Source organism: Amblyomma americanum, chromosome 11, assembly GCF_052857255.1.
Source record: "Amblyomma americanum isolate KBUSLIRL-KWMA chromosome 11, ASM5285725v1, whole genome shotgun sequence".
Classification (NCBI taxonomy): Eukaryota; Metazoa; Arthropoda; class Arachnida; order Ixodida; family Ixodidae; genus Amblyomma; species Amblyomma americanum.
This window is the reverse complement of record NC_135507.1, coordinates 90,277,055-90,421,233: the sequence shown is the minus strand read 5'-3', so window position 1 is coordinate 90,421,233 and position 144,179 is coordinate 90,277,055. Positions and strand designations below refer to the sequence as shown.

The 144,179-nt window shown below is 48.4% G+C and overlaps 2 protein-coding genes across 4 annotated transcripts; one reads left to right on the top strand and one right to left on the bottom strand.

Annotated features, from left to right (window-relative positions):
• Positions 1-84,365: 84,365 nt before the first annotated feature.
• Positions 84,366-122,933, bottom strand: LOC144111324 (protein aurora borealis-like). 2 transcript variants are annotated; one of them, XM_077644588.1, is made up of 10 exons: positions 122,722-122,933; positions 116,119-116,210; positions 115,106-115,230; positions 106,904-106,957; positions 105,823-105,879; positions 104,195-104,327; positions 103,169-103,226; positions 100,398-100,518; positions 96,694-96,759; positions 84,366-90,481 (listed from the first exon to the last, which is right to left on the bottom strand). In XM_077644588.1, exons 1-10 carry the CDS (start codon positions 122,881-122,883, stop codon positions 90,339-90,341), a joined length of 1,011 nt encoding a protein of 336 aa, XP_077500714.1. In that variant the 5' UTR covers positions 122,884-122,933; the 3' UTR covers positions 84,366-90,338. The 2 variants fall into 2 exon arrangements, with proteins under 2 accessions (XP_077500714.1, XP_077500716.1); XM_077644590.1 differs by lacking the exon at positions 96,694-96,759.
• A 4,034-nt stretch (positions 122,934-126,967) lies between these two features.
• Mzt1 (Mitotic spindle organizing protein 1) lies at positions 126,968-135,603 on the top strand. Of its 2 annotated transcripts, none has more exons than XR_013309663.1 (4): positions 126,968-127,115; positions 127,207-127,361; positions 132,308-132,702; positions 133,016-135,603. XR_013309663.1 is itself a non-coding variant. In XM_077642781.1 (4 exons), exons 1-3 carry the CDS (start codon positions 127,064-127,066, stop codon positions 132,335-132,337), a joined length of 237 nt encoding a protein of 78 aa, XP_077498907.1. In that variant the 5' UTR covers positions 126,968-127,063; the 3' UTR covers positions 132,338-132,382; positions 134,269-135,603. The 2 variants fall into 2 exon arrangements, 1 of the variants encoding a protein (XP_077498907.1); XM_077642781.1 differs by having other exon boundaries at positions 132,308-132,382; positions 134,269-135,603.
• The last annotated feature ends 8,576 nt before the right edge of the window (positions 135,604-144,179 follow it).

The following is a 144,179-nucleotide window of genomic DNA, read 5'->3' as shown; positions in this document are numbered from 1 at the left end:
GTGGAGGGATTTCGCTGCGAACGTTAACTTCAGGCTCGAGGATGGTGCTCTTACCAATTTCTAAAACGGAGGGGCCGTTAAAACCGCTAGGACGTTTCAACCTCGTGACAAGAGTTCCGTCGTCGGGTCATGGAGGCCTACACGATCGTGGATCGCCGCGAACGAACTGAGCTAACACTCTAATTCCGTGTCCAGCTGCCGCAACGGCTCAGTGGTAATGCGCTCGTCTACTGAGCCGGACTGCCCGAGTTCGAACCCGACCGCGGCGGCCACATTTCGATAGAGGCGAAACGCAAGAGGAACCCGTGCGCTGTTCGATGTGAAAAGCGTCCAAATGTGCGTCCAAACGTACGTCCAAGACGTAACGCACCTCTTAAGAGAAATGATCCGGCCATGCCTGAAGAAACAGTCTACCACTCAATGCCGGCCGTCAAACAAGAGCTGTTCGCAGATCTCGTGCAGAGCCCACCATTGGTCGTCGCTGGTTTCATTGCTGAGGCCACAATGATGGAAAAGGTCTTCCAAGAGCGTTTACCACACCGGCATGGCGCCGCAACTTACCGACAGGGGAACGGCGTATTACACGCAGCTAATCAATCATATTTTCGAGCTGAGCTGCACGACCCATAGAAAGACCACAGTATATCATCCACCGTGCAATGGAGTAACCGACCGATTGAAGGATACCATTTCGGACACGCTGCCAATGTACGTAATGTCCAACACAACACTTACTTGGTAATGCACGACACATGTCAACTAAAACAACGCCGCCTTGAAAGAAACTATGCGCTGCACGCCGTTTCGCCTTGTGTACCGCCGTGAACTCCGGAGCACGCTTGACGCCATGCTGCCGTGCCCAGATCATGACCCGCTCGCACCAGACGCCCAGCAAATTTCTCAAAGCGCTGAAGAACCCGTCAGATGGACAGCGTTCCCATCGGGCAACAACAAAGCAGAATGCGCGCCGCTACAACCTGCGGCATCGACAGGTTAACTACAAACCCGGTGACCATGACTGGGTGTGCCCTCCTGTCTCCCGCCCAGGCTTGTCTGAGAAACTTCTTTGGGGCTCGTTAAAGAGCCTCAACTCTTTCATTAAATAAAGGCTTTTCACCACCACCACCACCTGCCGCTAATTTCGCCTTTACAAAGTATTAAGGCGTGTTAGTGACGTTAACAATGAAGTGCCTTCGGACGGTTCATTTATTTATTTATTTATTTATTTATTTATTTATTTATATATATGTTTATATTGCGCCCTAGGACACCTTGACTGGGATAATACCGGAATGACAGCCATGCTCTTCTTTTTTGGAAGGGGGAAAATGGCACCTAGTATTGCTGGGACACGGATTTACTAGCACCGACTTTTCGTAGTCGCATGGGGCGGCCACGGAGTGTCGCATCATTTGAACGCCTTTATAAACCCCTTCTGAAAAGTTGCATAAAGCTATTCAGTGTTCATTATGAAAATATGTCCTGCCTCCTCTTCCTAAAAAGTTCACCAAGGAACCGACTGCCATCAACCTACGGACTCTACAGAATTCAATAAATTTTCATCTTATACCCACATGTACAACTCATGTAGCGGTCCAATATGATGTGTAAAGAAAGTGCCACTGTAATTCATTATGTCTAGCCCATCTCACAGCATTCTGCGCGATGCTCAGCCGTAACAAGTTGCTACAATAATTTGTGCGGCAAATCGAACATAGAAACTAGATTTGACCACGCGTGAAAATTACTGCTTCTCGTAATCCTCGTCGAACGTTCTTATCGGCTGTGCCGTCTGTAGCGTGTAAGGTTCAGTAGTCTTGACTTTCGACAGATGGAGCTTTGTATTCGTTCCTTGTTTTTGGCAATTAAAAAATGTGCTCCCTTTAGCAGTAGATTGCGCTCCGAAAGTTCCGAGTGCATTGGTTACGCATTTTCTGAGGCTCAACAGAAAAAGCATTGTAAAATAGTAAGATGGACGCACAAGTACCTACATAGAAGCTATCTTGAGCGAATGTATGGGCCGCTGGCTTTAGTGATTAGTGCTTTTTTTGCGATCCGTAATAAATGGAATTCGGAGGTCAAGAGCTCTTAAGTCTTGTTCGAACCTGATACAGAAGCATTATTTCATTAAATGGTGGAATGGTCCGAGAATTAATAACAGAGTATGGCTTGCAAGCGATAAGAGGACGGGCGCGAACGCCAACCACGCATGGCCTCTGAGGCCCCCTTTACGCGTCGCAATAGCTGAGCCACCCTATCGCCCACAATATAACTTAAGATGCGCAGGCGCGAAGACCACGCAGTTTGCTAAGGCAGTAAAGACCAGGGCCAAGTTGGCGGGACATCGCCGGTCACTCGGCTACATCCTTCAATGCGAGACGTCCGGATATGGAGCCTACAAATGCTTCATTTTGACAGCTACCCCTTCCTTCAGTGTAGAGATCCAGATGTCCTCTAATTAACTTCCAGACAGGGCAGCGGAACACCGCTATCGGCACAAGATGAAACGGATGCGGACACGGCCGAGACCCGTCGAACTCATTTACTGACTTTAGTAAGAGCATGAGAGACAGGAACCCTGTGTTATATTGAAAGCTTCCGGTACCGAAGTCCATCGGGGATGTAAGGATTGTAAGCCGGATTGTGCGCCGGAATGTAAGCCAGTGTATACGAAAAAATGTAATCCCATTTATGCCCAAGCTGAAACTTTATCAACACATAAAGAACGACTACAGCACAAAATCACGCAGGCTTTTTATATTTCAAGACATGGAAATACATGCAAAAGCCCGCCACAAATTTCATTAACCGCAAGAGCTGGCATACCTAGACCACAGGTGGAAGTAATTGCTTCCGTCCCTACCCTCCTTTTTGGCTATTTTTGTTTTCGTTTTCGGTGACTGGGACAACGACGTTTCCTGCTTTTGCACCATTTATCATGTCACTGGCCACCCCAATCTGATGTATCGTGCCCCACGCTTTTCTTGATGTTGTCATGTATGATTCTGTTGATTTACTTTCACGAGATGGGTATATATCATGTGCTTTTGCATTGAAGTTTTAGTTGCTAAAAACGGCCCATGTTGTGTATTTCTCCCACCTTGCTCCAAGTTTCTCGTGGTAGCATCATGGAGGCCAATAAGCAATAACCCGGGCGAGTGGCCACACGCCCGGTAAATAATACTGGCATCTTTTGTTCATATTTCAACCGGCCCTTCATCTGCCCTAGCATCTCATCTCAAGAGTTTGGGAGCTCGCAGTAGAATCGAAAAAGCCATTTTCGCTGAATAACTGCGCTGTGCTAAGCAGACCACTTGGGCCCATTGTTACCGCTTTCAACACTGTCTCTAATCACTGCTAGTGCAAAACTCCTATGGAACAAAATGTTGATCTGGTTCACGACCTGACATTGAATTCATGGACACTGGAGGCACTCAAGAACACTGGATAATGCTCACTTGCAGTAGGCCAAGCCTTCGGCCGCTTCCTAGGTTCGTCCAAAGACTGACAGCACCAGTGACGCTTATCTCATTTTATTGCAAAACAGTGTGCATCCTGTTTCCAAATTGCTAAAACTTCCGTCATTTCTCACTTTCCTGTGGTGTTGGGTTTTATGATGCACCAGCGGCTGCGGCAAATATGTACGATGCACTAGGCTAAACAATCTATGTTCCATTTTATAGCGTTACTGCACCAAGCGCCGGTCAACATCAATGCTACATGTAAATTCTATGCGGTCATTACGAAAACAGTCCATGGCGCTGCACGCAAATGGAACCTGTTAGTTTACGCTAAATGCTTCTCATCGAGGCCAAAAACAGGAACCGAAACTAAACTTCGAATCTTGTTCTCGGCGGGACCTACGCGTATACTTAGCGTTGTAATGTCTTGTTCCAGTTCCTTGATGCAGGATGGATTCCAGAACAGGAGACTAGACCCTGATTCGAAGTCGTCTTCACGGCCATCAGAAGGTGCCAGTACTGCTACTACTTAATATTGGATGGAGGACAGAGTGAAACCAAGCTTTCTCATGTCTTCCAGCGCCGAGTGTCGGGCGCAATGTCCTAGAGCGGTATTCTGCGGCGGTTCGGCAGGGGGGCGACTTCGTCTGCAAGCCTCAGGGTGACGTTTCTAACGCTTCATGACCCTTTACTACGTTCTGTGTTCTCTGCTCCATGCTTAGAGACTCTACATACTTACCGGAGGAAAGCATGGGAGGCGAAAGATTCAGTGTTGCGACAATTTTGTCGTGACGCCGTCAGCAAGAACTTCTCTGCGGCTCCTTTCAGACGGACGTTTGGCAAGGTCTGAGCGCCCGTCTTTCTGCCGCCTCTAGATCTCCCTGGTTGCGGCACATAAGCTTGAGTGGTCATGTCCGCCGCCCTTCTTTTGCGCACCGAGGTAGCCGCCAACGATTCCTCTGCCGAAACCCTTTTTCGCATCTGCATCCCCGAGGTAGTGGCATCGCCCTACTTTAGACCTGTACCACCCGACGTCCCATTCACGTGCTAATAATAAGCTTAACTGCTTCTGGATGCCCTCGGAGCGGGTACTGCGCCCGGGCTGGACGAGCTCTTTCAGAATCCTCACTGGTTGTTCATCTCTGGAATGCCCACCCACGCTCCTTCCTTTCAATATTTAAGCTCCACTTCAATTAGGCCACTTCAATCCGTGTGGAGCCCGAGGCGAATCGCTTTTCTCCCAAAACCCGGCCGTTCCCTTTCTTTGGTCACGTTTTATAGGCTTATTGTTATAAATTCGGTTCTTAGGAAATTACTCGAGCGGATCATACATCGTCGTCCTCACTATTTTTTCCACTCTACAGGCTACCTCCAACCCCAGCAGTTTTAATTCACCCGTTTGAGCGGCGCCGTCCATGCTGTAGTCTCAACGCACCACCTCAGATAACTTCCCAGCAGCGCACACCCAAGTCCTGCTTTCAATCACAATCTTCCATCCAATCTGTATCACCTACTTAACACCATCCATTTACAAAGGTCTATTCTCTACCGCACTCGAACTGGCGGGGAGGTTTCCGTCAGCCCTTCTCCCGCTTGCACGAAACAAGAGGGCTAGTTCTAGTCTAATTTCCAGTCTACAATAAGAATAGACTTGAGAGCAGACACTAGAGTGGACTGAAGTGTATACTTATTTTAGACACGGGGACGCCGTGTACCTAGGCAGGGAATGTCAGCACATGATCAGGATATGCAGCGCGTCGTCGGCACGTGCGTGCAGACCTGTGGTTAAAACGCACGTTGTCAACATCTGCGATGCAGCACTGCCTCCCAACCTCCAAGAGGGGAAAAGAAACACCTCGGAATGAAGATGAAAAATTAGTGCTTATAAATTTGATTTGAGGGCACAGAGGAGTCATACTGCCACAGACGAGCAAAGACGAGGTAGTAAAGCTTCTTCTGAAGGTCGAAAGCGGCAGCCACCGGATGAAGCTGCGTTTTAGCGGTGCTTATCTGAGAGATCAACTGTGGTATCTTGGTGGTGACTGCGTGCTCATCACTGTTGAGGTGAGGCCGTTCTGCGTGAGGGGATTTGGCCAGGCCTAAGGTCAAGTTTAAAGGCGCGACTAATGTGTATTTGGGGGCGCGCTTGGTTCAGGTATGTCGCTGACCTCCCCGGGCGGAGGGTCGGCAGCCTGGTTTCCTTGCTTGCCCGCCCAAAGCTTGCGGCGGACTCTTCAGAAAACTAGCATTGATGCCATCCCTGTGGCTCTCGTACCGATCGATGAGGGCATGATCAAGATGAAAAGCTCTGCAGTTCAGCAGGAGCTGAGGTCTCTTACCGGCCACTATCTACACATTTCTGAGATGCGACCGCTCGGCCATAGAGGCATTGTCTGCAAGTCCTCTGACATTGTTTCTGTTGCAGACTTGCTCCAGTGCAAAAATTTTTGAATCACTGTCCAATGAAATGCTTCATCCGGGAACAGCTCGTATGCTCCAAAGGTATTGTTCGTGGTGTCGACCCAGCAGCTTCCCCGCAGAAAATACAGTAAAAGAGTTTAAGGATGAAGGTGCGGGTGTTCTTTCTGCCTACAGGTGCAGTACAAAAATAAAAGGTGTGCCTATAACAACAGAATCAATCATAACATTTTCTCCTCCTGTCTTTACTAACCGGGGGGGAAATCCGACTGTGCGGCCTGCCCGTGGCCCCCCCTGCCACCGGATACGGGCCGGTGTAGTTTCGGCTACTAGGCTTTGTTCCGGTGCAACGCACAGCGGTGGGGATGTGCTGGCCGGGGCCCGTCCTCTGGGGATGCAAAACCCCATGGGAGTGGCAGCGACTCCCAAGCGACTGAGTGGGCCAGTCGCGCACGGGAGGTCCGATGCCTGTGCGGAGGCAGGCCTGGTTTCATAATCAGGTTGGACTCACGGAATTGGGCCAAAAAGCGCTCGAAAATCAAAAAGCCTCTGCACGCGGGGGCGTGCGTGGCTACCGGCTGGCGCGTCGGTTTCTGGCCACGGAGAGGCCAGGTCCGCGCGGGGGTTTCCAGCAGAAGGGCTCCTTGGGAGCGATGTCCTCGGGGAAGCAGCCAGGGATGGCTGACCGCGGGGCCGCGAGGCTAGAGCGCGGGACGCCGAGGTAAGGGGGACCTTAGTAGGACCGATGCAAAAACCGTCGATGTTGCGGAGTAGCGGTGGAGTAGGCCCGGGTTATCTCACCCTCGGCCAGGTTCTTGGTTTGTGGCCCGGTCAGCCCGGCCCTGAACACTCCCTCCTCAGTAGGTGTGGAGCAAGCCAGGGGAGGAAATAAGTGCAAGGTTGGTTGGTTGGTTGGAAGCACAGGTGGGTCCCCGGGAGTCTAATTCCATTGGCTGGATCCACCACACATATTTCCGGAGTCTGAAAAGCCGCGAAAAACACTCGACGGTTAGTAGCTGGGAGCGTTATGCAAGTCCGAACCGGACCCCTGAAAGTCGTGGAGGAGCCCGAGGCAGCTGCCCCGGGTTAGGATTCCCTGTCTCCGAGTCGGAGCTATTGCGTCGTTGGGTGGTCGGGCATCCCGTGAGTGGAGCCGCACCATTGGACAACATCGACGCCCTCCCTGTCCTGGCCAGACAGGAGTCGAGCGATGATAAAATGAGGGTCAATATCTCGCTGTCCCCGTTCCCATCACATTACCCATAACCCTTCCCTAAGTCCCATTTCCACAACCTATGTCCCACCCCCTCCGCTACGTCCCAGGGGAGATCAGGGGAGTCTCCCCGGGCCCGCTCCCCCGGCTGTGGGTCGCTTAGTAGCATTACCCCATTTTTTTATTTTCCCACCTACGGGTGGCAAAAGCACAACATTGCCTTCGGGCCTTTTCATTTATATTACGATTGGGTTAAGCCTGTGATACTTTAGTGGTACAGGCAGGAGCTTATTGGTTTACGTTTTTTTTTATGGCAGCTCCACCATACTCTTTGTCTTTACTAACTCACGGTCTGGCCTATAGTAGTATAGGCTTTCCGCATCCCCGTCCTCGACAATGCACCAACTGCTGGCGGTTCGGTCACAGCAGTAATGCGTGCAAATCGGCAATACCCAGCATCAAGAAGATCGATTTATCGCCTATATAAATAAAACAAGTCACTCTTGAATATTTCCATGAGCACCATGCAAACCGAGTGCATGTCGACACCGACTGCTCAGTTAACCCTATCAGCTCTTCGGGCCCCGTGGTCATCCGCGCGAGGACTAGAGAAATTTGAGTTAGGATAGGTCACCAGACTTCTTCGACGGGTGCAGAACACACCGCTCTTCGTTTCGCCATTGCACATACCAATCAGCAGCGCTTTCAGTTTCAATTTATTTCTTGCTACAGAGAGCAGTGGGCCCCGGGAAAAAAAGCCGTAGCTTGACAAGCTCCCGAGGCCCACAACATCCAGCAACAGTGGCGCCATTGGCTCACATGCAAACAAGAAAGGCATACATAATCCTAAGGCACAATTCACAATCTATGAATGAACAGCGGAAACACAAAATAAGCGCGCAATATAACAAAGAACAAGTAATAAACAAAATTCAAAGCATGCACTGAAAGCATTATTTAAATTTTCTATATACAGACCGTATAGCACTTAATTTCACAGCTGTGAACACAATGACAACGCATAAAAAAGAAAAATTTTCGACATACATAAATGAAGACAACGTGATGATGGCGTGCTGACGTGTTATGCTGAGCATTCAACGAGCCTGCATATTTCGACCCCATACATAACAACCACAAACCATAAAAAAAGAGAATAATTTAGTGGAATAACGCACGGAGGTCATCACTGCTGCATTTATTAATGTCCATGCCTGCATCAAAGAGATGGTTGAGCAGTGCGGGTAGATAATATTGCAACGGATATTCTTGGTGAAGACAAGGTGAACGAAGTGCCTCGGAGGTGCGCGTGCTCCGGGCTTGGGTGCTCTGTGCTGTGCTCTGTGCGGGGCCTCTGCTCTTGACCTGTCTGCTGTGCCCGGGGCGTTCTTGCGTCGTTACCGTATTTGACCACGTAACATCTTCGGTGGAGATGCGGATTTTATTCTGATGCTCAGCACACCACGCAGCTTCGTAGTGGTCGTCAGGCCGGGTCTACCACCATGGCTCCACCCGGCGAGTCAAGGAGCCCCACTAACCTCACTACGGCTCCTTTCGTGATCATCCCTCCTGCTCGCGACCCCGGCACCTTTTCCGGCACTGATGCCATGGTTGTCGAAGACTGGCTTAACCTCTACGAACGCGTCAGCACCTATAACGGGTGGGACCCTACGTTAATGCTCGCCAATGTCATTTTTTATCTCAACGCCACGGCACGAGTGTGGTACGAGACCCACGAGGAAGACTTAACAAGCTGGGCACATTTAAGGAGAATTTGAGGACGCTATTCGCTAGGCCCGCTGACCGCCAGCTCACCGCCAAGAAACAGCTCGCGTCTCGAGCACAATTTTAGACAGAAAGCTACGTGGCCTACATTCAAGACATCTTGGCTCTTTGCCTCAAGTTCGACGCTGCCATGAGTGGGCCACATGCTCAAAGGCATTGCAGACGATGCTTTCAACTTGCTTGTTTGTAAAGATTGTGCCCCTTGACTCCATCATCAAGGAGCGCCGTAGATTTGAGCAAGTGAAAGGCCGCCGCATTTCGCGATCGTTTTCTCCCCTTCCTAACAGGGCCGCGACATCTTCCTGTGAGGAGCAGCGATCGCCATCCCGCGCGCCCTCGGGCTCCCCTGTCGTCACCCATTCAGTCACCCGGATCATCCGACGTGAACTGGAGGCACTCGCATCTGTCATATCCCCACCATCCGTCCCTGATATTATCCTGCCCGTTATGTCGCTTATTCAGGCTGTCATCAAGCAAGGACTGCAAACATGGATCTTTCCCCCCAGGTGTATTCCACTGGCCGCCCACCCGTTCGCAAGCCTCCTTCCCCTGCTTTACACTCCACCTACTACGCCATGTCCCGTTATCGCAATCCGGCGGAATGGCGCACGGCTGACGACCGACCCATCTGCTTTTTCTGCTCCCGCGTTGGACATATCTTTCGACACTGCCGCAGCCCTTGGTCGTCGCCTCCGCGCGCTGGCTTCAACTACCGACCTGACCCTCAGCGCCACTTCTCGCCCCCCTCCCAGCCCGATCAGTCTGCTCCCTCTTCCCGGAATTCCCGCCCACCATCGCCCCAAGGCCGTCGCTCACGCTCACCGCAGTTACCCCGTCTTTCAGCCACTGCCCCCTACGTCCGCTCCACTCTGGAAAACTAGCTGATGCAGCTCCCGGAAGTGACGCTGCATCAATGACTTCGACCACAAATCCTCTACTGACCACCCCACCGAACTTACTGGACGTCACAGTCGACGGTTTTCCTGTGCGCGTCCTCATTGACACCGGTGCACATGTATCTGTGATGAGCTCTGCCCTTCGCCGTCGCCTCCGCAAAGTGCCCACGCCTGCAGCGTCCCTCGTGCGTCTGGCGGATGGAGGCACACCAGCTGTGGACGGACTATGTATTGCTCGCATCACTGTTGCCGGCCACAGTACCCCGGTTCATTTCACCGTTTTGTCCACATGCGCCCACCTCATTCTCGGCATGGATTCCCTCTCCGACCATTCAGCTCTGATTGACTGCTCGCAGGGTGTCCTACACCTCGAGCTCCCACAACTCAGTTCTGCGCACGTCGATCCGTCTCTCCGCCTGTTCAATGCAGACTATGCTCGCCTGCCCTCTCAAGCCGCTTCCTTAGTTGCACTCACACGCTCTCCCCCCGTTCCCGATGGCGACTACCTCGTTGCACCTAGTACAGATCTCCTGCTGACCCGCAACGTTGCTTTGCCCTATACCATCGCCTCGGTCCAGGCGAACACACTGTCTCTCCCGTTCCTCAACTTCGGCTTCTCTCCTCAAGTTCTTCCATCCGGCATTTGCGTTGCCACCATCTCCCTCTCGCACTATGCCAAGTCGCTGTAATCGACGCCGCCTCTTCTCAAGATCACGCAGGCCATCCCTAGAGTACCTCTCTTTCTGCAGACGCCTTCGCGACCATGATACCCTCTGACCTGCGTCCCGTCAAAACTGCACAGCCTCGAGCCCTTCTCGAATCTTTTTCGGACATTTTTGATCTGAATAAGATCCAGCTGGGCCAAGCTCTCTGTGAACCACCCCGTCGACACCGCGGATGCCTCTCCTATCCGTCGTCGACTATACCGAGTCTCCACGCTGAGCGTCAGGTCACTAACGCCGAGGTTACGAAGATGCTTGATAAGAACATTATCGAACCCTCCTACAGCCCCTGGGCCTCGCCAGTAGTCCTTGTGAAGAAAAAGGATGGCTCGTGGAGTTTTTGTGTTGATTATCGCCACCTGAACAAGATAACCAAGAAGGACGTGTGCCCCCTCCCGCGCATCGACGACGCCCTTTATTGCCTATACGGTGCCAAATTCTTCTCCTCCATACAGCTTCGCTCCGGCTATTAGCAGATAGCAGTGGATGATCAGGACCGTGAGAAGACGGCGTTTGTGACACCTGATGGGCTGTTGTTCCTTTTCAAAGTTATGCCTATGCAAAGCGCCGGCCACCTTATGCAAATCGCCGGCCACCTTCGAGCGTATGATGGGCGCATTTCTGCACGGACTCAAATGGTCCACGTGCCTCTGCAATATCGACGACGTCGTTGTCTTCTCCCCCAGCTTTTCCTCTCACCTCGATCACCTTTCTCTGTCCCGTCATGCCGGCCTGCTGCTCAACTCTTCCAAATGCCGTTTCGCGCGTCGCCAGATCACAATCTTGGGAAATGTCGTCGATGCCACAGGTGTTCAGCTTGACCCAGCTAAGATCCGAGCCGTGAAAGGCTTCCCGGTGCCGCGTGCCTGAAACGACGTACGGAGCTTCTTGGGGCTGTGCTCCTACTTCCGCCACTTCGTACCCGGATTTGCTGACATCGCCCGGCCCTTCAATGATCTGCTAAAAAACGATGACTTTCACCTGGGGACCCCTACAAGAAAATGCCTTTGCCGCTATAATCTCGAAGCTCACCTACTCGCCCGTCTGGACACACTTCGATGTGGCCGCTCCCACCGAAGTCCGCACTGACTCCATCGGTCAAGGAATCGGCGCTGTCCTTTCTCAACGGAAATCTGGGTCTGACCGAGTCATGCCCACGCCAGCCGCCTCCTCTCTACATTAGAGCGCAATTACTCCATCACGAAACGCCAGTGCTTGGCCCTCCTGTGGGCCGTTGGAAAATTTCGCCTGTATTTTTACGGCCGCCCCTTTACAGTTGCCACCGACCACCATGCGCTCTGCTGGCTCTCCTCGCTGAAAGATCCTACTGGCCAGCTAGGTTGCTCGGCTTTACGCCTACAGGACTACGACTACACCATGGTCTACAAGTCCGGTCAGCTACACACCGATGCTGATTGCTCCTCCCGATATCCCGTTGACTCTTCTGACCATTCCGGCAGTGACTGCACCGCTGACATGTTTTCGCTCTCTGCTATTACTCACTTTGGCGATGAGCAGCGACGGGATATCGAGCTCCGCTCTATAATTGACCGCCTCAGCTCCTCCCCATCTGACCCTGCTCTGCGCCGGTTTGTGCTGCATCATGACACTATACCGCAGAAGCCTGAACCCCGCAAGCCCCGACCTCCTGCTCGTTGTGCCAAAGCACCTGCGCACCGAAGTCCTCCGCGAGCTCCATGACCTCCCCACTGCTGGACATCTGGGTGTCTCGCGCACTTACGCCCACGGGCGTCGTCGCTTCTTTTGGCCCCGCCTCTACCAGTCGGTGCGCCGCTATGCTCGTGCCTGCGACCAGTGCAGCGCCGGAAACGTCCTGCCACTCTCTCAGTGGGTATGCTCCAACCTGTTGATGTGCCCCCTGAACCCTTCTATCTGGTTGGCTTGGATCTTTCGGGTCCGTTTCCGTCCCAAAAGATCCAGGTCCACCTCCGGAAACAAATGGAATGCCGTTGCCACCCATTATGCCACTCGCTACGCCATCACGCGGGCCCTCCCCACCAGTACTGCTACTGACGTTGCCGACTTTCTCTTGTACGACCTTATCCTCCGTCATGGTGCACCCCGCCAACTTCTCACCAACCGCGGCCGTTGCTTTCTGTCTAAAGTTGTCGACGATATTCTCCGTTTCTGTTCGACAAACCATAAGCTGACCACCGCCTATCATCCCCAAACCAACGGCCTCACAGAGCGCCTCAACCGCACTCTCACGGATATGCTCGCAATGTACGTTTCTCCACACCATCAGGACTGCGACATTGCCCTTCCATACGTGACTTTCACCTACAATTCTTCCCGTCATGACACTGCCGGTTCCTCACCGTTGTATCTTTTGTACGGCCGTGATCCCCAATTACCATTGGACACGCTGCTTCCGACATCTCCTTCACCGCCTTCTGAATATGCACACGACGCAATTGCCCGAGTCGACCACGCCAGCCAGCTGGCTAGATACCGACTACAAACATCGCAGGCCTCACAGCAGCACTACAACGACCGCCGCCATCGCATGGTAACTTTCTCCCCTGGAGCCCTCGTCTTGTTTTGGTCACCATCAAGCCGCGTCGGGCTTTGCGAAGAACTTCTGTCCCGGTATGTTGGCCCATACCGTGTGCTCCGCCAGGTCACCGCTGTCACCTACGAGATTATCCCGGCCTTCCCGGAAACCACCTCCCGTGCACCTCACCGTGACGTTGTTTACGTCTCTCGCCTCAAGCCCTACATCTCGCCACCCGTTGCCACGTCCTAATCAACACCGTGACGGTGTTTTTGCGACCGGGGGCAGTGCAACGGATATTCTTGGTGAAGACGAGGTGAACGAAGCGTCTCGCAAGTGCGCGTGCTCCGGGCTTGGGTGCTCTGTGTTGTGCTCTGTGCCGGCCCTGTGCTCTTGACCTGTCTCCTGTACCCGAGGCGTTCTTGCGTCGTTACCGTCTTGGACCACGTAACAATATCTAAGCCTTTGTATCCCGTTGTTCGTGGCGCGTTAAGGGTGAAGTGGTCTATTTTAACCGATTTCAAAGCTGCTCTCCAAGGCTTAGAAGCTGCCCTTCGGCGTGGAGCCTATGAACAAGTTGTCGCGGAAATCCGACAACTACATCCATTGTGCCATATATAAAGGACACCACATTATCTACGAATGGCTACCGAGGCGCAGCGGCATAGCAGGGAATCACCGCGCAGATGAGGTCACGTGAACTGCTCAACAGGAAGACGATTTTGTGTCGATCCCCATTTCGAGATCAGACACAACGGGCAGGCTTCGCGCACTTGCGCGGTATATCACGCTTTCCAGTTCACGTTTAAAATCCTTGGACCCAGACCTGAAGCTCAGGCTTCCATCTGGCCTACCATGACGTGGAGAGAGAAATAACTAATTTCCAACCGTCAACAATGACGGGGAAGAAGGCTATAGCCTAAACCCCCTTCATAGCCCTAACCATCGGCCGGAATCCCTTGGCACTCGGCGGCGGTCAGGGCAGGACCAATGACTCTGCGTTGTTCTTCTGCTCTGTGGTTGAGCAATAAGGTCTCCCAGGATTGTACATTTCTGCTCGGGCGCTGTTATAGAAAGGACAGCTCCAGGCGATGTGGACTAGATCTGCAATGCCATTGCAGTGCATACATCTAGCATTAAATACTTCTGGATGTCATTTACTGTATAGTTGATGGTTTGGAATCACCCCGGTTTGCAATTTCCTCCACATGATTTCATCTTCCTACTAAGCTGTTTATTGTATCGGCTGGATACAATGTGCTGCTGAATATGTCTTACGACCGAGCTTATAATGAGAAATTATTTCGTGAAATGTTGTGAGTTCGTCACCCGATGGGAGGTGTTCCTCGCGTGGAGGCGGCGCGTCAGCGGTGATCGAAAGTGAGCCCTCGCGTGGTAGCGTCGCCTTCTCGTTCCCCCCAAAGGCCCTGATGAGCCGGCGCCATATCAGCGAAATCAGCTTCGATGGTACTTGCCCTTCTCAGAATATAGGCTGCTGCAGCAGATTCCGCCCATATCATAATTCTTGCCTAGTGTCTGCCCTAGAGTAACTCGGTATCACTCTTGTACCGTTTTGTATTATTGCAAGAGCAATGGTAACTTCTGCCTCAGTTGCACTTGTGTTCTTAACGGTGCAGCACGAGACCGGTTCTCCACTCTCACGAACGACCTGAAGAAACTTTCTGGCTTGGTGTAGATTACAGCAACCATTACTCGTTCTTAATCGGTATGGCTGATAGCCCTGCATGTGCCATCTGGGGGTGTGACGATACTATATCCCACATTCTTTGTGATTGCCCTGCCTACAGCGCAGAAAGGAACTCTCTCCCGTGCGCTGGAGTGTCTAGATCCACGCCCACTGACGGCAATGAAGATTCTCGGCCACTGGCCGCGGCGATCGTCAGCGGTGAAGGCTTCCAAGGCACTGCTCCACTTCTTGTGAACTTCTGGCCTGCATGATAGGCTGTGACTTTTACGAACGCGAACTCCTCATAGTGACTGCAATTTTTCTGCCTCTCCTTTCTATTTATTTATCCCCTCACCCGTTGACCCCGTGTGGGGTAGCAAACCGATTATTCTTCCGGTTAACCTCCCTGCCTTTCCTCTTCTTCCTCCCCTTCTGTTGCAGACAGCTGGAAGACAATGCATTATTGCTCATGTGTAGTGAGAACATAAATGGATCTTGGTCCAACGCAGCAAGAATGAACGTGGTATGCCTTGCGAATCGACATGAACAACTCAAAAGAGCATAACAAAAGGAAAAAATATTCAGCCGCGTCCAACTGACGGTAAGTCAATTGGAAAAACGGCTTGGCTGCACTACACAGTTGTTGGGCACCCACTGAGCAATTCAAATACACCTCTACAGTCGACTTAAAAAGTAATGACCTTTCAAACCAGCAAACGAGCGAACGTGGAGGACCGCACGGCGTTCGAATCTAGCCATCTAACCAATGCTAAAGTGAAGGGGATCTCAGGGTGCTGCAAACTGTACTACATCAAATGAACACGCTCTCCGTTAAAGTAATCGCTCGAGACAATACCATTCCTTCTTTCTATCATTATTGTCCAACGCGCTTATTAAGAATTTTATCAGTGATTGTACATTTATTTGTCTTTAAAACGTCCTGTAAATTAAGGGGGAATAATGGGTGTGATGTGCTCATCTCTTAGAAACATCATTAGAAGAGTCTCAAAGATCATGGCTCTCTCCACGATTAAGATCTGCCATTTATACCTTTGCAGTTTACATTCAGGTGAAAAACTGCTGCGACGCAATAATCATAAACCCAGTATTTTTTCGTTCTTCGCCAACATATGCTTCGTAGGCGATAACACGCTGTTGTCGTCCATACCGGTTTTCAAAACACGAGCACACGCAAAAAAGGCGTTATGCAATGCAACATTTTTATCATTTGTAAAGTGCGCCACACTCGACAGGAGATGCGGCGCACATGGACAAAGTCGTACGGTTTCGGATTTTTTTTTGCGAAAACAATAAGGTTTTTAAAACGTGAGTGGAGAATTTAAGCTTTAAGCCGATTGCCCTCTGTGGTCTTGGATGCTACACCAGGCGACACAGGGCAACAGTGCAACCGGTACAGATAAGACCGTGAAATTGGTTTCTGTTTCACTTTTTACCCATTTTGCTGTGAGGTGGTGGAAAATCATCCGGGATGCAAACAACTGCATGCGACGATGTGTCGGTGTCGGCGGCGCGTTCTCTCGTGGGTTACGTCTTCATTGAAATTCAAATCAATCGCCCACTTAAGTACGGTAAGTCTACACGATTAATTTTATTCATTTGGTCTCTTTAACCACTCTAAGCTGAGATGTGTGCGCAGAGCAGATTATGTGAGCAGCGACAAACTTCCTATCCACGTTTGTAAGCGGCGTTATAAGCAGCGGAAGCCACCAGGTTCTCGAATAATGCTGCTTATGTCTGTGCCGCGATGTCTTTCCTAACGCGCGGAAAGGCAGTCGGTGCGAAACCCGTGACGGTAAGGCGCTCCTCGCGAGCTGTCTACTGGCTTTTCCGTGTTGAAAGGTAGGTGCAAAGCCAGAAATATCGCTTAGCCCGTGAATGAAGGCCGAAATAAAACTGTGCGTTAGAGCCGTGCGAGTACAATTTACTTGGCATCTCGGGAAACGCACACTCAAGGTCTGAGATGGATTATATTTATTTTTTATTCTTTACGTTATCGCCTGTCGGGACCATGGAGTGCTCCTCATTGAGAGGTGTGCATGAATTGCCTGTTGTAGCCGCTAACTCGGTGCGCGGAGTGGGCAGCGACGTTTCACCAAAGATGTTTTGTAACGCTACAGACTTTGGAGCTCGAGCCATTTGTCAAAGCTGTAGTCAAGCGGCGCTGGAGGAATGCTAATAGAGTGATGGCTTAAAAAAAAGTGGTCGCCGGAGCAAATGGCGAGCGTGTACAAACACCGCGAAGAACCTACGAGCTGCATCCCGTCTCCCCTTTCATTGCACACGCATGGATTCGTCCATGCCTGTTATCCGAGCCGTTGGCCGCCGACGCCGCTGGCCTGCGGGCACTTCATTTTGAAAGCTGAGTAAAGGTCACCTCGACCAGAGATGGCTTACATTTCGTTGCGAGAGGATCGTTCATGAACCCCGCTTACGCTGCACAAATTTCTCCAATAGCAATTGCGCGAGAGGCAGAGTATGCGTTTCTGATCTCAGAGTGCTACATTACAAAAACGCCATTGTAATTTGGCGCTTATTTGCGCCACGAATGCATTTCAGCTCGCGCTGCTTTATTATGGCTGACCTTTTTCATGAAGACATTAATTCTTTCTATGAAACAGTTTCTAGTTTCGGCGTGTTCGTTGATTTTTCTATCAGCGTTAGGTTAGGTATACCTGCATGCAAGGATCACCTCTTTACTGCTCTGTTCGGGCTGCACTTGAAGGAAAACCTAAACGAATTTGAGACGGTATTTCATCCTTACAATAATGCGTTTGTTGTCTGAAGCTCACGTCTGCTTCTGAAATGGTGCAGCTGCAGCTACTATGCGCTGTTCGAGTTTTTCTGGACAACGAGTGCGGCATGGAAGCGCTGTAACCCGCTTGTTTCAAAGAGCACGCGCTGACGTATGAGCATGCTGTTTCGTCTTTGTGTTTCAAGTTGTGGGAGCAAGTCAGTACGAAAGAGGGCTCTGCAATGCGTGCTGCGTCGGACTTTCTGCGCCTACTCGAATATCTCGTCTTCCATATGCACAGACCGGCTATGGCAGGCGCGCGTTCGGCTGTTCGACTAAGCGCGTCTGCCTATGAGGCGTCCGAGTTCGGTTCGCATTCCACACTGACGCGCGTCTCGCGTTCGTGTACGCCGCGCTCCATGCCCGGCGCTTGGTCGGGTTAACCCTAATTAGTAGTAGCAGCTCGCTCCTTTAAAATCGTTAATTTAAAGCTAAAAAAAATCTATGCACGCTCCTGCTGCAACAAAATTACGAGTAACAGACTACCAGAAACAAAAGAGGGGTTCACCGAATTCACAGGCCGGGGTCCTGACGCTAAAATAGCTTGTACTGCCCTATTTCTTGAGCACCGCAGTGCCCGTGCACCAAGGCTCACCACGCATGGGCGCGCGGGGCATACGAGAGCGAAGCAGTATCATGGCTGCAACGGCGAACCGCGCGCACTCCCCTTCATTATACGGATGGCAAACGGCACAAAACGGAGACGCGCCCCTTCATACTGACAGTCAGCCGCGAAACAGCTGAACGCCGCATTTGACATTTATCAGCCGTGTGGCATGCTCAGGGGAGAGTGAGGGCGAAGCTTTGTCGAGGGCGAAGCCGCTCCTTGCACCGGAGCCGTGGGCCGCATATTTTTTATCGCGGCTGTACGTTTTATGGGGCGGCATTCTCAACAGCTTGTAGCAAGTCAATGATGTTATGTGGCACTATTCATCGAAGTATTCCGTTCCAATTAATGCAACAGGAAAGAATACAGAGATCAGTATTGGAAGTAGGTATTCAGCGTAGAGGTAGAGCTTTCCACGCATTATGTGTCCTAGCTACAATGTTTTATGACAACCACTTAGAATTTGTCATGCGTATTTAATGAAATGTTGAATCCTCAAGTTATGTCAAGTTGTCAGTTACGTTACGCCAAGTTACGTCAAGCTATCATCGCCACATCGATAGTGGCGACGATAACTGCCAGCATCATGTAACCGCCTCTGCCTTCGTGCAGATTACCCACTGTGCAGCCGTAATCTCGCTGGTCGTATCACGTGCCCCGCAGACGGACGACAGTCTTGAGCTACGGACAAGGAAGGCATGGTCATCGGTGTCACCGGGATTTCCGGAACAGGATATCCGGCAGCACTAGCGCCTGTGTTGTCTACTTCAATCCTGTCGTCCCTGTGTTTTTCAGCGCTACTGTACTATGTCCTCTCAATCACGTAACCGTATCTGCCTCTGTGCAGATTACCCACTGTGCAGCCGTACATCTCGCTGGTCGTATCACGTGCCCCGCAGACGGACGATAGTCTTGAGCTACGGACAAGGAAGGCATGGTCATCGGTGTCACCTGGATTTCCGGAACAGGATATCCGGCAGCACTAGCGCCTGTGTTGTCTACTTCTATCCTGTCGTCCCTGTGTTTTTGAGCGCTACTGAACTATGTCCTCTCAATCACGTAACCGTCTCTGCCTCTGTGCAGATTACCCACTGTGCAGCCGTACATCTCGCTCGTCGTATCACGTGCCCCGCAGACGGACGATAGGCTTGAGCTACGGACAAGGAAGGCATGGTCATCGGTGTCACCTGGATGTCCGGAACAGGATATCCGGAAACACTAGCGCCTGTGTTGTCTACTTCTATCATGTCGTCCCTGTGTTTTTCAGCGGTACTGTATTATGTCCTCTCAATCACGTAACCGTCTCTGCCTCTGTGCAGATTACCCACTGTGCAGCCGTACATCTCTCTCGTCGTATCACGTGCCCCGCAGACTGACGATAGTCTTGAGCTACGGACAGGGAAGGCATGGTCATCGGTGTCACCTGGATGTCCGGAACAGGATATCCCGCAGCACTAGCGCCTGGGTTGTCTACTTGTATCATGTCGTCCCTGTGTTTTTCAGCGGTACTGTACTATGTCCTCTCAATCACGTAACCGTCTCTGCCTCTGTGCAGATTACCCACTGTGCAGCCGTACATCTCGCTGGTCGTATGACGTGCGCCGCAGACGGACGATAGTCTTGAACTACGGACAAGGAAGGCATGGTCATCGGTGTCACCTGGATGTCCGGAACAGGATATCCGGCAACACTAGCGCCTGTGTTGTCTACTTCTATCATGTCGTCCCTGTGTTTTTCAGCGGTACTGTACTATGTCCTCTCAATCACGCAACCGTCTCTGCCTCTGTGCAGATTACCCACTGTGCTGCCGTACACCTCGCTGGTCGTATCACGTGCCCCGCAGACGGACGATAGTCTTTAGCTACGGAGAAGGAAGGCATGGTCATCGGTGTCACCTGGATGTCCGGAACAGGATATCCGGCAGCACTAGCGCCTGTGTTGTTTACTTCTATCCTGTCGTCCCCGTGTTTTTCAGCGCTACTGTAGTATGTCCTCTCAATCACGTAACCGTCTCTGCCTCTGTGCAGATTTCCCACTGTGCAGCCGTACATCTCGCTAGTCATATCACGTGCCCCGCAGACGGACGATAGTCTTTAGCTACGGACAAGGAAGGCATGGTCATCGGTGTCACCTGGATGTCCGGAACAGGATATCCGGCAGCACTAGCGCCTGTGTTTTCTACTTCTATCATGTCGTCCCTGTGTTTTTCAGCGGTACTGTACTATTTCCTCTCAATCACGTAACCGTCTCTGCCTCTGTGCAGATTACCCACTGTGCAGCCGTACATCTCGCTAGTCGTATCACGTGCCCCGCAGACTGACGATAGTCTTGAGCTACGGACAAGGAAGGCATGGTTATCGGTGTCACCGGGATTTCCGGAACAGGATATCCGGCAGCACTAGCGCCTGGGTTGTCTACTTCTATCCTGTCGTCCCTGTGTTTTTCAGCGCTACTGTACTATGTCCTCTCAATCACATAACAGTCTCTGCCTCTGTGCAGATTACCCACTGTGCAGCCATACATCTCGCTGGCCATATCACGTGCCCCGCAGACGGACGATAGTCTTGAGCTACGGACAAGGAAGGCATGGTCATCGATGTCACCGGGATGTCCGGCACAGGATATCCGGCAGCACTAGCGCCTGTGTTGTCTACTTCTATCCTGTCGTCCCTATGTTTTTCAACGCTACTGTTCTATGTCCTCTCAATCACGTAACCGTCTCTGCCTCAGTGCAGATTACCCACTGTGCAGCCGTACATCTCGCTGGTCGTATCACGTGCCCCGCAGACGGACGATAGTCTTGAGCTACGGACAAGGAAGGCATGGTCATCGGAGTCACCCAATGTCCGGAACAGGATATCCGGCAACACTAGCGCCTGTGTTGTCTACTTCTATCCTGTCGTCCCTGTGTTTTTCAGCGCTACTGTACTATGTCCTCTCAATCACGTAACCGTCTCTGCCTCTGTGCAGATTACCCACTGCGCAGCCGTACATCTCGTTGGTCATATCGCGTGCCCTGCAGACAGACGATAGTCTTGAGCTACGGACTAGGAAGGCATGGTCATCGGTGTCACCGGGATGTCCGGCACAGGATATCAGGCAGCACTAGCGCCTGTGTTGCCTACTTCTATCCATGTCCTCTCAATCACGTAACCGTCTCTACCTCTGTGCGGATTACCCACTGCGCAGCCGTACATCTCGCCGGTCATCGCATGTGCCCTGCAGACGAACGGTATTCTCCAGCTATGGACCAGGAAGGCGTGGCCGTCGGTGTCACCCGGATGTCCGGCACTGCGTCAACGGTTAACCGTGGGCTATAAAAGAATACTCCTTCCACCAGGACCTTACTTGACAGTGGCGACGACAACTGAGTGCATCATGTCACCGTCTCTGTTCGGTACCTGTTTCTTTCTGTCCGAATTGGTGACTGCTTTGACCATTTTTTTTGCTCCTGTGGTTTCGAGATCACCTTTTGTACTGTTCGTGTCTATATATAGTCTGGTGTACAAATAAATTCTCTTTGTCACCGTCGCTGCCTTTGTGCAGGTTAGTGCATAATTATGCCTCACACAAGGTGATTTTGTTTTCCTTTTATGTCGTCACTGCTGCCAAGTGGATGAGTTTTTTGCAAAAGATCTGACCGTACTATAGCTTGTTTTGCTTGCCGTCTTCCACTCACTGATGGAATCATTGGCATATGCTCAGAGTGCAGATTTCATTTTTTCTTGGTACATGTGCGGGAATAACAAAAGAATACATGAAAGAAACTATGTTGGACGTGAAGAACAAGAGTCACTTTAAACGCATTGCGGAGCATGCCGTATCGGCAGCTCGTATCTGCTGGAAAAAGGCTTCCATCATCGCCAAAAAATGAACTGGCTTTAACGACAGTATCTCGAGTCACTAGTGATTCAGACGACCGAAAAAAATTAATCATAACATCGTCAATCTCCGGCCATTCTACGCAAGATGCCTGGGACGATTATTGAATCCTATTTAAGCGTCGCTGTTCTAGAATAAATTTCAGTGAACGAGGCTGCCGTATGGAAGCGCAAACGTCTTCTTTTGACCCAAACGATTGGTCGGCGTTTTCCTTTCTACTGTGGAAATGAGTTACTACCCGACCAGACGACATTTCGTCAGACCTTAGATTTAATTTAGTACGGAGCACTTGATTCCTCCAGTACGTTTCCATGGTCGTCCAGTTATTTTCGCTCAAGGATCATTTGGCTTTCAACCTCGCCTGCAAAGCAAATAATTTGATTCCCAGATCACTCCGCTTGCTGCGACCCGTGGACTCTGCATTTGGGCGCAGCATCCATAGCAAGAGCACAACTACTACTACAGGCCAGGATTTTAGACTGCAAAGACACAACCTGGTACTTTCAAAATGAACTCTTCTTTGCTCGTCGCAGTCTTGAGTGCATATGCCCGAACGAGTTCGCGAGCATTCAACTGCATGCCAACTACAAAGCCAGCCTTCAGTCCAGCCAACGGAAGGTGGCCCACAGCAACAAGCTCATGAGACTGATTCCTCGCCACAGGGAAGTCAGCCCGCTAATTACCCTGGCGGCACCCTTTCGTTCGCATACAATCTTTCTACCTACAAGCCCACTTAACCCGAGCTAGCCGTGCATGAGCTTGGACTAAACTTTAATGCAGGACCTGCACCGCACAAAAAAATATGTGCTGTTGAACGTGCAATTGGCAAAGTTGACCACGGTCGCCGCGATGAGCCACGAACACGGGCAATGAGCATTCTTGCTAAAGTTAAAAGCTAACAGCCCATCCGCATGCTTGCTGAGGAACGCAGTGCTGCCAACAGCCTGCGCAGGAACCAGGATATTGTTATCCTTCCCGCCGACAAGGGCAATGCCACTGTCATGTTGAACAGGAAAGACTACGACAAAAAGATGCTGGAGGTTCTGCAGGACAGGAGCACTTACGTCGTCCCCAAGAAAGACCCTACGTCTAAGTTAGAACGAGGGCTGCAGAAACTTCTTGTCGAGGTGTTCCACTTCGTACCGCCTCAGCATATGTCACTCTATATACTTCAGGCTCCTCTGTCATAAAGGGCCCGCGCCTGTTTTGTACGGCTTGCCAAAGATACACAAGGAGCGCACCCCTATGCGACCGATAGTGGACTTTACCCGTTCGCCCTTGTGCAAGCTTTCGGGCTACCTTCACCGCGTCTTCGCTCCGCTAGTCGGGAAAGGATCCACGTTTATACGGAACTCGTACGAGTTCATCGAAAAGGTCCGTGGCATCACCGTGGAAGACAATTAATGGTGTCCTTCGACGTCAAGTCTCTGTTCACCAGCGTCCCTGTGGATCTAGCGGTGGATGTATGCGGCGCTGCCCTTCAGACAGACGACAAGCTCAGCGAAAGAACACCTTTCGAGGCACCGGACCTGTCGAGGATGTTGAAATTTTGTCTAGAAAACACGTATTTCGTCTTTCGAGGCAGCTTCTACAAACCGGTGCATGGAACAGCAATAGGCGGGGCCATTTCTGTCACGGCTGCTAGCCTGACTTTGGAAGCTTTTGAAAACTGAGCTCTGGGGTCTTTCCAACCTCAGTCTGAGATCTTCCCGCGATATACTGATGATTGGTTTTGCATCTCGAAAAAGGATCCACTCGCCGCCTTCACTGAGCACAACAGCATCGCTGAGGCCATTACGTTTACTGTCGAGAAGGAGGTTGCCAACCGTATGCCTTTTTTAGACGTGTCAGTGGAGACAGGTGGCTGTCGATTTTTTGTTTCAAGTCTTCAGGAAGCCCATCCACACGGGCAGGTACCAGCATTTTAACTCGGTTAACCCGCCAGGACACATACGTGCAATTCCGGCTTCGCTGATTCAACGATCCCTAAAAATCTGTTCAAGACCTGAAGATCGCGCCTCTGACCTGATACAAATGCGCCGTGACTTGATGAACTGCCGCTACCCTAGGAATTTTTTGGGCTCCGTTGAACGTCGCTCGGTGCGTTCAGCGGAACCGGTCGGCAGCCATTGCAAAGCACGTGTAGCCGTATCTTATGTACCGCGCATAAGTGCAGCACTGGGACTTGTCCTGCGCACGTACGACGTGAGCGTTGCCCGCGTCCCCAACCGTAAGTTACAGCACGAGCTCGTGAATGTCAGGGTAAAACTAAAGAAAGAAAAATTTCTGGGTGTTGTGTACAGAATTTCCTGCGCCATGTGCGACTATGCTTGCATCAGCGAGAGCGGGAATTTTGAAAGGCATCTGAAACAACATATGGTGGACGTGAAGAACAAGAAAGTCACTTCCAGCGCACTTTCGGAGCACGACGTATCAGCAGGTCATGATATGTGCTGGGAAAGGACTTCCATCATGGCCAAAGAAAAGAACTGGCTTTCACACCACAATCTCGAGTCCTTGGTGATTCATAATACCGAGAAATAAATTAATCGTAACATAGGGCAATCTCGCGTCAACCTACGCAAGATGCCTGGGACGATTATTGAAGCATATTTAAGCGTCACTGTTCTAGAACGAATTCCAGTGAACAAGGCTTCCGTATGGAAGCCGGAACGTCTTGTTTTGGCCCCAACCTTTGGTCGGCGTCTTCCTTTCTTCTGTTGAAATGAGAAGAATCTGTCAATGCTAAGCGCGAAGCCAAAGAAAAGCATGCAAAAGTCACTCTTGCCGAGGCAACACCAAGGGCACAAGCACCACAGAAAATCTGGAGCATGATTCCAACGTGATACTCAGATTACAGCAGACTGAAACGAAGCTTGATGCTCTTTTTTCGTTGTCAAAAAGATTAATTCAATTAAGTCGCAAATGCAGTTCCTATCTGATAATTTAGACAATTTTCAGAAAACCCTGACTGTTCACGAAAAAACTGCAAGGCAACTAACGAAGCGAATTGAATGGCTGGAAACTAACAATGTAACTAGCGATATAGCTCAACTGAAGCAGGACCTGATGAATCGGAGCGGCGTAGTCGACGTCTAACCCTAGAGCTTCACAGGTTGACTGAAACCAAGGATGAGATCTTGCTAAGCAAAGTAAATGAGTTTTCAGAAAAACTGCAAGTTAAGGCTATAGCCTAAACCCCCATTCGTACCCCTGACCGTCGGACGGAATCCCTTTGCACTAGGCGGCGGTAAGGGCAGGACAAATGACTTTGCGCTGTTCTGCTTTGTGGTTGAGCAATAAGGTCTCCCAGGATTGTACATTTCTGTTCGGGCCGTTATAGAAAGGACAGCTCCAGACCATGTGGACTAGATCTGCAATGCTATTGCAGTGCATACATCTAGGATTAAAGACTTCTGGGTGCCATTTACTAGTTTATGGTTTGGAATCACCCCCGTTTGCAGTTTCCTCCACATGATCTTTTTCCTACTGAGCTGTTTATCTGCTGTTGGATAGGCCTTACGGCCGAGCTCATAATGAGAATTATTACATAGAATGTTGTGAGTTCGTCACCCAATGGGAGGTGCTCCTCGCGGGGAGGCGGCGCGTCAGCGGCGATCGAAAAAAAAAGTGAGCCCTCGCGCGGTCACGTCCGCCTTCTCGTTCCTCCAAAGGCCCTGATGAGCCGGGACCAGATCAGCGAAATTAGCTCCGATGGGTACTTGCCCTTCTCTCAGAATATAAGCGGCTAAAGCAGATTCCGGCCATATCATAATTCTTGCCTAGTGTCTGCCCTAGAGTAACTCGGTACCACCCTTGTACCGTTTTGTATTATTGCAAGAGCAATGGTGACTTCTGCCTCAGTTGCACTTGTTTTTAACGGTGCAGCACGAGACCGGTTCTCCACTCTCACGAACGACCTGAAGAAACTTTGCTGTGTGGCGTGTGGCTTGGTGTCGATTACACCAACCATTATTCGTTCTTAATCGGTATGGCTGTATATCCCACATTCTTTCTGACAGCCCTGACAACAGCCCAGAAAGGGAGTCTCTCTCCCGTGCGCTGGAGTGTCTAGATCCAAGCCCACTGACGGAAATGAAGATTCTCGGCCACTGGCCGCGGCGATCGTCGGAGGTGAAGGCTTCCAAGGCTCCCGCTTCTTGTAAACTTCTGGCCTGCATAACAGGATGTGACTTCAACGAACGCGAACTTTTATAGTAACTTCAATTTTTCTGCTACTCTCCTTTCTCTTTCATTTTTTATTCCCTCACTCCCTGCACCCCCCCCCCCCCCCGTGTGGGGTAGGAAACCGTTTATTCTGCCGGCTAACCTCCCTGCCTTTTCTCTTCTTCCTCCTCCCCTCCTCCTATTGCTGACTGCTGGAAGACAATGCATTATTGCTCATGTGTAGTGAGAACACCAATGAATCTTGGCTCAATGCCGCAAGAAATGAACGTCAGTATGCCTTGCGAACCGACATGAACAACTCAAAAGGGCATGGCAACAATAGGAAAAAAATTCAACAGCATCCAACTGAGGCTAAGTTAATTGGAAAAACGGCTTGGCGACACTACACAGTTGTCAGGCACCCACTGAGTAATTTCAATACAGCCCAACAGTCGACTTAAATAGTAATGACCTTTCAAACCAGCAAACGAGCGAACGTGGAGGACCTTACGGCGTTCGAATCTAGCCATCTAAGCAGTACTAAAGTGAAAGGGATCTCAGGGTGCTGCAAACTGTACTGTATCAAACGAACACGCACTCCCTTAAAGGAATCGCTCGAGACAATACCATTCCTTCTTTCTATCGTTACTGTCCAGCGCGCTTAAATAAGAATTTCATCAGTGATTGTTCATTTATTTGTCTTTAAAACGACTTGTAAATTAAGAGGAATAACGGGTGTGATAATTCAAGAATGTGAACATCTCTTAGAAAGATCATTAGAAGAGTCTCAAAGATCATGGCTCTCTGCGCGATTAAGGTCTGCCATCTATACCTTTGCAGTTTACACTCACGTGAAAAAGTGCTGCGACGCAACCCTCAGGAACCCAGTATTTTTTCGTTCGCCAAACACATGCTGCTTCGGAGGCGATAACACGCTGTTGTCGTCCATACCGGTTTTCCAAACATAAGCACACGCAAAAAAGACGTTATGCAATGCAACATTTTAATGATTTGCAAAGTGCGCCACACACGACGGGAGATGCGGCGCACATGGACAAAGTCGTACGGTTTCGGATTTGTTTTTGCGAAAACAATAAGGTTTTTAAAGCGTGAGTGGCGAATTTAAGCTTTAAACCGATTGCCCTCTGTGGTCTTGGATGCTAGACCAAGCGACACAGGGCAACAGTGCAACCCGTACAGATACGACCGTGAAATTGGTTTCTGTTTCACTTTTTACCCATTTTACCGTGAGGCGGCGGAAAATCATCCAGGCTGCAAACAACTGCGTGCGACTATGTGTCGGTGTCGGCGGCGCCTTCTCTCGTGGATTACGTCTTCATTGAAATTCAACTCAATCGCCCACTTACGTACGGTAAGTCTACACGATTAATTTTTATTCACTCGGTCTCTTTGACCACTCTAAGCTGAGATGTGTGCGCAGCGACAAACTTCCTATCCACGTTTGAAAGCGGCGTTATAAGCACCGGAAGGCACCAGGTTCTCGAATAATGCTGCTTACGTCTGTGCCGCGATGTTTTTTCTAACGTGCGGAATGGCAGTCGGTGCGAAACCCGTGACGGTAGGCCGCTCCTCGCGAGCTGTCTACTGCTTTTCCGTGTTGAAAGGTAGGTGCAAAGCAAGAAATGCCGCTTAGCCCGTGAATGAAGACCGAAATGAACTATGCGTTAGAGCCGTGCGAGTACAATTTACTTGGCATCTCCGGAAACGCACACTCAAGCTCTGAGGTGGATTACATTTATTTTTTATTCTTTGCGTTATCGCCTGTCGGGACCATGGAGTGCTCCTCTTAATTGCTTCAATGAAATAATTCTTACTTTGAGCGTGTTCGTTGCTTTCGTTGATTTTTCTAACAGCGTTAGGTTAGGGTACCTCCATACAAGAATCTCCTTTTTACTGGTCTGTCCTGACTGCACTTTAAGTAAAAACTTAACTGAATTTGAGATGGTATTCCATCCTTACAATAACGAGCTTGTTATCTGAAGCTCACGTCTGGTTCTGAAATGGTGCAGCTGCAGCCACTATGCGCTGTTTGAGTTTTTCTGGATAATGAGCAAGGCATGGAAGCGATGTAAGCAGCTTGTTTCAAAGAGCGCGCGCTGATGTACGAGTATGCTGTTTTGTCTTCGTGTTTCAAGTTGTGGGCGCAAAGCCGTGGTGAACTGGTTCGCAGTCTGCCTGGTAGTTTTTGCGTGGGTGGTGCCCGTTTGAGTATCGGAGTACGTACCAGGCTTCATGCAGGGTATTTTGGAGCGTTTGTTCAATAACGGGTGATAGAACAAATGCTGAAATATTCTCCTGTTGGGATCCTGTAGCAAGGAGCACTGAATGTAAGTTTTATGGGGCGGCATTCTCAACAACGCGTAGCGAGTCAATCATGATATGTGGCACAATTCTTCGAAGTCTTCGGTTCCAATTAATACAAAAGGAATGCATACAGAGATCAGTATTGGCAGTAGGTATTCAGTGTAGGGGTACACTTTTCCACGGATTATGTGTCTTAGTTACAATGTTTCATGACAACCACTTAGAATTTGTCATGCGTATTTACTGAAATGGTGAATCCGGTGCGATGTTTCAGTGGTTATCATGTTCTCCATGTCCTCAAGTTATGCCAAGTTGTCAGTTACGTTATGTCAAGGAACGTCGAGTTATCATCGCCACTTCGAAGGGGCGACGATAACTGCCAGCATCATGTAACCGTCTCTGCCTTCGTGCAGATCACCCACTATGCAGCCGTACATCTTGCTGGTCATATCAGACGGACGATAGTCTTGCATGGTCATCGGTGTCACCCGATGTCCGGCACAGGATATCCGGCCGCACTGGCGCCTGTGTTGTCTACTTCTATCCTGTCGTTCCTGTGTTTTTTAGCGCTACTGTACTATGTCCTCTCAATCACGTAACCCTCTCTGCCTCTGTGCAGATTACCCACTGCGCAGCCGTACATCTCGCCGGTCATCGCATGTGCCCTGCAGCCGGACGATAGCCTTGAGCTACGGACCAGGAAGGCGTGGTCGTTGGTGTCACCCGGATGTCCGGCACTGCGTCAACGGTTCGCCGTGGGCTATAAAAGAAGATTCCTTCCACCAGGACCTGACTTGGAAGTGGCGACAACTGCGAGCATCATGTCACCGTCTCTGCGTTTGTGCAGGGTAGTGCATAATTATGCTTCACACAAGGTGATTTTTGTTTTCATTTTATGTCGTCACTGCTGCCAAGTGGATGAGTTTTTTTGCAAAAGATCTGACCGTACTATAACTTCTTGTGCTTGCCGTCTTTCCCTCACTGATAGCATCTTTAGCATATGCTCAGAGTGCAGATTTAATTTTCATCTTGGTGCATGTGCGGGAATAACAGAAGAATAAATGAAAGAACCTATGTTAAACGTGAACAAGAAAGTCATTTCCAACGCACTTGCGAAGCACGCCGTATCGGCAGCTCATAATATATGCTGGGCTTCCATCATCGCCAAAGAAAAGAACTGGCTTTCACGCCAGTATCTCGAGCCCTTAGCGATTTAGACGACCGAAAAAAAAATTAATCGTACCATCGGCAATCTCGCGCCAACTTACGCAAGATGCCTGGGACGATTATTGAAGCATATTTAAACGTCGCTGTTTTGGAATAAATTTTAGTGAACAAGGCTTCCGTATGGAAGCCGAAAGATCTTGTTTTGACCCAAACAATTGGTCGGCGTCTTCCTTTCTTCTGTTGAAATGAATTATTACCCGACCCCACGAGATTGCGTCAGACCTTAGATTTCATTCAGTACGGAGCACTTAAGTCCCCCGGTACGTTTCCATGGCCGTCAAGTTATCTTCCTTCAAGGATCGTTTGGCTTTCAATCTTGTCTGCAAAGCAAAAAATTTGATTCCCAGATCGCTCCGCTTGCTGCAACCCGTGGACTCCGCATTTGGACGCAGCATCATAGCAAGAGCACGACTACTACTACATGCCTGGATTTTAATTCGGTTAAGCCGCCAGGGCACAAACGTGCAGTTGCTGCTTCGCTGATTCAACGATGCCGAAAAATCTGCTCAAGACCTGAAGATCATGCCTCGAACCTGATACAAATGCGCCGTGCCTTGGTGAGCTGCGGCTACCCTAGCAATTTTTTGGGCTCCGTTGAACGTCGCTTGGTGCGGTCAGTGGAACCGGTCGGCAGCCAATGTAAAGCACGTGTCACCATACCTTATGTACCGGGCATAAGTGAAGCACAGGGACGCGTCCTGCGCACATACTATGTACACGTTGACCACGTCCCCGCCCGCAATTTACAGCGCGAGCTCGTGAATTTCAAGGACAAACTAAATAAACAAAAATTTCTGGGTGTTGTGTACAGAATTCCCTGCGCCAAGTGCGACTATGTCTACATCGGCGAGAGCGAGAATTTTGAAAGGCGTCTGAAAGAACATATGTTGGATGTGAAGAACAAGAATGTCACTTCCAACGCACTTGCGGAGCACGCAGTATCGGCAGGTCAACATATCTGCTGGGAAAAGGCTTCAATCATCGCCGAAGAAAAAAAAACTGGCTTTCACGCCAGTATCTCGAGTCCTTGGTGATCCATACTGCCGAAAAAAGAATCGTAACATAGGCAATCTCGCGCCTACATACGCAAGATGCCTTGGACGATCATTGAAGCATATTTAAGCGTCGCTGTTCTAGAATAAATTTCAGTGAACAAGGCTTCCAGGCTTCCGTATGGAAGCCGAAACGTCTTGTTTTGACCCAAACCTTTGGTCGGTGTCTTCCTTTTCACTGTTGAAATGAGAAGAATCTGTCTATGCTAAACGCAAAGCCAAAAGAAAAGCATGGAAATGTGACTCTTGACGAGGCAACAGCAAGGGCACAAGCACCACAGGAAATCTGGAGCATGATTCCAACGTGATACTCAGATTACTGCAGACTGAAACTAAGCTTGATGCTCTTTTGTCTTTGTCAATTAGATTGATTGATTTATGTAGCAAATGCAGTTCCTCTCTGATAATTCTGGCGACTTTCAGAATCGCCTGACACCTCACGAAAAAACTGCAAGACAACTAACGAAGTGAGTTGAAGGGCTGGAATCAATGTAGGCAGTGATATAGCTCAACTGAAGCAGGCCCTAGATGAATTGGAGTGGCGTAGTCGCTGTCTAACCTTAGAGCTTCACCGATTGACTGAAACCAAAGATGAGGGCTTGGTAAGGAAAGTAAATGAGTTAGCAGAAAAACTGCAAGCTAAGGCTATACAGAAGACGACATTACCGCTGTGCATTACCTACACAGCGCTCAACTGATGAAAACGCAAACCTTTTCAACATGCACTACGTAGAAGCTGGTGCCACAAATAATATTCATGGTACAATACCATGTGAACAATACATGAAGGTTCAATGTCGTCAACATACAATTCTCACTTCAACTTGCGCCAAAAAAAATTCTCAACATAATCATGACGCTGAAGGACAACTGTGCATCAGGCTGCGATGATGTGAACGTTTTTCCCGTTAAAGCTGTAGCCGCACTGATAACTCCAATCCTTACGCATATATGAAACTGCATACGTTAAACAGGGATATTTCCAGACAAAACGAAGCTTGCGCGGGTTTCAGCTATTAATAAAGTAGTGCTTTTGAATACTTGCACAACTATAGACCAATTTAGTGCTTTCAGTCTTTTCAAAAGTTTCTGCATACATAATAAACAAAGGAATTGTCGATTTTGTCTTTCTGAATACCTTGATAGTAAAAGAGCAGTTTGGATTCAGAAACAATAAGACAACTAACCTGCGTTGCTTAATATTAAAGAGAACATTGTTGACAACATTGAGAAAAGAAAGCTATATACTTTGGGTTTATTTCTTGATTTCAGGAAAGCCTTTGATTCTGCCCATCATGATATATAATTAAGAAAACTAACGCTATATGGAATCAGAGGTGCAGCACACACCCTCATAGAAAGCTGTTTAAGTTTCAGGGAGCAATACATCACAATAAGGAGCACCAAATCTGATCGAGGCTCTAGTAAATACAGAGTCCCACAGAGATCCACTCTAGGCCCCACATTATTTATTCTTGACATATATTAATATTATTGCAAACACCACAGGCTGCTCTGAAATGGTATAATTGTCGTATGTGCTATTGTTCTCTATTGATTTCGCACTTAACGTCATCTTCAACCAGCGGGGTGCCGATCGACGGTGAACAGGTAGAAGCTCGGCTGAACTCGCTCGTGAGCCCGAACGCGATCGCTTGGCCTGTCTCTGGCGCCTGCTCCTGTGGTCCTGGTCCCCAATTGTACCTTCGACCCTTGTCGTCTGAGCGAGCCGTGACATTCTGGTGAAGGTGCCATCTTATGCAACGTCCTCTTCTACCTCCCGCTTCGCAGAGTTCCATTCCCAGCCCGGGCCGCCGCCCCTCTGCTCAGGAGGACAAAATCAGTGCCAGCCGGCGACTTCAAAGACTCAGCCCCGAATTCGGCCCCTAGCCGCACATTACCACAGGGTCCGTGCCAGCACTGCACATGGCTTGATCCACCGTGAGCCAAGGCCAGCAGACCGATTCTTCGCCCGTGCCTGCTGTGGTTTACCTCCCCGTCCCTCTTGTTCCGCTGTCCCGTTCCGTGACGAAGCCTCCGAAGACATCGACGATTGGCTTTAACACTATGAACGTGTAGCCCGCCACAACGGCTGGACTGCGGAACATTGTTTGTAGAACTTATATTTCTGTCTTGAGGGCATCGAGAAGAGCAAAACCGCAAAACAGCACAGGACTGAGGCAGGCGACAACACAGGGCGGTACTGACAACTGAACATTTATTGAAACACAGCAGAGCTTATAAGGATCAGTCGCGCGTGTAATCTGGAAAGCAATCATAAATCATAAAAAGAAGATGGTAAACACTATGTTCAAAAGAAAGGAATCTGTATTGGTTCAAGCGTTGCCCCACTGTTGTGCGAAATCTTTCTGGGCAATTTAGATCGAGTGCTGAAACGCAAGTTGACCCATGCCTTCATTTCTCGCGTTTTTAGATACGTAGATGATTTTCTTCTCCTTTTAGCGCTTTCACCTACTGATGTATTAGCTGACGTAGCAGATGAGCTTTTGGCTGTGTTCTCTGGATGTTCACATTCTCTAAATTTTACCCTTGAGCTTCCGCAAGATGGATATATCCAGTTTTTAAACTTAAAATTAGATTTTAATCAACATGACCATGTATGCTGGTCTTTTCAGCCGAGATCGAAGAAAGCTTTATTGCCGTTCGACTCATCCCATTCAAAGCTCGTTAAACGGGCCTTGGCTTCTTGTTTTAGGTCTGCGCTTTTGAAATCATGCCATCACAAAGTGCAGCTCAGTTTTCTTCTTTAACTTGAGCGACTCGAAAAGGCGGGTTTTCCAAGCTCCCTTTTAAGATCTGTGGCCGAATCGCTGCTCAAAAAGCTTTGCCAGACGGCAAAAGAAGACACCTTTTCCCATGAGCCACCTAGTCGAAATAAGTGTGTTGTCTTACCATATCTTCACAGTATTTCCCACAATCTTAAGAAGATCTCAGGCAGATATGGCGTTGACGTGGTCATGTCTGCGCCCTGCAAGCTCTCAAAACTCTTCAATTTGGTGAGGGAGCAGATTTATCGAAATGGCTTATTAGCAATGATTTGCAGTTAAACATCAAGAAAACAAAATATATCCTATTCCGAGCAAGAAACACACCTATTGAATACGAGATTAATCTCACCTTCCACACTGAAAGTTTGCAGCAAACAAAAACCATTGAATTCCTCGGTGTCCACTTTGAAGAGTTCCTGAGCTGGAATGAACATGTAAATCATTTGAAATTAAAACTGTCGAAAGTAGTTGGAGCATTATGGAGGGTGAGGAGCCTGATTCCGACTAGGTACAGATTAAATACATATTATGCAATCATCCAATCCCACTTAACTTACTGTCTTTTGATTTGGGGGAAAACAACTAGCGGTAACTTGCAAATGTTAACAATCATGCAAAAGAAAGCCATTAGGGCTCTGGAAAGCTTAAATTATAATGAGAGCACAAGGCTTTTTTTCAAGAAACATGGGATTTTTTTATCTTGAACAGCTCTATCTATACAAACTTGCAGTCTACATATACACCCAAAAGAAACAAAATTCTCACAGCTTTGATAATACATATCTCATGAAAAATGACAGTTTTTGCTTCAGGAAAATAAATTACATATTACCACGTTTACGAACAAATTATGGACTACAAAGTATGAAATATCTTATTCCCAACGCTTATTTAAACGAGAACGCGGTGTTAGCTGAAGCTCTCAATTATCCTTCTATTATACACTGAAAAGATTTTTGCGCGAAATTTTCATTGTGTGGTAGTAGTTGGTCTCACGGTTTTTTGTGAATTTGTATAATGTGTACTTTCTTTTAGAACGACTACTTTCTTTTCGAGTAACTATACTTGATTTATGTTCATCATACTTATTTGTTGTACATTATTGATTATAAGTGTCTCTCCTGATGGATTCTGTATTTTCTGATGGTTTCCGCACAGGGTTTTGCTAAAACGGTTTTTATTTTGTTTAAATATTGGCACGAGTGTTGTGCATAATTTCAAACATCATGTTAAAATGTTTTCGCTCAAAGTGCTTTGTTCGTTTTTCTTCGTTAGTTTATTATTTGTTTATTCGGAGTGCATCGCTACCAACTTTGTTATGGGGTCAGAGGACCCAGCCAGGTACAAGTTTTGTACCTTTTGTCCCCGGCCCTTAGTTTTCTGTACTGAGAACTAAAAATGTTAATAAACTCAAACTCAAACTTCAACGCATGTAGTTTGCGGCATGAGGCATTCGAAGAAGTATGTCTCATGCGCGACGGGGGTGGTTTATAAGATTCCCCTCAGCTGTGGCCGATTTTATATCGGACAAACTGGCAGATGTTTAAGCATTCGTCTGCAAGAGCATGCGCGCTCCTTGAGTACGGCCGGAAGACCTACCCTGCCCGTTCATTGTCGCAGTTGTAAGGGCTGCTATCCTAAGCTTAATTGTACAGTGATCATAGGAAGAAGAAAGGGGCAGTTGGAAAGGGAAATTGTCGAGGCTGTTGCCATCCTGGAATCGGAGCTAGATAAGTGTGTCAGCACGCCTTCTGTGTCTATTTTTCAGAAAGAGTTAGCATTTTTGTCAGCGTTTCACTAGGTTGTTTTTTGCTTGGTTTTGCGCAGGTTAGTTGTTTCATTCTTGCTCGGTTTCATTCCTTTCACCGCACTGAATGCTTTCGTCATGGCTGCCATTGAACTGTTTCTACATGCTTCATCTTCTTTTTATGATTTATGATTGCTTTCCAGATTACATGCGCGACTGATCCTTATAAGCTCTGCTGTGTTTCAATAAATGTTCAGTTGTCAGTACCGCCCTGTGTTGTCGCCTGCCTCAGTCCCGTCCTGTTTTGCGGTTTTGCTCTTCATGATGTCATACCAACTGGCCTACACCAAAGTCCTTCTAAGTTACCTGTCTTGGGGGCACTGCCCGTCACTGGCACGAGAACCACGAGCACACCATTACACCGTGGGATACCTGCAAGACTCAGCTGCGAAACACTTTCGCAAACCAGCATCGCCGCCAACGCGCAGAAGACCTCCTGCAAACCAAGTTCCATGGCCCCGACGAAACCGTCACTAGTTTCGTGGAAGACATGTTGCGGCTTAGTGCCCGAGCCGACCCCCGAGGAACCGAGGAAAAGAAGGTATGCTTTCTTATGCGAGCCGTCAAGCCCGACATGTTCGGCGGCCTCATTCGGTATCCTCCCACAACCGTGGTCGAGTTTATCTCCAAAGCGACTAATATCGAGCGTGCCCTGGCAGCCAGAGCCGATCACAAGCACTTTGGCAGCAGCGGTGGCCGCAGAAACGCACTGCTAAACCGTCATCTGTAGTGTTGTAGATATCCTGCTGCACTCGAGCAACGGCCACACGTGGGAATAAGTCTGCGCACGCCCCCTTGACACCGTGAAAGCCGCCCCGTCATCTGCTCTGGACTACGCCCTTCTGCCGCAGTGGCGCCAACGTTGTCGCCAACACTGGATATAAGATCACCTAAAGGAATCAAAAGCAGCACTTTGGCAGCAGCGGTGGCCGCGGAAACGCACTGCTAAACCGTCATCTGTACTGTTGCAGGTTGGTGGCCTTTTGTAATCATGAACTAAATATGATTTTGTTATATTCCTGCTGCAGCAGCCAAAACCATCGCAATGTCTCTAATTTCTGTACGCCCTGAATGTAAAGATAGTGATGTCAGAATCAAATGATGGCGTGCTTTGCACAGTTTGTAGCACTGTGTATCACATGGGTAAATGCGCTGGAATGTCTGAGGCTACTCTGAAATCAAAAGGCCACGTATATCGCAAAACCTGGAGGTGTCAGCAATGTAGGAGTTCGAAAGGTCGCACACAGCGAACTGAGAAAGCTGAAAAGAACAGCGAACAACAGGATATGTTGCTCATTCTCACAACAATCAATCAAAAACTGAATGTCATAATGCCATTGAAAGAAACAGTCGATGGCATTGAGGATGCCGTGCAGGTCATGTCTGATCAGATGTCTGACCTGCTTCAGCGCACTGAACAAAATGAACGAGAAATAAAAGAAATCAGGATTAGAGTGGACAAGCTTGAGGCGAAAGAGCAAAGTGTTGAATCACATGAAAGCCAGATCGACGAACTGGAATGGCGACATCGGCGAGCAAACTTAGAATTTCATAGAATTGAGGAAAACGACAATGAATATCGTTTGGGCAAACCACACTATCGCCGAAAAACTTAAACTCCCACTGCTTAGTGACCAAGATGGAAGATGCACGCCATCGCTTGCCAGCAAGGCGCGATAAGATTCCGGGCGTTATCTGCCGGTTCGCTAGGCAAGGCGTCAGGGACATGTGGTGGACGAATCGAAAGAAAATGATCACTGCTGGCGACGGAGTGCATGTGCTCGAAAACCCGACTAGAAGAAATCGGGAACTCTTGAAAACTGTCAAGGATTGGGCAAAAGTACACGATCACAAGTACGTGTGGCACACAAATGGCAAGGTATTGCTAAGGAAGTCTGATGGTAAGTCAGCCATTCACATCACTAAAGCGTCTGAACTCGATCGGCTAACCTGAGGTTGTATTTCCATCGCATGGCTGGTAGTGTACGTCGTTCTACCACCCCGTACTTTCTTCCGGGTGAGCTCAGAAAGCATATCGGCTCAGCGTTTTCGAAGCACATATGTCTCCATATCAATGCTCGGTCAATAAGAAATAAGGAATCGCAGCTATCAACTTTACTTCAATGTTACAATGATTCCTTTGATGTGATAATGATTTCTGAAACCTGGTGTACCAGTGAAATAGACGTCCCTCGGTTAGACAGCTACCGGACTTCCTTTTTAAACCGTGCCTTTGGCCGCGGTGGTGGCGTGTGTGTGTTTTGTTTGAGAAGGCAAGGTAACCCGAGTTACTACCCATGTTCACTATTGCTACATGGGATTATGAAATTTTGTTCACTCGTGTCGAAAATTTGATTTTTGTCGTTTGTTATCGGCCCCCTCAAGGTTTTATTTCGAATTTCTTTGCTTTCTTGAATCATTGCTTTCTTATGCTAATGATAACTGTTTAAGGCTGCGGTTCGGTGGTTATATATATATATTAACTTGCTAGTGCCAGATAGTCATACTAAAAATCTAGACCTTTTGTTAAAAGTAAACGGATTTTGCAATATAATTAATTCACCAACGGGAATTACACCTTCCTGCTCGTCATTACTAGATGTGTTCATCACAAATTTTGAAACTGACAGTCTCAAAGCTGGGATTAATATTTCTGATCTCAGTGACCACTTGTCCATATTCCTCTGTACAAAGCACCGAAAAAATAAGTTCACCAATTCAGAGCAGTGTTTTCATGTTATTAACAACGACAACATCCTTAAATTCAAAGGCGCATTGACAAATGCCGATTGGACTGGTGTGCTTAACAAGACTGACCCGAACAAAGCGCACGAACATTTTTTAAGCATCGTCAAGAGCGTTTACCACGAAAGCTTTCCTGTAAGAACAAGAAAGCGCACTCATCGCACCCGTAAACCATGGATCACACCGGACCTTAAGAATAAAATTAATAAGAAGCATAAACTCTATCACAAATTTATCAAATCAAAGAGATCAGTGAACTGAAGACTCAAAATATACCGAAACCGCCTGAACAAAGAACCTGAGCGAGCAAAACGCTACGCTAACCAGTTTGGTTCTGCTGGAGGAAGGACGGAGATAATGAGAAAGAAACTACGCAGTTTTTCTCCATTAGTAACGCTCATAATGAGATTAATGTTATCAAGCAAAATGGGGGTGATATCGGGACAACAATTAGTAAACAAGTTCAACCAGCATTTCGTTAATCTTTCAATCCCGCCATATGTGAATAACGACCTTCGCAACATCCCTTTGAGCAGTGAAACAACATTTCTCGACGCTGTTGAAGAACATGAGGTAATGCATGTTTTCCAGGAACTTAACAATACCACAAGTATAGACATTGACGGGATGCAATAAAAATCTAATAAGTTTGTCCTTGATGTCCTGCTTCCGTGCCTCACACATATTTTTGATTTGTGCATTGCTAATGCTATCTTTCCATTTAAAATGCAGATTGCACGTGTGTCTATCATATACAAAAAAGGCGACAAAAATGACTTCGGCAATTATAGACTCATCGCTGTGCTACCAGCATTTTCTAAACCACTTGAAAAACTAATTTACAAATGTTTCGCAAAGTTCGAGGAGAAACAAAATATAATAACTGACTCACACTTTTACTTGAGTAACCGACGACAAGCGGCCAGTAATAAAGGGTATATATCGGAAATAGAATCACTTAACCGCGGTGTTCCTCAGGGAAGCATACTGGGTCCTTTTCTTTTTAATATTTTATTAATGATATCGTGCACATCGCCCCTGCAAAATGCATAATTAATGCTGACTACACGAGTATATTTTTTTCAGCAACTCAAGCAGATAATTCAGTAGAAAGAGTGAATTATGAGTGGACACAAAAAATGGTTTACAGGTAAATGTCGCGAAAACAAAAGCAGTTATTTTTAGAGCAAAAAATAAGAAAGTTAGAATTGTAAAAGACATTTGTTTCAATAATATCATTTAGATATATTACCTACATTTAAATCACTGGGCGTTGTATTCAATGAAAAAAGGACTCGGGGTGACCATGTCTGTTTTACTGCCACCAAACTGTCGCAAATTAATGGCTTAATTTGCAGATATCGCCAACTACTGCAAACAAGAGCGCTGCTGGGCATATATCATTCACTCTAGTTCTCGCCTCAATTACAGCAATTTAGTGGGGGAAAAACGTCGCAAGAAAACATCAGTAAGCTACTCGTATTACAGAAACATTCTCTGGTAATAATTGAAAATGTTCCTAGAACATTCCATACTCAGGAACTTTAGAAGAAATACAAAATACTTCCACTAACTAAATTGTATACCTTTCGCTTAAGCCACGCTCTGAAGCACGAAATAATAATCACACGTCCTTCCTTCATGAACTGTCCAACATTGAAGTAAGCTATAAAGTACACAAAACAAGAAACGTCGATTAGTGGCATATTAAAACATACAGAACAACATATGGCTGCCAAACACTTGAAAACGTATTACCGCGTCTACTAAATGCTATTTGTGTCAATAACACTAACCTGAAAACCCCCTCACACAGAAAGCTTTTAGAATATTTTTTTTATTTACAGACACTGCTTTGAATTTATGAAACAAATTGACTGTATTGTACTGTTCATTGCTTTGTTTGTCATTTCATTTTCCTTACGGAAAGTACTTGTCGCGATTATTTTCAACACTGTATTGTAATTATATTGCATAATAATTTGAAAGTGTGCCACCGCTTTGGTTGCCAAAGTTCGTAGTGGGTGTCCATGGCCAGGTCAAGCGGTCCAAGAGGCCGCTTTTATTATGGAACCCTGTCACCATGTATATTGTGGTGGTAAAAAAATAAATGAAATGAAAATGAAATGAACGAGCAGACGGGTGGGTCACACGGCCGAAGCCGAGTCAAATGACAAAAGCAAAGCCGAGGCTGGAGTCCTGGAGCAAGAACTTGGCGTGTGTGGCGATGAGGCAGCGCCGGACCAACCGAGTACGCAAACGGCTAGGGCCATGGTTGAACAAGTGGCAAGGACCAAGCTGGCTGCAGGTCGCGACGAGCGTGAGCGGAAGAGGATGCTGCGTCGGCAGGGAGGTGGGAGCGAATCGGATGCCTGTGACTGTTCCCCTGCCATGCCCAGATGTCCCGCAAACGCCCATAGTGTCTATACAGCCTGCTTAAAGGTCGGCATACGCCGTGCCCTGGGCGTTTATTCCCGTAACATACATATATATATATATATATATATATATATATATATATATATATATATATATATATATATATATATATATATATATATATATATGCAGTATAGAAGATAAACGTATTTGGTTGCTAGAGGCAAAAATTCAAAGTTGAAAACGCTTCATTTAGCCATAGATTTATTTTGAGTCGACGTTTCGGACAGAGCCTGTCCTTTCTCAAGACTGCGGTTACAGGGGAAGACCCCTGGACAGGCTCTGTCCGAAACGTCGACTCAAAATAAATCTATGGCTAAATGAAGCGTTTTCAACTTTTAATTTTATATATATATATATATATATATATATATATATATATATATATATATATATATATATATATATATATATATATATATATATATATATATATATATATATAAAATCCAGCAATAAGATTCGCTATCTGCCCTCCTGAAGGACGTGCTGCAAAGCTGCCTGTCCTGACACCAACACCATGACAAATATTGTCATGGACTAGTAGACGACAAAGTGGCAGTGGCGCGGAGCGCTCGCGCTAGGCCCACCGCCATTGAATCATCCCATCGCCATCTGTTATGTAGCCCTGTCTTCACCTGCTTGCCGTCACGTAACATTTGGTGTGAGGTGCGGAGTACATCCTCATCCTGGAGCTTCGGCGTCATGCGTGTGCCGTGGTCGTCGGCCGTGCGTTCCTGTCCGCACAGCCCGGCTGTGCCCCAGCCCGCCAGACCAGAACCGACCATGTCATTCTCCCCAGGCCCGTCCCCCGCTCCGACCAGAAGACAAAACAAGTTGACGACGCCGCCGCTACTCTGACCGATGACCCCACCGACCGTGGAAGCCGCCAACGTATTCGAATACAGCCCCTACCCCTGCCGTTCGGTGTGTTCATGGGCCTCGGCCGTCGGCTCAAGGTGACCTGGCTACGGCCCGGAAGCTTCCTGGACCAGCGCTCATCCGATCATCTGCTCATCTCTTTCATCGTGACGGCAAGCCCTCCATCTTCTTCTCTTCTGTGCTCATCCCTCCTGTCACGCCCATCGTCACGTCCTACGTTTCGTCTTCAGAGCCGTTCTTCTAGTTCGCGCGACCGGGACCATCGCTCGGCAGCCCCGGGTAGTGTCACGGACTAACTAGAAGACGGAAAAGTGGAACCGCCGCGGCACGGAGCGCTCGCGCTGGGCCCACCGCCATTAAATCATTTCATCGCCATCTGTTATGTAGCCCTGCTTCCACCTGCTTGCCGTCACGTAACAATATGGCAGAGGTGGGATCGATTCCACGTCCCGTACCCTAACGGTTAGCCGGAGCTCCACCCCTGTGCCCGCCAAGACGCCCGTTCATTGTGCCAGCCGCTGGATTCGAGGCTTGCCACCCGAGTCTCCACCATCGGGTATGTCCACGGAACAACTCGGGGCCACCCCAATGCTTGCCGCGAGCACCCCGTTTCTTGGGGCGACCGCAACCTACTTCACGCTGCAGAACCGCCGCATCCTGAAGTCCTTCCACGGCGAAATCTTTGAAGACGTGGAAGACTGGTTGCAGACTGCTTGGGCCAAGCAGTGGCCTGCAGTATTCTGAAATAAGTAAGCACTGCGAGCGAGTTGCCGCGTTCAACCAGTGAGATGATGCCGCCCAGCTCAGGAACGTCTACTTCAGCCTAGACGACGGCGCTCGGACATGGTTCGAAAACCGCGAAGAGCAGTTATCTTCAGCTCTGCATCATCTGCCAGTCTACGCCATCGAGGAGTATCACCCGCGCGCGTCTCGGGTCCTTCGAATGCGTCCATCTCTATTACTGGCAGCCTTGTTGGTCTGCCGTTGACAGACAGCTAGTGCCGCTGAGTGAGCTCGACCGCGTAATTTTTCCTCGCAAAAAGAGGAGCCGCGGCCAGCGCGCCTCCCGTCTCGTACCTCAGCTCGGGTCCTTGAAATGCGTCCCTCCCTAGGTTCACATTCCTCCCGCAGCCATGTTGGTGTGCCGATGACAGACAGCTACAACAGGTGAGTGAGCTCGCCCTGTTTACCTCGATAACTATTACCACATTTCACCCGCAAATTAACAGATTAACTGTCACTTCGCGACAGCGATTGATACGAAATGAGTGCGAGGTTTATTTATCGGCTTCTTGTAATTTTATTCTCGACAAAAGAGGACCCGCGGCCTGCTCGCGTCCCTTCTCGTACACTCCGCTCGGCTCCTTCAAATGCGCCCCTCCTTAGGTTCACATTCCTCCCGCAGCCATGACCAGCTACAGCATGTGTGTATACCCTCTGTTATTAGAGCGAGAGCTCTACTGCGCTAGTCCGAACCAAAATTTCGATGCATGTTGTCGGACCCTCGAGCAGAACAGCACGACGTTATTAACGGCGCCACTAGCAACTGGATCTGCCTCTACAAACAGGTCGTCGCAGCGCCGAGCTCTGCGCTTCGCCACAGCGTAGCTCCGCTAGATCGCTATAGTAAGTGTATACGTGTATACCAGTTAGTGTGGTTAACCATGATAACGACATAGTATAGCAGTGAACATAATTAGTGGTAAACATGATGTCCACATGTAATATATTGATTGATGCATGCATTTAAGAAGCAGTAGTAGCGCATGCATTACTAAAGGAAGAATTTGCTTCCCGCTCGGACCATTCGGGGACCAACGCAGTTTTCCCGTCTCAGCTCCGGTGGTTCTCCTTCGCATTGCACGTTTCAGTTTGGTGGAGGTTGTAGGTGCGCTTCCCGACCTGCGCACTCTGTACAGCATCACAACGGAACTCACACCAGAAACCTGCGACCCAGCCGCCTTATCCGCGGAGAATCGCCTGAATTTGGGCCCCTTCCTCCGCCCAGAACGACGCATCCTCGGCCGCCGAGTCTAACTGATATGGCCACTGAGAGCAGACCTCCGGCGCCGATCTTTTTCCACCCATCGTGAACACCGCCATCTTTTCACGGCGACGTGTTCGAAGACGCTGACGATTGGCTGGAGACCTTCGAGCGCCAGTACAACGGCTGGAGCGACGAGCGCAAGCTCAGTAATGTATACTTTGCTCTGAAAAAGTCTGACCGAACCTGATTTGAAAACCGCCAGACTAACCTTTCCACCAGGGAGACATTTTGCCGGAATCTCCTGGCCACATTCCCCAACGCCGACCGCCGGGAGAAAGCTGAATTGCGCTGCCCTCCCGAAATCAGCGCACGAACGAAAGTGCGCGGATGTGTACCCAAGACATGACCCGTCCTTTCAGGCGCGCGGATCCCGTCATCAAGCAGTTTCGCCATCTAATGAGTCGGGTAAAGCAGGAGCTGTTCGCGAGCCTCGTGCGCAGCCCACTTCGCACTGTAGCGGAATTTCTTACCGAGGGGACCACCATGGAGACGACGCTCCAATTACGGGCCCGCCAATACAATCGGGACATCAGCAGCATGGTGCCCGAAGCGTTTTCCTGGTACCTCTGTGGCAGTGCAGACACCTAGCACGAACTAATTCGCTCCGTTGTTCGGGCGGAATTCCAACGGATCCGTCTACCCCAGGCTGCGCCTGCGCCGCTGGCAGCGTTGAGCGCATTCTTCAGGGGCGAGGTGCGGCAGGTTGCGCAGGCACTTCCTGTCCCCTCAGCGGCGCTCTCTTTCTATGACAGACCCACGTGCGCATCCGCTGTACGTCGCACGGTTGGCTAGGGTCCCATTAGCCCGCCGCCTCCCATCAGCAACATCGGCCCATGTCACGCTGCCGCACTAGGCTACGGCATTAACCGGACGTCTCCCGTGAGTAGCATCGCCTCATATTACGCAACCGCACCTGCTCCAGCTGGGCCACCCCCTTGGAAGATGGATTTGTGGCGCCCACATGACCGTAGGCCTCTCTGCTACCCTGTGGGGAGCCCGGTCATCTCTACCGAGCATGTCCGCACCGCCAAGTGGGTCTTCGCGGCTTCCGTCCCGACGCACCTTGTCCTCAGATCGGCGAACGATCGCACGAGATTGCACAGCATCTCTGGGCGCGCGAAAACCCCGTGTACTCCGGAAGGCGCGAGTCCCGTTCGCGTTCACCTCTCCGCTATCGCGCTTCCAGCCCCGGCCGCCAGAGTAGCTCTGCTGGTCGTCGCTCACCCAGTCCGCGTCTGGTAAACTAACACCTCGACCTCTGGAGGCAAGTCTGCTGACGTCGGGACATGTCAAGATCCTCCATCGCGAAACCCTCCGAGTGTGGGAACGACAGTATCCGATACGTTGCGCCCGATTTCAGTGTGACAATTGATGGCACTGAGATTGCCACGCTGGTCGATACCGCTGTTGATGATTCTGTTATGAACGTGTCTTTGCTAGAGCTTTAAAAGGTTCTGACGGGTACCCACAATCGCACCGCTGGTGGCCACCTAATTTCGCCTACGGACAAGTAAAATGCTAGAGTTGGAATTCATGGTTTCAGGGTGCGTTGGTGAATTTGTCCTGCTCCACGAGTGTTCCAGAGACCTCATTCTGCAGGCGAACGGTGATGTGACTGGCTTTCAGTACACGCGTGTCACGTTCTCGACCAAACAAGGAGTGGCCCGCTCTGACTGCCGAAGCCGCCGCCGAGAGTCAAGACCTTTCGGCCGCCATCTAGGCGGGTAGCCCTCTGGCTACACTCTTTCTGTTGGACATTAAAAGTTTTCCTATCCTATCCCGAGATCCCTGCTGCAACGCACTGCGCATTCTCGAGAATGACTTCACAGTGCCGCCGCTGTGAAGTGCAATGACCTATTTCAGTTTAGTTGTTTCATTCTGATTTACAGAAACTTCAGCCCTTTCTATTGTCCGTCGTCCTGGAGGTGGGGGGGGGGGATTCCAACCGTGCAGCCTGCTCGTGCCCCGCATACCCCTCCCCCCCCCCCCCCCCCCGCCAGATTCGGGCCGGTGTAGTTTCGGTTACTACAGTCTGTTCGAGTGCAACGCCGGCGGTGGGGATGCGTATGGCCGGGGTCCATACCTTGGCGATTCGAACCCCATGGGAGTGGCAAGGACTCCCGCGCAACTGTCAGGGCTAGTTGCGCCCGTGATGTGAGCAGAGGCAGGCCTGGCTTTATATCCAGGTTGGGCCCACGGAATCCGGCACGGAAGGCATGTACCAATCCCAAAAAGGTTTTCAAATACATGCTACCTCTCTCCGCACGTGGAGGCCTGCACTTCGGGCGATCGAAGCGCCGGTTTGTGGTTGCGGAGAAACTAGGTCCGCGCAGGGGTTTACAATAGCCGGGCTCTAAACCGACGCCTCTCGGAAATGGTCTTAGGGCGGCCGCAGGGTCGTAAAGGGCGTTGCGGGACGCCGAGGAAGGGGGTTGTAGTACGACAGGACGCGAAAACCGTCGATGATGTGGAGCGCCGGCGGAGTAAGCCCGGGTCGTCTTACCCTAAGGTTCTTGGTATGTGGCCTGGTCAGCTCTGCCTTCAATACTCCCTCCTCTGTAGGTGCGGAGCAAGCTAGGGGAGCAAATAAGTGCGCGGTTGGTTGGTGAAAAGGACAAGTGTAAGGTCATGGTGACCCCCCCTCCCCCCCCCCCCCCCGAAGGTGTTAGGTCATGGTGCCGAGGGCCAGTAGGCCGATAGGCTGACGATCTAAGCCTCTACTGGCCGGATCACACAATACATCCGGTGTCTGAAAAACTGCGAAAAGCACTCGACGACCAGTACCTAGTACGTCCCTAAAACCCCTGCTAGTCGGAATAACCGACGGCCTGGCCGTTGGTTGCAATGGGCTGCGGAACCAGGCGTCGTTGGGGGTGAGGGGAGGCAGGTAGCTGACCCCGTGTTAGTTTCTCCTGTCTCCGGCTGTCGGAGCCCGTTGCTTTGGGTGTGTGGTCGGGCAGCCCGTGAGTGGGGGCCGCACCTTTGGCAATCTTGACGCCCTCCCTGTCCTGGCCAGACAGGACAGTAACGTAGTCAAGGCAGATTCGAAATATCTGAACAAAAGACGCTGTCCCCATTCGCGTCTCATTTCCCGAGAATAAACGATTTCTCCACAACCATTTATCCCGTCCATTCAACCCACCCTCACCGCTACTTCCCAGGGGAGAACAGGGCAGTCTCCCCGGGCCAGCAGCCTTTCTCATACTGATTTCTTTCCACTCTCGGGTGGAAAATCCCATTTGCCTTAGAGCTATATCGTTTATTTCGCAATTGGGATTATACCCGCGATGCATTAGTGGTGCGGGAGAGGCTCGTTTTTTACTGTTCATTTTTGTGCCTCAATTTACATTATATATTTCCATCATCCAAGATCAGCAACCAAAAGTCCGCGTTCCTTAGATGGCCAGTACGAGCTGTTTTTCTGGTCTCACCTTAGCGACCTTACGGTGGTGAAACTGCTTCCGGACCTCCCAAAGGGGTAACTGCGCCATCGACTGGGTGTTCACAAAGCAGACCCTGAAGCACAAATTCGCTTCCTGAATAATTAGGCTCCAAGAATACAATACGCTTTGTCATTATCCAGTTTATGGCCCATATTAGAGTATGCCTGCTTGCCGCGGATCCCGTTCTATCGTGTGCATGCTGACGCACTTAAAATGAGAGCTGCACAAGGCTTAGGCTTAACCTTCAAAAAATATAATTGCTCCATCGACTGAATGTTCTCAAAACAGCCATTGAAGCACAAGTTCGCTTCCTGAATAATTAGGCTCCAAGAATACAATACTCTTTGTCATCATCCAGTGTATGGCCGATACTAGAGTATGCCTGCTTGCCGTGGGACCCGTTCTATCGTGTGTAAGCTGACACACTTGATATAAGAGCTGCAAAAGGCTCAGGCTTACATTTTTCGTTAACATCTTTCACAATCAAACCTGAATTAGTGCCTCAGATTAATTACAGCAACCTCATTATGGTTCTTCTCGAAATGGCCGCAAACTGAAGGTTCGTCCATACAACTGCCGCAGAGATTTTCTCTCCTCTTTCCCACATACCATTATCAATCAGGCACATTACCAATCAGGACATCAAAACTAACGTCCTTGCCTATTTGAGTGCAATTCCAAATGCAAGTGTGCGGGAGATCTCTGAATGATGCGGAAAAAGTGTTGAAACAGTGCAGAATGTCGTATAAAAAGCAACACTTACCACGTCAGCCTTCACCAGGACCTCAGTGTTGCTGATTTTCAGAAACGAGTAAAATTCAGCAAATGAGCTGTAAAAAAACTTGACCGAAACGAGAATTTTCTAGAAAAAGTGATTTGGACTGACGAAGCTAGAATATGCAGAAACGGAACTCTGAACATACATAGTGCTCACAACTGATCCCAAAATTTTCCCAATAAAGTCCTCACTGGCTGCGGCATCACAACCACAAAATCCTCTGGGGTGTAAATGTTTGGTGTGGCATACTTTCGGACAGGTTTATTGGCCCGTACTTCTTCGAAGACAACCTGAGCGGAACGAACTATGCGTGCAACATTCTTGCTGGAGTCGTCGACGAATTCACCTCGAGCCTCTCTCTTAGGGAACTACGGCAACTGTGGTCCCAGCATGACGGAGCCCAGCACGTTGCTCTTCTGCAAAGAACTGGTTAAATATAAACTTTCCTCGGCAGTGGAATTGGTGAGGAGAGGTCATTTGGCCGCCTAGACCTCCTGATCTCTCTCCATTAGACTTCTTTCTGTGGGGCTATTTTAAAAAACAAGTTTACGTCGTGCACCCCGCTGATATCAACGCTTTGAAGAACAGAATTGTTTCCGCCTGTACGAGCATCGCCCCAGAAGTACTCTGTAGAGATAACTCGATGCCAGAGCGGCTCATGTGCTGTTTTGCCGTGGAAGGCAAGCAGTTGGAACATTTTTAACCATGGGGCCTCCTCCAAAACTTCACACTGAAGGTAAGTCCTAACAAGCAAGGGTTTAGGTCACGGCACCTCTGCCCTAAACAAACTACTGCATTGTTAAAGGCTTGTGTTTGACATTGCACGTTCCATTTTATATGCCCTCTTGCTGCTGCTGCAGCTACTGCGCGTGTTGTTGTCATGTCTGATTCTGGAAAGAGTTCCAGCTGCGAAGAGCAGTTGGATGAAACCAGCGATAGCATATCGTGTAGTGTGTGGAAGGGTGCATACCACACTTGCAATTATGCAGGTGCTTCTGAGACGACAGTGAAATCATGGCGTGTTTTGACGAAAATTGGTGCTATATTTATGAAATGTTTTGGCAGCAGCTGTGACCGCAGAACCTGTGCCTTAAGAGAGGCAACAACATTGCTCAGAGGCAGTAGCAGCAGCAGCAACAAGAAGCAAAATGCAACGGGTAAGCCGCCGTTCAATTTCCCGGACAAACAACCTACCCGCCCAGGACTTGTTCCTGTGGCTCAGCAGTGCGACAAAGCGCGAGGTCAGGAGCTTCAAGCAGTTGCAGTGTGGTGAACTGTATTGCAAACTAGTCACAAAGATGTGGCCGAATAGCCTGAATCTCAAGATCAAGACATACACGGGACGAGGTTCTGACCCTAAAGCCAACATTAGGCTGCTAGACACGGTCCTAAAAAGGTGGCAGGAGAAAATGCTTGGCCTGTACAGGACCTAGCTGTGAGTTAAACCCACTAGTGCATTGTTACAGAGCTATTCTGCGCATGGAAAGATCTCCGCTGCTGCACGTGTGGTTCCCAGTGTCCCATCTTCGCAACTATTCTACCGCATCCTGCCTGGTGTTGCTGTCTTCCATGACATGGTCAGCTTACGTGGACGGCACATGTGACACCCTGCCGCATCGGCGTTCCTGGACACCCCCCCCCCCCTTTCGGCCGGTGCTGCAGTCAGCTGCTATTAATTGGCGTCATCGGTCAGCGGAGGGCTTTTTGGCAGCAGCTGTGGCGATGCAACCTGTGCCCTAAACCCACTACTGTATTGATAAAGGCTTGTGCTTCACATTGCATGTTCCATTTTATATGCCCTCTTGTTGCTGCTGCTGCTGATGCCAGTGTTGTTGTCATGTCTGATTCTTGAAAGAGCTCCAGCTGCGAAGAGCAGTTGGATGAAACCAGCGATAGCATATCGTGTAGTGTGTGGAAGGGTGCATGCCACACTTGCAATTATGCAGGCGTTTCTGAGACGACAGTGAAATCGAAGGGTGATACATACCGAAACAACTGGAAGTGTCAGCAATGTAAAACGAGAAAATCCTGTACAGAAAAAGTCTACAGAAAGGAAGCGCGTAATCTTTAGGCTGTGTGGTCAGCGCTTATAAACATCAATGAAAAACATGACGTGTTATTGGCGCTTAAGAGACAATAGGCGGTATTGAAACTGCTGTTCAGTACACGTCTGATCAGGTGACCGAGTTGTTATCCCGTACGGAACAGAATGAGCGTGACATCAAACATTTCAGGGCAAGAACTGAAATGCTTGAAACAGAAGAGCGAAAGCTGGAAAGCCTTACGCTTCAGCTATATGACTTCAAATGGTCATCTAGCTGAATCTAGTCTTGAGTTTCACGGCATTGTGAAAACAGACAACGAAAACTTGCTAAGATAAACGAGTTAATCAACCATAATTGGCGACCACCGCTATCTAAAATCGTTGTGTGTACTGTTCATCGACTGCCGCTCCAGAAATATAAGCTTCCTGGCATCATCTGCCGGATCACAAATCAAAAGGTCAGATATGTGTGGTGGTCTTAAAGGCCTCTAGTAAGCTGCGCCGACCAAGAAATCAGGACCCTTGAAAGCGTGACAAAGCGAAATCGGGAGCAGTTGAGGGACATGAAAGAATGTGCGAAGAGCACAGGATAGAAGTATGTCCGGCATAACAACGGCAAGATTCTTATCAGAAAGACTGACAGCGCCAACGCAACTGTTGTATCTGAGGCGAGTGAGCATGCTAAGCTTACTTGAGCCATTCTGGTCGTTTTTTTTTCGTTTTCTCTCGACCCCTTAGCCAACAATGAGTTCCATGTCGGATGCATATGTTATCCCAAGTGATTTCAGAATTCGCCTCGGCCCAGCCTTTCTGAAGTCCTTCAAATTCCTCTATCTTATTGCCCAATCAGTTAGGCAGAAAGTACCTAGTTTAACTGTCCTGTTTTTTAAATAAGACGTGAATTTCAATGTTATGTAATTACAAACCTGGTGTGCAAGTGATTCAGGTGTACCTCAGTTTCCCAACTATCAAACATTCTTCTTAAAGCGCGATGGGGGTCGTCGGTGGTGGCGTTTGTTAATAAAAAGCGATCATGAGCCCGAGCTCTTACATCAGTTTACTCGGAGTACAGCAAATTACGAAGTTCTGTCAATACTTTCTGGAAACTCTCTTCGTTGCTTGCTCTCGTCCTCCGCAGAGCTGCAATCCTCTTTTCCTTGACTTTGTTAAATCGATGTTTTCTCTTGTCTTCGACAGAAACTTTAATTTGTTTGTGGTGGAGATAGGAACATAAATATGGCTGCCAATGATACTTCCACGGAATGTTAGGCTTGATATTGATAGCGGGCGAGATTTCTAAAGTGATTAAGCTGCCAACACGCATAACAGCTAGATCATCGTCACTTGTAGTTATTGTGACGCCCATGAGGAGGCGACGCCTACTCTATTTGGTCGGCATCGCTGAGTACGCAGAAGAGGAGAACGCGGTAGTTGGTTGCGTCTCGTGCTTGGCAAGCGGACCCCAGATGGTTTCAGCCACCCGTCGTGGTCTGAATAAACCCCCGGTCGTAACATCTTGGTGGAAGGTGCCGGGTATATTGGTTCCCCGAAGACGGATCCCCTGCTTCACCTTCGCTGGAGTCGTTGCATTACTGGTCTGCCGCCTTCTGTGCCCATAATGTCCTTGGACGGCGACGCTCCGAGGTCTGCGCCAAGCGGTTCGTGGCCGCATTACCGGGAGCCACGGTCATTCGCGGGCTCAAACAGCGAAGACGTCGATGAATGGCTCACACACTACCAACGGGTGAGTCGCTACAATAAGTGAAACTTCTCTTCCCGACTTGCCAACGACGTATTTTCCCTAACCGACAGGGCCCTAACGTGGCACGACAACCACGAGGAATCGTTCACGACATGAGAAAGCTTGTAGAGGAGCTCAAGAAGTGCTTTGGCGACTCAGTGACGAAGAAGAAGCGGGCTTAGCAAGCGCTTTACCCAAGGGTTCAGCTTCCCGGTGAGATGTGTACGAAGTGCATAGAGGAAATCGTCAAGTTATGCAAGGTCGTCTCTCCGGTCATGACAGAAGAGGACAAAGTTGGCCATTTACTTAAAGGATTCGCCTAAGACGTCTATAAATTTCTTATTATAAAAGAAAGTCTCGAGTCCGTGTCCGACGTCATCCAGCACTGCCGCACGATTGAGACATTGAAACTGCGTCGCATCACACCGATATTTGGTCGCTTGACCAGGGTGACGACGGTGGCAGCTGTAGACATACTATCGTCAGGTGATCTGGCTTCCACAATATGCCAGATCGTTCGCGAAGAGTTGACCAGGTCGCTGGAACTCACACAGAATTCCTCAGCTCTCCCTCCTGTGTATCCCGCGCACCCTCCTCCGCCAGCCGGCGTTAGCGCAGCGGACTTTGAGGAGCACCGGGTGAACCGAGGGCTGCGGCCGAGCAGCATACCGCGACTGCCCCTGGGACACCGGTCCCGCTTTTACCAGCCTACGCCAACCACGTACGACGAGAACTTTCGACCCAGTCCTTCGTATGATGACTATTTCCCCGCGCAGCATGCTGCTGGTTTCTCTCCTGTGTGTTACCGCTGTGGTAATCCCGGTCGCATCTCGCGATTTTGTCCACGCGGACGACAGCAATCCCGTTACGGTTCATCTACATATCCTCCGCGGCCGGATTATCAACTCGTTTCTTCTCGGTACCGATCCTACACGCCTGATTCTGGCAACCCATGGCCTGCACAAATGGGGAATCGTTCGCCGGCATCGGATAGAAGTGTGACACCACCTCCAGCTTTCCGCACTCGTCGATCTCCATAACCCCGACGCCGCTCCTTCTCGCCTCCACCGGAAAGCTAGTCGGTGCGACCGATGGGGGTGAGCTCACTGGAAGTCTGCCGTCGGAAGAGATACCCCTGCCTGTAGTGATGTTACGGAACAGATAGAATGGGCTAGTGGATGAAGTACATGTGATGGCTTCAGTGAATACCGGCGCTACTGTTTCAGTCATGAGTGCTGCATTTAAGTGTCGCCTCGGACGTAAAGTTTTGTTTCGATGGAACTTGAGTTGGGTTGTGACCCAGGTTGCTCTTCCTGAGCAGCCTCTCACGATTTGAGTTCGAGTAGCTACTCGAACTGAACGGACGTGCGCCAGCGAGCTCCTGCCCACCTGCCTGGCTCCGCCCCTGGGCTCGTGCTCTAGCCCGCCCCGGGCCTTTCACCGCTGCTGATGTCCCGGGGCTGAGGGCCTTGGTTCCTGAGGTCCTCCAGCCCCCCTGCCACTGGATATTCATCTCCGCCTGCGGTTTTTAACCGCTTTTTTGCGATTTTCCGCATTTTGCGGCGGCGGGCCCAAATTGGCTCACGGCCGGTGAGGAGGAGGACGAAGTTTCTCCTCCTGCCCCGCCCGTTCCTGCTGCGGCCCCGGGCTCCTTTTTGGGGCTTTCGGGGCACCTTTTGCGGTCCCGGTTCGCGGACCTTGGCCTCACTGCGGGAATCGCCACCTGCCCGCGGTCCTGGGACGCGGCGGTCTTCGCCGTCTCGGCGGTGTTTTGGCCGCTTCTGCCTGCGGCCTCCTGTGGCTGCTCGAGGCTGCCTCGTTGCCGCTGTTGGCGTCTCTGGCTCTTTCTGAGCCTCGGGAGCCGCTTCCGGCTGCGGATCCTGGTCCCGCCCTTGCCTGCGGTCCCCGCCCTTGCGGTCCGGACACTTTGACGTCGCCCGACCCCCAGCGGTTGCGTCCCCTACGCTGGTAGGGGCGCTCTTCACTGGCCGCGGTCCTACCTACAACCATCTTAAGGTGGGCCGCATACATCATTTTCTCCGCCCTTTCACGACCGCTGGCCGCTACTTCGGGCGGCTGGTTTCTTCTCCCACTCGAACGGGCTTGCGGACTTGGGCCCTCGCCCTGGGGTTTTTCCCTAGCGGGGCCTGAGCCCGGTTCCCGCCCTGTCCCGTTGGTGGTCGGCGATCTTTACGCCCTCCGGCCCTACCATGAGCGCTTCGCGCTCTCCCTCCCCTGCGTCGCCCACACGGGCGAATTTACCAATTGTGACTTTACATCGCATTTCACCAACCGCGACTTCGGGCTCGAGCGCTTCGCGGGTGCCGTCGAACCCCTCCGATTCGCCCTTCTCGGAGGCTGGCGACGCCATCATCGCCCAGGTCCCGGACGCGGTTCCGACCGCGCAGCCCTCCGCTGCGCCTCGGCCCGTGCCGCCCGACGTGGCGGCGGACTTTGCGGGACCTTCGGGTCCTGCCACCGGGTCCTCTTCGTCGCTGGTCTCGGAGTCGACGGCGGCCGCTCCGAGCCCGTCCGTGGTTCCGGTTCCCGCGGGTGCGACCGCGGAGGCGGCCCGTGACTTATCAAACATCCCCGTCGCGGTCCCCGCGGAGTCCGGCGCCAGGCTCGACCTGGCGTTTGCTGCCATGCCGGACTTCGCGGAAGTCACGCGGTTGCAGGAGCGCCTCACGGCGTTCCTCAACCTTGACAAGAACAAGATCCCGGTCCAGGCCCGTACACAAATCTCGCACATGTTCGGCGAGATGGTCTACCGTTGCGCGGAATATCGCGCCCTGGCCTCCGACGCCCGCGGTCGCGCCGAGGTCCTCCGAGCCATGTGGTCGACGGAGCGCCGGGAGGCTTCGGCTGCCCGGACCAGGGCCTCTACCGCGGAGGCGCGACTGGAGGCGGCGTCAACAACCGTCCAGCAGCGTCCTGTCCCGGCGGAGCCTGTGCGGCCTCCCACTTTCGCGGAAGTCGTCCGAGGTTCGACCCCGCGGAAGGCCCCTTCCATTCCAACGCGGCCGCCTCAAACAGCACTGCGGCAAGTTAACAACCACGTTGCTTTTTTGAATTCTGCGCCCGCGGCACACGTATCGCCGCGAGAATTAATCACCACCTTAAAAGCAAACATAACCCCCGAGGACGAAGGGATCGGTCCCGTAGTGTTGCGTGCCACGCCCGCTGGCGTTACGGTTCTTGCGCGCGATCGCAACACGATAGATAACCTCAGATCGGCGGTCCAGCGAAACGAGGCCACCCGCACAGTTATGACTGTTCGGGTGGCCGAGCGCCGCAAACCGCAAGTTCGCGTTTATGGTGTAGACCCCGACGTGCCGGACGAGGCGGTCGTCGCCCAAGTGGTGGCGAAGAATCCCGACCTCGGTCTGGACGTCAGAACCATCCGCCGCCGCTACACCTTTCGCCAGCGGGACGGGGCGAAGACTCACGTGTTGTCCCTTCCGCCCGACGCATTCCACCGTGTCCTTGCGCGGGGACGTCTTACAATCGGCTGGTCCTCGGCCTCAGTGGTCGAGGACCTTCACGTACCAATGTGTACGTTTTGCGCTACTTACGGCCACTCCCGCAGGGCTTGCCGCCAATCCTCCAACAATGACAGCGCTGTTTGCACCAAGTGTGCCGAGAATCACTTGGCGGAGACTTGCTCGGTGCGAGCGGGCGATGCGGCCGTCGCCTGCGCTGAGTGTCGCAGGGCTGGTCGCGACGGTCCTCCGCACCCTGCGGGAGCGGCCTCTTGTCCCATATTGCTGGAGAGGGTGGCTCGTCTGAGGGGACGAACGGATTATGGATCAACGTAAACATTCCTTGTCTTCGCGGAGTGGGTGGGCAACCGCGCCGTTCCATTACGCGTCGCGCCCGGAGTCGCGCTTTGACGCGCTTCTTCCGCACCCTTTCTTTTCTTCTTTCTTTTCTTTTCCCTCCCTCTTTTTTCTTTATTTACGGAGGTTTTTCTTTCCTTGCATTTCTTCTTCCGTATCTCTGTCTCAGGCGGCTCTGCGTGCACGCGCTCGAGCCGCCCATTTCATTTCCCACTCGTTATTCGTTCTTTTCGCTTCCGGCTTCCGCCGCCTTTCCTCCATTTCTTTTCTCGCAGCGCGGTTTGCCCGCCCGCTCCGTCTGCCTTCCTTCGTTGATTCTTTCCAACATTTTCCGCTCCATTTCTCAACTGCTTTAACTCGCGTTTTTTGTCTTTCCCGCCCTTTCTGCCGCCGGCTCCGTTCGTCCTGGTGTGGCCCCGTGGCGCCGCGCCGGTTTGCACTGCCGTCCTCACTCTCGTGCGTGCCTGCAATGGTCTACTCATTTTTCTTTTCCGCCTACTATCATGTCTTTCATTTCATTCTTCGCTTTTTCTCGTCATGACTTTCAACTTTCCTTTCTCATTTATTCAAGCAAATTTGGACCATTGCAGGCGCGCCACGGGAGTTTTAGTGTCCAGAGTTGAGGAACATTCGTTTGATTTTGCTTTAATCTCGGACCCTTACGTCCGGGATGGCCACATACCGCAGATTCCGCAGGACTGGGCGGTTTTCGCCGACCCCTCCGCCCCTCGATGCGCGGTTCTTGCTCGCGACCCGCGCGTCGATCTTTTTCCCGTCTACGTGTCCTCCAACGTGGTCGCGGTGAGGTGCACGCGCCAAACGGCGACGTTCGCGTTAATAGCTATCTATGCCGCTCCCCATTCCCCGCTCTCGCCTATTCTGGCGGAGGTGTCTGCGGCGCTGGCGCTCGCCGCCGGCGTTCCGACGGTGGTGGCGGGCGATTTTAACGCCAAGCACGAGGTGTGGGGACCGGACGTGTGCGACGCGCGCGGAGGCGAGCTCTTGCGCTTTGCTGCGGGAGCGGACCTCCTCGTGCTCAACGATCCGGCGTCTCCCACTACCTACACAAATCGATACTCGGACAGCTGGATCTACGTCACCTTGGCCAGCCCCGCCCTTGCTCTCGCGGGCTTTCGCTGGTCGGTGGCTGACGCTGAGACGCTGTCCGAGCACAAACATATTGACGTTACATTCGGACTAGTGAGTGCGCCCCGTGAGAGAATTCTCACTTTTCGAGGGGCTGCCCGATTGGTATCGGCCATCGGCCACTCCCCCTTTTTTAAGGCGGTCACGGGCGCAGACGTCGGGTCGGGCGTCGCGCTCGATTTAATAGTCAGCCGATTTCACAACATCTTCGAACGCGAGCGCCGCCGTTTCTCTTCTGCCCAGAGGCCAACCACTTCGCGCAGGGAGGGCGCGTCTTGGTGGACGGACGAGTTGGCACTCGAGCGCAGACGCGTGCGCGCGCTGAGGCGGCGTTACCAGCGCGCGCACGACGCTTCGATCCGCTCATTCCATCGCGCTGCTTTCGGCGGGGCCCTGGCCCGGTTCAGGAGCCGGGTTGCGGCTGCGCGGGAGGCGGCCGCACGCGAGCTTGCGCGCGAGGCCACGTTACAAAATCTATATGGGCGGCCTTTCAGGAGGGCGTTCGGTCGTCTGCGGGGACCCCCTCTGCTCCCTCCGGTATTGAGGCCGGACGGAGCGTTCCCGGAGTCCGTGTTGGCGACGGCCGCGGTCCTCCTGGAAGCCCAAGTTCCCAGCGACTCGACGGTGTCGGACACCCCCGAGCACGTGGCGCTGCGCGCTTTGGCGGCCCGTCCTTATTTGGGAGGCCCCGAGGACGTTCCCTTCACGTTTGGCGAGGTCGAGTTGGCGGTCTCCCGCGCCAAACTGGGGACGGCCTCGGGCCTCGACGGCATCAGCCCGCGCATGCTGCGTGCCCTTTGGGCCGTTCGCTCCGACTTTTTCATGTTTCTGTTCAATACCGCGCTCCGCCTCGGCCACTTTCCCCGAATCTGGCGGCGGGGAAGAATTATCTTCCTTTTGAAGCCCGGTCGGCCGCCCGAGGCCCCTGCGTCGTACCGCCCAATTGTCATAAACTCCGTCGTCGGAAAGGTGTTGGAGCGCCTCTTGTACGATCGCCTTTACCATTTCTTGTTCCGTTGCGGCCTGCACCACGAGGCACAATTTGGTTTCACGAGAGGGCGGGGGGCTGTTCAGGCCCTTTACGCTCTCGTATCAAAATTGAGGCAGCTGCGGGACTCTGGCCTGCACGTGCTGTTGATTTCCATAGACTTTCAGGGGGCATTTGACAGCGTGTGGCACCCCCTGGTCCTGAGTTCTCTCGGTGACTGGGGATGCCCGAGGAACCTCTGCGCGTTGCTCCGGTCATTTCTATCCGACCGAGAGGTGGTTTTCCGCTCCTTTGCGGGAGACGCGGTAGCGCGTCCCACCTTGGGCAGCCCGCAGGGATCCCCGCTCTCTCCCCTGCTGTGGAATGTAATAGTGCGTGGCCTTCTGGCGGTGCAGATGCCGGAGGGCGTGTCGCTCCAGGCTTACGCGGACGACGTTGTCGTTCTGGTGCCTGGGGCGAGCAGGAAGGAGCTTGAGCGTTTGTCGGACGAAGCGCTCGGCCGAGTCGCCGCGTGGGCGAGGGGGGCGAGAATTACCATCTCTCGCGACAAGACGGTGTGCCTACTCATTTCTCCTCCTCGGAGGGGAATGGGTCGCACAATGCCTGCCGTTCGCCTTGACGGTGCCCGCCTGTCTTTCAGGCCTGCCGTCAAGGTCCTCGGCGTCGTCTTCGATCGCACCCTCTCATTTATTCCCCACGCGGAGAGACTCAAGGAGCGTGCCGAGACGCTGTCCACTCGCCTTGCGACTTTCTTCCGCATTAGCGGCACGCCGGCGCCTGCTCGTCTGAGGGCGCTTTACCGCCAGGTCGTGCTCCCGACGCTCGCCTATGCATCTCCCGTTTGGTGGACTGCGTCTCCTCACTCGGGTCTTTGCTCTCGCCTCGTCTCGGTGCAGCGGTCCCCGCTTTTGGTGTTGGCGGGGGCCTATTCCACAACGAGCACGCGGGCGTTGCAGATACTTCTGCACGCTCCTCCCTTGGCGATAGACCTCGACAGGTTGAACGCTGAGTTTGACCTCTTCTCCCGTCGGCAAGACGTTGCTTTCGGGTCGAGGTCCTTCCGTGCTGTCGAGGTCGAGGAGGTGTTCCTCCCTACCGATAGACATCCTTCAGAGGTTGTCGCTTTCGAGCACCGCCGGTTGGATGTGGAGGCGGCGGCGGCTGCGGCGTTGCTGCCGGCGCACCACATCTACACCGACGGGGCTTACACCTCTCTATCTGCGGGCGCTGCTTTTGTGGCGTTTGGCGTGCGCGGTGACCTGCGGGCGGTCGGCCGTTTTCGGGTTGAGGGTGCTTCATCTGCATACGCCGTGGAGCTGGTCGCCTTTGCAGAGGCGGTCAGCTTTGCGCGTACACTTCCGGGTGCGGCGCCGGTATTCTTTTATACCGATTGCCAGGCAATTCTTTCGGCATTGGCTTCCTATGCCACACACAATTCACAAATTGATAAAATTAAATTAGACCTCTCCGCTTTGCAGACCACAAAAAATTTTAAACTGTTCCATGTGCCAGGACACTGTGGTGTCCTCGGCAACGAAATTGCAGACTTAGTGGCCTCTCGCGCCAGCTTGTCGCCGCGGGTGCGGAGTGTGCTGCGCTCGAGAGTCTCGGTTCGGGTGGCGTTTCGCGCCGTCGTGCGTGCCAGGTGGGCTGCATGGTGGCGCGAATACAACGAGGGAACTGGGATTTATTCCTGGGTCCCTGACGTTTTGACCCTGCCACTTTCTTTTCCACCGTCGCGCCCTCTGGTTTCCCTGTTGACCGGGCATGGCAGGTTTCCAGCCTACCTGCACAGATTCCGCATAGCTCCATCATCGGTGTGCCCATGCGGGGCCCCGGATGGAACGGTACGTCATTACATAACGACCTGTCCTCTCACGCGTACAATTGTGGCCGCATTGCCCGGTCACGGGGAAACTGATTCCACCCGTCACTGGCGCGGATGGCTCGATAACCCCCGTCATTGTGCCATCCTTTGCCGGGTGGTGGCCGCGGTGAGTGCACTTCTCCCCGACTACGTTCGGGGCCGCGTTTGATTTGATAAACTGAATTTTTACCTACCGCGTCTTACCGCGGGCCAGACCTTCGAGCTTTCAATATGTTCAACCTTTCACCCTTTCGGCCGAGCCACCCTCTTTCAGCCCTCTAGGGCTGTGCTATTTCTTTTTTTTTTTTGATGGCGCGTCCTTGAGGCGCCCTCTCTGCTTTCGCCCCAGAGGGGCTTCATTAATATTCGTTTCTGTCGAGGGCGCGTCCACGAGGCGCCCTCAACACTTCAATCTTCAGCCAGGACTTCATTTTTTTGCCCCTCATCTAGGAGCGTCACTGGCGCGTCCCTGGGACGCTTTCTCTTATTGCCGGCTCCTATGAGGGCTCATTGTTCAGACGCCCTGGCTTTGTCTTTTGGGCCTTCTTGGCCTTCCTTTTTGTTTTTTGTATGTGTGTGTAAGCATTTCTCATGTTTTTTTTGTGTGCGTGTTTTTTGCCGGCTCCTATGAGGGCTCATTGTTCAGACGCCCTGGCTTTATCTTTTGGGCCTTCTTGGCCTTCCTTTTTATTTTTTGTATGTGTGTGTAAGCATTTGTCTTGTTTTTGTGCGTGTTTTTTTTTTCCCTCTTCACATGTGTTGTGTACTCTTTTCTCTGTTTTTTTGTGTCTGTTGGCTTTGCCAGTTCTCTTTCATTTGTCTTTCCTTTGTGTGTTCCATTTGTCATTTTCTTCCATTCATTCATTTTACTTTGCTTCCTTTTTTAATTTATTCTTTTATTTATTTATTTATTTTTTCTTTCGTTGCATTTGTTTTTCCGTGGTATTGCGGTCTCTCAGGGGGGTCTTTCTGGCCACTTGAGGTGGACGCTTTAGTCGTCTGCCCCTCTGAAGACAGCATGCTGCGGTTTTGTATGTGTGTGTGATTGGGTACAGGAATGTGTTTTTAATGTGTTTTTGTGTGTGTGTTTTCTTTTGCATTATTTTCTTAATCATATCATTCTTTTCCGGGATTTCCTTTTTTTTGCACTTTCTATTTTTTATTTTATTTTTTTTTAATTTTTTTTTCTGTGCCCTTGCTTTCTGAGTTCGGGAGCGCTGCTCGAACTGAATCGGACGAGTGCCAGGGCCTCCTGCCCATCTGCCTGGCTCCGTCCTCGGGCTCCTGCTCTCTGCCCAGGCTTTCACTGCTGATGGTGTCCTGGGACTGAGGACCTTCTTCACATATTCTTCGTCTGCCTTCTCTTCACTGCTTTCAACTTCATATTTTCATTTTCACACTTTCATTTATTTTATTTTTCTTTTGTTTTTTTTTTTGTATGAGTGTTTTTTGTCTGTTTTTTTTTCCGGGCACCTTCATCTTCTATTAAAACAATTCATCATTCATGAATAAAACAGCTCTCGCGGGGATTTTCATCCCTCTGTGCTCGCTGCGCCCTTAGGACATCGTTTCGGTTACCGTGCCCACCACTTTTTTTTCTAATTGGCTTTTCCACCAAATTAAACCTTTGGCCGTTTGGGCCCTGTTCATTTTTATTTAATTGGTTTAAGCCTGGTGATGCTTTTTGCAGGTACAGGCAACTTCTCATTCCACTTTATTTTTGTTGTTACTTTCGATTTTAGCCGGGAATGAGACTCCGATTGGGACAAAAAAAAAATGTACAGTTTTGTGGTGCGAGTGGCGAACCGTTGCCTTCAATTGGAGTGTGTTGTGTTCAGGTTTGCTTGAGTGGTGAAGTGTTCAGCACGAAAATGATGGTGCTCGCCCGGTCGACGCAAGACGTTATTCTTGGCCTCGACTTTTTGCAGATGTGTGGCTCTAACGCCGACTGTCACACCGGTAACCTCAACGTCGGCAAATGTTTCACCTCTGGCCTTGTGGAAGGCTCGTGCAGTGAAGAAAGCGTGTTCTGTGTTACCCGAGATACTGTCGTGCCTCCTTTTTCGGCTGTATGCGTACCGGTTTCCTGCCCCGATACCCCTCTCGACGTGTTTGATGTGACTGTGGAGCCGAACCATTTGAACTGCATGAAGAACATCTTCGTTCCTCATGCCATGGTTTCCGTCACCAACGGAAGCACTGAACTCTGGACAGTGAATTGTTCGACAGAATCTGTACTTCTGCCTGAAGCCTGCGGTATCCATTGCCTTGGCTACCGCAGCCTTGGGCGCAGCAGCACCAGAGCTTTATGACGAGTCGCAGTTTCTTCGCCTGATCGACAACTCGCTTTCCACGCATGAGCGCCGTGCTCTGTTGGCCATCCTCCGGCGACACTCCACTGTGTTCGACTTTTCAGAGCCGGGCGGCACATCTAGCATCCCCTCGTCTCGGACCCTGCACAGAGTTGACACTGGCACCTCCCATCCGATCCGACAAAAGCCCCACCGAGTGCCTCCGTCTGAACGCAAGGTGATCAATGAACAAGTGCAGATGTTAACCAAAGGTGTACACAAGAGTCCTCGAGTCTCTGGGCTGCTCCAGTAACCCTTGTTCGAAAAAAAAGATGGATCATGGCGTTTCTGCGTGGATTACCACCGTCTAAATGCCGTCACAAGAAAAGACGCATACCCTCTCCCTCGAATTGATGATGCCATCGACTGCCTTTTTTCAGCGTCCTACTTCTACTGCCATCACCGAGTACGTTGGAGTATACTGGTGCACCGCACACGCGACGACAGCCGAACAACCTGTCCTGCTTCTGCATGGTCGTCACCCAAGAACTAAGCTGGATTTAGTCGGAGCTCCGAGTGCCCAGTTCTTCCAGGAGCCAGACATTGAGTTGCAAGCGTTGCGTCACAGAGTGGCCGAACACCAGCAGGCAAGTACACGGATAGGCTGCGAGTCGCCAAGCACGCGGCTCTTCACCCAGGCCGACGAGTGCGGGTCAAGTTGCCAGGGCATACTCCCAAAGGTGCTGTGAGGTATTCCCGGCCCTTGACACTTGTTAAGCAGTGGCACCAAGACATTTACGAACTGGAAGATGGCTGCAGCTGAACCCGAGAGCGTTTAGTGCCATACTCCAGGGAGCACTCTGAGCATCTGCCCGCTGCCGTCTCAAGTTTTCAGCTCAGCGCTACCGGAAATTCCGTTGGGCCGCCTCAGACGACAACAGGAACGTCAACAACAGAAACCAACGCAGATCAATCATCGCCAGTGGAAACGAACAACCAGCAATTTTGCGACGGTCAATGCGATAGCGAAGATCACTCGCGTGGTTCGCGGACTATGAAACGTGATTTGTGACAATGTGACGTAGTCTAATGAGCAGAAACTTTGGCTCATTTTTTTAGAATGGGGGATGTTATAGTTATGTTAACCTGTACTGCAGCGCGCCACAAGTGGCCCTAGCCGTGTATATATTGTTGCGACTAATCTATTAAAGGGTCTTCTTCGCGTGGCCACTGGCGTCGTGCTTGCTTGGCTGTCTGCTGCTACGCGTGTGCCAGCCGGCGAGGCAGCAAAGAGGGCAACGAAGATTTGGGAGCAAGAAGTGCGCGGCTCGTACTCTATCCTAGGCCGTTCTTCCTGACCGCTGAGGTACCTAATTCTTCGGGCTTCGTCCTTGAATCGCCCGCAAGGCTATTAACTGTTGTTACGTAGGCTATACGTATAGAAAGTATTGTTACGTAGGCTATTTGCCTGCGCCTACGTAACAATACTTTCTTACAGCAATAAATTTATTCACTCACGGAAACCGACACTTGTTTCGACTCCAGGCGAAGAGAGCGGGCAGCGTTTAAAAAACGTCTAAAGTGACGTGCATGGCTCCTGGGACTGACTGCACGAGAACCACATGTCCGCGTCGGTGTTCGTCTGGACAAGCAACGACTAACACAATACGTGCGGACGAATTGTGGCGAAGAACAAAATGGCTGGCGGTTTAGCATTGCTAAGCGCGAAATGTTGCGCAAAAACACCGTGTTAAGCATTATATGCTTTTACCTCTCTTTGTCTACGATCTTGATGTGACGCCCAGCCAAAACCGAAAGCACCGATCCGGGCACCGATTTTCCGTCATCCCGGCACTGATTTCCCGTCAACCGGGAGCCAAAACGGGATCATCCGGGCACCGAACTAGATTTAACGAGACAAGTCCTTCGCTCGCTAAGTCCTCATACCGGACCGGCGTACAAACGAGAGGGGCGCTGCGCGGAACAACGGCTTCCGCGCCGTCCCCAAGGGTGACGGTACGGTCCCACACACTCACGCACGTTGAAGACCTCCCGACGCAGACGGTCGGGGCGGCAGCTGCTTGAAGCCGTTCGGGTATTTGAAATCAAGTCAGTCACTGTTCTGCGACGTATGCTCATCGCGTTTCCCCCTTCGACAGGCGGATCTTTACACATCTGCCCTTTTTGGCGCAGCCATGTTACCACTGGACTGTGCCAGCAGCGTTCTGATTGGGGATTTCCAAGAGGCATCTACTACGCATGCGCAGCACTCCAAGGCGCATGCGCATTTAATCAAGCTGTGAAAACTGAAAAAATACTCGACGCGTTGCTTCTCCTGCATTCCTGTCAGGCCTGCGTCGCGTAGAACCGCGTGAGCTTCGTTCTGCATTTAAATGGCGTCACTGCCACAGCTGCTCAAGCCCAGCAATGGAGAGGTAGGAAGCGCGTTGTGTAAAGTGATCGCTCTACGAGTTATACACTCCCGGAAAAAGGTAGCAAAAAGGCGGTAACGGTTGCTGTTGCATTTTTTTAACCATTTCTACCTTTCTACTACCTTCTTACGACCTCGTTACTAGCTCCATGAAAAAAGAGGTATTAAAAGGGTATCAATTAATTATTGGTGTTACTTTTTTTGAGCGTTACTACGTTTCTACTCCCTCGTTACTACCTCACCGGAAGCGGAGATAGTAAATACGGGCAGCTTAACTTTGTTGAAAGAGCTTCAATTTTTATGAATACCATTTTATTACAGGTATCAGCTACCCCTCTGTCATGTTCAGCGAGAAGCCACATGAGGCGAAAGAAATATGGGCTGGCTTTGAAGCCTTCAAGATTGATGTAGTTGACATCATGGATGGCGTCAGCGTTTTAATGGAAATGTACTGGGTCTTTGATGTTCAGTACTCGTGAAAAAACAAGAATACCTTCGCTCTTTTAGAACTTTTTGTGGACTTCAGTCAGCCCCTTTGACACTGGTTGTGACCCGGGCAGTTTCCTTGGATAAGAATGTTGAATCTCGTACCTTATGAGAAAAGAGTTGAGATGGCACTTCAGACTGCTTACCTGCTCCGAAGGTGAAAGCGTAAGTATGTCATCATGAGCGTTCGACAAGGACGCACTCTGTGCACTGGAAAATTAACGAAGGCGCAGGCCAGCGCTAGAGCAACTTGCTCCGGCGTCTCTATGTAGCGCCCCCGGATGGCTGCCGCGGAGACTGGAGCCCCTTGGCTGTTGACGGCCGAAGCTACTGCCGCGCCCGTCCAGCCACCCGTCGCAGCTAAATTCGCAGAAGCGACAGTAAAACTGCCATTGAAAATTTTGGAAGAGGCAGGATCTGACCGGAAGCAGCCAAGATCCTTGGCCAACAACCGCTGGATAGGAAAATTCATTTAATTTGGACACCCGCACACGCCGCCGTCCCTGGTAACGAGACGGCTCACGAACTAGCCCGAGTTGTCTATTTCCGGGCAGCCGTAGAGCCCCCCCCCCCCCCCCCCCCCCCCCGAGCATTGAGGTAAAGGGGAGCGCCTGCAAAATTGCGGGGAAATTGTTGACCATTACAAATTGGGACGCAGGCTGGTACACCCACCAGAACCAAAATTAAATAATAGAGAAGCTGTCGCGTGGAGGCGGATACAAGCCAATACATTTATGAACCCGGTATCGGCTTATCACGTCTACACAGAGCTGAGGCCGCATGATCGATGCACACACTGTGGGGCGAGAGGGAACCTCGAACACATAATTTGGGAGTCTCCAAATTCTGCCGGGGTGGGCAACAAAATATATATTAGAGAAGCCTGGGAGACCCTGCTAAGAAGCCCGGACCCTGAGCCTAGTGCACCACCATCCATCCGGCGGAAGAGGCCGCTACCAGTCAAGGACTGCCAGCCAGCCTCTAACCGCGGACGCGCAACTCCCCGTCTCTCAGGCCCACGTGCAGCGGGCGAGGAGAAAAGTATTTTCTGGTGGAAAGTTAAGTTCTTCAAAAAATCAGTCAATGAATACGAGCCTCGATACGCTGATTCCACGAATCTTCAACCCACAAGGGTCCGAATGAAATTAGGACACACGATTCGATTACCTGTCGCGAGCTATACTCCAGCCCGACAAAGGGACGTGTGGTATATAATGATAACAATAGTTTTTTGTGGAGAGTAAATGGCGCAGTATCTGTCTCATATATCCTTGGACACCTGAACCACGCCGTAAGGAAAGGCATAAAGGAGGAAGTGAAAGAAGAAAGGGAGAGAGAGGTGCCGTAGTGGAGGGCTCCGGAATAATTTCGACCACCTGGGGATCTTTGACGTGCACTGACATCGCACAGCACACGGGCGCCTCAGCGTTTCGCCTCCATAAAAACGCAGCTGCTGCTGTCGGGTTCGAACCCGGGAACTCCGGATCCGTAGCCGAGCGCCCTAACCACTGATCCACCGCGGCAGATGACGTATGCTATATGGAACGAGAAATCGTGACACCACTCGAGACGGTGAACAATGAACGGTTAGTTCTGATACGAATGTCGGAAAAACTACCCTCCGCCTCTTCTCTCCACATTCTCTCCTTCTGCCTGACTTGACGCTCACCCGCGCGGCCTAGAGGACCTCAAGACCTGGGAGGAGTGGGAGACCCTGCTGCGCTCGGAGGACCCGGCTGTGCAGACCATCGCCACCGGCCGGGCTGCCAGTGTTATGGACCTTAGGGACTTAACACTTAAGTACAGTGGGGTCGTGGGGGGACCCATCAATTCGTCTCCACCAATAAAGTTTTCTCTCTCTCTCTCTCTCTCGGGAAAACTACCGCCACATGGACGTCCGCCCGTGGTGGAGCCCCCACTTCGCGCACTCGTGCTTACTCGTGCGGCACAGTCTGCGCGTCACATGGGCGTCGTTTCGGGTGGCGACGCTATCGTCTTAATAAATGATTACGTCTCCCGTCGAGTGACATTTTTTGCAACGATTTGGGTTTTCTCGAAGCACTGTAAGCGACCTGCTTCATATTGCATGTAAATGATATGCAAGCCATATTAGAGCGAAAAGCTCTGCCTCCCTAGATAACAAACACATGCAACACTCTGCCGCAAAGTACAGACACTCATTACACACACCCCAGACCCTAGCTAGCCCACTATCATCCCTCCTTCCCAACCCCTGCCTACAGGCTATGCTCAGAACCCTTCGCCTCTTTCCTCAACATCCTCTCCCTCTGCTCGGCGGACTTTCCCCCGAGCGGCCTAGAGGACCTCAAGACCTGGGAGGAGTGGGAGGTAGTGATGCAAGACTATCGATAGTACTATCGATAGTATCGACAGTTGTGTCACTATCGAACTATCCATGGTAAAAAAACATCGATAGTGGTATCGATAGTAGTATCGGTAGTGCTATCGATAGTACTATACTACTATTGACAGTACTATCAATAATATCTATAGTACTATCGATAGTAATATCGATACTAATACCGATAGCACTATCGATAATACTTCCGAACTGTCCCAGCCGGCCGTGCAGAGACCATCGCCATCGACCGAGCTGCCAGTGTTATGGACCTTAAGGACATCAACACTTGATTGATGTGGGGGTGTGCGGGAACTCATCAATTCCTCTCCACCAGTAAAGTTTTTTTCTCTCTCTCTCTCTACCCTCCGCATGCAAAGCTCAAGGTCAAATCCGCTTGACATTGACCTTCAACCAGGAGAAGAACCAGAGGTGTGGCTGTGAGAGCAGATCACGCGCCTCACTCGCCACTGCAGCTGCGGTCGATCCTCGCCGCAGCCTCCGTCGCCTTGAGTAACACCTATGCCACCGCGGGCCGAATCACGTGCTCAGAATAAAAAGTCGCTGTCTGCCAAAACCTCGCTAGGCGACATCACGGCCGAACAGCGTGGCGGGCCCTCGCGGCAAACGATTTGCAATCGAAAGCAAGCAGAGCCGGATCATCCGAGGTTGATGTAGCTCGGAGACAGGCTGCGTTGCAGCGAAGGCGTGTGACGTACGCTAGAGAGACGGCTGAAGAACGAGAGCAGGGACTGAATAAAAGTCATCAAAAATTGCGTCAACGTAAGTAGAGAAAGCGCTGAGCCCAGGCCGATGGATGTGCTTCACTTACAGCGAAGCCGAGGTGAAACCGAAGCAAACCCGTGCCTAACCTTGCTTAACAAGGCGTAGCCAAAGTTCAGCCGGGTTGGAGCACAGCCAGTTTAATTACTACGAGTGCCTTGCAACAGTATGCTAAGCAAAGTGGTGCAGCCATGAAGCAGTGTCTGCGTGGTATCCAGAATTCATTACATTGGAGGTTACTTTACCGACAAGAAAGCAGCGCCGTTTGCTAAGGTTAGTTGCTGCAACTGCAACATACAGGTAAACTTTGCTAAATGAAGGGCCTTAACTACATTCGAAGGTAGTAAACGATATAAAGGTTGTCGCTGTTAGTATACCTCCAGGAGCAGTAGATGCTGCTAAAGGTAGTTCCTGCTACTACCTCCAGAGTAGTAAACGTTTCTAGAGGTAGTTCCTGTAACCACATTTGAATGTAGTAACTGATATTAAAGGTAGTTCCTGCTACCTCCTTCAGCGGCAGTAAATGCAACTAAGGGTACTTGCTGTTACTACATTACGGGCAGTTGCAGATACTACCCTAAGGGTAGTAAATGTTACTAAGGGTAGTTCCTGTTGCTACCTTTCAGAGGTAGTAACCGCTACTACCTTGCAGTAGATACCTACAGTTCCTACCTAGGTAGTAACGTATGTGACGGGCGGTTACTACTCAGTAACTACAAACTACCTTTTTGAAGCGAGAAGCTTCACAACGCTAGTCAACAACGCGCTTCGCGCGAGCAGGCGTATGTCGGAGCACGAGAGACGTCACACATGGCGCAGATGGCCGCCGCCGACTCCGTCGTCTGTTTCCATCCGTTTGTTTCTCTCTCTCTCTCTCTCGCTCCCTAGTCACTAGTGCGCATGCGCCACTAGTAGCACCGAGCCACAGGTGTTCCGCCGCTGCGCAGCGCCGCGTTTTTCCTCAAAATCCAACTTTCAATTTTCAGTTTTCTCTTTCCTCTTTCCCTCCCTCCTTATTCTCTTCCTTTGCGGCGTGGCTCAGGTGTCCACCGTGACATGTGAGACGGCTACTTTGCCATGTCCTTTCATCAAAAACCAAACAAATAAGTGATCCGACGGCGTTCATAGATTTCATTGACGTTGTCAACTTAGCAAAGACCGTGCATTTTCACAAAAAGAAAGGCACACAACTGGCTCCGTGGGTCAGTGGAGATCTGAATATCGCTTTCGCTTTGTATATCCTGGATTAGCTGGGCTAATACACATTATTTTTTTTTAAGCGAAGCCTTCACTACGCTACCTAGAAACGATTTCGCGGTGCTTGCGGTTTTGACCTTCAAGTCAGCCAGACGTCAAACCATAACTAAACCATCGTATAACTTGGTGTCCTACGACATGCTACCGGAGGCACCTCAAGGTCAAGCCAAGGTCAAAGGTCAAATACAAAGTTAAGAGACGTAAATAAGATTATGACGTGGACACCCCAGTCACTCTTTAAGCTACGTGGCAGTAGTGACAGAAGTGCGCTGCATACGTTGGCATTCACAACGTTGTAGCAGAAACGCGGCACTGAAGACCATCGGCGTTCTTCTAGTGTTCACTGGCGTTAGCGCTGGCAGCGTTCTAGATTCCGATAATTTTGAGGAAAGGAAGGAGGCATGACTGGCTCCCTGGGCCATGAGCCTTCATCATGTGTAATGTAAACAATTTCTTCTGATGCCTGCACTTAGTTTCACTTGATGTGATTTGCATGGATCCCAACTAGCTGTTATCTAGGGATCCAGATGTTTTAAACATGCTTTGTATATGAGTTCCGAAATAAAATTCAATTCAATTGAATTCAATCGCGCTTCCAGGTACGTGGCGGTGGTGAGAGAGAGATTTGGGCTGCATGCATCAGCGCTAACAACGTTGTGATAGACACGCGCCACTGCAGCAATAGGCCGCAGCGTTCATTGGGTGAGCAACCTGTCGCGATCAACCATTACCTTAAAACCGAGACCTGGCAGAGTGGGAGCGCTGCCTACCGGGTGTGCGGAACGCACTCAACCTTACAGACGCCAAGCCGCGTCTAGTTGCCCGATAAACCACAGCTTTCGCTCTCTAACCAGATTCAACAGTAGTTAAACCGCAGCTAATTTTGAAGCGATTGCTTCAATACGCCACGCAAAGCCAAAGTCACCGGGCCTGGCTGGAGCCGCTAATGCGCCGAGCAACAGGTACGCCGCTCGTCAGAGTTGCGACGCTGGCGCATTGACATAATAATAATAATCGGTTTTTGGGGAAAGGAAACGGCGCAGTATCTGTCTCATATATATCGTTGGACACCTGAACCGCGCCGTATGGGAAGGGATAAAGGAGGGAGTGAAAGAAGAAAGGGAGAAGGAGGTGCCGTAGTGGAGGGCTCCGGAATAATTTCTACCACCTGGGGATCTTTAACGTGGACTGACATCGCACAGCACACGGGCGCCTTAGCGTTTTTCCTCCATAAAAACACAGCCGCCGCGGTCGGGTTCGAACCCGGGAACTCCGGATCAGTAGTCGAGCGCCCTAACCACTGAGCCACCGCGGCGGGGGGCGCATTGACGCGTTACTAATTTTCTGAAAAAGATCTTTTCACTTCACCCACTAATTACTTCGCTTAATTAGTCACGCAGATTAGTGACAAGGTCATCGCTTTTTTTTCGTTTTCAACTCAATATTTCTTACTTTCAATATTTATTTTAATTGATTTTACTAATTAACGCTGTGACAACATCATTCTAACTCACAGCATATAACACCATTAATTTATTACTCATGATCACTGAACATTTACACATTCATCCATCTGGAGTGACGTCATCATGCGGACACGTTTTGCGGACACAGCTCATCCATATAACGCGTTGGCATTAATGAAGTTTTTCCTCTTCGTCGTCCTACCCCACCGAGTTTCCGATGCTCTCCACAATGCACAGGAACCAACTCCCAGGCTTTAGAGCTCCACAGCGTGTGGCGTCAGATATACAAGCATGCAACCGAGCCGCGCCTTGAGAGAAGGGACAAAGAAGGGAGTGAAAGAATAAAGGAAGGGGAAGAGTGCCGTAGTGGAGGGCTCCGGAATAATTGCGACCCCTGGGGATATTTAATGCCCTCTGACATCGCACAGCACACGGGCGGCTTTGCGTTTCGCCTCCATCGAAACACTGCCGCCGCGGCAGATTCAAACTGGGAACTCCGGATCAGTAGCTAGTAAGCGTGCTCGGCTACTGATCCGAAGTTCCCGGGTTCGAACTCGACCGCGGTGGCCGCATTTCGATGGAGGCGAAACGCAAAGGCGCCCGTGTGCTGTGCGATGTCAGTGCGCGTTAATGATCCCCAGGTGGTCGAAATTATTCCGGAGCCCTCGACTACGGCCCCTCTTTCTTCCTTTTCTTTCTTCTTACACTTCCCCCCTTATCCCTTCCCTTGCAGGACGGTTTGGGTGTCCGCCGATATGTGAGACAGATACTGCTCCACTTCCTTTCCCCAAAAACCAATTTTCAATTCTCAAGACGCTGACCATAACAGTCCGAAACGCGGCGGACAATCTCAGCGTCCATGAGCGAGGGAAATCGCGAGGCTGAATTACGAAGGGTATATGCTTGGGCTTGTTGGTTCATAACTTCAAGGTGAAAAACGTAGCGCAAAGAAACGAGGACACAGAAAGACAGACAACACACGGCGCCGTGTGTTGTCTGTCTTTCTGTGTCCTCGTTTCTTTGCGCTACGTTTTTCACCTTGAACTGAATTACGAGCGTCGACAGCTGCAAGGGAACCCGAACAGAAAGCAAGTGGGTCTAATAAAGTGATTACCAACCAACCACACACTCGTAGAGGGTTTGGCAGCTTTAGAACACAGTACGGCAGATGCACACGGAACTGCGCCGTGCGCTCGAAACACATTCCGGTCCACGCTCCGTCTCACTACAACTCGAAACTGCAGAAGTTTTATGAGAAAAACGCAAGGCACACTGACTGCCGTGCTCTTGGACGAGACTAAAAACACGCCGCGAAGGAGAAATTAGCTGCGGTTCAACTACTGTTGAACCTGGCTAGAGAGCGAAACCTGTGGTGTGTCGGGCAAGCTAGACGCGGCTTGGCGTCTGTAAGGTTTAGTGCATTCCGCACACTGGATAGGCAGCGCTCCCACCGTGGCAGGTGGCGGTTAAATGGTTTATCGCGACAGGTTGGTCACCCAATGAATGCTGCAGCCTAGTGCTGCAGTGCCGCGTGTCTGCCACAATGTTGACAGCTCTAATGCATGCAGCGCACATCTCTCTCTCGCCAGCGCCACGTACATACCTCAAAGCGCGATTGTGGAGTCCACTGTCCCAGGAAGCCAGGCATGCGCCTTCATTTCCTCAAAATCATCGGAGTCTAGAACGCTGTCAACGCTAACGCCAATGAGCGCAAAGAACGCCGACGGCCTATAGCGTCAGTGCCGCGTTTCTGCTACAACGTTCTGAATGGCAAAGTATGCAGGGAACATCTGGCAGTACCGCCACGTAGCTTAAAGTGCGACTGAGGATTCCACGTGATAATCTCATTAATATCTCTTTGTATTCAACCTTTGACATTGATCTTGACTTGACCATGAGGCGCCTGGGGTAGCATGTGGTAGGACACCATGGCTTAGTCTAGGTTTGACCTCTGGCTCACTTGAAGGTCAATACCGCAAGCACCGCGAAATTGGTACGAGGCAGCGTAGTTCATTGTTTATTTCTCCTTTGGGCAACATACAGGTATTTCCCACGAGGCAAGACAAAAGGAGGTGCTAAACCTCCTGACTGGGTCTTGTCCTCGCTTGGGTACAGCAGCAGGAGCGGTATTGCATTACACAACAAAAAAAGGCTGTCCTTGCCATCACTTACACAACAGACGCATCATAAACAGTTCTTGTAAATATATACAGATAATAAAATAATAATACACACTAAATCATATACAAAAATGGTACAGAAATGCAATACATTAGGGTTGTTCGAACCGACATAATATTACATCAAACAGAACCAGAAGTAAGCATTTGGTCGTCTAGGACACAACGTTAAACAAAAAGAAAGACGAACAGATGCGTTTAAAACCCCTGGGCGTGGAACTATTTTTAGCTGCATCTATTACAAACGGATGAGAATTACACATCAACATGATTTGGTGCTCAATTGATTGTGTTCCGTAGTTAGTACGAGGCCTATTTACCACAACAGAAGTCTGACGCAAGCTGTAACCAGTAGATCTATTTAGGTACATGTTAAAAAAATTAATGTAATTTGTTTTTATTTCGTTATAAATAAACACACATATTTTGAGTTCATACATGGTTTTCACGGGGATCATTCGAGACTGTATTTGCCGAGCAACTATTTGTGTTGTTTCCTGCAGGTAAAAGAAACCGAGCTGCACGCGACTGCAGGGCTGATATTTTTTCTAAGTCAGTTTTGTTACAAGTACCCCAGATAAGAAGACAATAACTGATGCGAGAATGGATAAGAGAGAAATACAACTGTCTTTTCAGCGAGCAAGGTATAAGATCTCGAAGCCGGGAAAGCATACCAATAGCTCTCGCTATCTTGACACGGGTGTGGTCTATGTGGTCGCTCCAGCCTATGCTGTGATGGAATTTAACTCCTAGAAAGGAATGGGAGCTGACACGCTCAAGGTAGCAAGAGCTGTAACGAAGCTTAAAATCGTAATCAATTGGCTTGTTTTTTGCACAAAAAAGCATAAATTTAGTTTTTTTTTCGTTGAGTTCAAGACTATTTAAGCTTAGCCATACACTAAGATTTAATAGCCACGTGTTAGCAGTGTTTTCAAGTTCTTTAAGATTTGTTCCAGAGAAGAATACATTCGTATCGTCTGCATATAATACTATATCATCAGTTTGAGGAATGTTAACTATATCGTTTATATAGATCAAGAAGAGCAAAGGGCCTAATATAGATCCTTGCGGTACACCATATTTTACAGTCTTTGGGTTTGATTTATAGCCATGTAGGCATACGAACTGAAAACGCGACTCAAGGTAACTGCGCATGAGTTGAAGTGCTATGCCCCTAATTCCACATATTTCCAGTTTTCTTAGCAAAATATGATGTTTGATGGAATCGAAGGCCTTGCGAAAATCTAGAAATATTCCAACGGTGTAGAGCTTATCCTCAATATTTTTAATTATTTTATTTTTTATTTGTACGAGGGCCATTTCAGTTGATCTTCCTTTCTGGAACCCGTACTGCTTTGTTGATATGATGTTTTTTGCAACAAAAAGTTGTCGAGGACAAAAAGGTTGTGGAGGAAACGAGGCACGAAGGAAGAGGCGCCGCTGTCGAAAGCTCCCCGTCAGTTCAGGGCACCTAATGTTCGAGAGCCATCGATAATTCAACGTGCACGGATATCGCACACCCCACAGTTGCTGATCGCATTTAGAACCCCACCCTCAAAATGCGTCTGCCACTGCAGCCGACTGAAATCTACAAATACGACATGACGGCTTCCTAGCATGTCTGGTTTTGATCGTGAGCAATAGTAGAGTGGACCATTAAAAAAATAACAAATATTGCCCGCCCCGTATGCTCGTGACAGCGCGAGCAGACTGCACTTGCGGAAGCCGCCACCGTCGTAGGTTCCCTGCACACCAATTAGTACTGAGATATAAGTGCGTGGCTGTGCACAATCATCGAGGCACGTGGGTTTTGCGCTGTCTCATGCCACTTGCCCAAGTTTACAAGCGCGTAGCTCTCTCTGCGGCCAAATGTCCAACACCGCGTCGGCCGTCGAGCTCTTTTCACACAGACGCTTCGCCGAATACGCGCTGTCACAACCACGGATATGCAGATGCGCAACACGGCGTTGAATAGCGCAAGCGTTCTCTTCGTGCGTCGCAAAGGAATTCTGAGAATATGTCAGCGGAATCCCTAACATGTAGCAAACATTCCACTTGTGTACCGTCTTCCCGCGTTCTGTGTCTCGTACTAACGACGCCGTTGCTGAACAGTCGCAATGATGCATTCGATTTCGACCGACGATCGCTTTAAAAGCACACTGACTTGCGAGCAACTGTAGCAGTCGTTAATTAGCACCAGCAGGTCAACGCCGAAATCCTTCTCCCGCAAAACCAGCGGAAAGCTCGCCGCAGAAAGGTAATGAACGCGTTAGAAACCTGTACGTTTCCAATCTATGATATGTTCACCTTTCTTTCGTGTGTTCTCTGATAGTTTTGTTGGAAGACCAAGTGCCAACTGGCTCAACTCTCCGATTCACTAAACAGAAAAGGCTTTTCTACTCACGCTTTGCTGAAAAGGCACTGATGACACGACGCGGGCGAAATCCCTCGATCATCGGGCGCCATGTCCGCAGCACGTCAGATGTAGGACGCAGCGATGGGAAACGGCGGCAAGAACCAGGGTCCATAATCGGCGGGGCCCCCGCACGACCCATCGAGCACAGCACACCCGTAACACCGCGTTAGTACTACGTCACCACCAGTAAGCAGCGCATCCGCAGCGGTGCGTCGCAGGCCCGTCATCCGCGATAGCGTCTGTGACAGTGCAGTCTGCTCTCGACAGCGGCCACCCTTGCTTTCCCGGCGCCAACGCGCCAGTGCAGGGGGAGGCCATGCTGCTCACCCAACATGGCCGTCCAAACGAAGGTCGGTCCACGATTGGAGTTAACCGCCAAGGAACAAACTCCTTGGGGCCTACAGCGAGTGAAGCCTACAGCGAGTCGCGCCTGTTCAATCTACGTTCTTGCCACCAACACGCTTGCCACGTCGCTTCACGTGACCCCCACTTTTTTGTTGTTGTCTGCCTCTTTTCCTCCTTTCTTTCTTGCACGCGCGCAATTAAGCTTCTTCTTTCTATACTATAGCCTCACTCAGGTGGATCACAATGCCTAACTAGCAACAAATTCTGTATATAGCGGTGCACACCACTAGCAACAGTGGACATTACAGTTGAAAGACATGCATTCAATCATCCAATCACTCACCGTTAGCCATGTCCCCGGCCCGGAAACGTTCTCTGTCGAGGACGAGCGTTCGGTAGCGTTGAATTGCAGCAGTGAGCTTCTTTCAGCACGAGCGGTTTCGCGCGGTCGTAGCCACGGTCTTCACCCAGCACGAAACCAGAGAACTCGACGTTTCGCACAGTCAGGCGGAGTCAGGGGAACGAGAAGCAGCCGCTCAAAGCTGGTCATAGTATGGCGCGGCGACTCGGACAACTCAAGAGGCGAGTCTTGCCACGCAGCACGACAGCATAACCGACGCAACGCAACTAATGGGGCACCAGACACGGGGTCAGCACTTTTCCTTCCTCCGGGGTAGCGACAGTAGCGCCGCGTGGCTCCCCTGGTGAGGAGAGGTGAAACTATCTGTCACGACCCACGGCCCGACTCGAATAGCGGCGGCGGCGTGCGCTCCCCTCGAGACCAGCCGTGCACGACCACCGCGTCGCCTGCGGAGTTACTGCGACGAACGAGCCAACCGAGCTCACTGAGCCTGTTGAAAAGCGTCCAGCCGTATGAAACGTACCGTCAGCGTCAAATGAAACGCGAACAAATGAACTCAGGCGCTAGCAGAAACAAAAATAATTGCGGTGGAGAGGAAAAATAGGCGTGTCATATTAACTCTTCCAAAGAGCGGTCTTTTGGTCCGCGATGCGAATAGCAGCCGTTCTTGTATGCTGCTTTGATTGTGCGACATCTTCCAGTTTTGCAGTTCACGTTTAAATTCTCTTGTTCGCGTTTCATTTGACGCGCGAGTTTTCCGTCTCGGTAGAAAGCTGCAACGCATTATCCTTTTGTTCGGGTGTGCCACAACAGCTAACAAACGTTGCAAGGCCGAAGTTTTTATCTATTCCTCGGGTCAGTAGAATTCAGAGGTGCTAAGCGTGGGTCGCGATCGCATTGGCCATTCTTGCAATCCTGTCGGGTGATGGAACTGTTAATTCTGTTAACTTCCAATTAATTTAGTTTCAACGCAAGGTTGAACGTGTTCAGACGGAAGAGGTTTTAAAGCGAAAGCTTTGCTACGCCAGCCAGCCAGACATTTCGGCTGGTCGTGCACTTCAGCCGTATGCCATGTGCCGTGGCCGAAGAACGATATTGAGCCGCCGTTGCCTAGCAACACCGCAGCCGCGCTCCAATAGATGGCGCCGCCGTGGAAGCCGTTCGCTACACCACGGGAACACTAGAGCCAGATGGCTTTCTTTGTTTGTTTTTTGAGGAAATGGAAGGCGCACTGTCTTTTCTCGATGGACAGCTCAACCGCGCCGCAAGGGAACAGAGGAGCAAATGTGGAGGGGAAAGAAAAGAGAAACAGGTACCGTAGTGGAGGTCTCCGGAATAATTTGGAGCACCTGAGGATTTTTAACGTGCACTTCGCATCTGCTGCACGTAGTCTTCGCGGGTTGTTGAATGTGTTGGTCTGCAGTTCCTCCCCGAACCCGCCGCGGTGGCTCAGTGGTTACGGCGCTCGGCTGCTGATCCGGAGTTCCCGGGTTCGAACGCGACCGCGGCGACTGCGTTTCGATGGAGGCGAAACGCTAAGGCGCCCGTGTGCTGTGCGATGTCAGTGCACGTTAAAGATCCCCAGGTGGTAGAAATTATTCCGGAGCCCTCCACTGCGGCACCTTTCTTCTCTCAGTCCCACCTTTATACCTTCCCTTAAGGCGCGGTTCATGTGCCCGCCGATACGTTCATATACTTCACATAAATTCGCCGCCACTCCTGTCCTGCTCATTGTGAAAAATAAACTGTGTGTTTCGAAACATCTTTTTCTTTTCTACTGCGGTTGTCGGCTGCTTCTTCATTTCATCGTACCTCAGGATAAACATCCGACGAATTTCTTTAAAAATCTGCATGTCAGTTGCAGGGATATGTTGGCCGCAGTTGGCAAAGGACAGGGTTAATTGGAGAGACATGGAAGAGGCCTTTGCCTTGGCGGCTGTGTTTTTATGGAGGAAAAACGCTACGGCGCCCGTGTGCTGTGCGATGTCAGTGCACGTTAAAGATCCCCAAGTGGTCGAAATTATTCCGGAGCCCTCCACTACGGCACCTCTTCCTTTCTTCTTTCACTCCCTCCAACGATATATGAAACAGATACTGCCCATTTCCTTTCCCCAAAAGCAAATTATTATTATTATTATTGCAGTGGGCGTAGTAAGGCTGATGATGATGATGATCAGTACTGTTCATATTTAAAGCTAATACCTGACGATAAAAAATTCTCCCTAATATTTTGCCCTTCCATGGGCTAAAGTTTGAAAAGTTTGAAAAGTATTTATTTGAAGTGTGTTTCATACACTTCAGGAAGGAGGCCAAAAAGGCGTGGTGCCTGACGAGGGCCTTCCTCCCTGGGGGTAAGCAAACTGCACTCGGCACTTACACACACAAAATAAACAAATACAATAAATGTAGCGGTCGCCATTACACTTGCTGGCATGTTAAAAGAAAAACAAAGGAAAAACTGTACAACAATGTTAAGGTATCTTCGAAGTTGTTAAGATGCGTGCTGTTGGGTTACAGGGAATTATAAAAAGGAAAAAAAATATATATACAATCATGTTGACTGTTATCAATTTATAATATGTCACAGGATGTACCGGTTAGTCATGAAGTCAACAGTGCAATCACTTTTCTCTTGTATATTTTTTGAGTTCTGCATTGATGGAGGAGGTCATGAAAATTTCTGTTTTCATTCAAAAAGGTAGTCATCTGATATCTAATCGTTTGGAATCCGTAATTTGTTCTTGATTTTGGTGCTCTTATTGTCATGTGTCGAAGGGGATATGGGTTTTGCGGTAGTTCTGGTGTTGCACAAAAATTAGTTTCAAGATGAAATCTGTTATATGTTTCAAGTGCTAGCCGAAGAGTTTTTAATTGAAAAATTGTCAGTAACCCCAAGCTGTTCCACCACGAGTTAGTGCTATCCAAGTAGCCTAGATTAGCAATTGCTCGTATGGCCTTTTTCTGTAGTAAAAACAAAGCATTTAAATTAGTCTGTGTTGAGTCTCCCCATATCAGTAAACAATAGTGAAGATGTGAATGAATTAAACTGAAATAAAGTTGCTTTTTGAGCCATACTGGCAATAGAAGTCTAAATTTATTTAGAAGGCCCACTGATCGCGAAATTTTTTTTCTTACTTGATTAATATGGTCAGTCCACAACAGGTGTTCATTAAGTATAACTCCAAGGAATTTTATTGACTGTACTCGTTGTAAAATATTCGAATTGTATAATATGATTGGCTCATTATCTATGACTTTATTTTTAGCTCTGAATATTACATACTTCGTCTTCGTGATGTTTAGTTCTAACCTGTTGGCCGTCAACCATAATGTAAGGTTTTCTAGCCAGAGATTAGCTCTACATTCTATTGCTTGTAAACTCGCGTCATGAAAGAAAATATTTGTGTCGTCAGCGTATAAAACTGTTTCGGAGGAAGGAAGAATATTAACAATGTCATTTATGTGAACTAGGAATAGAATAGGACCCAGTATTGAGCCCTGTGGCACACCAGTGCGTATAAGGCCGTGGCTTGAAGGTATGTCGTTAATCATTGTGAATTGTACTCTGGATGATAAGTAGCTCTGAATAAGATTAAGTGCGGAACCTCGTATCCCATAGAATTGTAATTTGCGCAGTAAAATTTTGTGACAGACCGAGTTGAAGGCTTTTCTAAAGTCTAAGAATAGTCCAAGTGTAAAAATTCTGTTTTCTATATTGTTAATTATTTTATCCTTTATGTGAAGTAAAGCTTTTTCCGTAGATTTCCCTTTCTGAAAGCCATATTGTTCTTTCGCAATAGCTCCGATCTTAATGAAGTACGAAGTAAGGCGGGTATTGATGACTTGTTCAGCAATTTTTGAGAAGACCGGTAAAACGGATATTGGGCGATAATTGTTAGGATCATTATAGCTTCCTGTCTTATGTACCACACAAACTCTTGCTATCTTTAATTTATCTGGAAACCTGCCTTTCTTTGAGCATTTGGTTGCATATATGGGACAACAAAGGTGCGATAATATCAGATACGGCTTTTACTACCTCACCCTTGATGTTATCAGCTCCAACGGAGCAGTTATTTTTTAGACGTATTATATACGAAGAGATTTCGGCTGTAGTTGTTGGGGAAAGAAATATCGAAGGCTTTGGTATGCCTTTAAGATATGACATTGGATCAGTGCATGTTGTTTGCGCAGACTGATTGTCACCAACCGTCAGGAAGTGTTCGTTAAACATGTCTGATAAGGGACGACCTCTGAGTGGAACGCCATCTACCACAATCTCTACTGGAGTTGGCTCGGTTCGTTTTGATACTAAATTGTTGTATGACCTCCATATCTGATTAGGGGCAAGTTTATTAGCGAATGCTTTTGCGTAATATTCCTGTTTTGCGGTTTTTAGATCAGTGTTGAGCTTATTCCTTACAGCTTTATGCAAGTTTAGTATATTGATGTCCTTGTGCTTCAAAAAATCAGCAAAGAGATTGTGTTTTTGCCTTATTCTTTTGTACAGCTCTTTCGTAACCCACGGTTTCTTAGACTTTTTGTACCTAGAGCGGCGGACTAGAGGAAAGGCTTCATAATAGGCATCTTGAAATTTTTTTTCAAAGACATCGTAACAGCGACTAGGATCTTCTTCATTAAAAACGAGTGACCAGTCCACCTCTGAAATCATGCGTCGAAAGCAATATATAGTTTCGTCATTAACTTTCCGATAGAAAGTGTTAGCTGTGCTATTAGAAAAAGTTTTCCTCGAATGGGGCAAAAAGACAAAAAATGGAAGATGGTCGCTAACATCGCAGGCCATCACACCCGACTGTACATCATTTGGTAAGAAATCAGTGAAACATAAATCGAGAGCAGTTCTGGTACTTGTGGTAATTCTTGTTGGCAGGTTTATAACATTTGCACAGCTGTAGGAAGACATCATACCAATAAAACTCTTAGAAACTGTATTCTCAGTCAATATATCTATGTTAAAATCACCCAGCACGACAACAGATTGGCTATGTCCTGTAAACGAGTGAAGTACACTGTCAAGGTAGGAAAAAAAGCGTTCAACTTTACCAGACGGCGGTCTATAAACAAGAATTATAATAACACCACAAGATTCGGCAACAAGTACCTCAAAATCACAATCAACAACGGAAAACGACTCTAGGGAGGCGTGTGATACGCCATCACGAAAATACAGAGAGACACCGCCCCCTTTTTTGTTGTCTCTGAACAAAGACACATGAGAATAGTCTTCAAATTGAGCAACGTCAGAGGAATCAGTGAACCAGGTTTCTGTAAATGCTAGAACATCAAATTTATGGTGAAGTAAGTTCAGATAAGCGCCAACGGCATCTCCTTTGTTTCGAAGACTTTGTGAGTTTAAACAAAACATAGAAAGAGGCTTATTTGAATAAGAAGGTAATCCCATTACTGTCTCGTTAAATTCATGTATCGCGTAGTAACTGCGGTTTTGTGAAGATGCTTCGTAATCCATACTGCTAGAAAAGATAAAGAAACACAGAAAAAAAAAACTAAGTTGATGGACGCTCACGCCTCAGAATCATCACTTTCAGCCTGCTTAGTTTCCTTGATATTACACAGATCTGCCTCACACGAAATCCGCAGAATTGGTTCACCTGGGCTTTTGCGGACCATCACCTTTCCATTCTTTTGCCACGTGAAGCAGTAACCCATCTGCTGTGCCCTTGTGCGTGCCAGCCACAAAAGATGCTTGTTTCGACTGGTAAGGTTATCGTAGAAGCGGACTTCTGATTCACTGTCAACCAGTTGCTTATTCTTGCTCTTCCAGTTCTCTTTTGTTTTTCGAGAAACGAACCGCACTAGAATGGGAGCCTTTCGACCTTTTCTTGTGGAAAGACGGTGAATGCCATCAATGTCGCCTTCAGCAAGCGAACGAAGGCCAAGGGAAGCAGCCAACTCATTGATTTTAGGTAAAAGGTTTTCATTTTCTTCCCATTTGACCCCATGAATCTCGAGATTCTGCCGTCTACCATACTGTTCAAGTTCGTTAACTTGATCCTTTAAATCAGAAATCTCCTTCGCACTGACGGAGTCTTCCACTGCTGTAATACGCTCCTTAATGTCTGTTAGTTCATGGTCCTGCTTGGTTAGGCGCTGTAGCACTTCATCATACTTATCCGACATGTGTTGGACAGACACTTGTACATCAGTCACTATTTGCTTTAACTCGGGAAGTGCATTCATCGCCTCAACTAAAGGCATCAGAAGGCATAGCTTTTTTTGCATATCTGTCACGATGCCCATTAGTGCCTGTTGAGAGAGCTGCTGCTGTTCGTTATTTGAACAGCTATGCGTAGAGGAGGAGCCATGTGAGCGACATTGATCGCTGGACGGTCGAGAAGTGCGCTCTGACGCCACTACACATGTCCGACATTTCCACTGCGCAATGCTGCTATCGGCCTTTTTGCTATTGTAGCTTCTGGCTGTTAGACCTGAACATGCTTTTCCAACATGGTAGTTGAATTCGCACGCTACACAGGTTACAAATGGGGAATCGGGTGGGATAACAGCATGGCAGGAAAGACAAGGGCCAGGTTCTTCTTGAGCCGTATGATTAGGCATGGCTATCACTAAGCAACAGCACCCGGCAGCAGCAGCAGCAGCAGCAGACGATGCAATAGAAAAAAAAATAATGGAAGCAAAGCCACCAACCTGCGAAGTGGTAGAAAAGCGTCAAGCGCCTTCCAAGACAAGCGTCGGCGATGTGCAACTGCTGCTACTGCCGAATGCAAATGCGGAGCAATGATTCCCAGTATCGCCGAAGAAACCTCGGTAGTTCGAACGTGGTTGCTGGGGCCAATGGGAGCAGGCTAGGTTTCCCGGATGATACGAGGAGATACGGTCCGCAATCTTCGAAACCGTGCGTCGTTGTCAGCAGGAAATTCTTCAGATGCAGCGCAGCCGCAGTGGAGCCATGCGCCAAAGGTTGAACTTGAACGGAGGCCCAGCCGTAAAACTGCGAAGTGGTAGAAAAGCGTCAAGCGCCTTCCAAGACAAGCGTCGGCGATGTGCAACTGCTGCTACTGCCGAATGCAAATGCGGAGCAATGATTCCCAGTATCGCCGAAGAAACCTCGGTAGTTCGAACGTGGTTGCTGGGGCCAATGGGAGCAGGCTAGGTTTCCCGGATGATACGAGGAGATACGGTCCGCAATCTTCGAAACCGTGCGTCGTTGTCAGCAGGAAATTCTTCAGATGCAGCGCAGCCGCAGTGGAGCCATGCGCCAAAGGTTGAACTTGAACGGATGCCCAGCCGTAAAACTGCGACGTGGAAGAAAAGCGTCAAGCGCCTTCCAAGACAAGCGTCGGCGATGTGCAACTGCTGCTACTGCCGAATGCAAATGCCTGTGACAGTGACATCTGCAAATGCAAATGACAGTGACATCTGTACCGCACCCCATCTCTCAGTAGTCGACAGATTTTTCGGACTCTGATAAATTGAACAAGTTCAGTATACATTTCGGGCTTCATTGAATAACCATCACGCTCCTCATGGGAACCTGTACATACTCATGGCAAATATTTCCCCCTTTGTGGAGTAAAAAAGTGATTTTTTGTACCAAGATAAACTATCACTAACCAAAAGCCCAAATTTTCTACCTAACAAAACGCGAGAGCAAGAACACCTCGAAAAATTTGGAATCTCCAGTCTTTTAATGAAAAATATCCCTGCTATCATCACATGTATTACTGGTCGGTAGCAGCTGAAAGGCGGTAACTGTGCAGCCATTAGTTGGACGGCCTCCATTGAGTTGCATTTTCCGCTTCATTCTCGAGTTGTGTCCGGCTTCCACAAATGGCGTTGCCAAGAGCCGTGGGCAGGCAAGGGTGAAAATGGTGGCACACGCAAAGAAAACACAGGAATGCAGGGCAACCAAGACACAATACACAGGCCTCACAACAGTGAAGAGAAGCTATACTCTGTCCCAGAAAATCGTGGCAGCAGAGCGAAATCTGCGAATGTAGAGCAACAGTTCCCCATCACTCTCAAATTTTGCAGCAATTGATAATTTCATCCAATGGGAATGTGTGAGCATGAGGAGATTTCATGATACATGTAGTGTTATTTATATAGGAAACCCCTTGTATATTCATTTTGCCATACACGAATAGCCACACTTCCCACACACTATCCATTACGTCCGCTACAGACATGTTTAGACACATCTGAAGCACATGTGGCACTACCTCCCTCTATCATTCTCGTTCCTTATCTCCTCGGAGTGGTCCTCACTCGATGACAGATTTTTGCAGTCATGGGCCCTCTGTTTCATGCATTTAAGAAAGGGCAATGCACTGAGAAAGAGTGCAGCCACACAGCGCAGGTGACCAGATGATAGGCAAGCCCGTCACATGTCAGTCAGCACAATCGGCCAATCTCCAGGCTTTCACATCATTCAATGTGCCTTCAATATCACCTGTTTGGGCAGGCAGGCTGGCCATCTCAAGAAGTTTGAATGAGCTTTGGTTTGAATTGCGATTATAACCACTTGATCTACATGCTGCACTTGTTTATTAACATGCCCAAACCTGGTCTGGGGCTCTATCATCTTTCTACGTGCTGAATAACACAATTCACTTGAGGATGTAGCCCTAATGAAGGGAAAGGAAATACTTCAAAGCACTCCAACCTGAAGAGAAAGAACAGTGTTACAACATTTTTCTTCACAATTTATTCAGACAAAAATCTGATAATACATGATAAAATCAAAATAAAAATAAGATAAAGCAGTCACTATACAGTCCGGCCCATGCTTACTCCAAAGAGTGCAGAAGCTAGTCCCAGCACATATTTTCCCAAGTAAACACGAGGGGTTTGGAGAGGCCATTGAGGGAGATCAGTATTGGCCTGGCTACTTGAGTGTGTGGCAATGCATTCAGCAAGCTTTGTTTTGTTGGAAAATAAGAGTAAAAGGTCTAATCTTACCAGTGCACAGTGTGAATCTGAATTTCCTTAAAAAGGATTTCAGAATTTGGGAGTAAAATTCCAAAAATCTGAAAACACCAAAAAACTTAACGTAGATAAACCTATTAAGGGATTGTTAGCTCTGAAAACCTGGCATTACACTTCTTTGAGGTACACCATTACAACAACACTAAGAGCACTGGAAAGCTGAAAGCAATGAAATTCCAATGCGAAATACCTGCATAAAAAATGCAACTCCAGGGTGCAAATTTAGTGTTCAGCCTTTCCAAGCTCTGTAATGAACAGCTATTTTGAGAAACGTTTAGGGCTTTAAGGAAAAGTAGTGGAGTGAATACTCTACATACTTTATTAAGCATATCGGACCAATCAACAAAGCAATAAAGAGCACACTGCCACCCTGCACATACGTCCAACAATGCCAATTAATGCACAGCCTATGACACTATTTCTTCCAGACTGCAGCCAATGACAGCCAGTACTCAGTAATGGCATACTTACTGCCAGTGCTTTGCACATCATACAGGGACATTCAAGGTTTGCCTCACAGGCAATTTTTTTACACTAATCTGAATGTAGAGCATTTCAGTTTCAGCATTTAGGGTACGAGGCCACTTTGTGGGAAAAGCATTTTAATGGCAGGTAAAAACAGGAAATTAGCGGCACATGTAAAAAACCGTATTGTTTCATCCCAATTAATGTGTTAAAGCAGATGTAAAAAATATTTTTGAAACGTACTAAGTATCCGACACTAGCAGTCATAAATGCAGCAATAACAAAATAATTGCAAATTTTTTATTGAGGTGCATTGCACAGCTCGATATATAAGACAAGTGTAATAAGTTTCAAGAAAGAAACATGTATGGGAATAAAGTTGGGATTGTTCGTATAATAAAGAACGGCAAAAAGCAAGTTTCAATAAAAACAACAAACAAGATTCGGACTACAAATGCGCTAAAGCAACGTCCAGGAGAGTTAAAACCCACTAGGGGCCGTATTCCGAGTTTGTGTCATAATAAAAAGCGGCATAATCTGCCGCAGCGCCCACACCTGATTGGTCGAAACAGTGGAAGCGGATGTTGGTTCGGTTGCGACTGTGAGCGGCGGCAGGATGTCACTGCGTTGCGACTGCTGCAGCGAAACATCCAGCAACGTTTTTACTCTTTCCCGAGAAATCGAACACGACCAATGCGACAGAAGAAACATTCAGCCATAAGTTTGGTTGCACATCGGATTTCACTGTAAACGGGTAATATAAAGCTGCTTTATTTGCCCAATGGACTTCAACAAATATAAAAAATAGTTCAGACACTCTTTTGCAACGCATGCCTTTTGAGTAACAGAAGGCAGCCTCTTCAACAGTGATCGCCTATGGTAAATAAAAGGCTTGTTCACACAACACTGCGTTTTACATATATCTTGAGGAAAAGGGAATGGAGAGGAAAATTTGCAGCATGCACTCACTCGCTGCACAATGCACCCTCCGTGCCGTGCTGAACCAAGACGCCGTGATGATTGCCATCTCAACATCGCTGAATGTAAGTTGGTGCTGTGATTGGACGGTTGTGCAGACGCTGATTTACGGTTTTCATTCCTTTTATGCAGGCACAGCAATAACTGTGAGATGCCGTTGTCCGGTTTTTAATTTTTCTGCGGCAAATAAATAAAACATTGGCTGTGGTTTAGCTTTGGTTAACCCTAGTTGAATTGCAAAAGCTTCGTTTCCTCAGCACATCGTCTATGCAGCGTCTCATTCTGATGCTCTCGAGAACTCAAACCGGTCTTTTCCGCAGTTGAAGAGTCACTCCGGGACGTGGCATGACTTCTTCTAGCCGCATCTTCGTTACAACGCTTCTCGAGTCATGCGGCGCGTTCTTCTGGCGTCTCTTGAGCGCGTTGTCTCTTCCTCGCTTCTTTCGTTGTTGCCTCTCTTTTGCACTCTCCATAACGACTACAATACACTGAGGCGAAGAGCGTATATATATACTCCCCGTGAGACGAGACCTCCTCTACCTTTACCCCAGCGGAGCACATCTGGGTGGAGCAAGCGGCTGCGGCGTTGCTAGGCAAAGGCGGCTCAAGGTCGTTCGTGGGCCACGACATATGGCTGAAGTGCAACCACGCGACGAGCCGAGCTGGCTGGCGTAATGTTGCTTTCGCAACAAAAGGGATGAGCTAAAGAAATCTTTGTGCTGTGTTTCTCTTCGTATATGCATTGGGAGGCTTCCCAGATGAAGTTTTCATCGGTTTGCCATGGTACGAAGCACACATATGCCCACACGGACGCCTGAAATCTAACTTGCAAGCTAACTCGTGAGCTCAATGCAGAGCTACACTACCGCGGTTATCGAAAACCGTGACAAACTCCGAAAAACCACCTCTGGCATGTCAAACATTGCGGTGTAGTAGCGCCTCGCTGGCGACTGACCATCTGTGCGAGGAGTTTCACGCTGCCAAGGCATTACAGACAGCCATGATGCAGGATGCTTCAACACTTAATAGAGCGTTTTAGAATAGGAAATACATCTGTGGAGTAAACACAAATATTTTGCGGGACATTATGTTTTATGGCACATCATTTAACATACACAGATGAGATAACTCCGGTGACAGTGGCGCCATCCGGTTTGAATGAAGAGAACAGTTTCTGCAACAAACCGATGCTCAGTAGGCCTAGGAGATACCGAATCATCCAACGAAATCAACAGGCCAAATGTATCGTCCATCCAATTTGTTATAGGCAAGACAAGATGAAGCGAAAGTCCCGTACCAAGTTTATAGCCAGTTCACGGGCCGAAAAACGGAAGTAACATCGATGAGTTCACTTCGAAGCGAGAGGCTCCACTTTAGAGTGCGCCGCCATGTTGGCTGTCGAGCGTCGGCTGCGTACGTTATGTGTTTGACATCACAATCCGGTTTCTTCGGCCCTTTTTGTTGCATCCGAACCACCACATCCGCTTCCGGCGTTTCGACCAATCAGGTGTGTCCGCTGTGGCAGATTATGACGCTTTTTATTATGACACAAACTCGGAATACGGCCCCAGATTTGTAGCTCAGCTCCTCCTTATTCTTATTTTTGCTTGCAAGACAACTAACTTTTTCTCGTGTTTTTTTGGTCATAACTTATAAAACAGCAAGATATGCAGATATGTTGTTGGTCACCTGTCAAGTACGCTTTCAGTGTATGCCCAATGTGCTTTAACTTGTCTACAGTCCCCTGTGTTGTGTTGAAATGACACACTGTGTCATACAAGCCAAACTTCAATGTTGGTAGGCTGACATAAACATCCAGTGTGTTCCAAACACTTTGAGTCGCTTTTGTCGCTCTTTTAGCAATTAAATGCAAACTAATATAGGCATAGCTGGTAAGCAACAATTATAAGTCTGAATTGAAAACTGAAGAAAAATAACTAATGCTGCAAAAAGTATTAATTATGTTGATGTAAAACATTTAGTTTTAGTTTCACGAGATGTGCAGGGGGTTACTTACAACATAGACTGTCTTTCGAACGGTGAAACAATTTTTGTTGCAGTTCATTCATTGAACTTTTGACGAAACAGAACTTTAGGACCTTTTTCAGAAATACTGAGTTCTCAAAGTGCCCTCAAACCATAAATGAGTCCAAACACCTATATCTAGTTGTATGTTTTCTTGGCTGTAATGATCACCACGTGGTATTTGCATATGACAGCTAAATTACTCATAATTAAATCTCTTCTCTATTGCTGCTTTCATTTTGCTTTAAACAACCAAACAATCACTTTAACATCAAAAAGTGGGTTTAGGTCATTTGAGGGATAAAAAAACTGGAATATAGGCAACAATAAGTCGTTACTAAGATTTTTGAAGCAAGCAGGCTGCAGCATAAATTAAAACGATGTGTCAGCAATTACAGTGCAATGTTTTCTATGCTTTGCATGACCAAAACCTGCTTTTGATGATGCAGCTGTCATTCGGTTGTTTAAACTGAAAATGAAACAGCATCAGAGAAGTATAAATTACTTAGTGGTCACAGAAAAATACCATGGGGTGATCCACGCACTCTAATGCCTAACGCATCATTACAAAGAAAACGTGCAAGCAAAAATTTGGTGTCTACACACCTTTAATAAAAATGTCACAAGCCTAAAAAATTTCTTACTGAATGCCTCATCCTTAACGCCACGTTTTACAGTCCAGCCATCTTAGCCTCAATGCAAAACATTTATGTGATCTTTAACTGCAACAAATCTGCATGTTACACTCAGACTTCTGAACATAATGGAAAAAAATGCAGCAAACTAAACTGGCTCATCAGTTACAAGGATTCGCCCAGAGACTGCCCTAATATTAATGATGTTAACATTAACCCAGACTGTGTAGTGGCCATAGACAGTACCTTACTAGAAGAACATAAGGAGGTTATATTACACCAATATTTTTAATAGTAAAGGCCACAGCAGAATCGCTTATTAGCAGTGTTTAAACTTGAATGCTGAGAAACAATAAAATGGTAGTTGGAAGTCATGCCTTTTCAGTTTGCTTGGTTCTGAAGTGTTGGTGCGAAAGCCCATCAAGTGGCTATGTGCACCCATGAAGCAATCTGCCATGCTCTCATAGAGAGAACCATTACAAAAGGAATGGGGCTTGTTTTAAAAAAATAAATGCACTATGGACAAAAACAAGAAAAATCTGAACACGAAATGTGTGGTAGTAAATGACCCGCCAATGAGTATGGCTTGTTCACAATGCACCTCAGCATATGCGCCTGCAATAAAAGTTACTGCAGAGCACTCACACGCTAAAAGAAGTGACTTCCACAAGTTGTCTAAAAAATTTGGCACAAAAGCCAGGTCCGACTGTAGTCGCACGCGAACGTAGAGGTGCTGTATAACACGACAGTTCTGCACTTGTGTAGACTCATGCAAATTAAAATAGTGTAAAAGTTGTAGAAAACATATTGATTATAAACATTTGAGCATACCTAAAAGTGTATAAAAATATAAAATATGAGGCTCTTCTTAATTTTAAAACTTAAAATTCGCAATTGGCTCCCAGCCCCAACACGAACTTGCCAGCCTGACGAGTGACACAAAACAGTTGTGACCACCCTGATTTGCTGCAATTCTCGAGGAAAAAAAAACTAAAGGGAAAGAGAAAAAAAGCAGTGCTCCCTAACGATGCTGTTCTTCCCCATTCTGCAGTCAATCATTAATTTGCCGCAGAGTGCTCAACGACAGAAAAAAAAACGAGGGAGTGAGCCAATTCACCACATGCAGAGTTTCACCTCATTACATTACATCTATGGTCATCTCCAAAGCTCAGAGCTTGTGCGCATTGCAGCGCTCAATGGGGAGCCCAGGAGGCACCAAACGCCCACAACTAAAAAAACGCCTATGCAATGCTCCACTGGAGGACACCGTTATACTCACTTCAACAAAAAGATTGCGGACACCTACAGTACTCAAGTGGTATGTGTGCACTGTGACTGCAAAGCGCCACGGCAAGTTCCACCACGTTCTAAAGAAAAAAAGACCACTGCTGGCAACTGCACAAGAAACGGCAGTCCATTGCAGACTGAAAGCAGCTAATTTTCTGCACTGGTCACTTTATCTAATGACTTGATCGGCAGTGGCTAAGACTGAGATGCAGAGGAGATAACGGTCTGCACTAGACTCCACGGACTAAGATGTGGCCGGTGTCATAGTGGCTCGTGCTGCCGGAGCCCGTTTGCACAAGGGCTGAGCTGCATGCAGTCAGACCGGTCGCCAGCCGTCAGCACTGAGACGTCGCCGGCACCAGTTGCCAGGCTCTCGTTGGCGCTGTCACTGGGGTCGTCTTCATCTGCATGAGGCAACCCCCGGCGAAATAGATATACTACCAAAATAAAACCAGAGCAAATAAAATTGCCATCTTTCTGCTGCTGCTACTCATATACCAAAATTGGATGCATTTTGATCATGCCTGACAGCACTGTTGTTCACAGAATCCTATGTCCGTCGACTAAATGACAGGAAGGGGCCCAAGGAGACAGCACAACTTGACCAGTTGGTCTCAGTAATATTGAAAGTAGCTTTAATGCACTAGCCTAAGACACTTGCACTCTGTGTGACGTGGACGTCATCACCACCGGTCCAACTACATTGTTGTCATTCACATTTATTCGATCCTTGCTTGACTTCAGTACAACCTCCACTTAAGATTAATGAGTACTTCTGAAGCACTGCTGTAAAATTCCTGAACGAATGTCAAAGGGGCTCTGAAATACTCAAGAACAATACAACTGCAGGCACTTATTTATATGCACCAATTTATTTCAGGCACTTACTTATATGCACCAATTTATGCTTTGGTTGCTGCAATTTGAAAACTGCATTATTTTAACATGTAAACCGGTGTCCTAGTGGCTTGAGCATCCACCTCACATGCGGGAAGTGCGGGGTTTCGATCCCCAGTGCAAATGGGTACCCATTGGTGATACAAGGTGTACAAGCTTTCCCATGGCCTGGTGCTCGGGTTCTCTCAAGTGAAATGCTTGGAAAATAAACCTTTCACCCCACTTTGTGCAAAGACACCTTGTGCATATGTGTTCATGTAGTCCCACCTGGCATGCACAAGGCCAGCCAATCAGCTCAGGATCAAAATGCCCTACTGAGTTTCGAGTAATTTACGCCCTCGCATATAATTTGCGCATCCCTAACTTATTACCAGAGTACAAAAATATATATTTTTTACGCTTTCTGCTGCGCCAGACAACCAGCACGCTTACGGGTGCACGTAAGGCAGGTTTGGGAAGAATAGCACAGCCGCATCCCCATATGCAACTGTGAAATGTGTGGGTGGCATACGGACACTCCCACGCTGCTCTAAGGAAGTCACTGCCAAAACCAAACCATAGCGAAGTCATACCTGATGCGTGCGAGGGGTGAGCACGACCAGCTTTTTTCCAACTACCAGATCCAGCATGCCTCGATCGCTTTGATAACGCTCCCCCCCCCTCTCAAGACTCAACACAGGTAGAAACGAGCGAGTCAGCACACCAGATAAATAGCAATGAATGAGATAAGGACAACATATGATGGAAAGAAATAACGGCAGCAACAGCTGCACTATAGCGCCCTGAAGTTGTCATAACATGCAATATATACTGTGTATTGCCACATATTAGTCGACCATTTCTTTTTTAAAAAAATATACGTCCATTTGAAATTGGGGGGGGGGGGGCTAGCGTAGTAGTGACATAGTAGTGACACCCAAGACGTCAGTTGCACCCGCCCCGTACCGGTGGCCCATTCCCGGCAGCTCCGCGTGTTAAAAAAAAATAGCTAATTTGTTTGTCAATTGGTACTGGTTAAAACAAAATTGAATTACGAGGCGTCTGACCGGCTCGCACGGGATGGCGGTCGCTTTTTCGGACGAACAGTTGCAAAAGCATACTTTTGCTAACCTCTGGCCGAATACTACCAAACCTTTTGATTTTTGGTTTGCATCTAGAGGCCGCTGGTCAGCCAGGCCGCATATGAGGGCGTCATTTTGCAGCCTTTGCCTTTGACTGCTGGTTTTGCGAGTGTACCGTTGTGCATTTGCTTCTTCGAGCGGGGCCCGTGCCGCCATGCCATCTCGCGAGGAACTACACAACATGGGGTGCCGACCTACCGTATTTACACGGCTCGAATGTAAGTAGACGCCCCCACATATTTAAAAACAAAAAAACTTGGGAGTTCGTTTAAGCTTGTCCTTACGTAATAGAATGCGATAGCATTATCCTGCGACTGCCGCTTATCGCCAGATACTATCCGCTGTCACACACGGGCGTGCCCGTGGGCACATTCCAAGGCAAAAATGTATTCGTCACTGGGCTACTCATCCACACTTGCTCCATCGTCCTCACTAGCCCTGCCGTCGTGATCGCTGCTGCGGTCCCACAGCACGTCGTTTTAACATCGTCGTGCAGCAAAAACCCGCACTTCGCAAACATTCACATCACGACATCTCATGGAACAGCTGAAAATTCTGCCTCGCTACAGCTGCCACACCTGTATCAGTCGTTGCGAACGTCGAACTTGCGGCCCGGCGCGCAGTTGTTGGTTTCTTCGGCGTAAAGAATGACGGCCATCTTGAATGTAGCCGTGAACGAGCGCCGGTCGCTTACCGGACCCGGAGCACAAATGGCGACTGACAAAGCCCTACTTTAAATACTTGTGAAACACGGCCGGCAGTAGTCAACTGCATCAGAGCCAAAGTGAAACTAGGCGTGAAAGGCGTCTGCTCTACCGGCGGCTACCTACACTCCTCGGCTCCCTTGCTGTTCCGAGTGGCGGTGCCGCCACGATTGGAACAGTGGCCTGTCCATCAACTATCGACGTGGCCTTGAGCGCCAAGTGCACAGTTGAAAGTAAAAAAAAAAACTTGAAGGACACTTATTAAGAGTAGAACGCGAATGAGTTATCGGCTGCTGCCGCTTATCGGCACCCGCAATCAGCAGCCAAGTGTGGGGAGTGCGGGGGCCGGTTTGCTGCTTATCGACAGCCGCCATCACACACACCCCCCCCCCCCCCCCGTGTGGCGAGGGGATGCTGGTTCTGTGTGTTGACATAGCAGCTGCCCAAGGACAGCACCAAGAGCAATGCGACGGAGCTACGCAAGAAAAATGCAGCCACACTGTAGCATGCCTGATATCTCGTTTATCTTGCCTTTATTTATGGTTTCATGCCTTGGTTTCGATTGTAAGTCGACACCCCCACTTTAGATTTTCAAATTTTGAATAATAGGTGGACACAATCGTGTAAATACGGTATATAATGACAAGTTGGCAAAGTCTCAGAGTATTTGTGCACCCTTTTTGTGAAGCTCTAATTAAAGAAAAAAAGTGCGCAAATTTCACAAGTAAATACGGTAAGCATTCTACACATGAATATCTGCCATAGCCATTGAAAAACCAGGCTCGACTCCAGTGTTTGCACTCAATGTGTTGCCGCGCAGAACATTTGCCCAGTGACCAATAGCGAAACCACCACAACAGCACAAGATGGGGCCAGCACACGAAGGGCAAAGGCAGTGACACAAAGCACGGTGACTTGGCCCAGGTGAGAGAAACAAGACGTGAAAACAGGCCCTCTTACAAGTTTTGTTTATCTTCTTCAGTTTAGATTGTTACCACAGCCCTGATGGATAGATATTAAGGGGGGAAGCTGGTCTTGCGTGCCGATTCCAAATATGGAATTTAATTTAATGTACAACAAGTCCTTGTGGACTTAATGCAATATGTTATGTAACTTTTTGTGGAGAGCTTCAACGAAATTTTTCTACAAGGAACTTGCTAGAATGTATGCCGTCTGCTTGTCTTGACAACAAGCTACGTAGTAAGGGTAAAATTATTATCCTGCCTATCACAGAAGTTGAGTTACAGGGTTTTGAACTTGGTACTTCACAAATGGGAAGAAAAATTTGTCTTCCTGTTTCTGAAGTGACTACTTCAAAATTCTATAACTCAACTTCTATGACAGGCAGGATAATAACTTTACCCTTATTGCATAGCTTGTTGTCAAGACAAGCGGACGGCATACATTCTAGCAAGTTCCTTGTAGCGAAAATTCATTAAAGCTCTCCACAGAAAGTTACATAACATATTGCATAAGTGCTCAAGAAATTGTTGCGCATGAAATTAAATTCCATATTTGGAATCAGCACGCAAAAATACATGTTCCCCGAAGATTTCATAATTGTGACTTCATTAATAAAAATTTTTTTCTAAGACCCTCTTCTCCCCTTAAAGGGTCGCTGAGGACGAATTGGGGTTGGCCAGCATTGACAGATTATTGCATTCTAACAAAAAAGACGCAACTCATACTGAAAACCGAGCTCATATAATCTAGAAAGGCAAAAAAAAATGAAACAAGGGTGTCGCCACTAGAGGCCGATTTCACATGCACGATGCGACGAATCAGCAGTTTTCTGGACATGGATCACAGATGCCAAGCTACACTGCCATTCAGCCCGAAACAATGATCACGCAGTACAGTGCAGGCACCATGAATTTAAATCGAGTGGCGCAGAAAATTTTAAATGCAATTTTTTCAGCAATGAATGAGCCTTCTGCTCCTGGGAAAACATCAAAATGTCCACAAAGAGCCATAAAATACATTTTATGGGGAACAATGGCTGGATGGAGTTGTCCTCAGTGACTTTTTAAAGACAAAATGAACAGTAAGTGTCAGTTTGCTCTTTTGAGGGTGTACACAAGCTTTAGAGGGAAAATTATTTAATTCTATGAGTAAAGCGACATAGGGAAGTGCACTAAATTAATAAAATTTTCCCTTGTATACCTTCAGCAGTTTGGATATTATAAATTTTTATGCGCTTCATCGCTATCCCAAACTTGCAGACAGCCTGGCCTGACAACAAGACATGGTAGAAGTCTAGAGTCACGTACTGCACTCAGCACCATCACGTAAAATTAGCAACAGAGTGAAACAAACATCAATACATAGAAACATCATTACATAAAGATCTCAGCCAGTTTTCTGCTGCCTACAGTCACAAAAAAACATTTATTAAAGTCATTTCTGGGTTGTTTTCGGCATGGAGGAATACAAACTTGCAAGGGAGCACGTCGCCAAGCAGCCAGCCTTCACAAGCCAAGTGCTCGTGAAGCCGCTTCCTCCCCCATTTTTCGCTCTCCGAGTCAGTCCCTAATGTTTTGGTGTTGGTATGTTTTAGTCCACGCGTCTGCGTGGCCTATGGCGCCGGCGTCCACAGCAAGGAGGTTGAGCTATGCTCAGTCTGCTATACTGGTCCGCGGGGATAGATATCACCACACGTTATCATGTGGCGCGATGACGGGGGAGGGCGGCTCTCTCATTTTTGCTTTTTATGACTAGGCTTCAAGCCTATTGCCGGATGCTCCCTCTCGAGTGTTTGCTCCTCCATGATTTTCAGGGAAGACCGTTCGGGATATAATTAGAAAGATCTTACAGATACGAAATCTGGTGTTTTCCAATGTGCAATTTTTTTTTATTTTTGCGACTTGAAAGCCACGTCCCCCCCCCCCCCCCCCCAAAGCTTTGTTCCAAGCTTTAGAGAAAGCAACAGATAAGCAACGCGTTCCATCCCTGAGCAAATAACTCAGGGTGCTCGATGATATGCAGTGCCCAGGGAGGGATTCAAGTGAGCGGATGAGGCTTCAACAGCATTCGCGTATCACTTTACGCTAGAAAATTTACAGACATGCCAACCAGTACTTTGACCAACTGCAGTCTGAATTGAGGATAGTTTGTACATGAAAGTGTGCTGTCTCATGCAATTTTTACTGTTCATTTTTTATATACTCGTTAGTTCAGTCACATAATTTTCTCTTTTGCAGTACAATAGACTCCCGCCACATTGGCTCAATGGTTAGGGCACTCGTCTACTGATCTGGAGTACCCGGGTTCAAACCCGACGGTGGCGGCAGCGTTTCGATAGAGGCGAAACGCAAAGGTGCCCGTGTGCTGTGCGATGTCAGTGGACGTGAAAGATCCCCAGGTGGTCGAAATTATTCCGGAGCCCTGCCTCCTCTATCCCTCCCCTTGGGGTGTCCACTGAGCTATGTGAGACAGATACAGCGCTATTTCCTTTCCCCAACAAGCAATTTCCAATTTCCATTTTCCTGTACAATGGTCTGTCATTAATTTTAAATAGATCAATTTAAACCTTGGTTAGCTTAATGAACTAACATTTTTGTCCTGTCAACATCAAATGCAATGGCAGGGTCTCCCCAATTCAAATTCCATGTAACTTGAGCAACTTTTGCAGCATTATTTAGAGCCGACTGTATTGACTACTTTGTCTTTGTGCTCCGTTCCTTGACTGCTGCATGAAATATTGTAGAATGTAACTTGGAATACTGCAAGCCGTGCTCTTTCACACATTAATCCTTTCCTTTGTGTGAGTGCAGTCCTTTGCTTTCGCTTGCTCCTCTGTTCTGCTTTAGTATTCCTCATCACTCTGGCAAGGCCCAACCTTACGAGATAGGAGCATTAAAAGCAAACAAACAAACAAAGCGAGTGCAGCCTCACCAGTGGATAGTGACGACTCCCTGATTTCGGATAGCTGCATGCTTCTCTGCTGCTGAGGGGTCACAGCTGGGATGGTAAAAGGGGTAAAAAAAGAAATGACAGCAGGGACATCAAAGAGGCTTCAACGCACCTGTGTATACAACTTTCTTCTGCGAGCAGTGGTAAAATTATTGTATTCTTTTCTTTATGAATGCCGGATCATGCCTTGTGCAATACTGACACAGATCTTGTCTGGTAGCTGATTCTCAAGCGAACTCCCAGCCGCAATTTGGCACCCTTTCCATAGGAGAGCCGTCCTACTTTCTGCGCATTTTGTAGGTGCACTAGAAAGCTGTTTTGTGCCTGCTGAGATGGCTCAGTGATTAGGGCGCTCGACAACTGATTCGGAGTACCCGGGTTCGAACCCGACCACGGTGGCCGCGTTTAGATGGAGGCGCCCGTGTGCAAAGGCGCCCGTGTGCTGTGTAATGTCAATGCAAGTCAAAGATCCCCTGGTGGTTGACATTATTCCGGAGTACTCCACTACGGCACCTCTTTCCTCCTTTTTTCCCTCAGTCCCTCCTTTATCCCTTCCCTAACGGGCAGTTCAGGTGTCCATCCGCTGATATGTGAGACAGATACTACACCATTTCCTTTCTCCAAAAACCAGTTTTCATTTCAAGAAGCCAAAGCTGACAGAGTTCGAAAACAAAAAAAAACAGGCAACGCAAATAGAACTCGAAATACATTTCGACGCAGTTTCAGATACACTTTGTCAATATCAAAAAGAAATTGCATTGTTACCCGCTACTATTAGGAAACAAATTTGTAGCAAATATCTGGTAATTACAGAAAAATAATTTCACGACACTTTCTGGAGAAGAGGAGCACACAAATGAGTGGGTTGCTGCTGCATGATGTTTGTTCCATGCGGCATACAGGGGTATCAGCCTGGAATCCATTGCCATCCAGCATCAAATCACGTGCCGCACTATCCTCATTCTGCACAGCGCATTGAAAACACCTACTGAGCACCTCGGCCTCAAAGGAGTGCCTACACTTCCTTTTCTTTGTCAGTTTATCACAGTGCAAACTATTGCTTGCCAAATTAATTTGTGGGATCAGTATTTAGTAGTTGATTTAAAATTCTTTGCATGTTTTTGTATGTCCCACCTGCAATTGTTTAACTGCTACATTACTATGCAGTACTTAGTATTTTCTAAATTGCAGTTTGATGCTATTATTTTCAAAACACTCAGCTGTTTAAAGTTATGCTACAGTAAAAGCTCATTAATTCCAACTTCACGGGACTGGGAAAAAAGTTTGAATTATCCAATGTTCAAATTATCTACTGACAAGAACCATTTGCATTACAGTATATGTACCATATTTACTCACGTAACGAACACACCTGACCTCGATTTTTGCCTAACAAGTTGAAAAAGAAAAAGCGTCAGTCGTTAACACTTCCCATCGTTTCGCACCATCACACGGTCCACAATGCACTACTTGGCAGTGTGCCAAAATGCTGCGCAACGATAACATCACAGTGTGCTTACCTTTTGACGTTAGCTCTAGCAAGGGGCAGAAGCGAACTTTGCAGAGTGCCGCCAGCACTTGTCTAGTTGTGCAAGCCTCATTTTCAGTACGTTCGCCTTAAGAGTGACCCACATGGAGCGAACTTGCGCTGCGGATTTTGAGCAGCGTGGCGGAACACCGCCGCCGTGCAGCATCCCAAGCGGCGGAAAACAGGCGGCTGCCGCCAGAACGCTGCCGCCAGGATTTAGAAATGGCGTGATTCCATGTGCTTAGCAAAATGGTTAAAAGAACAGCTGTGCATTTACAATTGGGCTGTTATTTATTCACTGATGACAAAGAGGACGAATTATTCTTTGTGACCCCTTTCTGAACCAAAATAATTAACCTGTTTGGACCTCCCGCGCCTCCTGACGTCAACCGATGCGTAGTGGCTAAGCCTAGCAGCTTTGAAAATCCAGAAGCATTCTGAAAATCTGGCACGTTTCATCGCTAAAATTTTGTGCTGCGGGCATCTTCAGACAAAGCGAAAGCTTCATGCGACTTTTTTTTTGCCATGAACATGAGGCACAGTGTAGCAGCAACGACGAGGTCCTTGTGAAGCGAGAGGGTGCTTCGGCAGGTGCGGCCAATGTTGTAGAAGCGGGCAGAAGTTAGATGCTGTCATGCCGATTGGTCTGCGCTGATAGCCCACGTTGGCCACTTTCGGCCAGCAGCTGACCGCCAGGCCCAAAATAGAGGAGGTGCTGGCCGGGCGATGCTAAAAGCCAGCGTCATGATCGCGGCTGACCGCGTGCTTCCATTGGCGACTGATCGGTGGAAGGATGCACGACACACGCAAAGAAAAAAAAAAGTTTTGCGCAGGTAATTTGTAGCGCCCGTCCGAAGTTTTGAGTTTCGGAGGCTGCGCGGAAATGAGGGTAGGCAGCTGCCAATGCGGCCGCCAACCCCTACCCTCCGGTGCCGCCGGCCATCGCGCCGGTGATGACGCCATTTAGGGTTTACCCACTCATCCACGGTTTTATCTGGTTCCATCTTCTGCCCTCGTTTAGGACGTGCACAGCCTCTAACTATGCGGAGGTCCCTTTTTTTTTTTTGGCCACGTGCTGCGTGCCAAGCCGCCCAGACGCGGCGGAGCGTAGTTTGAATTATCCGTACTAAAACCGACTCGCTTTCGAATTAGCTGACTTTTTTTATACACAGATCTCTATGGAGCTTGGCCGGACCAAGTACTGTAGTTCGGATTATCTGAAAATTCGAATTATCGAGGTTCGAATTAACGAGCTTTCACTGTATTTCTATAAGTACTCACTTACAGGAGTGGCCCTGTCAGTGCAAGTCATCAGACATTCCTTCCTGATATTCTCATCAAGCACTGTATACAACGAATCTAAATCTAAACTAAAACCACTGTCATGTGTTCGTCTCATATCTCACTCCTGCATCCATTGGCGACATGAACCGGAAGCGCAAGAACAAGTGTCCAATACTTCCAAACATTAAATAACTGTAGGCGCTTGGATACCAGCCTCCCATCCTTCATAGAAGGGGGTCTCGAACTGTGTTTCATGAACCCTTGGGTTTCCTGGAGTGCTCTATGGGTTCCTGAACGCCAATTTGCATGCACTCAACCTGCAACTTTCCTTTACCCACATTATTCTGGGACAAATCGCACTGTGATTGATTGTCGTAGACTGCCCCACCATACAGCCAGTCATTATTAATATAATTTTGGGCATTTTTTGAGGGGCTGTACATGCTCTTTCATGCCTGCATGCTAGGCGGAATGGGACAGAAAGCAATATGCGCGGATTTCCTCAGCACCTCTTGAAAACCCTTGGGGTACTTACAAGGCTAAAAAGATTGAGAACCCCTGCTGTACAGAGTGCATCCACTCGCAGATGCACAAATGGATGCAGACAGTGCATCCACTCGTAGATGCACACATGGATGCACACATGGATGTATAGCTTGCACTCTCTGCATCCACTCACAGATGCACATGCGGATGCACAGAGTGCATCCACTCGTAAATGCACACATGGATGTACAGCTCGCACTATCTGCATCCACTCACAGATGCACATGCGAATGCACAGAGTGCATCCACTCATAGATGCACACATGGATGCACACCACTCAGTAGAGGGCATGCACTCCACGAGAAGGATGACAGAGTATGGGCTTACGGGGCAGTGGCCTGGTCCTCGCCTGGCGGCAGATAGGAGACAGCTGCATGCACTCGCCATCGGGACTAGAACCCTGGCTGCAGCGGGTGTGACCGCCAATGGGGCTCGAACACAGTGCCATCTGCACGGTGGAGAGAGAAGCACAGTCTGCTCACACCAGCTGCAAGATGCTGTTCAGATGGTTGTGGGCACTCTCCTCACAGGACAGCAGGTGGAATGTGAAGTATGCACTCGTGCAAAAGCTGCAATTTTTATGCACCAGCGTAAAGGTCCTGTTCTGGAGAAACTCCAGCGTCTGCATTGTTGCGAGTGAAAAACTCGGATTGGTCGAAAAGGTACAAGTGGAGCGACAGATTTGAAAAGTGACTAAAACATTATGAAGAATATGACTCAAATGTCATTAGGAAACATAGTATGTAAAGTAAATGAACTGCGCTGAAGAGAAAATTGTGCTAATTAGTCGGGAGTCGAAACTCTCATCCTTGGGTTGCGAGTCAGTCATGCTACCACACAAGCATATTCGTGCAGCTTGGTTAAAGTGGGGCTTCGCGTGTTCTTTCACATAATGATTGTGATTGTCAAAGAGGAAACAGTGTCTGTGTCTGCATGGGCAAGAGGAACGCTGACAGAACCTGTTAACGCTGTCGTATTATTACGTTAAAGACGGAACTTAAGTTGTCTCCCATTTTTTTTGCTTTCAATTTTGCAGCCCTCGTACAAACAAGCCGTATTTGTATGGGCAGCACATTCGGAGCTCCCAGGCTTACTCTGCTGTACAGAGCACACACACAGTAGCAGCAATAAAAACATCAAACCGCTATGCAGAGCACTGTGTGCAAAACCTGAAGAAATGCCTTCTCACTGATGACCATGTATTCTATGCAAGCTATCTTACTTTTTTTTTTTGTACCCTCTGCTTCTACTTCTTTTTACCAGTTTTGTCAAGATGTGTGCAGCACACATGGCCTTATACACACAGTGTGTGCTTTTTAAGACATGGCTGTTTTTAAGACATGGCACACTTCTCGAAAAAAAAAAAGAAAGAAAACCAAGGGTTTTTAGACCTACATGCATTTCACTGAAACTTTCACAGCAAGTCCACTGGAGTCTTTGATACTCTGCGGCAAATTTTACAGTTGGGTGGCGCTTTGTAGCAGCACAAATGAGTATTAGGTTTTCTCATTTTGTGCCTTCAGTAAGGGTGATTTCTATGGGTAACCTTGCCCATGTGACGTCATGAGCTACATGCCCATTGATATTTGCAGTGCATTTGTGGAAATAACTTGGCAAAGTGCCAAGACGCTGCGTGCCACTGACAGAAGCACCAGCGCTTTTGGCTTGCTTGGTGCACTGCTGTGCACTTGGCTGCACCACTGTATGCTCAGAAAGACGGCGAGCGCTTAGCAGATTAACTCAGCAGATTAACGTAGCAGATTAAATCAGAACTCTGTAAAACATCCTCTACGCTGACATGCTATGAAAGAAGCAGACCGTTCAGAACCCCAAGTGATTTGGCCAGCTCGAGATAAAGAGCGAAAATGCCCAACTCCTCACCACAGCTAGGGCTTAAATATTTGCATTATAGACTTACAACCATCCTGCAAGTTTTTTTAACCTGCATAAAAAACGTGCACCTGACATTCAGGGCTGGTGTTGAGCACATTCGCTTTATCTTGCCGGAATTGGCTGATGCAGCTGGCTAGCCCAAAATCGTTCGATTGCACCATGATACAGCAAACACCTTTTGAACCTAATGGTGCTAAACACCGGCGACACAAACGCACCTGACCATACGCTTTTGTTGAAGGTCGGATGGACAAACAGGTTTGGCGGGTGAACATATGATATGAAATTGCAACTCTCCCCCAAAAAATTTTCTGAACCTTTTTTTTTCCCGTATAATGAGCCCTCGCCTCAAATTAATGTCAACTTTTTTGAAAAAAAATAGTGGGCTTTTTACGAGAGTATATTGGTATTACTATGTACTTGCAAAAGGCACTCAAACATTGAACACACCTCGTAAATTAACAACTAACACTTGCGGAAAAGAGTGTAATTTTTCCTCGCACAATAGCTGCACCTCGCAAATTAGCACTTCATTTTTCTATCGTGTTACCACTGTGTACTTATAGCACCTGCCATTGATATATGCTCCAACCAGGCTGAATTAAAAAAATGTTGCCCTTGCTTATCGTCGTTAGACATTTCATGACTGGAGTTATCACTTGCAGTGACCAACTTACTCTTTGTACATACGCACGAGAGCTTCTCTTCATTAAATCATTTGCTGGTCCTTTCCAATGTCATGATTTGGCCCAAACCAAGTTTTGGCTTCTTGCCTGTTCCATTTCTTTTTTTTTCTCTTTCGAAATCCATTTTTATGCTCATTCTAAAAATTATCTACTACAGATTAGAAAGGAAGGACTAGTTAATGGGATCTGCTCACGAACTGAAAATGCCCACAAATGCTTGGGAGTTTCCGCTAAATGAGTCCATAACACACATGGTCTTGAGAACCACTGGGCTTCCCTTTTCGAGCGAGCAGCATAGCTTGCCTTACATTGGCAGAGCTGTAAGCACCCAAAGGGTGTGGTCAACTCGTGTCCTAACTGCTGCCAAGCTTAGCAGCGCAAGATGTAATAATGCAAGGGTTCCACTACGTAGCCAACCAGAAGGCCCTGCACTGCGTGCTTCATGACAAAGGCTCTGGTGCGCGCACAATAAGAGTGCCGCTGGTGTTACTGCAGACATGAGGTGGCAGAACCACTTACATGCACTGGTGACAAATTCTGGCCCTCCACCAGCACACTCAGCCGCTGGCTCTCACGCCTGCAAATGCACAGAGAGGGCACGTCACACAGCAGCAGAGTACAAAAGGCAGGCACAAAGTACAAGTCATCAAGCATGGGGCATCAATCACCAACCAGCAAAGGCCCGCGTTACAGCTTTCACTCCAACCCAGGGCGGCCCAACTTCCACCAAAAGTTGCCAAGCAAACAAACAGAAGGTAACGGCACAAAAGATGAACTGCAAGCTTTGTGCCTGTGTGTGTTGTCTCAAGTGCATCACTCGGTTTGACAATGATGACGTTGAGTTTTAAAGGTACAAGGGCAGCTTTGACCAAAGAGTGCCATGGCACGAAGTGCTTTGGTTAACTCAAGGTGGGGTTGTAGATACATGCATTTCATCCCAGAGAAGCCGAGCACCAGGCCAGGGAAGAGCTTATACCCACTGTCACACCAGCGGCTACCCAGTGGAACCGGGGACCGAACACTGCCCCTCCCGCACGCATAGTGGGTGCTCAAATCGCTAGACCACTGTTAGACCACGATTTAGCATTCTTGCCATCATTCTTGGTGTGTCCTGGTGGGATTGCCATACGTATTCTGGTGAAGCCATACTGATTTTTCCACACAGCCCTCTAACAATAACTAAATATTTAAAAAAGCTAGCATCAAGGACCACTCCCAAGACAAAAGGCCAAGGGAACGACGATGCCCATTATCATGCCTCTGTGTACAGAACAGCACTTATGGCAAAATGGACCCTTTCAGGTGAAAGTTCAACAGCTAATTTTAAAACTGTGTTCCCTCTATGCAAGTTCCTTTCTGCATGCTGGTTTCAAAATGGCTATAAGTGTTCACATCTGAGGCTGCACTTGTCAAATCCTTAAGCTCTTTCGATACAAAGGCCCGCCTGCTAAATTTTCTTGCTTTGCCACATCTCTACTAATCACCATCCATGGATCACTTCAGGTGAGGCAAAGTTGTGAAACAAAGCACAGAGCAGGCACGCACCTCTCGGGGGTCTGCATCCTGCCCTCCATGGCGTTGCAGAAAAGTTTGCGCCTCAGCGAGTCACGCGAAGTGTTTCCACGGCTGGGAACAGCCACCTGCTTGTCTTGGGCGGCGTCGAAGGTGAAGTACTCGCCTGTGGAAGACGACAAACAACAGCCACTACCGACACTGTTGTCAACGTGATGTTGTTCTGTGCAATACAAACAAGTGCACTGGTGACAACACAGGATGAGCCGCTGCCGCCCCGAATCATGTCAGTACTGCAGCTAATGGCTCAGTCACCACAGCAGAAAAAATAGCAGCTGCAAAAGCTGTGTGAAAACATGTGCAAATGCTATGGTAACATGACTGTATAGTACAACATAACTGCACAAACTCTCACCTATTACTTTCGCATTTTGTTAACTCAGCCTTTCATGATTTGGTACCACAATGAAATTTCAGAACCTTTTCCAGGCAATAAGTTTGGCCAGATGATTAGATCAAATACTTTTAAACAGCAACAACTTTCTGCAAAAGCTGCCCATTACCATACACAGACTGCTACATTTACCTGAACGCACATGAGTTTTTTACTGACAATAAAAGTGAAAAGTCATCCTTTGCGTTCTGATTAAATTATTATTATTGAATGACAGAATATCTTCTCTATATTCTGGACTAGCAAATATAACCACCCATTACAATCGCGGTCATGGTGCATTTTAGTAAATATAGTACGGTTTAGGTTTTATGGTGTTTGACGTCCAAAACGAATCAGGCTATGAGGGATGTCGTAGTGATGGGCTCCAAATAATTTTGACTACCTGGGGTTCTTAACGGGCACTGACATCGCATAGTACATAAGCTTCCAGCATTTTCCCACAATGCGTGGAGCAATTATTAGCAAAACTTCGTATTTAAAGAACAAAAGAGCAGACACATTTGTTGACATCAGCAACTCTATTAATTTAAATGGGCAATGCTTTGGCAGGCATTGAACAACTAAGTGAATACACAAAGCCTATTAGATGACCACTCATTCTATGTTTTGCCATTATTTTATGCACATATAGATGATGCAGACAGTCAGTAGACAGTGCAGTTATAGTGAGAGATCATCCAAACTAATTTTCTGGCAACCTCAGAATGATGCCGAAGGAAGGGCATGTCTCTTTATATTCGGTCCATTTATTTCCCTTCATTCGCATAAACCAAATGAAGCCCTTACCTGCCTCCTACATTTGTGAATATTGTAGAATCTAAATCTATGTTCGCAGGAAAATACAGCAGCCATAAACAAAAATAGACTGGCATGACAGCACTGCAAGAGAAATTCGTTAGGGTGGGCAGTACAATAAATTAAAAAATCGAGTGCCCTGTCTACGACACATACCTCCGAGAGACATATGTTATGGTGGACACCCAGAAAGAAATAAAATTAAATGTGCCCAGCCCAAAAGACAATTGGAATCCATGAGGAGTTGGTGGCTTGTCTCAAAACGGTAATGAAAAGCAGGAAACAGGCATACTTAGAACACAAATACAGCACTGCTCCGCGGTTGCAGTAAATATCCTCCTAGAGCTGTTCTCACACAGATTAGATATGTAATGCAAAATGAACTAGTACCCAGAAGAATTCCGCTTACCAAGAAGCGAGCCGAGATCAGCATCCGGAGGTATCGATAGCGTCGTCTGGCTCCACACTGCATGCAAATATAGTCACAAGAATGAACAAAAAGGAAAGTGTCAGGTCACTGTTTTCGCGTTACAGTAGATTTCAGAAGAGTGGAATCTGAAAACCGTATTTATTTAATTGTAAGTCGACTCGAATGTAAGTCGACTCCCCAAATCATATTTCTAAAAAAAAAAAAAAAATCTTCGAGGTTGTTTAAGCTTGGCCTTGAATAGTTGAATGCGATAGCACTATCCTGCGGTCTCCGCTTACCGCCAGCTGCCATCGGCTGCTGCGCGCGGGAGCGCCCATGAGCACATTCCAAAATGAAAATGTATTAGTCACTGGACTACTCGTCCACACTTGCATCATCGTCCTCACTAGCGCTGCCATCGTGATCACTTCTGCGGTCCGATAGCTCGTCGTTCTAACATCGTCTTGTAGCGAAATCCCATACTTCGCAAACAGCCACATCATGACATCGCGTCGAACAGCTGAAAATTTTGCCTTGCTGCAGCTGCCATACCTGTATCACCCGTTGCGAACGTCGAACTTGCGGCCCGGCGCGCAGTTGATCGTTTCTTCGGCTTAAAGAATGACAGCCATACTGAATGTAGCCACGAACGAGCGCCGGTTGCTTACCGGACGTGGAGCACACATGACGAATGACGAAGCACAACTACATTAAAAACTTCTGAAACGCGGCCGGCAGCAGTCAAATGCGCCAGAGCCAAAGAGAAACTATGCGTGAATGGCGTCGGCTCGGAGGGTTCCACTGCAGCAGCCACCATTATTAACTTGAATTTTGCAATTTTTTAGGGGTCTGGCGCCTGCACGCGTCGTGGGCAGGAAGGGACGAAAACCAAGACACACGAGTTTCTTTCTTGGTGGCTTTTGAAAAGAGACTATAGAGTTCCCAAAAGATTGAGAAACCCTATTTCCGATCATAGCTAGGATCCTACACAGCCAAAACACCTGCCCCCCCCCCCCCCCCTAGAGTAGACTATGATGGCACAAGCAAAAACAGAGGCACAGCAAAAGACAGCAAAGCTCACCAGAGACTTTCTCAGGTTCCTCTTCATACAAAGTGTGGTTGCCATCGTGAAGACCTGCGGTCAGAGGAGATAAAAGTATGGAAAACAACTGAAAGATTGTTCAAGCAACCAACAGAGCTCCTTCGCACCATCAAGAAAGATTGTTAAGCTCAAGAATGCTTTAAATGCCTGCAACTGTTGCCAATATGAATCCTCCCTTTCACCCGATTCATTGTTTCATTACAAATTTGGAGAATTAATGCATAGCGAAATCTTTATGCACTGACTGAATGGCCAATTTATATCAAAACTACAGTGTTATGCCAGGAGCCAAGAGGTTCACGACTGTTGATATGGAAGTTTCATTATTATGTGCACTGATCGACCAGATAATTGGCTGGCAGGTTTGCTGAAAAAGGGAAACTTGCACCTTGAGGACTGAGCAAATGATTTGTGAGATCATATGCAGATCTACACCGGACCCATCATCACCATCAGAGGAAAGTTTCTGCCATCCGCATTTTCCCTTTCACAACCTAGAAATGCAAATTCATGCATACAATAGAGGACCGTGTAGGATTAAGGTGGCCGCAGCGAAGACAGTACAGAAGCGGGTGCATGCGTGCCCAAACTTCGTTCAGTCAGTGCTCCCTCTCTCTTTGCTGCTGCCTCCCCTCCATCAATGGCTGCTCAGACATACAGAACCATCGCAGAGCATTTAGAGCATTCTGTGCATGTGAACGGTTGTGACAGCACTAAGCAAAAAAAAAAATAATAATAAAGGGCAGTAACAACGCACATTTCTTCTCCGCAGTCCTGTGAAAAACCTAACAGGGTTCTACTGTAGCTATACAGGTGTGGCCAAAATACTGTGACGAAGAAGACGACGAACTGTGCAGTGACGCGGGCAGGAGCGCTTGCGCTAGGCTAGCGGCCATTAAATCCTGGTCTGGGGAGCTTCGGCATTCTGCGTCAGCCGTGGTCGTCAGCCGTGAGTTCTTGGTCTGCGTCGCTCGGCCGTGCCCCACCCTTTCAGACCCGAACCGACCTCGCTGTTGTTCCCTCCCGCCTCGTCCACCGGCCAGACCACTCAACACGACGAACTGAACCCGACGCAAGGACCTGACCTATTGACCCCGCCGATCCGAGACGAGCTACACGGGCATGTTCTGATGACATCTGAGTCGAATGGCATTCGAGACTTTGAATGGCATTCAGACTCGACGGACTTCTGCGGCACTACACGACACTTTCCAAATGCATTTGAAATTTCCTCAGCTCATTTTCAGTGTACGATGACGACGGCGGCGGTGGTCACACTAGTGCGACAAGGACACTGTCACGGTAGACAGCAGCATATATGATTGTACAGTAAAACCTCGTTAATTCGAAATCGCTTAATTCGAACTTCCGGTTAATTCGAACTGACGGCCGGGTCCCGGCAAAGCCCTGTGTATTTCAATGGGTCAAAACTCCCGATAATTCGAATATGCCGGTATCCACGTCGGTTAATTCGAACTAGGCGCCGATGGCTGGCATTGCTCCTCGCATATAGAAGTCACCTCGTAGCAAATACAATGCGCTGAAAATTTAAAAAAATGCAGAATGATGAGAAAAAAAAATAAGCCAGCACGCACGAGGTGAGACGTGAATTTCGTTGCCCGAACCAACCCTCCGGTGCATGCCGTAGCAGGTTTTCGCTGCCGGAGCGTCGAAGCATTGGCTTGTCTATTTTTGGCTGACGCGCGGTCACGCGGGTAGCCACCCTACCGCGGGCGCCGCCTATGCTCCGGCCACGGTGGCTCCGGCGCAAGCCGTTGCAGCAGGTCAACTAAAGGACTACCTTGCCGATTACTCGCTCAGCGATGTGTTCAATGCAGATGAAACCGCGCTTTATTTTAAGTTGCTGCCGAACAAGAGTGTCAGTTACAAAGGCGACACGTGTTCAGGCGGGAAGAGAAGCAAGGAAAGAGTGACGGTGTTGGTGTGCGCAAACGCGACTGGCACGGAACGGTGCCGCTTGCTAGTTATAGGCAAAGCAGCGAAGCCTCGCTGCTTTAAAAGGCTAAAAACTCTTCCTGTTGATTATACTTTGAACAGAAAGTCGTGGATGACGCGAGCAATTTTCACGGATTGGCTGCGCACACTCGACAGGAAGTTCGCGGCACAGAACAGGAATGTTCTGTTGTTCGTCGACAACTGTTCAGCCCATTGCGACATCAGCGTACTGAAGGCGATCCGTCTGGCATTTCTGCCGAAAAACACTACGGCTGTGCTGCAGCCTATGGACCTTGGGGTTATTAAAAACCTCAAAACACTGTACAGGCGCCACCTCCTAGAGCGGATTCTTGTGTGTATGGACAGCGGCAAATCGTACGACGTCAATCTCCTCGGAGTCTGCCACATGCTGGCAACATCGTGGAATGCTGTCAAGGCGGACACAGTCGCGAACTGTTATCGAAAGTGCGGCTTCATTGAAGGCCCAGAAGCCTGCAGCACGGCAGAGCTGGATGCTCAGTGTGATGACTCCGTCGCGCTGCACCCTGCCTACGCTGCTTTATCGGAGGGTGTTGACTTCCAGAGCTTTGTAGACGTTGACAGCGGCGTGGAGACATCGGGGCCGTTAAGCGATGCCGAGATTATTGAAGCGGCCTGCGGTGACCAGATGCCGCACAACTCGGGCGCGGCGAGCACAGCTGACAGCGACGACGAGTCCGACGGAGGCGACGATCCATTGCCACCCCCGAGTGCATGTGAAACAGCGTCAGCACTCGATCTGGCTTCTCCGCCGATGATAATTCGGACGCTGCGTTGGAGCTGTTGGGCAAGTTGCAGACGATGCTTGTCGAGTCACGGCAAAGAAAACGAAAACAAATGCGCATCACCGATTATTTTTCTCTTTGATATGCTTTGCCAATCTGCTGTTAATAAACATGTTTTTGAAGCATAGTGCCATATTTAATCATTAGGCTTGCTGCTTACGCGAATGCATTTTGATGTTAGCTCCAACCGCATAAACAAATTAACTTTATTTCCTTCGACATTCGGGCTCTATGATTTTAATTCGCGCAATCGCCCGCCGCAAATGTGTAGTAGCGCGTAGTAAGAGATAACGATCTCAGATATGCCTGTTTTAGCTTCGGCCCGTGCTGCCGGGCGTGATGGCCGCTTTTTTTAGCGCCCGCTCGTTAATTCAAACTCCGCTTAATTCGAACAATTTTCCGGTCCCCCTCGAGTTCGAATTAACGAGGTTTTACTGTAGTGGGACAAGTTTTTGAGGCCAACGGCACCGACGAATCCGAACGGCGGACGGTCAGCCTTCATGTCCTCGGCAGGCCGGCGGCTGGGCGAAAACACGCTGATGAGGCATTGGTGTGAATATATTCGCCCTTCTACCTTATACGTATTGTTAACAAGCGAAACTAACGGGTATATTTCACATGTGCACACTCGAACAATCACCAGCTATAAGCGCTTGCCAAATTAATTTTAATCGGCAGCGACTTCCTTCCCTTCCGCGGCGACTAGGCCTAGTGAATCCGCAGGGTTACGTCTGTGAATTCGGCGGTTGTGAAGAGCGAATTCACAAGTTTTAGCGAATGCAAATGATCAACGAGTGTAGTTTTGACAACAGTGATCTGAAATCAACTATTGCTCACATCGCAGGGCGCGCATACGATGAACGGGAAGAGCCGGTGTAACCCAGACCGCCGAGCACTGCTTTACGGCCAGCAGCAATCGTTGCCGTTGCTATTTTGTGGATAACAAGTTAAGATGTTTCAATTACCGCGAATGGTCACCAATCATACTTCTGAATAAAGCAGTTTAAAATAAACTACTGATGGTGTCGGAGGAAGTCGGGACAATTAGCGACAAGCGCCGGTCGTAGGCGATGTCAGCAGCCCGGCTGTCAAGTGTTTCTCAGGCGAGCGATCGTATAGGCGCTTCCGCCCACAGATTGTCGCACTGCGTTAACAAGCACGGGTGCAACTGGTACAAAAGAGATGAGCTTATTTAATAGAACTAAAGCGCAGAGTGCGTTTTATGTCATGAAAACGAGCGCTAACTGTTTGTAGGCAGCGATTTAAACAGTATGAGTGCAGCCGTCCTCATCGGCGCACTGCTGGAGAAATTTCATACCCATGCGGTAAATGTTCATTGGTGTACTATTACCTTCAAGCACTTACGTAGACATAACATGAGCTATTTTCTAAGCAAAAAGCAGGAAAAAGCGAGCAGCGGGTATCAAAATGAGCAGCCATGAGAGCCGAAAGCAGTCGCGCGGCTGTCTGTGGGCAGGGCGAAGCGATGGAGGCGGCAACGCCTATTGGTCGGTTAGGGCTGTGTTTGCGTTTCAAAGGCATTCCAAAATCTGGAATGTCTCCGCGGAGCTCCGTCAACTCGAATGGCGTCTGAACCGAATGCCGTCGAAAAATTTCGTGTAGCAGCGTAAGTTCGGCAGTCGAGCTGAATGACATTCGGTTTGAAGGCATTCGAAGCACCCGTGTAGCACAGGTATTCGTTCCTCTGCCCAGGCCATTCAGCGCATCCTGGGGCCTCGACCGTCGGCTCTTGGCGACCTGCGGCCGGGAAGCTTCAAGACCAGGAATCATTCAGCCACCTCATTCAACGTGGCGGCCAGCACCTCACCCCTTTCTCGTTTCTGTCCAACCATCCTCTTAAGCCCGTAACCACCTCGCGCGTCTCTTGGTCACCGATCGGGACGATTGCTTGGTGGCCTCGGGTAGTGTGACGAAGAAAACAACGAACTGTGCAGTGGCGTGGTTTGGAGCGCTCGTGCTAGGCCAGCAGCCATTAAATCATCTCATTGCCATCGATCATCGTATCTCTTTCTTCGGCTGGCCGCCACGTAACAATATTATAGAGCACGCCTCAGTGTTTGTAATTTTCTCATGCATTCCATTGAGAAGATATGCTGTTTTGTGCTCAAGCACGAACACACCAACAGTGTGTGCCACCATATGTATAACCTAATTTTCGCTACGTAAGGTGTAACAAGAGATTAATCACCGAAGTGTGCTCTGTAATAAGCAGCCAGCAGTATTCGATAATGACAGTGAAATCAGCTTTGTTAAGCTAAGCTCAGTATTAGCAAAATATCACGAGGAAACAATCATTGCATTAGCACAGAATGTGTTTATGCCTTGAAAGTTATGTACTAATTGCCATGCCTTGAGTGACTTTCCTTGCAAGGCTCTCTTCCCAAACTACTTAAACAGACACTGAGGTCAACTTAATTCAATTACTGTTTGCTGTAAAAACTAATTTTTTGGCTCATTCTGCGTATCCTGAAGTATTTCCAACAGCCAAAGACACATTTATAACCGAGAGAATTGGACTTCAAAACATTCCCGGCAGCGACTGAAACTCATGACATCCTTACTGAAAACATGGGTGTGGTTTAGCCCTGTTTAAACCTGGAGTGACGCGATAGCTACAGCTGGCCGAGCGGAACTCGCTCAGTCGAATTGCAAAGTAAATCTTTCGCCGCTGCGTTTCGCTGAGCGTTCCTTTTTCATCTTCGTCCCTGGGCTTGCATTCACTCTCTCCCCCCTCTACACTCCTCCCCCACTCAATTTCGCCGGCACGCCGCGCTGCCGGCAGCTGCTACACACCACGTGACCAGCCACGGCGCCGCCACGAGCTCAGGGGCGGCCACGCAGCTCAAGGGGTGTCACACTGAAGGCTCGAAGTGCTAGCGTAGTGTAGCTATTGCTACAAAATAGCAGACAATTTAGCATGCCTAAGCGCGGAATGTCGTGCAGTAGCATTAGTTACGATGGGCCCTTAAGTTCCTTATGCGCTAAAAGCCTTTGCCCTAAAGGCCTTTACCCTGAAGGCATTTACCTTAAGGCCTTCACCTGGGTGTACACAACCCGGTGGGCAGGTGGGCCACTTGCCACAGAGCAGGCTTCAGGGATGTATGGTTTGGTTTGGTTTATGGGGGTTTAACGTCCCAAAGCGACTCAGGCTATGAGAGACGCCATAGTGAAGGGCTGGATAAATTTCGACCACCTGGGGTTCTTTAACGTGCACTGACATCGCACAGTACACGGGCCTCTAGAATTTCGCCTCCATCGAAATTCGACTGCCGCGGCCGGGATCGAGCCTGCGTCTTTCGGGCCGGCAGCCGAGCGCCGTAGCCACTCAGCCACCGCGGCGGCTCTTTTCAGGGATGTACATATACTCTAGACCGCAAGAGTTTGTGCGGATCTGTGATGCGTGGCGGAGTAAAGCAAAAATGCATTGTTGCACCAACCGACAGTATGTATGCCCAAAATCGAAAATGTGCCTAGTAGTGCTGCCACACTAGAAATTGTCTGGATGCCTTTAATGAAACACTAAACACAGCTTCGTTTAATTTGTTTTCTGCAAAATGTGGAATGTGTTTGGAAGCAAAACACAATTTATCACTGAAAAACCTGCAGGTCGAGGTTGAGCACCTTTTCCCGTGTTCGGATTCAAACTGATAATGCCAGGCATGCCAGCGGCTCCATAAATGCAGTCAGAAAGAGGCGAGTGACGAGATCTAGCTTCACAAACTGACATAAAAAAAAGCACTTGAGGCTGTTGTAGCTTTTAGAAAACTGGCCTGCAGCAGCAATAGTGCATGCGGCTGGGAACATGTAGTGTCTTTTGTGTGTTGATTCCATATACAATATTTACACAGGTAATGAACCCACTCTTTTAACAACAAAGGTTATATCAATTTGCAGGGAGGATCCATTAGACGGGGAAAAAAAAAAAGTTGACAGATTTTTTTCCCGGGAGTCGAAATTTCACATTATATATCTGCCCGCCTGCCCACCCGTCTATTTAACACCAAAAGAAGCATGCGGTCAGCCAAATTTGTGTTGCCAGTGTTTAGCATCGTTTGCTTCAAAAAGCGTTTGCTGTATCGCGGAATGATTCGATGATTTTGTGATAGTCGACAGTGCCGGCCAATCACAGTAAGATAAAGCAAACATGCTTAACACCAGCCCTGAAGTTCGAATGCACGTTTTTTTATGCGAAGTTAAAATAACTTGCAGGATGGTTACGAGAGTGCGATGTGAATGTTTAAGTGTTAGCTGCGGTGTGGGAGGGGCTAGGCATTTTCGCTCCCTATCTTGAGCTCGCCAAATCGCTTGGGTGTCTGAAGGTTCTGCTTCCTCCATAGCATTTCAGTGCAAGGGATGTTTTATAGCATTCTGGTTTAAACTGCTACGGTCCTCTCGAATGCTCGAGTGCTCGGCGACTTTCTAAGCATACAGTGGCGCGGCAGGGCACGAAGCAGCATGCCAAGCAAGCCACCGCTGCCAGTGCTCGTCAACAGCGCACAGCTTCTTCGCGCTCTGCCCCAATCACCGAGCATGCCATCCCAACAGGAGCTCTCGCCAAAACATAAACATACCATGATTTCATCGGCATGCAGCATTTTGGTGCACTACCAAGGCCTTCACTGTGGACAGCGTGAAACTGAGGAATCTGCTAAGAAACAGTGACACTTTAAAAAAAATTCTCAATTGGGGGCGGGGGGTATGCGATTGGGTTCGCTACATGAGTAAATATGGTATGTCTCTTAATTTCACTTAAATCAATTCCTTGAGAACTTATGTATGGTTTATGGTTTATGGGGTTTAACGTCCCAAAGCGACTCAGGCTATTAGGGACGCCATAGTGAAGGGCTGGATAAATTTCGACCACCTGGGGTTCTTTAACGTGCACTGACATCACACAGTACACGGGCCTCTAGAATTTCGCCTCCATCGAAATTCAACCGCCGCGGACGGGATCAAACCCGTGACTTTCGGATCAGCAGCCGAGCACCATAACCACTGAGCCACCACGGCGGCTGCGAATTATGTAATATGTTACGCAAAGTTTTTTGTGACCAGCCTTTAAGAGATTTGGCTGCACAAATTTTGCTGAAATTTATTTACTAAAAATGTTTTTCTGAGACTAGTCTCACCCCTTGAAGGTTCTGCTTTCAGTGAAAGTGCCGACTTCACCATTTGGGCCCGGTAACCTATCAATACACGCCAACTTAAATTTATCCCTTAGCACCCCTTTAAATCAATGCTTGGCCATGCATCCCTACACATACCTGTACCTACATCTTTCACTGAACCAACTTCCATAATTGTTTGCAACGAGGCTGAAGTACTCCTCAGCAAGTAAATAATCCGGACATACAACATTAGCCAGCTTGCTGAATCGCACCATTGGAGTTGAGCAGGTGTCCCTTGACTTTCCCAGTGGGCTCCCATGGGGAGGGGACGATCTCGTGCCGCGAGAAGAACATCTCAATGGCCTGCTGGGATTGTTCCTCATACAGGGCATCACTCCTGCATAGCAAAACCCCAGAATAATATCACACCTCCAGCTCTGGCCGCAGTGCAGGGCACTTGTAGCTGCAGAGTGTTTTGGCGTCTGCCGTCTAAGCCAGAATGCAAACAAAATTTCCATTCGGATAAAGGTGCGTGACCAATTGGACAATGAACGTGACCAGCCTAAATGCGTGATAACAGCCCCTTTTGCCGAGCTCCAGTGAACCCTGTCCTTTGCCAGCTGCGGCCACCGTACCCCTGCAAGTTTCTTAAATCTCATCCGCCCACCTTACTCTGCCGACCCCTGCTGTGCTTGCCCTCTCTTGGAATGCAGTCAGTTACCCTTAACGATTACCTTGCCTTCGCATTGCATGCCCTGTCCATACTCATGCATATTTATTTTTCTACTCTCGTTTAGTCCCTAACCCACTCTGATCCCTTCTAGTCTCCTATTGTTACCGCTATCCCCCTCGTTTGCCTAACCAGCTGTACTGTCTGCAGTTTAATGTGAAGTTGTCGGGTCAAATGCAGGGCCACGACAGTGATCACCTCTTGCCTGAGCCTGAACAGAGCCTTCTCCTTTCCTGCTAACTGATGCCCATTTCCCTGGTTTCCTAGTACGCTTTCTTTCTCCCTTACTGAACCGGGCACTTCACTGTTTTTGAAGGTTGACTACAATAAAACTGAGGCAAGCTTCCCGAAGTTGTGAAACAGCTGGAACAGACAATACACAGGTAAAAAGAATGCTTCCAATTTGCCCATCTGCCCACAACTGTGAGGTTGAAGACTGCAGTCATATCATTGGCCAGCGCCTAAGTGCTCAACCTGGTTGGGTCAATAAGTTCCCAAAGCGTCAAGAGGAAAAAAAGAAGCACAAAGGCACAGAAAACAGGTCTCTGGCCATACCTGGTAGGTTGCGGAATGCTCGGTTCACGTTCATCGATGTTTGCTGGAAACAGGCCAGCCAACTGCTCGATCGACCACCGGAATGAACGACGCTGCAAACAAAAAACGCAGCTCATCACTCCGTGCCAGTTCTGCACTTAGATGTCTCGCAGTGTTCAAAACGGCACACATGAGTGACATAAAAGCAGTAAGAAGGGCTCGAATTACTAGGAATGAAATTCAAAGGGCTTGACTGATGGGCAAGTTGATATGTCACTTTGAAAAACTACGCATTGAGGTGCCCACCAGTCAATCTTTCTTGAAGTTTGTTTCCAATGTTAAAAAGTAAGCAAGACTTTAAGCTCTCAATTAGACGTTCTAGGAGTGACTGCTAATATGTTCCAGTTTTCATGCCTGAACTAAATGAGGGCCCACAGTGCAGCAGAGACAAACAGGGAACCAGTGAGTGAGTCACAAATTCTGCACCACAACAGTCCACGACTGACTGGTTCTACACTGTAGTGAGACAATCCCAAACCCTGGCATGAATGGCATGCATCGTTTGAGAGAAATGCTCAATTCAACACATGTCAGCTTTTTGAGCTGCACACTTGCACAGAGGAATGCAAAAAGAAAATAAAAGAAACGATTTTCCTCCAGTTGCTTTGAATCCGTATTGATCGGTTTGGTTGGTTTATGGGGGTTTAATGTCCCAAAGCGACTCAGGCTATGAGAGATGCCGTAGTGAAGGGCTCCGGGAATTTCGACCACCTGGAGTTCTTTAACGTGCACTGACATCGCACAGTACACGGGCCTCTAGAATTTCGCCTCCATCGAAATTCGACTGCCGCGGCCGGGATCGAACCCGCGTTTTTCGGGCCAGCAGCCGAGCGCCATAACCACTCAGCCACTGCGGCGGCTCCGTATTGATTGGTCGAAGCCGTACTTTGTAATGGTTCTTTTGTCAACCATAGGACAGCCAACATTCTTTAAAGTGTTTTTATTTGCAGTACGAGTTGAGTAGAGACTCTTGATTACTCTATGAAGATTTTTCCTCGAAAAGTCGGCAGAGGCACTTATGACTGCTTACGTGTGAGAAGGCGCAGGCATGCCTAGTCACTTCGTGAATGCAGTCGCCTCGTGCTGCGGTGTAATGCAACCTGATGCCACACAGCTGGCAATTCTACATCTGCATGGCTCTATGTAGCCGCCACCACCGCACCCGTTCTGATCTGCGCGCTAACTTCATAAAGGCAGTTGCCACATACCGCAGCGCGCGCTCCATCTTAAGGGTATGACGCGGCAGCTGATGGGTTAATGCTCATATATGCAGAATTGATCATTCTCTACTCTACATTCATAGACCACTGGGAGTCCTTATACCACTCCTCGCGTAGTGCTGCAGCGATTAAGCGGTCCGCCGCTGACCCGGCAGGTGGCTGTTTCAAACACAGCCACTGGTGGGGCTTGTAAGACTCGGGCTGCTCTTCCTAGGCAGCTTTTCGCGACTAATTATTACTTTAACTGCCACTTACCACAGTGGGCAGGGTGTGATGAAGTCACAAGGTCATGTCACCTAGGTGGCAGGTGGATTACCTACTTCTCTGAGGATTTTTCGCTCACGCCGCCAATGCGGGGTTTTCTGATGAATGGGGCCCTTAACACTGTCGCGTTAAAGGCTTCTGCAGCACTCTTCACAGTGCAACGCAGCAGCGGAGAACCCTCCAAAAGCTGTTGCATCGCGAGTGAAGAAGCTTGAGTGCACAAAGAGCGAACTGCACGTGACGAGTGCACAGTCTCTGCACACTCCAAGAACCACGCGGATGAAAGCCAGAGAAAGGCGCAGTGGTGCCAATCTGTGCCAACGGCGCGCAGGTGAGCTGGGTTGGTTGGCAAATGCGCGGGAGATGCGTGGCCGATAGCCGTCGTCGTCACGGCCTGGCACAAAAGTCAGGAAAGCGAAACTGAGACTAAGTAGTAGAACTATTCTTGGAGACTGGGCCATCCGTTTTTCGTAACGCCTGCTGCTGCACAGATGTCAGAGGTGGGAAGGGAAACTATGCAGCACGCAATTCAGGTAGGGCTATTTTGCCTGTTGCTTGCCACGAGACCTCCCCTCGAGAAGCCGTGGAAATTAAGGTTCGAGACGCGTAGCGCCTGAATTAGCGAGTGTCTCACGCCAGGACCACACCGGCTGTTCGAATTATCCAGAATTATAAATTAACGGGGGGTAGAACTTTGGAGCTCTCAATAAAGGTTCGATTATTCCTGGGATGTTAAAGATGCTGCTTCACAAATAGCCTCCAGGAAAGATTCCTTTAATACGTTTTGTAAAAGCTGCATTATCTGTAGTCAACATTTTAATTTCAGCATCTTGGCATCTTTTCCTCTCATCTCATCACTTTTTGCATGCTCAAAAGTTGGTGCTCCACCGTCAGCCCCATTGCAGGAATTCCCCGGAAGTGGAGAAGCTCCTTGATATGCCGAGGTGACGCGGCTGGCTGGCTGCAGCAATGGTAGGTGCCCAATGCCTGAGAGAATCTAACCAATAGCCATTTCTAAACAAAATTACCCAGGAGCGTGCGATGAAGAAGGGCGCGAACATGAAGAAGTCACCGGAAAAGCCTCGCCAACTTTAGTGCGCGATTGTGGGTTCTCTGCTGCATGTAGAAGTGTATTTGGCTCAGGTGTTGATGACGAGAGAAGATACTTGTTGAGCGAGATTATATACTCTCTTCATATTCTTCTGGGCCCCTTTAGCATGCTTTTACTGTACTGTGCTCGCCTCTATGGAACACAAATGCTTTGGCTTTGTATCTTTTGTGCGAGACAAGCCTGAAATGATTTCTACATTCATGGGCAAAAGTTTTCAGGACATGGGATTGAGGAAAAAACTTATTCCTGCGTGGACTAGTAAAACAGGCAAATGAAAAGCAATGAATCCCAAAAAGATAAATGTGCTGTGTCTGCTGGAAGGATACCAACTGACTGACTAGCCAGGCAACACAGAAATAATTTTTTTTTTTTTTCCGAATGTGCATTCCGCAAACTTTTGTCCGTGACTGCAGATGCTGGTTCACATGACCAGCGGCAAACAAACTTGCAGTCGATAGGAAGGACTGCAGCCAGGTTGACCAGTACTTTGGCCCTCCAGCTGATACCAAACGCTTTCTTGTGGCCTTTTGTGCAGTGTGTTACACACCAATCTGTCATAATGAGTCACGAGAACTATCAGATATGCCAATCAAGCAAAGCCTGCATTCTCCAAACTATGATCACAGAGCACAAGCGAGGCATGAGCCACATAGCAAATCTAACTGCTTAGGTACTCATCTCTTTCGGCTATTCACCCTGATATTTAGCATGAATTCATCTAAAGAGGATATCTGTTACCAGTGCCGGTTTCAGAGAGCTCTTCAACCTGCAGGTTGCAACATACATTAAAGGAGCATAGACATCTTATTTTGGAGGCATGTTTTTTCTCCAGAATGATGTGTAAGATACTACTATGCAAAATCATCATGTGGTACTCACCTACGACTCCTAAATAATTTACAACCAAATTTTTCTGTAATGCTGTTTTGGCTTTGGTTTCAACAGCCGAATGATTGGTTTTAACAGACCATCCTTGAACGAAACGCAAGGATTTTTAGTTTTCAATACAGGCATTCCAAAGATAGGCCTTCCTAGGACCACTCAACAAGACATTTCTCCTTCCTTTCTTGCTTGAGTTCAGTAACTTACAAAAGAACATAACATACTCAGTAATGAGAGTATTTGGTTGTAAGAGATTAGTATACAGTCATGCACAAAATAGCCTAGCATAAGCACCGGCAGTGTTCTACATACCAGCTAAGGGAGCATGACTGCAGTCAGGAAAGAAATAAAACAAACATCCATGTCATCAGGAGGGTAGAATGTCACTTTAGTGAAATGAAGTGGGTTTCTCAAATGCCTCCTAATTTGGGGAAAACTCTGCACACATTGCATCTATTGAAAATTTTAAATAGTCTGCTACAGCATGTCAAGTTAAATACCTTAGTAAGTAAATTAACAAATTAACTATCCTGAGCTGCAGAAGCTGTGCCCCATTAGCCATTGCGAAGTTTCAATAAATGTTCAGTTTTGCCGTTATTTGTCCCGACTAAATTATGTGCAAATTACGTCATACTTAACGCCAAGTAAAGCTTCTCCGAACAATTTGCAATTTTGAAACCCAAGCTGAGTGCAAACTATATTATAATATTTATGGACCTGTTAGCACCATACTTCACACGCACAAATCTGTTCAAATTCTTTTTTCCCCACACAATAGCGGACTGGAACTCTCTGTCCCCCACGGACCAACATTGACCTGTCTGACACGAGCCATGCTTTGTAACTGAATGCATATGTTCTTTTTTTTTTGTAAGCTGCAAGCTGGCATGTGATTTTTCTGATTTACACATTCTGTACAGTGCCCGTCCTTCTTGGACCTAACCATGGTCTGCAGTATGTACATTAATAAAAACTTCAAAAAATTTCATGCCTCCCTTAAATAATATTGATAAACAGGCAAAATTGTAATTGGTCTTAAGTTATTGATATCTCTAAAGGCAGCAATGTTGTAGGTAAGTTGGTAAACGCATAGTACACTGACTGCTGGGAAAAATTTGAGCTCAGTAATTTCATTTTGAAAAACGTTCTGGCTGTAGCAAGAAATATATCGTATACATGATTATTTTTCTCATTTTTTATGCTATCAAATGGAGTTGCATCATTATTTTTGCCTTGCTAACATTTCCATTCATGCAAATAAGAACTTCGCTCACATCCTACAAAGCACTGCCAACAAAATTAGTATGTAAAGCAGTTGCTCCATTATCTCCAATATGGCAAATACATATGTAGCTATAGTTAGAACAGGACATTGTTTTAGAGTGATATCTGTTAGGCACCCGTCCCTGGCTTCTGTGTCATAGTTGTCCACCACTGTCGGTGTCGGGTGTCGGCGTAACAAGTGGGTGCGCTAGCACCCACTGGTAGTGCCAGTCAACCTGGGTCGCATAAGCCTACGGGTGGCTCTGTTTGCAACAGCCGCCTGCCAGTGCAGGGGAGCATCACTTGACCACTAACACCAGTGTGCCAGGAACATATCCCCAAAACGAAATGCCTAAACAGCTATCCGCTGAATCTCACGTTGCACAGTCGTAACCGTCCTGTGAGTTTTTTTATTGTTAGACATTTCAGTGCTCATGTCATAATTTGCCTGGATCATTACTTATTTTACAAAAAAAATTAATTCTGTGCTGCGTTAATTTCATTATTCAACTTTCTTTATACATTCTTTAAAACAACAAACATGCCCTCTGCTCGAGTTTTTACTCAGGTGTGAACAAATCTTTCTTTCTGTGACCTTCAAACGCGCAATTCTAATGCAATGGTTATTTATCCGTCTACTCCTTGGGCTACCTCTTCCATTGAGAACTGCTGGCTGTAGCCAGTGACAAGTTAAGTAAGAAGGACCTGTGACTTGTTTGGACCATGTTTTAATATGCTTTCCCAATCAGTGGCAGCAACCGGAAGGCACAAAACGTGAGTGATCACTTACTCTTTCGGAAGTTTCTACTGCTTGTTATGGTTTATGATTATGTTCCAAAAAAAAAAGAAGTCCACGGCTGGCGACTTATCTCAACCACTGGCCATGCAGTAATGCAGTCCGGTGGGCATATTTACAATGCCTGAATGTCAAGCAAAGATGCAGTGTTAGGTGACGCTCTCGTTCCTTTGGCAATATAGTTCGTTCATGCTTAAGCAGGCACAGATTAGAGATGGGACAGTACAGTTATAACTGTTCGAGAATGTGCTGCAAGGTTCGCAAAGAAGAAAAAAATCTGGTGAACATCGTGGTGTTCTAACCGGCCCATAAGATAACACTGAGTCGGCACATGCAAAAAAAATCTTGGGAGACACTTCTTCAAGTCTTCAACATCATCATCAGCCTGACTATGCCCATTGCAGGGCAAAGGACTGTCCCATATCTGTCAAATTAACCCTGTCCTGTGCCAGCTGCAGTCACCCTAACCCGGCAAACTTCATACGGCCACCTAACTCTTTGCCACTCCCTGCTGCACTTGCCTTCCCTTGGAATTTAGTTGGGGGGGGGGGGGGGGGACACTTAACGCACCTTAATTGTGGAATGCGATAGCATTAAAATCCCCATTGTTGCTACTTTCGTGTTATGTCATTTTTTATGCACTTGGGGCAGCTCCTTAGAAACTTGCCAGAACTCAACTGGTCCACTTCGATTACACAGCTGGATCAGCAGACGAGGTCCCAAGGTCATGTGACCTATCAATGTGGTGACCCATTTGCCACCTGTCACGGTGGGAAGGTTTTGATAGTGTCACAAGGTTGCGTGAACCGTCTCGAGCAATCATCAATTTAATTCCCACGTGCCACGGCGGTCAGGTTACTCACAATCTGGTGGGTGGGTGGTGATGACGTCGCAAGGTCACGTGACCTCTCTCGACCAGTCAGCAAATTTCATGGCACACACCGCCATTTTTGAGCAATGTGGTCTCTAATGCTATCGCATTGAAAATAAAGAAAAGGCACGCAAAAGTGTAACCGGTTCAAGCATACCGAACCAGGTGTTCGCCGGCTCCTCGAGAGGAACATGGATGGGGAGCAGGATGGCTGGGTCAGCTGCTCAGGCTCAACATCAAAAGGGTTGGTGCTGCTGCCACTGCTGCCACCAGGTGTTGATAGCAGAGCCACACTGGCCATTGCACTGCTCCGGCCCATGGGGGAGGCAGGGCCAGTGGAAGAACTGCCTTCATCACGGATGCCACTGCCAAAAGGGGCCAGAAACAGCATTACTTTTAGCATGTGAACACTTACCACAAGAAAGAGATGGAAGTACAACAGAAGCATTTCTCACAACTACATTTATTATGCAGTTCATCACCATCATCAGCCTAACTGTGACCATCGCAGGACAAAAGCCCCTCTCCCACATCTCTCCAGATGGGAGCCCTGTGCCAGCTGCACCCTGCAAACTTCTTAAATCTCATCCGCCAGCCTAACTGCATGTTGTACATATACGGTTGAAAGAGGTACAAATATGCATGATCTTTGCATGTGAAGCAGTAAAAACAATGAAAAATGTGAACATAAGGCTTTGACCTGCATTACTTCACATGTGTATGCATAAGTATACCACATGACGTCATGGTGTTGTGCGCCAGATAAGAAAATTCACTAGCCACTAGTGATGTAGTGCTGACAGTGGCGTATGTTCCTAGACTTAAATCAATTATGCACTTGTGCAGAGGAAAGTAAACGGAGCATGTTAAAGCTTCCTAACTTCATTTGCACGATGCCTAAAGGAAATTGGGAGCTATTATGGTAATGGCAAGCTTGTACCGACTGCTTGTGCAGTTTCTTGATTGCACCGAATTCTTCTTGTTTTCCACTAGGACATGCATGATAGCTTTCAGAAGCCAATATTCTGCTCTGTTAACTTATACCAGCATGAGTACTTTGACCAGCTATCGCAGTCTGCTATCGCCTTGACACTGTCCCCTTGAATTACAGTTGAGCCAACTGATCATTTAGAGCTAGCACACACACCGTTGTACAAATTCCACTAACATGCCTGCCTTTGGCACGATGGCCAATTTTTATGCGCCTCGCTGACGAAATCTCGGACTGCCGTTGTCAGTGAGGGGTCAGGATAACTTTCACATCACCACTAAGCTTAGCAAGACCAGTAATGATGAACAGTGTCCAAGAAATAGAAGCAGAGCCAAGGTAAAATAGGGTGCCAGGATTGTCCCGAGTGGAGTTGACTATAAACGTGAGTGGACCAGATTTTTTGAACTGTTCGCTCAGTTCTATGGAAGGGCACTCACTCAGCACAAATTTTTAGCCACTAAATGCAAGTATTTTAAAAAATAATCGTACTGCAAAACATACTAATGAAAATTTTAACACCATTTTTAAATGCATACTGCAAAAACAGCCACGTGCTGAAATTTATCGACTTCCCTGTTAGGTTTTTTGTTTTTTTTCACAGCCATAACAGATAAATTTTTGCTTGCAACAGCTGAGTAAGCGGCTATGAGGGATGACATACTAACGAAGTGTGGATCTATTTCACCCATTTTGGGATGTTTAATATAAGCCAAAGTCTCTATGCAAGGGCACTTATGCATGTTGCCTCCATCATAACACAATACCAATCCTAGGCCCAAACATACGACCTCATGTTAAGTAGAAGAATTCCATGGCGTGCTACAGGTTCTTCTAAGATATCGTCACAAAAAAAAAAAAAACATGCCCAAAGCCTAAGGGTACTTGGCTCATTATGTAAAAACCAAGGCACAAAACACGCAGTAGAGAGATCAAGGCAACCCAATGCTCAACTTAATTCACGACAGCCTTACACATTAATGCGCAGTCCAGCGAAAACCTGAGTTATGAAGAGCATAGCAAGACGAGTTTTTGAAGACTTCACTAATAAATGAGCACATAACACACTGAAAAACTGAGTATTAAATTTTTTCTCTGGCATCTACATTGGCAGGGCATTTGATAGCTCTTGTTGCGTTTCCAGCTTTCTGACTAGTAAAGGAAGTAGCTTAGTGTGAGGAGCAGCAAAGGAACTCTGTTCCTCGCCCTCGCCTGATGTGAAACAACACTATGTACAATCACACTCAATATGAGCTGCAACGCAAAAGGTGAAGTAGGAGCTCAGTTTTCGAAGCATTGCGAACCCAACTGAGCGCTTTAAATCTTTGCAATTAGCCGTTGGTGCAAAGAAAAGGCTACACTCAACGTTTTTGCAAGTTTCGTATTGTGTTTGAAGATGCACTGATTTACTACAAAGTAGAAACTTTAGTTGGTTGACTCCAGCGTGTTGCAAGCCGTATTGAGTGTGATAGCACCCTGCCTTTGTGACTAGAAATCCCAACAAATGCACTCCCTCATAGAAGCAGGAAGGCAGGTTTACCTGATTGCATGCTTGCAGATATTGTACAGCCCTTGTCAAAAGTATGCAGCTCACCAGGTTCATACCTGAGCCTTGAGCTGTGGCTCATTCTGAACCGTCAACTTTACAATGACGATAATAATAACCTTTTTTTCTTTAATCTTTATACTCTAAAAGGCGAGAGGAACTCACCCTCTAAAGCTTAGGACTGCACTTTGACAAAGGCTGCATATCCTCGATGGCACTCATTCCCTAGTCCAGCTCACCCGACTGAATAATATTCTGCACACTTTGCTCTTACCTAAGTAAGAAAAAAGGGAGGATCTCTCGTTTTTGCACATCCCATAACGCCGACAACGATTGCCATAAACCTCGAATAATGATCCAGCAGCAGCTATCAATTACACATAAGAGCTGTACATAATGTGCTTTTCGTGTGAATAACGCGCTACACACTAACAAAAACGACAACTGGAACGGGGGACACAGGACAAGCGCGCAATAACAACTGAGATTTATTCTGGTACGAGGGTACACATAAATACATTTCATGCGCATGCTGAAACACTCAATTCATTGCCAACGGCTGTGTCGCACGCTCCTTCGTTTCTTGATTAGATGTAACTCCTCACTTAACTGGGCTTTTTAAACCAATTTCAGGCAGCAGGAAAAAATAAATACACGTGTGACCGGTAGTGATCAGTCTTAATTGTATCCATCAATCCTTTCACGCAACGGTTTTCTTGTAGTTTACGCTTAAGTAGCTATCGTTGTTTTGTTTTTTTCTTCGGCGTAATTCCGTTCTCTGCAAGGCGCCTGTGTCGAAATGTGCGATAAAACGCCGGCTCTTTGAGACGACGCTCCAGCCTCGCATCCGGGAAGCCATGTCGGGACGGCACTGTAACGTGCACTGCATGGCCTCAGGGCGAATTCGTGCGCTGCACTTTCAGGCAGAGACTAGAAGACGACAGATCTTGAGCGCAAAAACGAGTAAAAACGGCATTTTTAAATTCAGAGGTAGGAGATCAAGGCTATCATCGATCAAGGCAGTTTGAAATGTTCGAGAGGGAGAGGGTGACATGCAGACCTTAAAAAAAAAAATAGAGATTTACCGTGCTCCACAGAAAATCATCTAAGCATGGTAATCACCTTACACTGTAAGGACTTTCCACTGTGCGGCAAGGCGATAGAAGCTGCAGTTCACCGTCCCGATCTACGATCACAACTGTAACCGCAGGGTACGGTCAAACTTACCGTGCATAAGAATGCGTGGATTCAGTCATTGGAAAGCTGCGAGATGCAGCAACGCACAGCAGTCCTCTCAGCTGTCCAAATCCCCGAAGTGCTCCGGCGATGCACAGCCCGAGGGTGCTCGGAGCGCAGCGATGTCACCAAGCCGCAGAAAGGTTCATGCTAGCGGCACGGTAGTCCGCAGTGAAAATCTGACTAGCTCGCGCATCTGACGTGCTGGAGCGGCACGTCTTCTTTCTGGATTGCTGGTATTCGTTCACGAGCGACTGCATACGATCGAATTAAACCAACTGCCGCCAAAAGCGGGCGTGTGCCAACGAGAGTCGCATCTATTGTTGCGCCATGCACCGTGCTAGGCCATTTAAAGACGCCGCCGACCTTAGACGCAAATACCACATGCTGCAGATCCCTCTTTTGAAGTGGCCAATCGCATTGCGCGTGTTCAAAGGCAAGGCCAATGAAAATCACGTTTCAAGCTCAATGTTTTTTTTTTTTTTGCTAGGATTGAACGACCCCTCCGCCTAGTGGAGATGAGTGACACGGACTTGTGCTGTTGTTTCCACCTCTGAAAGGCCGCTAAAAACTAGAACGTTAACAATGCTAACGAAACTGCTAAGTAGATTTAATGGAGAAATAAAACAGAAGCTGAGCACAAATTTAATTTATAAAAGAAAACCAAAAATGATTTTTTTTCTTCATCTCGACTTGGCCTCTGGCTCCTGACCGGCTTTGCAGCGAAAGATGGCAGCTCCCAATGATGAACGACGGAGCGCTGTGAAGGAAACATTTGACGGTGCGTTGAGCCCTTGTTAGCTGCGCATTGCTGTATTTGTGTGTGTATGCTTAACGAGAATAATGGTTTCTCCGAAATTCGTCCGTCGCAGTGTTGCTGGAGATGTCCCAGCTGCTCAATACCGGACTGGACGCGCACTCGCTGGCGCTATGCGTCCGCCTGTGCGAGAACGGCGCCAATCCTGAGGCCCTGGCCAGTCTCATCAAGGAGCTGCGCGTCAGGTCACCTTCCAACGTCACAAACTGGGTCAGTGCTTGCACGTTGAAACTGAACTGTCTTCTGGCGCTGCTGCATCTGTGCGGTTTCCTTGCTACTGCCATTCTACGATCTTGCTAGGAGCAGTGACATGTTTGCGATCGCTGCGAAACTGGGCGTGTTCTTACTACTAAGCACTGTCTACAGACGAGCGCATGCACATACATCAGCCTCTTACACCACATACACCCGGCATTATACCTAAACACACATGCTAGCTATGCGGGGAACACCCTACACTCTACCACAGTGCATCGGCTTGCCAAATGATGCAGGCCGCGCCGAAAATCCCAAACCTACAACCTGAGCAGTGGGAGGTCGTGCTATCCAGCTGAAGGTTTGAAGACCAAAGACAGCTGGTTCAGCGGGCGCAGTAAACAGCTAAGGCCATAGGAGTCCTAGGCTAAGGGCCCCTCCCAGTTCAGGGCGCACAAAGCTCTTGTTTATCACAACCACTGTCTACGTCGAAAGCTTCCTGAACGCCGCGCTTTTGGTTCTCGTTCCAGCGTCTCACATGGCAGGGTGGATTATTCCTGCTAGTTGCTCGATCAGCTGATTAAGGCGTGCTCAGTGGCGTTCGGCTGCAAAGCCCAGTGTCGCGTGATCAAATTCAGCCTGCAGCAGCCGCATTTATATAGAGGCGAAACTCAAAATTTGCAGCCCATGAGTTCAGACAAGGCGCCTGTGTTCTATGCGATGTCAGTGCACATTAAAGATTCCCATGTGGTGAAAACTATTCCATAGCCGTCCACTATGGCATCTCCTGAAGCCTGTGTGCAGTGTTGGCGCGTTGAATCCCTCGTACCGTATCACACTAACAGTTAGTGCCACTCTTTTGTTGAAATATCTTCCGCAGTGGCTGAAACAGAAGCTGTACAAGTTGTATAAGATTTTATTTTATGTCTTCTCTGCACTGGGCTGGTTTTCTCCACTTGTTGAAAAGTGGAAAAAACAGATCTGGTACATTTATTATTGTGTAAATAGTTTGTGTATATTACCTCTCCCCCTATCCTCTCTTCCTGTCCCCTCACCTCTTTCATTTCATTTCTCCATTCTACCTGCTATCCCTCATTTCCGCTGCCCCAGCTCAGGTGCTTTAGTATCCATGGCAGATGCCGGGCTAGCAAAAATCTTATCCTTCCTTTTTATTATTATTTTAATAAAACCGCTTACACACATACACAAAGCTGCAAATTGTGCACTTCACACTTTAAGGCATTTTGCATAGTTTCTCTATTTCAGAATAATACACTGAGAGCGTAAATGTCAAAGGCTTGCATTCGTGGTCCAGTAGAATCAAATGTTTCTCTTTTGAAAACAAGATTCCGTAACGAGACGGGTCGCAGGGCTGCTTTTGGTCACCAAACATGCATTACCATTTGTCTAAAAACTAAGCCCTCGTAGGACCACATGGCCTCATGCCCTGTTAGTGCATTATAATTGCCTAAACTAGTACTACAGCACAGAACATTACTCACAATAACATAACCTTAGCATGCGCATCATGGCTACTGCAGTGCCTGTTGTGCTAGTCGCCCGGTACATACGTAACTTGGATGCTCTAGGTGAAGTATGTGCACGTTAAGTGCCAGTCAGAAGCATGTGATGAGCTGAAAAGACTTGCCACTTGAGCCTTACTGGAAGTAGCTGAAATCCATTCATAGTTGAAGGTTGATGAGCATGAAAACAAATACAAGGACTCAGTGGTACAGCTGTGCCTTGTGTGGTTATAGGCATATTTGTAAAGATTTTAGAATTTTCTGCTTCATGTTAGCCTCTCTTGTAGCCTGGTCAAAATATGCAACATTGTTGCAGCTTGACTTATAAATATCGCAGTACATTTTGGCACTGCATATGCACTAAAAACGCTCCTTGGCTTCAGGCAGTGTGCCCTGGACTTCCACAGGCCACTAAACTGCTCTTGTGTCATGCCTGGTGGTACCACTAGCGACCAATGAAACACTAACAAGACATATGAACCAAAGACATCAAAATTAGCTCTTAGCCGGGGGAACATCAATATTCGCAGAGCGTAATTTCAGTTTAAAGGTGCGGACACTGACTTTTAGAACTGGTAATCAATCTCATTTGTATTTACTCTCCAGGAGCTAATATGCTGGTGCTTTTGTTTTACCACTTCAGTTCTTTTGTTCATGTTTCATTTGCCGCTTGTTGTACTTGCTTCAGCTATTCATCGCTTTTTTTGCTGTTTTTTTATAGTGTTTTTGCTAGAAATAATGCATCGTAACAGGGTTGGCAAGCAGTGTCAGATAAAGACATGCGTTGTTTATTTGAAAACTAGAAGATATATATGTGTGTGGATCAGAGTACTACCTAACTGCGAAATAAAAATGAAAAGAAAAAATACGAGACGACTACCAAAGATGCTGAAAATTTCGATGCTAGATGGTCTCTTAATCCTGCCTAACGGCAATTCTTTGCCATGTTTGCGTGGACACTTGCAATCCTGATTGAGCACAATCCCAAGCGAAGTCTTTAACGCACTCGACATACAGTGTTGTTACACACTTCCACGGAATCCCAGTCACCGAGCTGGCCTACTAAATGCCAGCTGACGCTGCATGCTGATCATTATCATCAGCCTGAGTATGCCCAATTTGCCCAAGAGAGCAAACGCTTCTTCCATATCTCTCCAATTAACTATGTCCTGTGCCAGCCGCGGCCACGCTACAAAGCGTAGCAAACAAATTGGTTCAGATTTAAGTTAAAGCAAAAAAATATAACACTTCATGACGGAACACATGCAAAATACCATATTACCTACCCATGAGCATCGTTGCTGTGTTCACACCTGCATTCTTCTTTGTTGTTGCACAGGCAGCCACGTGGTGTTGAGAGTATGAATGCACTTTTGGAAACCAAGCCAGACTAAATACTAAAATGAAAAGCTATATTACAATTTGATAGCTTTTTTTTTTAGTATAAATAAGTATCTTTCTTTACATTTTATTATTGTTTTGCATTCAATTGTTTCGTGAGCACATGGGTAGTAGTCCCTCGATTGAGATCGGAAAGCTCGATTACTCTTCAAGGAGCTGGCTTGAGGCCAAGCAGGGTCGGCCTTGATCACAATCGAATTCGCTGTGTAGAAACGCCAGATCTGCATTGTGTTCGGTTCAGATTGATGCAGTCACAGTCGAAAGGCCCCGCGTGACAGTGGTATTACTGATGAATTTATGAGATGGTTAAGTGGCATCGCTGGGCCAAGCTGTGGCGGAACCGGGAGTGTTATACTAGGCACTGTCACGATGCTAGGTCAGGCGATTGCTCGAGCTTTCTGAGAGGTCTAAAGGTCAGTTGCTCCTGCAGTGCACTTGTGGGGAGGCTGAACATTGTGAAATGAGCCAATGTCCCTCTTAAGGATAGAAATATAAGAATTCTGGAGCCAGCCCACTGTCAGTGTGTGCTTACTTTGCCCTCCTTGGCTGCAAACTTTTGAAGGCAGTGAGTCGTGTAAACCAGACATCAATGATGTGTTATCTTTACAGTCTGCATCATTTCGCAAGAACTGTGCTCAAAGCAAACCAGCACTTCTTGTGCACTGTCAGCAACAAATGAAACACAAACAAAAATCATCGAAATGGGTAGTGCAAAAGAAGTTTGTACTTGATGCAGGCTGATGTTATTAGTGCATTTAATTTTTGCTGTGATGGTGTCAAGGCTATTTCTTATTAATGTTAGTAGACCGTGCGTGTATTTGTGCTCTTTGACAGCTGCAGCCAGTGAGAAAAGGCACTGTTATGAGAATTTGTTGCCGTCAAGAAGGAGCAATGGATGCACTTCGATTGGCCTGTGAACTGTACGTTTTAGACTAGCATCACTGATGAACCAGAGAACAGAGCCAATTGACAAAGCCACAACTATGCAGCGAGAACGAAAAAGAATAAGGAAGCATTTGTGTGGATTATAATGATACCCTTGGTTCTAAGCGACCGATGAGCCCGTAAGATGCCTAACCACACTGGTAGCAGTGCTGCCATACTTGCATGCACTGATCCCACTTTGTCAAGAACATTGATTCACCGAAAAGGTGATGAAATTCCAATTGCTGTCTGCCATCAAGTATGCATGGATGCAGCTAATTGTATTTTCTTGTTTTTTCTATCTTCTGTCTGCTTTTTTCGTTTCTTCTTCCCCCGGTCCTTTTTACTTTTTGCCTTCCTTCTGCAGTTCCTCTTTTGTATTTTCTTGTCTTCTGTTTTTTATAAGGTGCTGTATTGTGTGACCATAACCTGTTTTTTTTTTGTTTTCTTTGGAGGTTATTTACAAGATGTTTTTTCCTTTTTTTTCGCATGATGCCACCTGGCTGTGAACTTTTTCTGGCGTAAATCAGTATCAAGCGCGTGTCCCTTGGCTGTCATTCTAACCTTCCACTGCAGGCACACTGTGCCTCTTTCTTTTTTCTAAAGACTTTTTATTGCCTTCTGTTTTTTTTCTATCTTTAGTTATTTTGATTGGACTGTGATAGTCGTGCTGGGGCAGGCATTCCCTCATCCCTCTTTTTGTATTATTTTGGCTCCTGCCTGTCAGAGGGACTTCAAAACTGAGGATGCTCGGAATACACACACTAGCCTTGCATTTTGTGAGTGCCTGTAGAAAACGGCTACTCACTTGAAACGGTCAGTGACGGCACCTGCGATGATGCGGCAATCCTTACCTTTTATTGTAACTGTTGAGGGATGCCCACAAGGTGCATCTTGCATATGGCCTTCAAAGCAGAATGCCTGCATGGTGTGGTCCACTGTCCATATGGCCAGTTATGAGGAATGCCTGTTAGTGATTACGTACAATTTCTGGGCAAGCTCAGTTATTGTCAAGTGCCCGAGTGAACCCCAGCCTTGAACGCACCCACTGTATTTGTTGTTGCTGATTGCAAACCAGCCTTCAGGCCTTTATCTGATCTTTGTCTTGTGCAGAGCTTCAGGCCTGAACATGCGGAGCGGTGACTGAGGACACCTCCTCGCTGGCGTGAAGATCGGCTGGCCACCCAGGTTTGTTTAGACTTGTTGGGCTTGCCACATAATGAACAAAAACGTATGATGATCAATGCAATTGATGTGGCAGAGCATGCGTTAGCGTTAGTGTTCCCCTTTGATGGAGAAGCTGCTGCCACGACAAGTTCAGACTGTGCCAGTGGGTGCCGTGATCCAGTCTGTCAATCACTGTGTGACATGCCCTACCCTCACTTAACTCTTCCCCACCCATCACTCGTTGTCTGCCACCCTCTTTTCAGGTTCCTTATCCAACTTCTCTCTCTCTCCCCCTCTTCTCTGAAAGTGGAGAGGGTATTCCTCTTTACGCTCCGCCACCTGCCGAGGCTTCAGACGGACAGATGAACAGATTTTTCTGACTGAAGGGGGGGGGGGGGGGGGGGGTTCAAATGCTGTCACAATAAAACTACCTGCCAAGCTCACTTTCAAGATCTAACTCGTTCTGTTCAGTCCCTGGGCGTCTTTTGCGTAAGCCAGGCTGTTGTCCTGGGTGACAGGAGACATGTAGCTGGTATTGTAGGGTTGGAGTCCTTGCTGTTGTGTTAAGATTGGAACAATACTTGCAATGCTTATTCTTGAACACAAATAATGCCACATGAAATAAGTAATGGAGGGTAGAATGATCGTAACCAGGTCATAATGATTGATTGGTAATCACATCTTGGATGCTGAGCATCTGTTCCCTTTAACAATGAACTGCACTGTTGAACTGCCTGGCCTCTGCTGTTGTCTTGACACAGTTAACAAGTGCACTAAGCTGTGTTATTCAATACATACTTTTACAGGTATCAAGCATGATTTGTAAGTACGGGTGGGACTTTTTGGTTTAATCTGAGAAATACTGGTAAAATTACATAGAATTTAATTTTTTAATTTTGGTCTTAACCAAAAAAAAGGTTAGTACCCTTGATATGCATGCCCAGCTAGCTGACTTTTAAATAAGACTTACACTCACTCAAAAGGCAAAAAAAAATGAGAAAGTATATGAAATGGTCGTGCTGTTGCGCAAAATGTCGCAGTGCGCATTTTGAGCATTGGTCAGTTACTGTACAAGCCTCTGCAGACTGGAAGGATCTATCTCTTTGTACTCTGCTAGCAGAGTGCTTTTGTTTCCTTTTATCGCTTGCTTGGAGCAGTTACTTCATTAAGTATGCTTCTTCACTGTATATAAGGACACTGGCGTAAAGTTATACTTGTATCGTATGGAAATGTCATATTCTTGCTACTGCGATGGTTCGGGGGCAATTGCCCCGTAGCCGCCAGCACGCAGGTCACATGATGTCGTGGCCCACCCTCTCGCTTATGCCAGCGCAGCAACCCTGCGGTAACATGAGAACCCAGTTTTTAGAATTAAACTGCAGCTGTGCTTTTGCCTAATATAGCTCCATCATTAAAGTTCTGTTACCTTTCTTTAATACCTTTAATTTCATCCGACGAGCACAGCTGTAAGTGTGACCATTTTTACTTTAATTGCAGATGAATCGGCTGCTTGTGCTGACAAAACAGCCAGGATAAATTTGAAGTGACTTTTGACAGCACAGGAGTACCGCATTAATTGCTGAAAAATAAAAATTCCCGAAAAGAACTAGAAATTCATTAGAACTACACACTGAAGGAAGTGTGCTGAATTTTCATAAAAATAAAACCCGAAAAGTCCAGCCCCTGCCTGTAAGCGGCATGGTAGAGTTATCACTCATTTCATTTTCTCCTGAAAGAGAGCAAAAATCTAAGTTTTCTGTGAGCGCCAGAAGGCAGTGATGGAACGATGGGTCTCGCTGCTGCTGAGTTGTGTGTGCAGTTCCACTTCGGTTAGAATTGGTCAAGTGAATGTTAATGTTACTTGGTTTGAACTGGAATGCATTTCTCCCCTGCAAACTTTCTTTCAGTTGACACCAGACATCAGCAGCTTTGGGGCACCATACTTAGAGTCTCCATCATATTTATCAAGCATGTGGTCACGTGTGCCATCAGCGAAGCAGTCAGCGCCCATGAACCTTCAGCCAAAAGGGCCTGCCGTCTGTGGCTGTTGCTGAACAACACGTTTCAGGCCTTTCTTCTATGTTCTTGACTGTGCAAATCATGGCGGCTGTGGCCATTGTATAAATTACTTTTAAAATTCAAGCAGTGTGTTGAAGGTGTATTTGTTACCTTTAAGCAACATACGCCCTTGTCCTTGTCTGTGGGAAGCAAAACATGAACTAACTAGCCCAAACCAGAGCTTTAACTGTGGAAAAGGGGTAGTGACCGTGACTGTTGTAGTAACTTTTAAAATGCAGGCAGCATGTTAAAGGTGTAGTATGTTGCTTTGTAGTATGTTGCTTTCAAGCACCGTACACCCATGTACTTTCACAATGGAAAAAAACGCGAACAATGGCGGCTAATCAGCTCCACTGTTCGAATTTCTTTTGATCACGCTTTTACCTTGCTATGAAAAAAAAAGACGCTAGAGTTGTTATAGAGTACATCACGGACGACCCTAGTGTTTTTTTTTGCTACCACTGAAGTAAAAGCATGATAAAAAGAAATGCGATCAGCGGAGTGCCTTCGCACCACTCTGTTCACGTTTTTTTCCATCGCCCCTGTACGTCACTGTACAAAGCATTTTAGCAGTGACCATTGTATAAGGGGACTTTTAAAATGCGAGCAGAGTATTGAATCGCAAGCAACGTACACTGATGTCCTTGACTGTGCAAAGCATAGTAGCAGTGATCGCTGTATACAGAAATGTTTTATGTAAGAAGTGTTTTGAAGGTGTACTTTCTTATTTTTAAGCACTGTACTTTTTTAGTGTAGCCTGTGCATGTGCAACTGGGGAAAAGCCACAGTAACCATATCTCACAAATGCCGTTGCTCTCCTCCCACCCGTAAAAGAAGAATGTACAACTCTGCCTCCAGAGTACTTTGTAGCAAACTCAAGTAATGTCAAATGAGGGCTTATTTGCCCAACGGCATGGCTTACCGGACCTAAAATTCAGATTATCTTGTTACTGTGAAACCTTGCAAGCTTTCAGATTAATAGCTAAAATAGTTTGAGAAGGCGAAATATCTGTTATTTATTATGGAATGCACCTATTCTCTCGACTAGTTCTGCTGACTTATACTGTTTACACTGAACCATTTTTCCATCAGCCAGCATTGTGTTTTTTGGAGCAGTCTGGCAGTTCCGAGATTTTATTTATTGTAAAATAGTTTGTTGGTCCAATAAACTGGTTTCATTGTCACGTTGTAATTTTTTATGGTACTCAGTTTGTGTACCGCAGTCTAACATGTGCACTGCTGCCACTTGGATGCTCCCAGCACTCAAATGGACATCCATCAACTGGACGCATCCATCAACTCAAGAAAGTCTGACAGACAAATGCTGAGGTGGAACATGAACTAGACATAAAAAAAATTATTAGACCTAAGCTGAACTGCTTAGCACATTAATCAGCAAAGACTGATTGGCATTAGTGGCTGAGAGGAATGGAGTGGCAGGTCCATTTTGACATTTCATAGGCGATTGCATGGTTGTTAATCTAGCACGCCCATTTTGCTGTTTATGCACTCAAGTGCATTCTCTACTTTCTTCTGCTTGTGGTCTTCGGTTAGCAGTCTTTGTTTTGAGGAAAAGAAATGGCCCAGTAACTCGGTGCAGAGGGCTCCAAAACAATATATATAAGCCATAGCTGGGGATAGCAGCTTATATATTTATATATATATATAAATGACAATTGGTCGGCAGAATTGTTTTATACCACATTTGTTTGGGGTACTTGTCAGCATCAGCAAGAAAAAGTGATAGCATCGACGGCGACGAAACGAATCGGGACACTTTATCAGCGACTGCACCAGTGGCGCCATCTCGTTTGTCTGTCGTGAAGATTCAGCATAGGAAGTGGGGGACTGTTTGGCGGGAGGTTTGGCGATGCTGCACCAAAAAAGTCTTCAAACGTAGTGCAGTTTTGGCCAAAGGAAAATTGGTTTCTGAGGAAAGGAAATGGCGCTGTAATTGTCTCATGCATGTCGGTGGACACCGGAACCGCGCTTTAAGGGGAGAGAGGAAGGTGGGAGTGAAAGAAGAAATGCCGTAGTGGAGCGCTTCGGATTAATTTCGACCACCTGGGTAGCTTTCACGTGCGCTGACATCGCACAGCACACGGGCGCCTTTAGCGTTTCGCTAACGCGGTCGGGTTCGAACCAGGGTACTCCGGCTCAGTAGACGAGCGCCTTAACCACTGAGGCACCGCGGCGGGTAAAAGTCTTGGTCAAACTAAGCTTTTTGCGGCCATTGATAAAGTAGTTGTTTAAGAGACTTCAAGCCTCGCTCAAAAGACCCCCCCCCCCCCCCTTCAATCTCCTCGGTGGACCAAAGAGATTGCGCCATCGGTGCAATCGCTCACAGAGCGACCTGTTTCGTTTCTTCGTTGCCGCAGACGATGCGAATGTGCGACTTCTTAATGATTAATTCATGCCAGGACACGAAACAAACACTTTATGAAACTATTCTTCCGAAATAGTGCCATTTGTGTGAGAAATTTGATACATATATATATATATATATATATATATATATATATATATATATATATATATATATATATATATATATATATATATATATATATATATATATATATATATATATATATGGACAAGGAAAAGGAAATGGGCTCGTTTGACAAACATTCGAAGGAAGCCAACTGTCACCGAAACCAAGGTGCATAGGGGAACGTTTTTTTTTTATTTGTAGTGCCGAACATGGGAGAATAGTAGTTCGATTAATCTGTGTATTAAAGAGTGAGTGAAAACATTTATTGATTTCCAAAGGGATTCGCGGATCGAAGGCTCCGTCGTTTTCGTGCTTGCGCCGGCGACTAGAGTCTTCTTTCAGCAAGGGTGGGCCCCTATTCCAAGGCTCCACTGAGTCGTGCTGCACCGGTCGCGTGCTCTATAAAGGCCCTCTGGGCCGTGAGCTCGCTGCTGGTGAGACGGCTCTCCCATTGCTCCGCACTCGGGTGTTTGTGAAATGCCTCGTTACGTTCGCATTCCCATGTGATGTGGTAGAGTGTGGGTATGGCTCCGCACCACGGACAGGTGTCCCTGTATTGCGATGGGTACATTTTGCTTAGTATATATAAATTGGGGAAGGAGTTCGTTTGCAATCTGCGCCAAGCAGTGGCCTCCTCCTTTGTCAGAGCTTTGTGTGGTGGCGGGTATCTAATCCTGACGCCTTTGCATAGGTTTAAAAGTTCTGTGTATCCCCCCTCGCAGGCTTGAAGGTGAAGACCCGGGGCGTGTGACTGCCCGGCTCGGATTGCTTCCCCTCGAGCTAAGCTGTCTGCCCTTTCGTTCCCCTCTATTCCCGCGTGGCCTGGGATCCAAATTAAATTATGTCTGAGTTTTTCCAACCCTGCAGGGGCTACCCCGCCGAGTATCCTAAGGGCCGTTTTGCTGACTCTGCCCTTTGTATAGTTTTTGCACTTTTCTTTCGAATCTGTTAGTATGTTGAGTGGGCGACCGGTTCTGTAGCCTTCTGCTGCCGCCAGCGCGACGGCAATTTCCTCGGCCTCCGCTGCGCCCGCGACTTTTGCTGCGGCGCTCGTTAGCATTCTTCCTTTGCTGTCTACGACTACCAGTGCGGCTGCGTGTTCTGACCCGCACGGGTAGACCGCAGCGTCCGTGTATACTGTGTTTTCTTCCGAGGCTAGCGTTTTCTCTACGTACTCCGCCCTAGCCTTGCGTCGGTTTGCGTGAAGGTTAGGGTCCATATTTCTCGGTATGGGCTTAACGTTAAAGGTTTCTCTAAGGTGGTCCGGCATCTCCGCGTATCTGTCTGTCAGTCCGCGAGTGTCCCGACCAAGCCTTTTCAGGAGCGCCCGTCCCGCAGGAGTGCCTCTTAGTTTGACTTTTTGTGCTCCCAGCAGCGCTTCCGCGAGTTCGTCGAAAGTGTTGCTGATGCCTAATTGTAGCAGTTTCTCGGTTGACGTGTTTCTGGGTAAGTGGAGAGCCGTCTTGTAAGCCTTCCTCAGGATGGTGTCGGCTTGTTCTCTTTCCGCCTTGGTGGTTGAGTGGTACGGCAGGGAGTACGTAACTCGGCTGACTATGAGGCTGTTTACTAGCTTGAGGGTGTCTTCCTCTCTCAAGCCGTATCTCTTTTGAGAGACGCGGTTGATCATGCGGCCCACCTGCTCTGCCGCTTTGCTTAGCAGGCTAATGGTGTGACTGCATTTGCGGCTGCCTTGTAGCCACATGCCCAAGATTCTTATCATGTTCTTTTCGGGTATGAGTTGACCCTCGAGGGTGACTGCCAGGGTTGCTTGGGTGGGATGTCTGCCGATTCTGAGGAGCTCCGATTTCTCTGTCGAGCACCGCAGTCCTCTTTCCTTTGTGTAATTTTCCACGCAGGTGGCAGCTTCTTGCAGCCTTTCTTGTTTTTCGCCTAGGGATCCCCGGGTGGTCCAGACCGTGATGTCGTCGGCGTACATCGCGTGCTGAATTCCCTCGATCTTCTTTAGTTTGTTTGCTAGTCCAATCATTGCCACGTTGAGGTGTGCCTTTACACGGGGTGTGGAAGACGTCGCTTCTTAGCTCGCCTAGCCCTACCGTTGCCGTTCTGTTACTGAGAAAGTCCCTGACGTAGTCGTGGGTTCTCTTTCCGCAGTTGGCGTTGTTCAGGCCCTCCATGATGGCCACGTGGCTCACGTTGTCAAAGGCCCCCTTTATGTCGATGGCCATGACCACGTTTTCGCCCGCTTTCGGCATCGTTTCGAGCACTTCTTCCTTGCGTTGGAGTAGCACGTCTTGCGTGGATAGGTTGGCTCTGAACCCAAACATGCTGTCCGGGTACAGTTGCTCCTTTTCTAGATGATTTTGGATTCTTCTGGTTATTATTTTCTCATAGAGATTCCCCAGGCGCGACGTGAGTGGTATCGGCCTGAGGTTCTCTATCTGTAGTTTCTTGCCTGGTTTCGGGATCATCACGACGACGGCGTGTTTCCATTCCGCCGGGACTCTTCCTTCCTGCCATAGCGTGTTTAGATATTTGGTCAGTTGGTCTATTGCCTCGTCGTTGAGGTTGCGAATTAAGGAGTTTCGGATCTTGTCTGCTCCTGCCGCTGTGTTTTTTGTTGCCGACGCGACCGCTTCCATCACTTCTCTCGTGATGGGTCTGTCCATCGTGGGGTTGTCTTCTCCGCGGTATTCTTCGTTATAACTTTCGACTTGGGCTTTGCCGTAGCATTTGACCTTGACTTCCTCTAGTAGTTGCTCGTCTGTTCCTTGGTATTGATGGGTTAGCCGCTGTATCGCTTTGCTGCTTTCCGATTTGTTTTTGCTCAGATCCAAGAGGGCCTTGAGGATCTGCCACGTCCTAGCCGTGCTGAGGGTGCCGTTCAGCGAGTTGCTAAACTGTTGCCATCCCTGTCTTGCCAGCTGGTTCGCGTACTCCTCCGCCTTCCTGGTAATGTCCGCAATTTTCTTTTTGAGTTTTCTATTGAGTTTTTGTCTCTTCCACGGCTTGGTGAGTCCGCGTCTTGCCTCCCATAGCCTTAGTAGCCGCTTGTCCACCTCGGGTGTCTGTTCTGTTCTAACTACCTCTTTGGTGTAGAGGTCCTGGATTTGTCTTAGTTGTTGGCTCCAGTTCTCCGCCGATTCGATGGTTCCTCCTTCGAGCTGCTTGCAGTGCGCTCTAAAGGCGTCCCAATCTGTTAGCCGAGCCGTGCCAATCTTCCTCCTGACTTGTTCCGCCGTAAGGCTGATTCTTAGAATGTAGTGATCGCTGCCAAGGTTCTCGAGCAGGTTCTCCCACTCTGCGTTCTTGGCACCCCTGACGAAGCTTAGGTCGGGACACGTGTCTGGACTCACGCTGTTTCCCTGTCTGGTCGGTTGATTTTCGTCGGTTAGAAGTTCACAGCCCACGCTTTCTGCCGCCGTGCATATGCCGCGCCCTTTTTTGTCCTCTTTGGGGTAGCCCCATTTTGGGCTTTTAGCGTTAAAATCGCCCGCAATTACCAGTGCGTTTTGTCCCGCCTTCTTTTTCGCCTCCGCAAAGAGTCTGATAAAGTCCCCTTTGGTCTGGCTGGGCGGGCTGTATAGGTTTACGATAAAGGTGCTGTTGGCTTTCCTTTTCTTTTTGGGTATTATTTCCGTAATTACGTGTTCTATCTGGGTATCTTTAATTTCGTCGTGCACTATGGCTACTACTTTGTTGCTTATGAGCGTTGCCGTACGGCCGCTTTCCTGACATGTATAGCCCCTTAGTGCGGGGGTGTTGTTAGTTTCCTGCAGGATGATTACGTCTGGTGGGGTTGCTTGGGTGTGGATAAATTGCTGGAGGAGGCCTTGCTTGCGTTTGTACTCCCTGCAGTTCCACTGCCAAATTTCTAATTGCTGTGGTTTGTGTTCTGTCATGATTGGTTAAAGTTGGTTGTACTCTGGGTTTCTGTGCCGAACCTTCGTTCGATAAATAGTCTGTCTCTAGCGTCACTGACTCTTTGGGAGTTTTGATTTTTTACGTAATTCCTAAAGCTTTGCTCCTGTAGGGCAAACTTTTGTTGAGTTTGTTGAATTTCGTTTTTCATTTGGTTCATTTGCTCCATTATTTGAGCCATGAAATTTTCTATTTTGCTGTCGAGGTTTCCCTCATTGTTGCTTTGTTGCGTCTCCATAGGGGGAGGGGTTGGTGTTCTACGTGGTCAGCGCCTGTTCTCATCTCGTGTTTCTCTCTAATGAGCTCATTGAGCTGTCTTCTCAGCTCGTTCGATTCTCTACGGCTCTGTTCGAGCTCGCGCTTAAGGTTCTTAATCTCTTCCCTAAATTGGTTGTCTTGTGTGTTTGTGTTTGAGTGCGGAGCATAAAGCGATTTGGGAGGGCCGTCTCTCCAGCTCACCTTAGTGCCGCCGCTCTTCTTTTGCTGTGTCTTCTGGCCCGGCTTGCCGAGGGGCGGGAAGGACTCGTCCCGGCCTTGTGGTCCCCGGCTCCGGCTTCGGCTGCGGCTCCGCGACTCGCTCCGGACCTGGCTCTCGTTCCGGAACCATCGCGGCCGTCTTCCGCGGCTGCGGCTGCGTCCGCGTCGCTGCTGTTGTTTGGGGCCCCATCTCAGCTCGCTCGGCGGCTTGAGGCGTTGTTTGCAGTCCTTGGTGCCCACCGCGTGGTCTCCGCCACACAGCAGGCATTTTGGCGTGCACTGGTGCATGTCCTCCGGGTTTCGGCAACCGCATTGCCGGCAGGTTCTGGATTCCGGGAACGGGCAGACGTCCATTCGGTGCCCCTGTTGGCCGCAGGCGTAGCACACTTGCCTCGTGGGCCGGTACGGGTAACACCACATCTGCCCGCCGTAATACAATACTTGCTTCGGGAGCGTAGGTCCGTCGAAGGTTATGACGGCCGGGCTAGAGTTGCCCAGCGTGCGGCCGCCAGGATCTTTACTCCTTGCGTGCGGGTTCTGAGGTTGGTCTTGAGTTCTTCCGGCGAGGTTCCTTGGTCCACGCCGTGGATAACGCCACGCAGCGTGCCTTCCAGTGCCGCCACGTAGGCACTAATGGCGTAGTCCTTGCCTCCAAAGTTCAACTGCGTTATGCTTCTGATCTTCTGGGCCGCTTCTGGGTCTTCTCGCCTCGGGCCGAGACCGAGGAGGCCGCGGGGTCCCGTAGTCGTGCTAGGCCTCGTTAGGCTTAGCGTAGGGTCCGCCACGCGGAAAATTCCAAGTCCGATAAAATCCGAAAAATCGGGCCCACCGGCTTGAAATTTGGGTCCTCGTTACTTGCGGCGTCGATTCCAACCAAAGTGTTTGTAGTCCAGTCGAATTATCCGGGTCCCAGGGCCAGAGAACTGCGGAGCGCATGTGACACACGTCCGCTCGCCTCGGATGCTCGCAGCGCCCCCTGTATTAAAGAAAATTATTTTAATGCAGCAGAAAAAACAACCATGCCGCTGGTGCGATCCGAAGCCACAACCTCCGAATTTCGCGTCCGGGGCTCTACCAATAAGCTACGGCGACGGCTGTCCAATCTGTTGCTCTCAGGGGTATTTATGTGTTTGCGTGTTAGCGAACCTTGAGACTGTACACCAGAGCCAGCCTCGCCGATAGCAGCGGGCGTACTATAGGCCCTGTAATACCGCGAGTGCCGCGTAGGAAAGTGATCGAACGGCGAGAACCCTCTTAAGCTACCTATGGCACCAGGACTATCAGAGCCGAGACGCTTGTTAAACTATTAGCAGTCAAGGGAAGGGAGATGAGGGGCTCGTTTGACATGAGTTGAGTTCCCCCTTCAGGTGGTGATGAGAGGAAACACCTTGTTGATGATGAAATCGTGGTTTCCCGGTGACCCGGTGGTTGTAACTCGCAGACATTCACGTTACTAGAGGAAAGGAGAAGGTTAACTATTTATTTACAACATAAATAAAACGAGAAGGAGCAAAGCAAGGAGAAAACTACATGACTAAACCGTTGATCAGACGAATTCAGCCCTCGTTCAACCCAGCGCGCTTGTTTTTAATTTAAACCCTCTGTCTCCGCCTTTAGCGGGGACAGCCACCAATAAGATGACAAGCGACATACCTCTCCAATCAGTGGTCAGGGAAAGGAAAATAAGGTTTCCGCCAACCAATCACAGATTGGGGAAAGAGTGCTGATTAAACATTTGGGAAAGGAGAGATTGCAATCAAATGCACAAACAGCACAAACGCGACCACCCTCTCCCACGGCACAGCGGTTACCACTTTCCTAACATTTGTCTTCTCTTTCGCACACGCGTCAAACATATGCCGACGAGACGATCACCAAGGTTGTTTACAGGACACACCGAAAGAGAACACAGTCGTTACGGGAATAGTGGGTTTCCGCTCACTCGGCTAATACTCAGCCGTATCTCGTGCGTTCCCGAAGCCTCGTCAACCCCTTGACAACGACCACATGTCGACAGCTGTACATGGTTAGGCTTCTCAAGACTGGTTATGCCCGTGACGGCGTGGAGTAAACAAGGACGTCCGCCGCAGGAAGAGGACGCAGGGACGGGACGGGCCCCTTTGTTGGCGACTTCCGACCCCACTGCTGCGGCACGAGACCGACCAGTTCGCGGAAAGGTCAGCGAACTCCACAACATGGTTTTGACAAACATACGAAGGAAGCCAACAGTCGCCGAATCTAAGATGCATGGGGAATGTCTATTTTTTTAAAACTTGCAGTGCTGAACAATAGGAGAATAATATTTCGATTAATCGTCCCGAAGTGATCCAGGCTAGGGGGACGCCGTATATAGTGAACGGCTCTGGAAATTTCGACGACCTGGTAACCACTGAGCCTCCGCGGTGGCAGTGCTTACGGCGCTCGGCTGCTGACCCGAAAGACCGGCGCGCGCGCGCGCGCGTGTGTGTGTGTGTGTGTGTGTGTGTGTGTGTGTGTGTGTGTGTGTGTGTGTGTGTGTGTGTGTGTGTGTGTGTGTGTGTGTGTGTGTGTGTGTGTGTGTGTGTGTGTGTGTGTGTGTGTGTGTGTGTGTGTGTGTGTGTGTGTGTGTGTGTGTGTGTGTGTGTGTGTGTGTGACACCTGACACAAAGCAGGAGTCTTACAGACAGACAAACGACACACAATGGCTAAATGGGGCAAGTGCCCGGCACCCGCTTTCACTGCTATCGCACGAAAAAGTTCCGGGGTCTCAGAAGGGCGTGGTTTTTTCCAATAATCCTTCCAAAATGTATGGACTCCCGTGGCATTCCTCTTTGCGCCTTCACAACGCTTCTGGCGTTAGCTCCGCAATCTCGTTTATGTCAACTATGATATGCGGGAAAGCCCACTCGCGAAATTTTGCATGACGCTCGC

What these genes read in the sequence shown, in the direction of transcription:
- LOC144111324 (XM_077644588.1), bottom strand. Translation starts at nt 122,883, where the DNA reads ATGGGCCGGAGCAGTGCAATGGCCAGTGTGGCTCTGCTATCAACACCT. An exon ending in GCCGGCGAACACCTGGTTCG is followed by an intron (nt 116,211 to 122,721) that starts GTATGCTTGAAC and finishes TTTTGTTTGCAG; the next exon opens with CGTCGTTCATTCCGGTGGTC. An exon ending in AGGATGCAGACCCCCGAGAG is followed by an intron (nt 103,227 to 104,194) that starts GTGCGTGCCTGC and finishes GTGCATTTGCAG; the next exon opens with GCGTGAGAGCCAGCGGCTGA.
- Mzt1 (XM_077642781.1), top strand. Translation starts at nt 127,064, where the DNA reads ATGGCAGCTCCCAATGATGAACGACGGAGCGCTGTGAAGGAAACATTT. An exon ending in TGTGAAGGAAACATTTGACG is followed by an intron (nt 127,116 to 127,206) that starts GTGCGTTGAGCC and finishes CGTCCGTCGCAG; the next exon opens with TGTTGCTGGAGATGTCCCAG. An exon ending in CTTCCAACGTCACAAACTGG is followed by an intron (nt 127,362 to 132,307) that starts GTCAGTGCTTGC and finishes TGTCTTGTGCAG; the next exon opens with AGCTTCAGGCCTGAACATGC.